The sequence below is a fragment of the Dendrobates tinctorius genome, unplaced genomic scaffold (genome assembly GCF_039654945.1).
Source record: "Dendrobates tinctorius isolate UK_male_01 unplaced genomic scaffold, ASM3965494v1 ptg000226l, whole genome shotgun sequence".
NCBI classification, from domain to species: domain Eukaryota; kingdom Metazoa; phylum Chordata; class Amphibia; order Anura; family Dendrobatidae; genus Dendrobates; species Dendrobates tinctorius.
Window position 1 is genome coordinate 8,314,731 of NW_027361893.1, and position 144,179 is coordinate 8,458,909.

At 45.4% G+C, this 144,179-nt stretch overlaps 1 protein-coding gene across 1 annotated transcript; it reads left to right on the plus strand.

Annotated features, from left to right (window-relative positions):
* The first annotated feature begins 31,322 nt into the window (after positions 1-31,322).
* On the plus strand, positions 31,323-105,077 carry LOC141059324 (uncharacterized). The gene is made up of 7 exons (XM_073555653.1): positions 31,323-31,437; positions 64,459-64,608; positions 64,738-64,917; positions 64,991-65,114; positions 65,194-65,291; positions 65,488-65,578; positions 100,589-105,077. Exons 1-7 carry the CDS (start codon positions 31,411-31,413, stop codon positions 102,034-102,036), a joined length of 2,118 nt encoding a protein of 705 aa, XP_073411754.1. The 5' UTR covers positions 31,323-31,410; the 3' UTR covers positions 102,037-105,077.
* Positions 105,078-144,179: the final 39,102 nt, after the last annotated feature.

Here is a 144,179-nt window from a genome sequence, read left to right on the forward strand (position 1 = left end):
ATGCTCTGACATTATAATGCAATCAGTTGTGAGGTTTACAGATGGAAACAGTTGATTTTAACATGTCACAAAAGTGCAACACTCTGTACACTACTTTTGTGACATGTGGATTGATGACGGACAGGAATTCATGACCCACAAGGACAAACTGGCGAAACATCCAAACACAAAACTCTGGGGGGCAAAACAGGGTAAAAACATCCGGGGGCGAACTGCTTGTGGCAAAACACCTGGGGGTGAACTGCTGGGGTGAAACATCCGGAGCGAACTGCTGGGGTTGAAACATCTGATGGCGAACTGCTGGGGGCAAAACTGCTGAAGGTGAAACATCTGGGGGTAAACTGCTGGGGGCGAAACATCTGGGGGCGAAATTTCATAAATTGTATTATTTATTATAACATTTTATTGTCATGTTTAGCATAAATTTTATTGGTCTACACATTTTGGATCTTAATTATTTTAATACTAGCTGAAGAGCCCGGTGCTGCCCGGGCATAGTAACTAACTGTGGTTAGTTATAACAAATTATAATTATCCTCCATCCCATAGTCCCGTGCCCATATACCCATCATACATATCCATGATCCCATAGGCCCGTGCCCATATACCCATCATACCTATCCTCCATCACATAGTCCCATGCCCATATTCCCATCACACATCCTCCATCCCATAGTCCCATGCCCATATACCCATCATACATATCCACGATCCCATAGTCCCGTGCCCATATACTCATCATATATATTCTCCATCCCATAGTCCCATGCCCATATACCCATCATACATATTCGCCATCCCATAGTCGCATGCCCATATACCCATCATACATATTCTCCATCCCATAGTCCCATGCCCATATACCCATCATACATATCCTCCATCACATAGTCCCATGCCCATATACCCATCATACATATCCTCCATCCCATAGTCCCATGCCCATATACCCATCATATATATTCTCCATCCCATAGTCCCATGCACATATACCCATCATACATATTCGCCATCTCATAGTCCCGTGCCCATATACCCATCACACATCCTTCATCTCATAGTCCCATGCCCATATACCCATCATACATATCCTCCATCCCATAGTCCCGTGCCCATATACCCGTCATACATATCCTCCATCCCATAGTCCCGTGCCCATATACCCGTCATACATATCCTCCATCCCATAGTCCCGTGGCCATATACCCATCATACATATCCGCCATCCCATAGTCCCGTGCCCATATACCCATCATACATATCCTCCATCCCATAGTCCAGTGCCCATATACCCATCACACATCCTCCATCCCATAGTCCCGTGCCCGTATACCTATCACAAATCCTCCATCCCATAGTCCCGTGCCCATATACCCATCATACATATCCACCATCCCATAGTCCAGTGCCCATATACCCATCACACATCCTCCATCCCATAGTCAACCATTATGACATCATAATGAGCGGCAGCAACCTATGAGCGGCTTGCAACCTATGATGACATCAGCGTCGCCATGGCAGCCATTGTGACATCATAATGAGGGGCGGGGCTTGATACGCACACACTGCTTCCCCATTATGCAAATGGGGCATTATGACATCATGAGGGGCGGGGCTTGACACACACACACTTTTTCCCTAGTATGTAGACAGGGGCAAAATTGTTCGGTGAACTGGATCGTGCGGGGTTAAAATTTCACCTCACTACATAGCTTAGGCTGGTTTCACATTTGCGTTTTTTAGCGCTGGAAAAAAACGCATACCTGCGCATGCGTTTTTTCCCCTATATTTAACATGGGTGCGCATACCTGCGCGCTGGTAAGCGCATGTATGCGATTTTCATGCGCTGCTTTTTTTGGGGTGTGCGTTGGTATTTTCCAGACGCAGCATGTTGCATTTTTTGGCCCTGCAAAAAAGCGCATGCGCACATATGCGCACGTTTTGCGCTAAAAATGGCCATTATAGCCTATGGATGCGCATATGTGCGCACTGGCATGCTCATGTATGCGTTTTTTTGCATATGCGTTTTTTTTTTTAACCATGGAATTTAGGGGTTTGGGTTAGAGTTAGGGTTAGTTAAGGGGGTTTAGGGTTAGGGTTAGGGTCAGGGTCAGGGTTAGGGTTGGGGTTTGGGTCAGGGTTAGGGTTAAGTATGGTTTGGTTAAGGGTTAGGGTCAGGATTAGGGTTAAGTATGGTTTTGTTAAGGGTTAGGGTCAGGGTTAGGGTTAGGGTTAGGGTTAGGGTCAGGGTTAGGGTTAGGGTTGGGGTCAGGGATAGGGTTAGGGTCAGGGTTAGGGTTAAGTATGGTTTTGTTAAGGGTTAGGGTCAGGGTTAGGGTCAGGATTAGGGTTAAGTATGGTTTTGTTAAGGGTTAGGGTCAGGGTTAGGGTTAGGATTAGGGTTAGGGTCAGGGTTAGGGTTAGGGTTAGGGTCAGGGTTAGGGTTAGGGTCAGGGTTAGGGTTAAGTATGGTTTTGTTAAGGATTAGGGTCAGGGTTAGGGTCAGGATTAGGGTTAAGTATGGTTTTGTTAAGGGTTAGGGTCAGGGTTAGGGTTAGGGTTAGGGTCAGGGTTAGGGTTAGGGTTAGGGTCAGGGTTAGGGTTAGGGTTAGGGTTAGGGTCAGGGTTAGGGTTAAGTATGGTTTTGTTAAGGGTTAGGGTCAGGGTTAGGGTTAGGGTTAGGGTCAGGGTTAGGGTTAGGGTTAGGGTCAGGGTTAGGGTTAGGGTTAGGGTTAGTTAGGGTTTAGGGTTTGGGTTAGGGTTAAGTATGATTTGGTTAAGGGTTAGGGTCAGGGTTAGGGTTAGGGTTAGGGTCAGGGTTAGGGTTAGGGTTAGGGTCAGGGTTAGGGTTAGTAAAGTCATGGTTTGGGTAGTGTGAGGGGCCACCTAAAAATGTTGGAAAAAAACGCAAACGCGGTAAAAACGCACTAAAAACGCATACAAACGCATAAAAACGCTGCGTTTTTTTCATGCATGCTCATAAAAATGCTTGAAAAAAACGCAGCAGTTGTATGCTTATGTATGCGTTTTTTCAATGCGTTTTTTTGCGGGAAAAACGCGCTGCAAAAAAAAGCAAGTGTGAAACTAGCCTTAGGACGCTCTCGGGGTCCAGACGTGTGACTGTGCCAAATTTTGTGGCTGTAGCTGTGACAGTGCGGATGCCTATCCCGGACATACACACACACATATATACACACATACACACATACATACACACTTTGAGCTTTATATATTAGATTTTTAACATACTTCTAATACCTTCATAAATTTAATTGTCATATTTATCACTCTTATTTATAATACAGTTTTAATATATTTCTATTATAACAAATAGTTTGTTTATATCAAATCGGGTAATTACCGTATATACTCGAGTATAAGCCGACCCGAGTATAAGCCGACCCCCCTAATTTTGCCACAAAAAACTGGGAAAACTTATTGACTCGAGTATAAGCCTAGGGTGGGAAATGCTCCATCGATTATTCCCCCATATAGTGTCCCCAGAAGAATCTCCATAGATTATTCCCCCATATGCTGCCCCATAAGAAGCTCCATAGATTGTTCCCCCATATGCTGACCCCAGAAGAATCTCCAGATTATCCCCCCATATACTGCCCCCATAAGAAGCTCCATAGATTGTTCCCCCATATGCTGCCCCCATGCTGCTGCTGCATGTAAAAATAAAAAAAATGACATACTCACCTCTCCATCTCCATAGATTGTTCCCTCATCTGCTGACCCCATAAGAAGCTCCAGATTATTCCCCCATAGGCTGCCCCCATAAGAAGCTCCATAGATTGTTCCCCCATATGCTGACCCCAGAAGAAGCTCCAGATTATTCCCCCATACGCTGACCCCAGAAGAAGCTCCAGATTATTCCCCCATATACTGCCCCCATAAGAAGCTCCATAGATTGTTCCCCCATATGCTTACCCCAGAAGAAGCTCCAGATTATTCCCCCATACGCTGACCCCAGAAGAAGCTCCAGATTATTCCCCCATATACTGCCCCCATAAGAAGCTCCATAGATTGTTCCTCCATACGCTGACCCCAGAAGAATCTCCAGATTATTCCCCCATATACTGCCCCCATAAGAAGCTCCATAGATTGTTCCCCCATATGCTGCCCCCATGCTGCTGCTGCATGTAAAAATAAAAAAATGACATACTCACCTCTCCGTCGCTGGGTGTCAGGTGCCGGTGTCACTGCTGGCACCTGAGATACTCACGTGTCCTGTGTCCATGGCTGCTCACCGCTATCTGCCGCGTCATCAGTCAGTGACGTTCAGACTGCAGGGGGCGTGGCGCGCACTAACCACGTCACCGCGCCCTCTGCTGTCTGAAGTCACTGACCAATGACAGACAGCAGCAAGCAGCCATGGACGCAGGACAGGTGAGTATCGCTATACTTACCCGTCCTGACGCTGTGTCTTGAGCCCCCAGCTTCTCCCCGTGCTCTCTCTTCCTGCCTTTAGTGGTCATGTGGTACCGCTCATTAAAACTCATGAATATGCGCATATTCATGAGTTTTAATGAGCGGCACCACGTTACCGCTGAAGGCAGGAAGGGAGAGCACGGGGAGAAGCTGGGGGCTCAAGACACAGCGTCAGGACGGGTAAGTATGACCTGACACCCCTGCCCCCCCTCTGACCCCCTTTGTATATGACTCAAATATAAGACGAGAGGGGGACTTTCAGCTCAATTTTTTGGGCTGAAAATCTCGGCTTATATTCGAGTATATACGGTATTCTTTTCATATCCCGATATATACTGTATTATATATTACACACCTGTCACCAATTCCTGTGTGTAAAGAAAAAGGGGGAGACAGGGCGCTTCCAATGCGTAGGTCTGTATGGAAAGTAGATGAGTGCACAGCAAATGGGATCCTCATGGCTGGATGATGCTGGAATTTGGCCAATGGTTTGAAGAATTAATCTCTCCCAAGATAATAATCTGTGTTGGAAGTAATCCATGATGGACAAACGCCTGGAGCTGCACCTGTAAGTGGATCACCAACTGCTGTACCCCCGCCAAGGGGTCAGAGTGAGCTGTGGAAAGAAAAAGGGGGAGACAGGGCGCTTCCAATGCGTAGGTCTGTATGGAAAGTAGATGAGTGCACAGCAAGTGTTAGGCTCACCTGATAGGGTTGTGAGAGTCACAACACCTATAATCGCATAACACAGCTGCAGCAGTCTGCACGAGGTCCAAGGACTTGGTACAAAGAGAAGGCTGGTAGTGCAATAAGAGACTGCGCTACCAGCTATTAGATTTAGATTGTGTTAATGATCGTTTTTGCCTTTTTTTCTCAATTCCCTTTCCTCTGCATCCTCTAAAGGATTTTTTGTTTTTGTTGGACCTTTTGAAAAAAATGGGTTATGTTGTTCTTTTTGAGTGTTTTCTGTGCAGTATTCAGTGCTGCAGGTAAAAAAGAGACAGCAACTGAAGAGCCAGCAGTGGAGTTGTCTATTACAATTTTTTCAGGAATGGTAAAAGGTAAGGTCTCATCAGTGGGATGGATAGAGAGATGCAAGAGGTCTGGAGTGTCAGGAAAACCTTCAGGTTCCTGGCAATCAAGGACTGTTAGAGCAGATGTGGTAGGGGTAGGAGAGGGACAGGAAGAATTAAAAAAGGGGAGTGGGAAGGAAGCAGATTTCCTTCTATCATTGATAAGGTTCACCACTTCAGTAGTGCTGGTTAGATCCATAGTTGGGAAAAAAACATTATTAGAGGCAGTTTCTTGAAAGGAACTAATATTTGCACTCATTAATTCAGATAGAGTGGGTTTGGATTTGGGAGCAGGTTTGGCATTTTGATTTAGTAGTGCAGGGGGTTCTCTGGATCTGTTCCTATACTGAGGAACATTCCTCCCTCTGTTACTATTAGTGAATACCCTCCCAGAGCCTCTATCAGAGGGTCCCCTGTATGAGGTGGGGTAGGAGTTTGGTTTTCTAAGGCCTCTTTCACACTTCAGTTTTTTGCCATCAGTCAAAATCCGCCAAAATTTGAAAATGGCGGATCCGCAAAAAAATGAAAAAAAAACGGATGCAAACTGATGGAACGGATCCGTTTTTTTAAGGATCCGCCATACCGATTTTACTGCGGATCCTCAACAAAACGGATCCGTTCCATCCGTTGGATCCGTTTTCTTGCGGATCCGTTTTTCCACACCTCCAAAATGGGATGCTCCCAAATATGATTCGCTCTTGGAAAATGCTCTCAAATGTGATTGGATGCTGGAAACTAGGGAGAAATATATCTAGGGTGTTGTGATACAATTTCTTTGAAAGGTTTTAGAGCTAGTGGCAGCGATGGAAGGAGTTAGTGCGAGTCTGGAAGGAGTTATTGCGAGTATTGACAGCTTCAGTGTGGAATTGGATCTTCACTTGAATCGGTTGGCAATTATTGCTATCGAGAGGAAGAAAAGAAGACTGCGAATCCTGCGTATGAGGAGACGGCGCCAGTGGATTCATCCCATTAATGCGCAGAGGTTCACCCGTGGTGTTTTTTCCACATTGTACCTGGAATTGAGGGATAATCCGGACAAGTTCTTTAACTACGTGCGCATGTGGCTGGAATTCTTTGAGATATTGGTGGATCGTGTTGGAGAACAAATCCGGAGAAGGGACACACAAATGCGGTTTTCTATATCACCAGCGGAGCATTTGATGGTGACCCTTCGGTAAGTTATCTACCTTTTAAACAGTTTCAGATTCTGCAGGCTTTTATTGTTATGTTATGGCTTGTAGTTTGTATTAATTTTACTTTTTTTTCCATTTTTTTAACAGATTCCTGGCAACTGGAGAATCCTTCACATCCCTCCATTTCCAGTTCCGGATTGGGATTTCCACTATTGCTGGAATTGTACAGCAGACTTGCCGGGCATTGTGGGATTCTCTACAGGAGGAATACATCCCAGAGCCAACCCAGGAGAGGTGGCTGGAGATTGCAGAGAAGTTTCAAGAAATCTGCCAGTTTCCAAACTGCATTGGTGCCGTGGATGGCAAGCATATCAGGATTGTGAAACCTATGGGATCTGGTTCACAGTTTTACAACTATAAGAAATACTTTTCTATTGTGCTGATGGCCATTTCGGATGCAAACTGCAAATTCATTGCCGTGGACATTGGTGCATACGGTCGTTCTAATGACTCTCAGGTGTTCAAGATTTCCACCATGGGCCGTCGCTTGTATGGAGACAATTTTAACTTCCCACCTCCAAGACCACTCCCTGGAACAACAGGCCCACCAATGCCTTTTGTGTGCGTTGGCGACGATGCTTTTCAGCTATCTAAACACCTACTCAAACCATACGGTAGTCGTGGACTAACACACCGGAAAAGAATCTATAACTATCGGTTAACTAGAGCGCGCAGAGTTGTGGAGTGCGCGTTTGGAATTTTAACTGCCAAATGGAGAGTCCTGTTAACAGCCATGAAAATGAAAACAGAGACTGTGGATGAGGTGGTGAAGGCCTGTGTAATCCTGCACAATTTTGTCCTTTCAAAGGAACCAGTTTCCATCGATGATAATCTGTCTGGAACCACCTTGTGGGATTATGAGCAACAAACTTTTCGGAGTACTGGATCAGTGGCAAGAATCAGGGACACCTTTGCAGACTATTTTGTGACACCAGAGGGACAAGTGGACTGGCAAGATGACATGATATAATTTTCTATACCAATTGTGAGTAACAATTTTGTCCTTTCAAAGGAACCAGTTTCCATCGATGATAATCTGTCTGGAACCACCTTGTGGGATTATGAGCAACAAACTTTTCGGAGTACTGGATCAGTGGCAAGAATCAGGGACACCTTTGCAGACTATTTTGTGACACCAGAGGGACAAGTGGACTGGCAAGATGACATGATATAATTTTCTATACCAATTGTGAGTAACTTTTTTTTTTTTTTTTTTTTAACTGAAATGTTACCAAGTGTTTGGCTTTCCCAAGCATTGTTACCATGTGATTTGGTTTACTTTTTTTTTTTTTCTTCAAGTTTTACACTTTACCAGTGTTACCAAGTTTTACCAGTGTTAAAAATTGTTGGGTACCAAGCATAAAGTTTTACCAGTGTTACCAATTGTTGGGTACCAAGCATAAAGTTTTACCAGTGTTACCAATTGTTGGGTACCAATTGTTGGATACCAAGCATAAAGTTTTACCAAGTGTTGTTTTGCACTTACAAATGTTACCAAGTGTTGGGTACCAAGTGTAAAATGTGACACTTTGAAATTTTACCAAGTGTTGTGTACCAAGCGTTTCACACTTTGAAATGGTACCAAATGTTGTGCTACCAAGTGTTTTTTTGTACCTTGTACACCACCGGTGTACTGTGAAATATTGTTGTGTGTTGTGTTACCAAGTGTTGTGTTTACCTTTTACACCACTGGTGTATTTTGAATATTTCAAAAGAAAGAAGCAAAAAAGAAACAACGCAAAGTTTTTTGAAAAAAAACCCAGTTTATTTCTGAATTTGTAATATTGTAATTTTTTTTTTTTTTTTTGGTATATATTACCTTTTTTGTAATTTTTTTTTTGGTATATATTACATTTTGTAACTTTTTTTTCTTGGTATATATTACCTTTTTTGTAATTATTATTATTATTATTATTTTTTTTTTGTTAAGAAAACATCACAGAGTGTGATAATGTTGGGTGGAGATAGTATTGGAGGGGTTAACAGGGTTGACCACATCGAGGGGGGGTAGAGGACTGGGGAGGGAGTTGGTGAGGACCAGAAGTGGAAGGGGGTTTTAACACATGTGGTTGGGACGGGAGTGGATGGACAGACGAGGTTTGTGGCTACATTGAAGGTGTATGTGGGGGTGGGTATGGTGAGGGCATTGGGGTATAATGCAATGGGGAAGGTAGGTACTGAGAAGAATGGAATGGGGAACTAGAGAAAGGAGAGGGAGTGGTAGGAGGAGGGACGGCTGTGTGATGGATGGTGGTGGAAGGATGGACGGGGGAAGGATGGACTGTGGAAGGATAGACAGGGGGAGGATGGACAGGGGGAGGATGAGATGCTTCAGCAAGCACTTCCACTAGAGCATTCTGACAGGCTTGCATCACACGCATCTGCTAGTGAGTACTTAAACCTTCCATTTGCCGGACAACAGATTGAAAAAAGGTATGTCTCGGTGTCTGGTTTGATTCTAAATTCATCTGTTCCATGTATCTTCTGAGTTCCATGATACTTTGATTGATCATGGTCAACCCAGAAGATAACCGTTGTCCATAAGTGTGGAAACCGTGTTGAACAGATGAGTTTAGATTCAAACAGTCAGACAAGGTCATCCTTTCCTGACTCCTCAGACACTGCCGGCCAGAACCAAAAGTTGGTCGAGATGTTGCGGCAGTGTCTGAGGGGTGGGGAACAGGGAACAAGTCGTCACCAGCAGCTTCATGTGATGAAGTCTGCCCTGCTGCTCCAGTGCTGGTGGAGGGGATAGAGGGATGAGACAAGAGGGTAGGTACAGAGGGGTCGGATACCTCGATGTGGTCACCGGGGGCGGTCTCACTAGGGATCACTCCAGAGGGACGCAACTCTGATGCAGACTCCCGAGTGCTGCAGATGGTGCTAAAAAAAAGAAGAAAAAAATGTATATTAAAAATATTGATATTTAATTTAAGTCTGCTGAAAAAAAATTTGGTTAAACATTTCTACTACAGAAATTGTTTGGGTAATATTTACCTTCTGCACACCATTGTAGATCGCAGGAACGCCAGGGCTTTGTAGTTTTTGTACTGGGGTCCCCGGCGTCCTCCCGACGATCCACTCAGGGTCTGAATCTCTGTTGTAGTCCCTCTTGAAGCGATCCCGGAGCGACCGCCACCGTGTGATAACCCTGTCACCTGTGAAGCAAAAAAAAAAAAGGGTTAAGTATTCAACACTTCACATGCTGGAAATATAAGTTACTGAAGTTGTAATACTTACGCACAAAATCCCTGGCCCTCGCATTGAGTTCCTCCCAGTTGTCAATAACCTCGGAACACACCTCATCCCAGAGCCGTCGGGTGGTTGGTTGGTCGGCGTGTAGACGGTTTGCCATGTTCCACAGCAGCTCCCGGTTTTCCACCTCACGGATTAGGTCATCAGTATCGATGACCACACCCTCCTCCAGATGTCTGCGGGGAGCACGCTGTGAAACCTGTGAAGATAAAAAACAAAAGAAAAAACAAAAAATTACATTCTATTCAAACACATGATGTTCATTTAAACAATTATCCAAATAGGGTTACTTACCGTTTGCCGACCACCAGATGCATCACCTTGACGACCCTGGGATGTCCTGGGAGTCACTCTAGTACGGGCACCGGATTCTGAAGACTGTGGGAAAAAAAAAAAAAAAATTTTGTTTCGATGGATGTGTAGTTATGGTGTGTGCACTGTGATGAATGTTTGTGTTGGGTGTAGCATTATGTATGTGCTAAACTTACACTCTGCGCACCCCCTCCTTGCGTCTCTCCACCCTGCACGTCTCCTCCTGGAAACTCCTCTGAATCAGCTTCCTGTTAAAACATAATAGGATAGTGTTTTTAACCCAAAAAAAAAATAGTTTAAATTAAAAAAATTTTTTTTTTTACCTCAGCTCGCTGATGATGTGAGGGGGAGCTTTCAGGAGAAGACATTATGGTTTGTGGCTGCTGGGTTGGCAGCTGCGTTGGCAGCTGCGGTGCTTCCTGAAGTGATCTGCAAGTATAAAGACACTTGTTAAGCTACTATACAAAGGATCATAATAAGCTTTCAGGCCTTTATACTTACAGGGAAAATAAAGGTTGGCTGGCCGTCTCTGCTGCGGTCTGTTCGACCATCTCCGCTGCCTGTCCGACTTTCTCCGCTGCGGCCTGTCCGACCGTGTTCGCTGCTGCATTCCTCACAGTCTCCGCTGCGGTCTGGTTGGTGGTGCTTGCTGAAGTTATCAGGAAGTATAAAGATAATTGTTAAGCTACTATACAAACGATCATAATAAGCTTTCAGGTCTTTATACTTACAGGGAAACTTGCGTGTACTCTGCCGCGGCCTGGGTGTTCGTGTCTGCTGCGCACTCGCCGTTCCTCTCTGCTGCGCTGTCGCCATTCCTCTCTGCTGCGCTCTCGCCATTCATCGCTGCTGGGTCTCTTTGAAGAGGAAACCAGGGGAAGAGTCTTGAGGAGATCATTTGCATATTCCCAGTGCCTTCTGGGATAAGTGAAGAGTCTCCGCGAGCTCAACGATCACTGGGTTTTGGCCGTTGCAGCTGAAAAGAGGAAATCGGAAAACCAGGGGAAGAGTCTTGAGGAGATCATTTGCATATTCCCAGTGCCTTCTGGGATAAGTGAAGAGTCTCCGCGAGCTCAACGATCACTGGGTTTTGGCCGTTGCAGCTGAAAAGAGGAAATCGGAAAACCAGGGGAAGTCTTGAGGAGATCATTTGCATATTCCCAGTGCCTTCTGGGATAAGTGAAGAGTCTCCGCGAGCTCAACGATCACTGGGTTTTGGCCGTTGCAGCTGAAAAGAGGAAATTGGAAAAACCGCGCGCCGATTTGGCTCATCTTTCATCGTTTTTAAGAAATCTCAAGATGGAAGAGGCCAGGAGCCATTTGGTGAGCTGCATTTCTTGCTACATGTTCACAGATTTACCAGTGGAAAAGCCAAACTTCACATGCCACAAATGCAAGCTTGTGTCCCTGTTGGAGGAAAAGTTGCAAAATCTCGAAGAGAGGTTAGCTACGTTGAAGATCATTAAGGAAGGTGAAGAGTTCTTGGACAGAGCAGAATTATCTCTTCATGTTACAGAAAGAGAAGAAATTCGAAGTGCACCTGAAGAAACAGAGGAATGGAGACATGTGACCCAGAGAAGCAGGAGGATCAGGAGGCAGTCAGCACCCATACTGCTCAGGAACCAGTACCAGGCTCTCACGCAGGAAAACAATGAAGAAATACATCAGGATAAGACTTTGCCAACAAACAGCAACCTTGTACGCCCTCAGAGTCCTCCTGGATGGAGAAAGAAAAATGTTGTGAAGAAGAAACGGAGAGTGGTGGTCATGGGGGATTCCCTGCTGAGAGGAACAGAGGCCGCTATCTGCAGACCGGATATAACTACAAGAGAAATGTGCTGTCTTCCAGGTGCAAAAATTAAAGATGTGTCTGACAGGATATCAGGACTCTTCAGACCTACAGATGACTACCCATTCCTGCTACTACATGTGGGGACAAATGACACCGCAAGAAACGACCTGGAAATCATCTGCAGAGACTTTGAAGACTTAGGCAAGAAAGTGAAAGAACTGGGAGCGCAGGTGGTCTTCTCTTCCATCCTCCCAGTGGATGGCCATGGAACAAAGAGGTGGAATAAGATTCTGCAGGTGAACAACAGGCTACGTCGATGGTGTCGTCAGCAACGATTTGGATTTCTGGACCACGGAGTGAACTACTTATACGATGGACTACTTGCTAGAGATGGGGTGCACCTTACGAAGACTGGAAAGCATGTATTTGGAAGTCGCCTTGCTACACTTGTAAGGAGAGCTTTAAACTAGAACAACATGGGAAGGGAAGCAAAAGACCAGAAAAAGCCATACACCTGACAAATGCTATTGAGAACTCTGCTATTAGAAGTGGAAAGGAAGAACAAAGACGAAAGAATCTAATTAATAAAAATATTGGAGAAAGAGAAACCAATCACAAACTAAAATGTTTCTATACTAATGCACAAAGCATGGGCAACAAACAAGGAGAATTGGAACTACTAACACAGGAACAGAAATATGATGTAATTGGAATCACTGAAACTTGGTGGGACAATACACATGATTGGAATACAAGACTAGAAGGATACAACTTATTTGCAAGAAACAGACTTGATAAACGAGGAGGGGGTGTCGCATTGTATGTTCGAAACGCGTATATCTGCACAGAGATTGAAGCTTCAGAGACTGGGAGTTCTGTGGAAACTGTTTGGGTAAGAATACAAGGACAGAACAATGGAAAGGACACCATTGTAGGCATTTACTACAGGCCGCCTGTGCAAGCCGAAGATATAGATGAACTCTTTATGCATCAGATGGCCAAGTTCTCCAAAAAATATGACATAGTTGTCATGGGAGATTTCAACTATCCAGACATTTGTTGGGAATCTCTCTCAGGCAAAACTAACAGGTCAAGGAAATTCTTATCCTCTCTTGCTGACAACTTTATCTTCCAAAAGGTAAGGGAGAAAACAAGGGGAACTGCTACCTTGGATCTAATCCTTATAAACAGGGAGGAAATGGTTGAGGAGGTAAAAGTGGCTGGGACCCTAGGAGGTAGCGACCATGCTATTTTAGAATTTTGGATTACTAGAGGTGGAAGACCTGTGAAGACTCAGACGTCAAGGTTAGATTTCAGAAAGGCAGATTTTAAGGGATTCAGAAAGAGAATTGGAGGGATCCAATGGCTGGATATCCTTAAAGACAAAAATGTCCAGGAAGGATGGGAAATCTTGAAAAATGAAATTCTCAAAGCACAGTTGTTAACAATTCCGAAAAGAGGGAAGAATAGGAAGCATTTAAGGAAACCAGGATGGATGAACACAGAACTTAAGCACATGCTAAAAAGGAAGAAAAAATGTTTATAAAATGGAAAGAGGGAGGCATATCTAAAGAAGAATATAATGCTGTCTGCAGAACCTGCAGGGCACAAATCAGATTATCTAAAGCTGAAAATGAACTGAGGCTTGCAAGAGATGTCAAAAGCAATAATAAAGGATTTTGGGGATATGTCAAAAGTAAAAGAAAAGTCAAAGATGCTATAGGATTTTTACAGGATGAAAATGATGAAATGGTAAGACAGGATGTTGAGAAGGCTGAACTTTTAAATTCCTATTTTGCATCTGTTTTCTCTCAGAAAGGTAATGCAACATCAACTGTTATTCACTGTCCTATTAAGGGAATAGAAGAATCCAGGATATCTATAAACAGAAAGATAGTGAGGAAACACTTAGCTAACCTAAATGAATTCAAGTCTCCAGGTCCAGATGAATTACACCCCAGAGTACTGAAGGAGATAGCAGAAGAAATTTTTGAACCCCTCTCCATAATCTTTGAAAATTCTTGGAGAACAGGAGAAGTGCCAGAAGACTGGAGAAGAGCAAATGTTGTTCCTATCTTCAAAAAGGGGAAGAAGGTGGACCCAGGCAACTATAGGCCGGTGAGTCTGACTTCTATACCAGGAAAGATCTTTGAACAAATTATTAAACAACATGTATGTCAATACCTGGATAAGAATGAAGTGATTAAACAGAGTCAGCATGGGTTTCTAACTAATAAGTCATGTCAGATTAACTTAATTTCCTTCTATGACGGTATCACTGATTGGGTGGATCAAGGAAATGCTGTAGATATAGTATATCTTGACTTCAGCAAAGCATTTGACAAAGTCTCTCATACAATCCTTATTGAAAAAATGACTAAGTATGGAATGGACAAGGCAACTGTTAGGTGGATTCATAACTGGCTTAGTGATCGGACCCAAAGAGTGGTCGTAAATGGCTGCACATCCAGTTGGAAGAATGTCTCAAGTGGGGTACCACAGGGCTCTGTCCTGGGCCCTGTATTGTTCAACATCTTTATCAACGATTTAGATGAAGGAATTGAGGGTAAACTGATTAAATTTGCTGATGACACAAAGCTAGGAGGGATAGCTAATACTAGAGAAGAGAGAGAGAGGATTCAAAAAGATTTAAATAAACTGGAGAAGTGGGCAGCAACTAACAGAATGGTTTTTAACAGGGAGAAATGCAAAGTACTACATCTGGGCAATAAAAATGAAAAAAGCATATATAGAATGGGAGGAATAGGGCTAAGTGACAGCACATGTGAAAAAGACTTGGGTATACTAATAGATCACAGACTGAATATGAGTAGTCAACAGTGTGATGCAGCAGCAAAAAAGGCAAATGCAATTCTAGGATGTATTAACAGAAGCATACAGTCTAGATCACGTGAAGTCATTATTTCCCTCTACTCCTCTTTAGTCAGACCTCATCTGGAATATTGTGTCCAGTTTTGGGCACCACATTTTAAAAAAGACATCAACAAACTGGAGCAAGTTCAGAAAAGAGCGACCAGAATGGTGACCGGTCTGCAAACCCTGTCTTATGAGGAAAGGTTGCAGGATTTGGGAATGTTTAGTTTGCAAAAGAGAAGACTGAGAGGAGACTTAATAGCTGTCTACAAATATCTAAAGGGCTGTCACATTGTAGAAGGATCAACTTTATTCTCATTTGCACAAGGAAAGACTAGAAGCAATGGGATGAAACTGAATGGGAAGAGACACAGATTAGATATTAGAAAAAACTTTTTGACAGTTAGAGTGATCAATGAGTGGAACAGGCTGCCACGAGAAGTGGTGAGTTCTCCTTCAATGGAAGTCTTCAAACAGAGGCTGGACAGACATCTGACTGGGATGATTTAGCGAATCCTGCTTTGAGCAGGGGGTTGGACCAGATGGCCCAGGAGGTCCCTTCCAACTCTACGATTCTATGATTCTATGAAGATCCCTTCTGCGGTCTGGCTGACCATCTCTGCTGCTTTTTTGGTTCTTCATTATGAAGTGATCTGTAAGTATTAAGAAAATGATTTTAAGTGTTTTCATGTTTACATTTCCTTATCTCTCACCGAGTGTAACTAGTGATTGAAGGTGTGTAATATTTTGTGTAAACCCACTTTTTTTTGCATGTGAATTCCCTGAAAAAGTGTAACCAAGTGTAACCAGTGATTGAAGGTGTGTAAACCAGTGTAGAGTGTAACCAGTGATTGAAGGTGTTACCAAGTGTAACCAGTGATTAAGGTGTGTAAACTAGTGTTTGCATTCCCTCAAACTCTCACCGAGAGTAACCAGTGATTGAAGGTGTTACCAAGTGTAACCAGTGATTAAGGTGTGTAAACGAGTTTTTGCATTCCCTCAAACTCTCACCGAGAGTGTAACCAGTGATTGAAGGTGTTTATTTTGTGTATACCCACAATGTGTTTGGATGTTTTTGAATTCCCTTAAAAACTCAGCTGTGTATACCCAGATTATTTTCATGTTGCAATCTCACTTTTAACCACACTTATGTACCTTTATGGTAACTTAATTTTACCTTTTTTTTAAATGATACAAAAGGAGATTTTTTAAAAACAGTTTATTTATTTTTTTATAATTTTTTTTTTTCCAACAAATAGGAGCTCCTCTGCTCTTTATTTTAAATACCACAATAAATGAAAAATAAAAAAACACCAATTTACAACAGATACATTAATAACACCACAATTGCAAATCTGAAAATAAAATTAAAAAAACCCACACACAGCCAGGCCCCACACACACACACACACACACACACACACACACACACACACACACACACACACACTTGCAGGTGGAAGATTTGCAGCTGAGTTTGATGTCTGGTTCGGTGTCTTCAGTGTGGCTGTTGCCAGATGTCTGGGCCCAATTACACCACATACAATACCAGTTAGGTCGGTTTCACATTTGCACTAATCCCCGTCCCATTCGGTCATCGCCGCCTACTAGCACACATGGACGCTTGGAATCTGCGCACCCTATGTTTAGTATGGGGTGCGCAGATGGTGCGCTGGCAGGATTTTACTGTGTGCTGCACACTTTTGAAGGTGTGCCCTTGTGCGCCAAATGCAGCATGTTGCATTTTGTCGCTCATGGCACACCTTCAAAAGTGCGCAGCACACAGTAAAATCCTGCCAGCGCACCATCTGCGCACCCCATACTAAATATAGGGTGCGCAGATCCCAAGCGTCCATGTGTGCTAGTAGGCGGCGATGACCGGATGGGACGGGGATTAGCGGCGGCCGTGTGCGGGTCATCGCTGCGCTATAAAGTGCAAATATGAAACCGGCCTTACACCACACAATCACAGCATAAAAAATACAATATAATTACAGTTGTATGAAAATAAAATGCAGTACACATGCAACAGAAAAAAAAAAATGGAAAATTAAAAAAAAAATGCATTACAGACACACAGGCCATACATACATACATACATACATACATACACACACACACACGCTCCAAGGGTCTTGCAGGTGGTAGACTTGCAGCTGGGCAGACAGGTTTTATAGCTCTAGTTGAATCTTCTGTCAGGCAGGCTGGAGTCGGATATCTTGCTTGGAGTATTCAGTGTTGCTGGTGCCGGATTGTCTGGGCCCAATTACACCACATTCCATACACCACTCAATCACAGCATAAAAAATACAATATAATTACAGTTGTATGAAAATAAAATGCGGTACACAAGCAACAGAAAAAAAAAGTATGAAAAAAAAAAAAAACAGACATGCAACACTCGCAGACCACACACTAGCAGGCCATACACACACGCACAGAAATGTCATAAATAGGTATACTCACACTTGTAGGTGAGCTGGTACTGGCAGGCTTGGTGGGTGTCCTGTGGCAGAGCCTTGGTGGGTGTCCTGTGGCAGAGCCTTGGTGGGTGTCCTGTGGCAGAGCCTTGGTGGGTGTCCTGTGGCAGAGCCTTGGTGGGTGTCGTCTGGCAGGCTGGTGGGTGTCCTCTGGCAGGCTTGCTGGCTGACACTGCATGTCTGGGCCCAATTAGCCCACCTTATATAGTTTTGGGACTGTCTGGAAAAGTATCTTTTTTTTCTGGGCATGCCCAGTACGATTTTGCGGATCCTGCCGGCGGATTCCGCAAAATCGCGGATCCCGGCGGATCCGCCGCCCATAGGCGCCCATTCTACCGCATGGCGGATGACGGCGGATCCGCCGTCATCCGCCAATTTGACGGCAAAAAAAAACGTTACAAGCTCCGTCCCCCTCAGACAGAATCCGCAAAGAATTTTGCGGATCCGCCGAATAACGGACGCAACGGACGACCATCCGTCAAAATCCGCCACTAATGTATCCCAATGGGGAAAATGGCGGATCTGCAACAAGAAAAAGCGGATCCGCCAATTTCAAATTTTGGCGGATTTTGACTGATGGCAAAAAACTGAAGTGTGAAAGAGGCCTAAGCTGTCTTGGAGCTTGGGGGATGGTAGGGGAATCCCTATCATCCTCAGGATCTTCAGCTGGAGAGCAGGGATCCTCCCTGTCCCTATTGAGTTTTTTAGATTTCTTCAAAATAAGTTCATGTTCTAGTTTTAGAGCAGATGTAGAGATGCTAGAGTTGATCTTCCTAAATTCTGGAGTTGAGAATCTATTTCCAGAACATTCTGAGCAGCAGCCTAAGCTAAGAGCGCTCTTTTTTTTGCATAAGCAAGCTAAGAGTCTCTGCATACAGTCTTTTTGTATGTTGTTCCAGGTTACTGAAAATTCAAGATCTTTTGGGAAAGGGGTCTGCAGAGAAATCCTTAAACCCTGAGGGCATAATTGTTCCTCTAGGTATATATTGAGAAACCTAGCATGTAAGCTATGTACAATTTCGTCCTTGATATGGTTCTCAAGGGTATGGAACAGACCTTTCATGGTCTCCATTTCTTCCTCTGTATAAGAACAGAAAATGGGATCCTCATGGCTGGATGATGCTGGAATTTGGCCAATGGTTTGAAGAATTAATCTCTCCCGAGATAATAATCTGTGTCGGAAGTAATCCATGATGGACAAACGCCTGGAGCTGCACCTGTAAGTGCATCACCAACTGCTGTACCCCCGCCAAGGGGTCAGAGTGAGCTGTGGAAAGAAAAAGGGGGAGACAGGGCGCTTCCAATGTGTAGGTCTGTATGGAAAGTAGATGAGTGCACAGCAAATGTTAGGCTCACCTGATAGGGTTGTGAGAGTCACAACACCTATAATTGCATAAAACAGCTGCAGCAGTCTGCACGAGGTCCAAGGACTTGGTACAAAGAGAAGGCTGGTAGTGCAATAAGAGACTGCGCTGCTGTGGTAGAACTCAAGGTATCTTTATTGCCAACGCATTTCCTGAGCCAGTCCCAGCTCACTTCATCAGGGCATGTTACAGAAGATCATTGCAGGGGTATATATACAAAAAAAGGAAAAAGGGGAGGCACCAAGAATAGTAGGGTGACACGTCAGCATGGATACATATACATGAATCATACAAAACAATAAAACTTTATTACAACCATATTAAAAGCGATGTTTAAGAAAGATGATGCTGAACTCTTTAGAACAAATTTTATTACAACATTCAGTTCACAACAGAACAGGATAAGAGATGTTCTAAATAATTTATGGCCCATCATTAAGAAGGACCCGATTCTTAATGGTGTCCTTCCAGACAAACCTGCTATCACCTTCCGAAAGGTCAGGTCATTAAAGAATATTCTGGCTCCAAGTAGACTTCTACCTCAGAAGCCTACTACCCAAACCATTTCATCACCAGGGATTTATAAGTGTCACCATCCTAATTGTGTTTGCTGTCATACCATTTCACACTGCACGTTTATGTTTGTCCACCCCATTTCCCCTCAAATTCCACCTCACTTGTCATTTCTCTCATGTTATATATGTCATTTCCTGTCCATGTCCCAGATTGTATGTAGGTCGCACTACACAAGCACTACATTGTCGCATGAATTCACACCGTCACAATATCAAAGTTGGCTTCCAAAAACATGGACTTTGACGACACTTCGACACCACACACTCCAGAGATTTCAGTAAAGCCACCATTTATCCCATCGATCACATACCAGACCACATCCCTAATAGGTTTCAATCACTATGCAGAAAGGAAGTTTTTTGGATCTACAAACTCAAATCTATTGAGCCCAATGGTCTTAATATCATCAATGATGTTTTTTATTTATTGATTTTATTTTGACCCTGTGTTTTAATATCTTATCTTTTCATTTCCTTTATATCATCATCTTAGGCTGGTTTCACATTTGCGTTTTTTAGCGCTGGAAAAAAACGCTAACCTGCGCATGCGTTTTTTCCCCTATCTTTAACATGGGTGCGCATACTTGCGCGCTTGTAAGCGCATGTATGCGATTTTCATGCGCTGCGTTTTTTTGGGGTGTGCGATTGGATTTTCCAGACGCATCATGTTGCATTTTTTGGCCCTGCAAAAAAGCGCATGCGCACATATGCGCACGTTTTGCGCTAAAAAGTGCCATTATAGCCTATGGATGCGCATATGTGCGCACTGGCATGCTCATGTAAGCGTTTTTTTGCATATGCGTTTTTTTTTTTTAACCATGGAATTTAGGGGTTTGAGTTAGAGTTAGGGTTAGTTAAGGGGGTTTAGGGTTAGGGTTAGGGTCAGGGTCAGGGTTAGGGTTGGGTTTTGGGTCAGGGTTAGGGTTTAGTATGGTTTGGTTAAGGGTTAGGGTCAGGGTTAGGGTCAGGATTAGGGTTAAGTATGGTTTTGTTAAGGGTTAGGGTCAGGGTTAGGGTTAGGGTTAGGGTTAGGGTCAGGGTTAGGGTTAGGGTTAGGGTCAGGGTTAGGGTTAGGGTCAGGGTTAGGGTTAAGTATGGTTTTGTTAAGGATTAGGGTCAGGGTTAGGGTTAGGGTTAGGGTTAGGGTCAGGGTTAGGGTTAGGGTTAGGGTCAGGGTTAGGGTTAGGGTCAGGGTTAGGGTTAAGTATGGTTTTGTTAAGGATTAGGGTCAGGGTTAGGGTCAGGATTAGGGTTAAGTATGGTTTTATTAAGGGTTAGGGTCAGGGTTAGGGTTAGGGTTAGGGTTAGGGTCAGGGTTAGGGTTAGGGTTAGGGTTAGGGTTAGGGTCAGGGTTAGGGTTAAGTATGGTTTTTTTAAGGGTTAGGGTCAGGGTTAGGGTTAGGGTTAGGGTCAGGGTTAGGGTCAGGGTTAGGGTTAAGTATGGTTTTGTTAAGGATTAGGGTCAGGGTTAGGGTCAGGATTAGGGTTAAGTATGGTTTTATTAAGGGTTAGGGTCAGGGTTAGGGTTAGGGTTAGGGTTAGGGTTAGGGTCAGGGTTAGGGTTAGGGTTAGGGTTAGGGTTAGGGTTAGGGTTAGGGTTAAGTATGGTTTTGTTAAGGGTTAGGGTCAGGGTTAGGGTTAGGGTTAGGGTCAGGGTTAGGGTTAGGGTTAGGGTTAGGGTTAGGGTCAGGGTTAGGGTTAGGGTCAGGGTTAGGGTTAGGGTTAGGGTTAGTTAGGGTTTAGGGTTTGGGTTAGGGTTAAGTATGATTTGGTTAAGGGTTAGGGTCAGGGTTAGGGTTAGGGTTAGGGTCAGGGTTAGGGTTAGGGTTAGGGTCAGGGTTAGGGTTAGTAAAGTCATGGTTTGGGTAGTGTGAGGGGCCACCTAAAAATGTTGGAAAAAAACGCAAACGCGGTAAAAACGCGCTAAAAACGCATACAAACGCATAAAAACGCTGCGTTTTTTTCATGCATGCTCATAAAAATGCTTGAAAAAAACGCAGCAGTTGTATGCTTATGTATGCGTTTTTTCAATGCGTTTTTTTGCGGGAAAAACGCGCTGCAAAAAAAAGCAAGTGTGAAACTAGCCTTAGTTTTTAAAGAAATTTTTTTTTTTTTATATTTTTACCTATGACCGTATTTAATTCAGATTTCTACTATTTAGCTTTCTTCCTGGACCTTCACTGTCCACTACCACAGTGGTTCCATTCAGGTCACATCTTCTACTCTTGTTTTCTTCACATTTTTAGTGATTTTATGCTTTTTTATCAGTGGCACCACCGTGTGGTCAATTAGCGGTAATGTTATTCTTCATTCTTCACTTGTTTTTCCTATTCAACGCCTCCACAAAAATAATCTAAAATTTTTTTTTTATTTTTTATTAAGTCTCAACACTCAGTTTTTAACCATTTTTATACCTATTCCAGAGAGTTTCTTCTTGTTGTTCTTCTCTTTTCTCCACCTAGAAAAAAGATAATTGAGACTAGTTTTAGCTATTTATACATGATTTTAACCATTTTCTTCTTACTTTTCAGTTTTTAATGTAGCATAGTGGACTAATACCATGAGTTATATCCTCTGAGGCAAGTTCTAATCCACCCCAGGACTCGAGAGCCATTTTTTAATCTTTTACCTCGTGATCCCCCCCCCGTGTCTTTTTTTAATCACGTTTTTTTATACTAACACTCTTTTTATGGCATTTTAACCATCGTTTTTAATATGGTTGTAATAAAGTTTTATTGTTTTGTATGATTCATGTATATGTATCCATGCTGACGTGTCACCCCACTATTCTTGGTGCCTCCCCTTTTTTCCTTTTTTTTTTGTATATATACCTCTGCAATGATCTTCTGTAACATGCCCTGATGAAGTGAGCTGGGACTGGCTCAGGAAACGCGTTGGCAATAAAGATATCTTGAATTCTACCACAGCAGCGCAGTCTCTTATTGCACTACCAGCCTTCTCTTTGTACCAATTCCTGTGTGTGTACTGTTTTTGTCATTGTCTCCGGCATCCAGAGCGCTCCTCCAATGGATCCTCCGTTCTGTAGCCTGAGTGATCAGCCGATGCTCCTTGTATCTCATTATTCACCTCACCAACCACACCTCCCTCATTTTCCCTCACTCCCATTCACTACACGTTCTATCAGCTTCCACCATAGTAGCTTGACCCCCGATATGTGGTCACTAGGTTTATGTCTCCTGCTACCAGAACAGCCACGATAAGGAACCCACACGCGCTCCTTGAATAGACAGCCGTCACATATAAGATTCAATCACTTTCTTTTTTTGTCAGCACTTCCATTTCTCACTATGTAACACCCCAGGCTGACATTCATTCTTATTGCTTACTAGATAGAGACCTGATGCTATTGGGAGGGTGGTAATGTCACGATGGGGGCAGGCTTTGCAGCGTTGAGAATCCCTTGACCCCATGTGCTCACCCACCTATATACTCTGTCTTCCCCATGTGCTGACTTCTTTCGCCTGTGCTCTCTCCTTTGACCTGTCTACCCCATGTGCTATCCCCTTTGTCTGCTGTCTCTCTGCTTCCTGTGCTGTATTCTCCCCTCATGTGCTGTCCCATTTGAGCTGTCTCCCTCCCGTGCTCTGTCTCTCACCCCTGTGTCTGACCATGTACAGAACATACCACAGCTCCTGGGCAGGGGAGGAAGCAAAACACAATACTGACATTACAGCAGGAGATCGCAGAGGATACATTTTGTGAGGTAAAATATTGTTTGTAAACAGTGAAATATTTGACCTCATAAAATGAATCCTCTGTGATCCCCGGCGGTAATGTCAGTATTGTCTTTTGCTTCCTCCCCTGCCCAGGAGCTGTGGTATGCTCCGTACATGGTCAGACACAGACAATTTTTAAAATGAACTTTCATTCTTGGGAAAACCCCTTTAATGTGACCGGCTTCCTCTGCCTGTAGACACATCGTGCATCTGCTGTCGGCATCAGCCGAATGATTCACTGCACAGAGCGACGGTGTTCCGCTGGTGGTACCGCGCAAGAGGCTGCATGAGTGTGAGAGTGTGAGTGAGTGTGAGAGTGAGTGTGTGTGTGAGTGTGAATGTGTGTTTGTGAGTCTAAAAGTGTGAGTGTGAATGTTAGTGTGTGAGTTTGTGTGTGTGGGTTGTGTCGGTGTTCCGCTGTTGGTGCCGTGCAAGAGTCTGCGTGTGTGTGTTAGGCTATGTGCCCACGCTAGCGTTTTTAAACGCTCAGGAAAAGGATCCCCTTCCCAGAAAACGCGCGTCTTTTTCCGCGCGTTTTTGACGCGTTTTTTGACACGCGATTTCTGGGATCATTGGGGATGGCTAAAAACGCTGAGCAATGCGGGAATTAATGAGCATGCTGCGTTTTTAGCCGCTAAGCGATTCCTGAGCGGTTAAAAACGCATGCATTGGCACAAAAAGTCAAAAATGCATGCTAATTAATTTGATGCATCTTTTAAGCGTTTCTGCAGCATCTGATCCGGCTCAAACGCTGTGGAAACACTTACAAAAATGCATCGTGGGCACACAGCCTTACTGTGAGTGTTCTGCCTTCTTTCACGTATGTCGCTGTGTGGATTCCAGCATATGGCTTAACCTTTCATCCACTCCCAGAAAGAAGACTGTATGGGTGCTTAAGTCTATATTTATTGGGATGATATGGACAACAATGGGACATGATAACGGATGGTATAGTAGAACACAGTAGTAGATGAGATCAGGGGTTGTAGAACACAGTTATGGATGATGCAGCAGATTGTTGTACAAAATGTGGATGATTCAGGTAAAAACTACAAGAGAGATAATACAGCATGTCAGTGCTGGTAGACAGTACACAATACACGAATACTGGCAAGTAATAGCAATGCAGGGTATTATCACAACAGTAGCATTGATACAGGATGCTGTTATCATGCATTATATAAGAGCTGAGCGATATAACATACACAGCAACAAAGGAGAAAGAAATATCTAACACAACTAATGGCTGCAGCTTGCACTCACTGAACGGATGATGCACAATTATCATGCAGTGTACTAGAATTACAGGAGCTGAACATGCATTGCAAACATCATGAGGAATGCATTAGGGCCAGCTAACAGAGATGCATATCTAATAATTGCATTATCCGTGCCGGAATCCGCTTGTTATAGCAATGGTTTTGCAAAGAGCTGAGCTTAGCAGGTGTGAGCTACTCAGGAGACAGCTGGAGAATGGTTACATGTTGTTGACCAGGGCAGAAAGAAGGGGCAGTTGTGAACAATGAACCATTTGTGAGAACAGAAGATTGCAAACACATGAATAAAAAGAGAAGGGAAGGGCAACTTATGACACCTCCTGGCAATAGCTGGTGCAACACTTAAAAATATCTAGCTGCACAGAATGGGCAGAACAGTGAGAGTGTGTGTGTGACTGTGAGAGTGTAAATGTGAGTGTGTGTGACTTTGAGAGTGTGAATGTGTGTGAGTGTATGTGTGGTGCCTACGGCATATAGAGAGTGTGTGTGTGTGGTGCGACGGTGTTCCGCTGGTGGTACCGCGCAATAGGATGGTACCAGCAGCGGTTTCCTTATTGAGACACCCATCACTTGGGTGTCCCAATATGGCGGTCGGTGAACTTCCTCTGCTTGGAATTCTGGGATATGGTGACATCTGGACAGAACAGGAAATGAAAACATTACCAGGCAATTATATAAATAGATTAGCCATTGGGTTAAGTATTTGTCTTCTGGTTCAATGGATTCTTTTCCAGTAATCCTATTTTTTCAGTCCGATGCTGATCCATCCATTTCTCTAGTGGTGCACAGCTTTACACCACTATACCTGAGACCTCAGAAACTTACTGATCACCAGTTCACATCTCATATAGGAAACTACTGACATAACTAAATTAAACCATTTATATATTATTTAATGGCAAGAACTTTTTTGTTCATTTCATACATTTTTATTCATTCTTTTAGGTGACCTCACTTAATCCATAGGTACTTTTTAATATAATTAATGTATGTAAGTGTTTGACGGACTTTCTCATGAACTTTGACATATCGCGCTTTGTTTGGCGTTTTTTTCCCCCCAAAATGACTACATATGAAACGTTCCAAGCTCGACATGTTTATCCGCCATCAGGTTTTGTCCTGAGGAAGACGTCCTGCGTGACTTTGAAAACCTATTTAAATAAACGTTTTAAGGAAAATCTCCATATCCGGTAGTCGTCATCAGCAGCGCAGGTACAGACACATTATACCTGGATCAACTATTCTGCTCGGTCTTTGACCCCGTGTCCTGCAGCAGCTGATTTATGTGTTGAACATGTTGCAAAGGTGCCACTCCATCAGGTGAGCGCAATACTCCCCTATTTTCATTATATCTTGTTATCGGTTAAGACCCTAATTGTCGCTTGTTTGTTCCCCAGTATCTCAACTACAAGAAATCTCTATAATGCTTTCAGGTTACTTGGTTAAAACCAATCAAGGACTGCTTGGTCCTTAACGGGGTCCATCTGAAACCCCAATGCAGAACCCAAATGTCCTGAGAACTAGACCCGCTGTACCACAAATTGACATTTCACCAGTTTATCAAACAGTCACATAGAACCTGTCTGACATGCTCACGATGCTCCTCCATAGTACATGAGTAACTCAATAAGTCATCCAGGTAAACTACCACAAATCTACCCAATCAGTGAGAAAAACATGCAATTAATGAAATGTTGAAAGACTGCCGGAGCATTGGTTAATCTGAATGGAATCACCAAATATTCAATATGACCCTCAGGTGTATTGAATGCGTCTTCCTTTCATCACCATGGTGTATACATATAAGGTTATATGCCCTCTCATGTTAAGTCTGTAAAATCATTTGTCTCCAGATAATTGGTTATACAGGTCAGGTATAAGGGGTGAAGGACAGGGGTTGTGCACCGTGATTTTATTACTCTCTCTAAGGCTGGTTTCACACTTGCGTTTTTTATTCCTATTCTTTTCATGGGTGCGCATACACATGCGTTTGTACACGTTTGTATGCGCATGCTTTTTTTGTAGTGTGCGCTCGGGCACACAAAATGTTTGTTTTTTTTTTCACCCAAACACCCATTACAGTCTATGTGTGCGCTGACGTGCGCATGGTAATGCACACGTCAGCGCAAAAAACGCAAGTGTGAAAGTAGCCTAAGATCCAAGCACGGACGCACGGTGACTGGAGAGGTGGACGCCGGATATGAGCCTCAGCCGGACTCTGGAAGGGGTTAAATAAAGGAGATTTCTGCATTTTCGCTCCTGGTATGGAGTCGATAGCACAATCATATGCCGCCATATAGTAGCTGTCCGGTAACTGGTGATAATTCCCTCATGTGTGGGGTCTATTTGTCTCCAGAGAAATCACACGTTACATTCCACACACAACACTGTGTAGAAAAGGCGGCGCGGGGTAATTGTGCCAGTAGTGAGGGGGAATAATGGCGGGAATGTCACTGACTGAGGAGAAGTCTCCATGTCTGCACTCCGGAGATCATGTGACCCCTGACTCCTCCCCCCCTGTGACCTCATCACAGGTCCTGTGCGCACAGAGCAGCCATATATGTGGAGTGCGGCTCTGCGGGTGGAGGTAAGTGCTGGAGGCTCCATTATTCTCTATGTGGAGTGTGGGTGGAGGTCGGTGCCGGAGGCTCCATTATTCTCTATGTGGAGTGCGGCTCTGCGGGTGGAGGTCGGTGCTGGAGGCTCCATTATTCTCTATGTGGAGTGTGGCTCTGCGGGTGGAGGTCGGTGCTGGAGGCTCCATTATTCTCTATGTGGAGTGTGGCTCTGCGGGTGGAGGTCGGTGCTGGAGGCTCCATTATTCTCTATGTGGAGTGTGGCTCTGCGGGTGGAGGTCGGTGCTGGAGGCTCCATTATTCTCTATGTGGAGTGCGGCTCTGCGGGTGGAGGTCGGTGCTGGAGGCTCCATTATTCTCTATGTGGAGTGTGGCTCTGCGGGTGGAGGTCGGTGCTGGAGGCTCCATTATTCTCTATGTGGAGTGTGGCTCTGCGGGTGGAGGTCAGTGCTGGAGGCTCCATTATTCTCTATGTGGAGTGTGGGTGGAGGTCGGTGCCGGAGGCTCCATTATTCTCTATGTGGAGTGCGGCTCTGCGGGTGGAGGTCGGTGCTGGAGGCTCCATTATTCTCTATGTGGAGTGTGGCTCTGCGGGTGGAGGTCGGTGCTGGAGGCTCCATTATTCTCTATGTGGAGTGTGGCTCTGCGGGTGGAGGTCGGTGCTGGAGGCTCCATTATTCTCTATGTGGAGTGTGGCTCTGCGGGTGGAGGTCGGTGCTGGAGGCTCCATTATTCTCTATGTGGAGTGCGGCTCTGCGGGTGGAGGTCGGTGCTGGAGGCTCCATTATTCTCTATGTGGAGTGTGGCTCTGCGGGTGGAGGTCGGTGCTGGAGGCTCCATTATTCTCTATGTGGAGTGTGGCTCTGCGGGTGGAGGTCAGTGCTGGAGGCTCCATTATTCTCTATGTGGAGTGTGGCTCTGCGGGTGGAGGTCGGTGCTGGAGGCTCCATTATTCTCTATGTGGAGTGTGGCTCTGCGGGTGGAGGTCGGTGCTGGAGGCTCCATTATTCTCTATGTGGAGTGTGGCTCTGCGGGTGGAGGTCAGTGCTGGAGGCTCCATTATTCTCTATGTGTAGTGTGGCTCTGCGGGTGGAGGTCAGTGCTGGAGGCTCCATTATTCTCTATGTGGAGTGCGGCTCTGCGGGTGGAGGTCGGTGCTGGAGGCTCCATTATTCTCTATGTGGAGTGCGGCTCTGAGGGTGGAGGTCAGTGCTGGAGGCTCCATTATTCTCTATGTGGAGTGCGGCTCTGCAGGTGGAGGTCGGTGCCGGAGGCTCCATTATTCTCTATGTGGAGTGTGGGTGGAGGTCGGTGCCGGAGGCTCCATTATTCTCTATGTGGAGTGCGGCTCTGCGGGTGGAGGTTGGTGCTGGAGGCTCCATTATTCTCTATGTGGAGTGCGGCTCTGCGGGTGGAGGTCAGTGCTGGAGGCTCCATTATTCTCTATGTGGGGTATGGCTCTGCAGGTGGAGGTAGGTACTGGAGGCTCCATTATTCTCTATGTGGTGTGCGGCTCTGCGGGTGGAGGTCGGTGCTGGAGGCTCCATTATTCTCTATGTGGAGTGTGTCTCTGCGGGTGGAGGTAGGTACTGGAGGCTCCATTATTCTCTATGTGGTGTGCGGCTCTGCGGGTGGAGGTAGGTACTGGAGGCTCCATTATTCTCTATGTGGAGTGTGGCTCTGCCGGTGGAGGTAGGTACTGGAGGCTCCATTATTCTCTATGTGGAGTGCGGCTCTGCCGGTGGAGGTCGGTGCCGGAGGCTCCATTAGTCTCTATGTGGAGTGTGGCTCTGCAGGTGGAGGTCGGTGCTGGAGGCTCCATTATTCTCTATGTGGAGTGCGGCTCTGCGGGTGGAGGTTGGTGCTGGAGGCTTCATTATTCTCTATGTGGAGTGCGGGTGGAGGTCGGTGCCGGAGGCTCCATTATTCTCTATGTGGAGTGTGGCTCTGCAGGTGGAGGTCGGTGCCGAAGGCTCCATTATTCTCTATGTGGAGTGCGGCTCTGCGGGTGGAGGTCAGTGCTGGAGGCTCCATTATTCTCTATGTGGGGTATGGCTCTGCAGGTGGAGGTAGGTACTGGAGGCTCCATTATTCTCTATGTGGTGTGCGGCTCTGCGGGTGGAGGTCGGTGCTGGAGGCTCCATTATTCTCTATGTGGAGTGTGTCTCTGCGGGTGGAGGTAGGTACTGGAGGCTCCATTATTCTCTATGTGGTGTGCGGCTCTGCGGGTGGAGGTAGGTACTGGAGGCTCCATTATTCTCTATGTGGAGTGTGGCTCTGCCGGTGGAGGTAGGTACTGGAGGCTCCATTATTCTCTATGTGGAGTGCGGCTCTGCCGGTGGAGGTCGGTGCCGGAGGCTCCATTAGTCTCTATGTGGAGTGTGGCTCTGCAGGTGGAGGTCGGTGCTGGAGGCTCCATTATTCTCTATGTGGAGTGCGGCTCTGCGGGTGGAGGTTGGTGCTGGAGGCTTCATTATTCTCTATGTGGAGTGCGGGTGGAGGTCGGTGCCGGAGGCTCCATTATTCTCTATGTGGAGTGTGGCTCTGCAGGTGGAGGTCGGTGCCGAAGGCTCCATTATTCTCTATGTGGAGTGCGGCTCTGCGGGTGGAGGTCAGTGCTGGAGGCTCCATTATTCTCTATGTGGGGTATGGCTCTGCAGGTGGAGGTAGGTACTGGAGGCTCCATTATTCTCTATGTGGAGTGTGGCTCTGCAGGTGGAGGTCGGTGCTGGAGGCTCCATTATTCTCTATGTGGAGTGCGGCTCTGCGGGTGGAGGTTGGTGCTGGAGGCTTCATTATTCTCTATGTGGAGTGCGGGTGGAGGTCGGTGCCGGAGGCTCCATTATTCTCTATGTGGAGTGTGGCTCTGCAGGTGGAGGTCGGTGCCGAAGGCTCCATTATTCTCTATGTGGAGTGAGGCTCTGCGGGTGGAGGTCAGTGCTGGAGGCTCCATTATTCTCTGTGGAGTGTGGCTCTGCAGGTGGAGGTCGGTGCTGGAGGCTCCATTATTCTCTATGTGGAGTGCGACTCTGCGGGTGGAGGTCAGTGCTGGAGGCTCCATTATTCTCTATGTGGGGTATGGCTCTGCAGGTGGAGGTCGGTGCCGGAGGCTCCATTATTCTCTGTGTAGTGTGGCTCTGCGGGTGGAGGTCAGTGCTGGAGGCTCCATTATTCTCTATGTGGAGTGCGGCTCTGCGGGTGGAGGTCGGTGCTGGAGGCTCAATTATTCTCTATGTGGAGTGCGGCTCTGCGGGTGGAGGTCGGGGCTGGAGGCTCCATTATTCTCTATGTGGAGTGCGGTTCTGAGGGTGGAGGTCAGTGCTGGAGGCTCCATTATTCTCTATGTGGAGTGCGGCTCTGCGGGTGGAGGTCAGTGCTGGAGGCTCCATTATTCTCTATGTGGAGTGCGGCTCTGCGGGTGGAGGTCGGTGCTGGAGGCTCCATTATTCTCTATGTGGAGTGCGGCTCTGCGGGTGGAGGTTGGTGCTGGAGGCTCCATTATTCTCTATGTGGAGTGCGGGTGGAGGTCGGTGCCGGAGGCTCCATTATTCTCTATGTGGAGTGTGGCTCTGCGGGTGGAGGTCGGTGCTGGAGGCTCCATTATTCTCTATGTGGAGTGCGGCTCTGCGGGTGGAGGTTGGTGCTGGAGGCTTCATTATTCTCTATGTGGAGTGCGGCTCTGCGGGTGGAGGTAGGTGCCGGAGGCTCCATTATTCTCTATGTGGAGTGCGGCTCTGCGGGTGGAGGTCGGTGCTGGAGGCTCCATTATTCTCTATGTGGAGTGCGGCTCTGCGGGTGGAGGTTGGTGCTGGAGGCTTCATTATTCTCTATGTGGAGTGCGGGTGGAGGTCGGTGCCGGAGGCTCCATTATTCTCTATGTGGAGTGCGGCTCTGCGGGTGGAGGTCGGTGCTGGAGGCTCCATTATTCTCTATGTGGAGTGCGGCTCTGCGGGTGGAGGTAGGTGCCGGAGGCTCCATTATTCTCTATGTGGAGTGCGGCTCTGCGGGTGGAGGTTGGTGCTGGAGGCTTCATTATTCTCTATGTGGAGTGCGGGTGGAGGTCGGTGCCGGAGGCTCCATTATTCTCTATGTGGAGTGCGGCTCTGCCGGTGGAGGTAGGTACTGGAGGCTCCATTATTCTCTATGTGGAGTGCGGCTCTGCCGGTGGAGGTCGGTGCCGGAGGCTCCATTAGTCTCTATGTGGAGTGTGGCTCTGCAGGTGGAGGTCGGTGCTGGAGGCTCCATTATTCTCTATGTGGAGTGCGGCTCTGCGGGTGGAGGTCGGTGCTGGAGGCTCCATTATTCTCTATGTGGAGTGCGGCTCTGCGGGTGGAGGTTGGTGCTGGAGGCTTCATTATTCTCTATGTGGAGTGCGGGTGGAGGTCAGTGCTGGAGGCTCCATTATTCTCTATGTGGAGTGTGGCTCTGCAGGTGGAGGTCGGTGCTGGAGGCTCCATTATTCTCTATGTGGAGTGCGACTCTGCGGGTGGAGGTCAGTGCTGGAGGCTCCATTATTCTCTATGTGGGGTATGGCTCTGCAGGTGGAGGTCGGTGCCGGAGGCTCCATTATTCTCTATGTGTAGTGTGGCTCTGCGGGTGGAGGTCAGTGCTGGAGGCTCCATTATTCTCTATGTGGAGTGCGGCTCTGCGGGTGGAGGTCGGTGCTGGAGGCTCCATTATTCTCTATGTGGAGTGCGGCTCTGCGGGTGGAGGTCAGTGCTGGAGGCTCCATTATTCTCTATGTGGAGTGCGGTTCTGAGGGTGGAGGTCAGTGCTGGAGGCTCCATTATTCTCTATGTGGAGTGCGGCTCTGCGGGTGGAGGTCAGTGCTGGAGGCTCCATTATTCTCTATGTGGAGTGCGGCTCTGCGGGTGGAGGTCGGTGCTGGAGGCTCCATTATTCTCTATGTGGAGTGCGGCTCTGCGGGTGGAGGTTGGTGCTGGAGGCTCCATTATTCTCTATGTGGAGTGCGGGTGGAGGTCGGTGCCGGAGGCTCCATTATTCTCTATGTGGAGTGTGGCTCTGCGGGTGGAGGTCGGTGCTGGAGGCTCCATTATTCTCTATGTGGAGTGCGGCTCTGCGGGTGGAGGTTGGTGCTGGAGGCTCCATTATTCTCTATGTGGAGTGCGGCTCTGCGGGTGGAGGTAGGTGCCGGAGGCTCCATTATTCTCTGTGGAGTGCGGCTCTGCGGGTGGAGGTCGGTGCTGGAGGCTCCATTATTCTCTATGTGGAGTGCGGCTCTGCGGGTGGAGGTTGGTGCTGGAGGCTTCATTATTCTCTATGTGGAGTGCGGGTGGAGGTCGGTGCCGGAGGCTCCATTATTCTCTATGTGGAGTGCGGCTCTGCGGGTGGAGGTCGGTGCTGGAGGCTCCATTATTCTCTATGTGGAGTGTGGCTCTGCGGGTGGATGTAGGTGCCGGAGGCTCCATTATTCTCTATGTGGAGTGCGGCTCTGCGGGTGGAGGTTGGTGCTGGAGGCTTCATTATTCTCTATGTGGAGTGCGGGTGGAGGTCGGTGCCGGAGGCTCCATTATTCTCTATGTGGAGTGCGGCTCTGCGGGTGGAGGTAGGTGCCGGAGGCTCCATTATTCTCTATGTGGAGTGTGGCTCTGCCGGTGGAGGTCGGTGCCGGAGGCTCCTTTATTCTCTATGTGGAGTGTGGCTCTGCAGGTGGAGGTCGGTGCCGAAGGCTCCATTATTCTCTATGTGGAGTGCGGCTCTGCGGGTGGAGGTAGGTGCCGGAGGCTCCATTATTCTCTATGTGGAGTGCGGCTCTGCGGGTGGAGGTTGGTGCTGGAGGCTTCATTATTCTCTATGTGGAGTGCGGGTGGAGGTCGGTGCCGGAGGCTCCATTATTCTCTATGTGGAGTGCGGCTCTGTGGGTGGAGGTCGGTGCCGGAGGCTCCTTTATTCTCTATGTGGAGTGTGGCTCTGCAGGTGGAGGTCGGTGCCGAAGGCTCCATTATTCTCTATGTGGAGTGCGGCTCTGCGGGTGGAGGTCAGTGCTGGAGGCTCCATTATTCTCTATGTGGGGTATGGCTCTGCAGGTGGAGGTCGGTGCCGGAGGCTCCATTATTCTCTATGTGGTGTGCGGCTCTGCGGGTGGAGGTCGGTGCTGGAGGCTCCATTATTCTCTATGTGGAGTGTGTCTCTGCGGGTGGAGGTAGGTACTGGAGGCTCCATTATTCTCTATGTGGAGTGCGGCTCTGCGGGTGGAGGTCGGTGCCGGAGGCTCCATTATTCTCTATGTGGAGTGCGGCTCTGCGGGTGGAGGTCTGTGCCGGAGGCTCCATTATTCTCTATGTGGAGTGCGGCTCTGCGGGTGGAGGTCGGTGCTGGAGGCTCCATTATTGTCTATGTGGAGTGTGGCTCTGCGGGTGGAGGTCGGTGCTGGAGGCTCCATTATTCTCTATGTGGAGTGCGGCTCTGCGGGTGGAGGTCGGTGCCGGAGGCTCCATTATTCTCTATGTGGAGTGGGGCTCTGCGGGTGGAGGTCGGTGCCGGAGGCTCCATTATTCTCTATGTGGAGTGCGGATCTGCGGGTGGAGGTCGGTGCCGGAGGCTCCATTATTCTTTATTTGGAGTGCGGCTCTGCGGGTGGAGGTCGGTGCCGGAGGCTCCATTATTCTCTATGTGGCGTGTGGCTCTGCGGGTGTTGGTCGGTGCAGGAGGCTCCATTATTCTCTATGTGGAGTGCGGCTCTGCGGGTGGAGGTCGGTGATGGAGGCTCCATTATTCTCTATGTGGAGTGCGGCTCTGCGGGTGGAGGTCGGTGCTGGAGGCTCCATTATTCTGTATGTGGAGTGCGGCTCTGTGGGTGGAGGTCGGTGCTGGAGGCTCCATTATTCTCTAAGAGGTCAGTGCTGGAGATTCCCCATTACTGAGTGGGGGGAACATTAACCCCTTCAGCACGGAGACTCTTTTGGGGTTTTTGTTGCCACTTTATAAGAACCATTACTTTTTTTTTCTCTTTCCTGAAATAGATACAAACAACCCAACAATGGAAGACAGGAAGGGAGGAAACGGCTTGTAGACATAGTACAGGGCCCCTTTCTTGGCCCCACACAGAGTAATGCCCCCATTATGTCCCTTATGCAGTATATATGATGCCCCCACACAGTGTAATGCCCCCATTATGCCCCTTATGCAGTATATGTGATGCCCCCACACTGTGTAATGCCCCCATTATGCCCCTTATGCAGTATATATGATGGCCCCACACTGTAATGCCCCCATTATGCCCCTTATGCAGTATATATGATGCCCCCACACAGTGTAATGCCCCCATTATGCCCCTTATGCAGTATATATGATGCCCCCACACTGTGTAATGCCCCCATTATGCCCCTTATGCAGTATATATGATGCCCCCACACAGTGTAATGCCCCCATTATGCCCCTTATGCAGTATATATGATACCCCCACACTGTAATGCCCCCATTATGCACCTTATGCAGTATATATGATGCCCCCACACAGTGTAATGCCCCCATTATGCCCCTTATGCAGTATATATGATGCCCCCACACAGTGTAATGTCCCCATTATGCCCCTTATGCAGTATATATGATGCCCCCCTCCCAGTGTAATGCCCCCATTATGCCCCTTATGCAGTATATATGATGCCCCCACACAGTGTAATGCCACCATTATGCCCCTTATGCAGTATATATGATGCCTCCCACACAGTGTAATGCCCCCATTATGCCCCTTATGCAGTATATATGATGCCCCCCTCCCAGTGTAATGCCCCCATTATGCCCCTTATGCAGTATATATGATGCCTCCACACAGTGTAATGCCCCCATTATGCCCCTTATACAGTATATATGATGCCCCCACACAGTGTAATGCCCCCATTATGCCCCTTATGCAGTATATATGATGCCCCTACACAGTGTAATGCCCCCATTATGCCCCTTATGCAGTATATATGATGCCCCTACACAGTGTAATGCCCCCATTATGCCCCTTATGCAGTATATATGATGCCCCCACACAGTGTAATGCCCCCATTATGCCCCTTATGCAGTATATATGATGCCCCCACACAGTGTAATGCCCCCATTATGCCCCTTATGCAGCATATGATGCTTCCCACACAGTGTAATGCCCCCATTATGCCCCTTATGCAGTATATATGATGCCCCCACACAGTGTAATGCCCCCATTATGCCCCTTATACAGTATATATGATGCCCCCCACAGTGTAATGCCCCCATTATGCCCCTTATGCAGTATATGATGCCCCCCACACAGTGTAATGTCCCCATTATGCCCCTTATGCAGTATATATGATGCCCGCACACAGTGTAATGCCCCCATTATGCCCCTTATGCAGTGTATATGATGCCCGCACACAGTGTAATGCCCCCCTTATGCAGCATATATGATGCCCCCCCACAGTGTAATGCCCCCATTATGCCCCTTATGCAGTATATATGATGCTTCCCACACAGTGTAATGCCCCCATTATGCCCCTTATGCAGTATATAAGATGCCCCCACACAGTGTAATGCCCCCATTATGCCCCTTATGCAGTATATATGATGCCCCCCCACAGTGTAATGCCCCCATTATGCCCCTTATACAGTATATAAGATGCCCCCACACAGTGTAATGCCCCCATTATGCCCCTTATGCAGTATATATGATGCCCCCCACACAGTGTAATGCCCCCATTATGCCCCTTATGCAGTATATATGATGCCCCCACACAGTGTAATGCTCCCATTATGCCCCTTATGCAGTATATATGATGCCCCCACACAGTGTAATGCCCCCATTATGCCCCTTATGCAGTATATATGATGCCCCCACACAGTGTAATGCCCCCATTATGCCCCTTATGCAGTATATATGATGCCCCCACACAGTGTAATGCCCCCATTATGCCCCTTATGCAGTATATATGATGCCCCCACACAGTGTAATGCCCCTGTAAGCAGGTTCTGCAGCCACAACCAGCTGCCTCAGGCACGTTACCATGGCTGGTACCTCAGATTCTTCCCCAGCACCCCGTTCCTTTGCTTGGTGCCGGATCTGTTCTGCCTTTGGGGCTACGGCCTTTATAATATCAGGAAACTGCTTCATCAAGGCAACATGACCTGGTGTACCATCTAGACTCTTACTTCCTCAAACTCTCCCTCTTCCCATTGATTCCACAGTGTCCCGTTTGGATGGCAGTCTTTCTGTACACATGCCGCACTGACGATTCATTCTTCTTATGACACCTTTTAACACCCCTTATGCAGTATATATGTTGTCCCTCACACAGTAAAATGTTTCCATAGTACTGGCATCTCTCGTATCCCCGCACACAGTACAATGTTCCCACAGTACCGCCATCCCACCACACACAGTATTTTGCTCTCACAATCCTGCCCCCTACATTCACAATATGGCACCATACATCTCAACATCTACCTCTGACCACCAAAAGTGAATTAAAAAATACTCAGCCTCATTCTCATCTCCTCCTGTATATACCTGTATGTCATCTCCTCCTGTATATACCTGTATGTCATCTCCTCCTGTATATACCTGTATGTCATCTCCTCCTGTATATACCTGTATGTCATCTCCTCCTGTATATACCTGTATGTCATCTCCTCCTGTATATACCTGTGTGTCATCTCCTCCTGTATATAGTATATACCTGTGTCATCTCCTCCTGTATATACCTGTGTGTCATCTCCTCCTGTATATACCTGTGTCATCTCCTCCTGTATATACCTGTGTGTCATCTCCTCCTGTATATACCTGTGTGTCATCTCCTCCTGTATATAGTATATACCTGTGTCATCTCCTCCTGTATATACCTGTGTGTCATCTCCTCCTGTATATACCTGTGTGTCATCTCCTCCTGTATATACCTGTGTGTCATCTCCTCCTGTATATAGTATATACCTGTGTCATCTCCTCCTGTATATACCTGTGTGTCATCTCCTCCTGTATATACCTGTGTGTCATCTCCTCCTGTATATACCTGTGTGTCATCTCCTCCTGTATATACGTGTGTCATCTCCTCCTGTATATACCTGTGTCATCTCCTCCTGTATATACCTGTGTCATCTCCTCCTGTATATACCTGTGTGTCATCTCCTCCTGTATATACCTGTGTGTCATCTCCTCCTGTATATACCTGTGTGTCATCTCCTCCTGTATATACCTGTGTGTCATCTCCTCCTGTATATACCTGTGTGTCATCTCCTCCTGTATATACCTGTGTGTCATCTCCTCCTGTATATAGTATATATCTGTGTCATCTCCTCCTGTATATACCTGTGTGTCATCTCCTCCTGTATATAGTATATATCTGTGTCATCTCCTCCTGTATATACCTGTGTCATCTCCTCCTGTATATAGTATATACCTGTGTGTCATCTCCTCCTGTATATACCTGTGTCATCTCCTCCTGTATATACCTGTGTGTCATCTCCTCCTGTATATACCTGTGTGTCATCTCCTCCTGTATATACCTGTGTGTCATCTCCTCCTGTATATACCTGTGTCATCTCCTCCTGTATATACCTGTGTGTCATCTCCTCCTGTATATACCTGTGTGTCATCTCCTCCTGTATATACCTGTGTGTCATCTCCTCCTGTATATACCTGTGTGTCATCTCCTCCTGTATATACCTGTGTGTCATCTCCTCCTGTATATACCTGTGTGTCATCTCCTCCTGTATATACCTGTGTGTCATCTCCTCCTGTATATACCTGTGTGTCATCTCCTCCTGTATATACCTGTGTGTCATCTCCTCCTGTATATACCTGTGTGTCATCTCCTCCTGTATATACCTGTGTGTCATCTCCTCCTGTATATAGTATATATCTGTGTATCATCTCCTCCTGTATATAGTATATACCTGTGTCATCTCCTCCTGTATATAGTATATATCTGTGTCATCTCCTCCTGTATATACTGTACCTGTGTCATCTCCTCCTGTATATAGTATATATCTGTGTATTATCTCCTCCTGTATATAGTATATACCTGTGTCATCTCCTCCTGTATATACCTGTGTCATCTCCTCCTGTATATAGTATATATCTGTGTGTCATCTCCTCCTGTATATAGTATATACCTGTGTGTCATCTCCTCCTGTATATAGTATATACCTGTGTGTCATCTCCTCCTGTATATAGTATATACCTGTGTCATCTCCTCCTGTATATAGTATATATCTGTGTCATCTCCTCCTGTATATACCTGTGTATCATCTCCTCCTGTATATAGTATATACCTGTGTGTCATCTCCTCCTGTATATAGTATATTCCTGTGTGTCATCTCCTCCTGTATATAGTATATACCTGTGTGTCATCTCCTCCTGTATATAGTATATACCTGTGTGTCATCTCCTCCTGTATATAGTATATTCCTGTGTGTCATCTCCTCCTGTATATAGTATATACCTGTGTCATCTCCTCCTGTATATAGTATATACCTGTGTGTCATCTCCTCCTGTATATAGTATATACGTGTGTCATCTCCTCCTGTATATAGTATATACCTGTGTCATCTCCTCCTGTATATACCTGTGTGTCATCTCCTCCTGTATATAGTATATACCTGTGTCATCTCCTCCTGTATATAGTATATACCTGTGTCATCTCCTCCTGTATATAGTATATACCTGTGTGTCATCTCCTCCTGTATATAGTATATACCTGTGTGTCATCTCCTCCTGTATATAGTATATACCTGTGTGTCATCTCCTCCTGTATATAGTATATACCTGTGTGTCATCTCCTCCTGTATATAGTATATACCTGTGTGTCATCTCCTCCTGTATATAGTATATACCTGTGTGTCATCTCCTCCTGTATATAGTATATACCTGTGTGTCATCTCCTCCTGTATATACCTGTGTCATCTCCTCCTGTATATAGTATATACCTGTGTCATCTCCTCCTGTATATAGTATATACCTGTGTGTCATCTCCTCCTGTATATACCTGTGTGTCATCTCCTCCTGTATATAGTATGTACCTGTGTGTATAAGAGATGGAGTAATAAATGATCAGCTATTTTCAGTGATTGCCTTTTGTCGTCTCTCCTATTATTGGGATATAACTCTCTGCCCTGTGACGGGTGGGGATAGCAGTTTCCCCGGACTCCTGTGTGTCATCTCCTCCTGTATATAGTATATACCTGTGTCATCTCCTCCTGTATATAGTATATACCTGTGTGTCATCTCCTCCTGTGTATAGTATATACCTGTGTGTCATCTCCTCCTGTATATAGTATATACCTGTGTGTCATCTCCTCCTGTATATAGTATATACCTGTGTCATCTCCTCCTGTATATAGTATATTCCTGTGTGTATAAGAGATGGAGTAATAAATGATCAGCTATTTTCAGTGATTGCCTTTTGTCGTCTCTCCTATTATTGGGATATAACTCTCTGCTCTGTGACGGGTGGGGATAGCAGTTTCCCCGGACTCCTGTGTGTTTCCATCCTGACATGTGCTGGGCTCCCGGTAATGCTTTGTCAGTGCGTGCAGATGCTATGTATGGGGTAGGATGCCCCTTAGATATCTGTATACGTCTGGCCGCTTTATCCTTTTTATCTGTGGGGCGCTTCAGCCTTGTCACCTGTAGCCACCTCTGTGTCTTTAGTGACGCCCTCCCTCCAGGCATAGACGTCTTGCACGGGGCTGTTCTGAGGCATCTGAGACCATAACAGCTTTTTCAGCAGCACGCCTGCCCACTTTATTCCTGACAACTGCCGCGTCCATAGCGACGCCTCACTGATGGGCCTTTACGTCACGCATGGGGGTTGTAGTCCCTTTTCCCAGCCCCTGGGCATATGTGCCTGTAACTACGGCGCGCCTGCGAAGTTTATCTCTGACAAACATTGTGTCCATAGCGACGCCTCACAGATGGGTGCCGACGTCACCTATGGGGGCTGTACACAATCCTCTCAGCACCTGGACATCTGAGACCTCAGGACGCCGCCTCGTTCTCCCATAGCTGTGGGTGTTCTCCGTGTGATAGGTGGGTCTATGTAAAAGCAGCAATATACACACGCTGTTACACTTGCCCCTGAGTGTCATCTCCTCCTGTATATAGTATATACCTGTGTGTCATCGCCTCCTGTATATAGTATATACCTGTGTATCATCTCCTCCTGTATATAGTATATACCTGTGTGTCATCTCCTCCTGTATATAGTATATACCTGTATGTCATCTCCTCCTGTATATAGTATATACCTGTGTGTCATCTCCTCCTGTATATAGTATATACCTCTGTGTCATCTCCTCCTGTATATAGTATATACCTGTGTGTCATCGCCTCCTGTATATAGTATATACCTGTGTGTCATCTCCTCCTGTATATAGTATATACCTGTGTATCATCTCCTCCTGTATATAGTATATACCTGTGTGTCATCTCCTCCTGTATATAGTATATACCTGTGTGTCATCTCCTCCTGTATATAGTATAGACCTGTGTGTCATCTCCTCCTGTATATAGTATATACCTGTGTGTCATCTCCTCCTGTATATAGTATATACCTGTGTGTCATCTCCTCCTGTATATAGTATATACCTGTGTGTCATCTCCTCCTGTATATAGTATAGACGTGTGTCATCTCCTCCTGTATATAGTATATACCTGTGTCATCTCCTCCTGTATATAGTATATACCTGTGTGTCATCTCCTCCTGTATATAGTAGATACCTGTGTCATCTCCTCCTGTATATAGTATATACCTGTGTGTCATCTCCTCCTGTATATAGTATATACCTGTGTGTCATCTCCTCCTGTATATAGTAGATACCTGTGTCATCTCCTCCTGTATATAACTGTCATCTCCTCCTGTGTATAGTATATACCTGTATGTCATCTCTTCCTGTATATAGTATATATGTCATCTCCTCCTGTATATAGTATATACCTGTATGTCATCTCCTCCTGTATATAGTATATACCTGTGTGTCATCTCCTCCTGTATATAGTATATACGTGTGTCATCTCCTCCTGTATATAGTATATACCTGTGTATCATCTCCTCCTGTATATAGTATATACCTGTGTCATCTCCTCCTGTATATACCTGTGTGTCATCTCCTCCTGTATATACCTGTGTGTCATCTCCTCCTGTATATAGTATATACCTGTGTGTCATCTCCTCCTGTATATAGTATATACCTGTGTGTCATCTCCTCCTGTATATAGTACAGTTGTGGCCAAAATATTGACACCCTTTCAATTCTGTCAGATAATACTCAGTTTCTTCCTGAAAATGATTGCAAACACAAATTCTTTGTTATTATCTTCATTTAATTTGTCTTAAATGGAAAAACACAAGGAATTGTCCTAAAGCCAAATTGGATATAATTCCACACCAAACATAAAAGAGAGGGTGGACAAAAGTATTGGCACTGTTCGAAAAATCATTTGATGATTCTCTAATTTGTGTAATTAACAGCACCTGTAACTTACCTGTGGCACCTAACAGGTGTTGGCAATAACTAAATCACACTTGCAGCCAGTTGACATGGATTAAAGTTGACTCAACCTCTGTCCTGTGTCCTTGTGTGTACCACATTGAGCATGGAGAAAAGAAAGAAGACCAAAGAACTGTCTGAGGACTTGAGAAACCAAATTGTGAGGAAGCATGAGCAATCTCAAGGCTACAAGTCCATCTCCAAAGACCTGAATGTTCCTGTGTCTACCATGCGCAGTGTCATCAAGAAGTTTAAAGCCCATGGCACTGTGGCTAACCTCCCTAGATGTTGACGGAAAAGAAAACTTGACATGAGATTTCAACGCAAGATTGTGCGGATGTTGGTTAAAGAACCTCGACTAACATCCAAACAAGTTCAAGCTGCCCTGCAGTCCGAGGGTACAACAGTGTCAACCCGTACTAACCGTCGGCGTCTGAATGAAAAGGGACTGTATGGTAGGAGACCCAGGAAGACCCCACTTCTTACCCCGAGACATAAAAAAGCCATGCTGGAGTTTCCCAAAACTTACCTGAAAAAGCCTAAAAGTTTTGGAAGAATGTTCTCTGGTCAGATGAGACAAAAGTAGAGCTTTTTGGGCAAAGGCATCAACATAGAGTTTACAGGAGAGGAAAAAGAGGCATTCAAAGAAAAAGAACATGGTCCCTACAGTCAAACATGGCGGAGGTTCCCTGATGTTTTGGGGTTGCTTTGCTGTCTCTGGCGCTGGACTGCTTGACCGTTTGCATGGCATTATGAAGTCTGAAGGCTACCAACAAATTTTGCAGCATAATGTAGGGCCCAGTGTAAGAAAGCTGGGTCTCCCTCAGAGGACATGGGTCTTCCAGCAGGACAATGACCCAAAACACACTTCAAAAAGCACTAGAAAATGGTTTGAGAGAAAGCACTGGAGACTTCTAAGGTGGCCAGCAATGAGTCCAGACCTGAATCCCATAGAACACCTGTGGAGAGATCTAAAAATGGCAGTTTGGAGCAGGCACCCTTCAAATATCAGGGACCTGGAGCAGTTTGCCAAAGAAGAATGGTCTAAAATTCCAGCAGAGCATTGTAAGAAACTCATTGATGGTTACCGGAAGCGGTTGGTCGCAGTTATTTTGGCTAAAGGTTATGCAACCAAGTATTAGGCTGAGGGTGCCAATACTTTTGTCTGGCCCATTTTTGGAGTTTTGTGTGAAATGATCAATTTTTTGCTTCATTCTCTGTTGTGTTTTTTCATTTAAGACAAATTAAATGGAGATAATACCAAAGAATTTGTGATTGCAATCATTTTCAGGAAGAAACTGAGCATTATCTGACAGAATTGCAGGGGTGTCAATACTTTTGGCCACAACTGTATATACCTGTGTCGTCATCTCCTGTATATTGTATATACCTGTGTCGTCATCTCCTGCTGTATATTGTATATACCTGTGTCGTCATCTCCTGCTGTATATTGTATATACCTGTGTGTCATCTCTTCCTGTGTATATACGTGTCATCTCCTCCTGTATATACTATATACCTGTGTATCATCTCCTCCTGTATATAGTATATACCTGTGTCATCTCCTCCTGTATATATTATATACCCGTGTCATATCCTCCTGTATATAGTATATACCTGTGTATCATCTCCTCCTGTATATAGTATATACCTGTCATCTCCTCATGTATATAGTATATACGTGTCACCTCCTCCTGTATATAGTATATACCTGTGTCATCGCCTCCTGTATATAGTATATACCTGTGTCATCGCCTCCTGTATATAGTATATACCTGTGTCATCTCCTCCTGTATATAGTATATACCTGTGTCATCTCCTCCTGTATGTAGTATATACCTGTGTGTCATCTCCTCCTGTATATAGTATATACCTGTGTCATCTCCTCCTGTATATAGTGTATATACCTGTCATGTCCTCCTGTATATAGTATATACCTGTGTCATCTCCTCCTGTATATAGTATATACCTGTGTCATCTCCTCCTGTATATAGTATATACCTGTGTCATCTCCTCCTGTATATAGTATATACCTGTGTCATCTCCTCCTGTATATAGTATATACCTGTGTGTCATCTCCTCCTGTATATAGTCTATACCTGTGTCATCTCCTCCTGTATATAGTCTATACCTGTGTCATCTCCTCCTGTATATAGTATATACCTGAGTGTCATCTCCTCCTGTATATAGTATATACCTGAGTGTCATCTCCTCCTGTATATAGTATATACCTGAGTGTCATCTCCTCCTGTATATAGTATATACCTGAGTGTCATCTCCTCCTGTATATAGTATATATCTGTGTCATCTCCTGTATATAGTATATACCTGTCATCTCCTCCTGTATATAGTATATACCTGTGTGTCATCTCCTCCTGTATATAGTATATACGTGTGTCATCTCCTCCTGTATATAGTATATACCTGTGTGTCATCTCCTCCTGTATATAGTATATACCTGTGTCATCTCCTCCTGTATATAGTATATACCTGTGTCATCTCCTCCTGTATATAGTATATACCTGTGTCATCTCCTCCTGTATATAGTATATACCTGTGTCATCTCCTCCTGTATATAGTATATACCTGTGTGTCATCTCCTCCTGTATATAGTATATACCTGTGTGTCATCTCCTCCTGTATATAGTATATACCTGTGTCATCTCCTCCTGTATATAGTGTATATACCTGTCATCTCCTCCTGTATATAGTATATACCTGTGTCATCTCCTCCTGTATATAGTATATACCTGTGTCATCTCCTCCTGTATATAGTATATACGTGTGTCATCTCCTCCTGTATATAGTATATACCTGTGTGTCATCTCCTCCTGTATATAGTATATACCTGTGTCATCTCCTCCTGTATATAGTATATACCTGTGTGTCATCTCCTCCTGTATATAGTCTATACCTGTGTCATCTCCTCCTGTATATAGTATATACCTGTGTGTCATCTCCTCCTGTATATAGTCTATACCTGTGTCATCTCCTCCTGTATATAGTCTATACCTGTGTCATCTCCTCCTTTATATAGTATATACCTGAGTGTCATCTCCTCCTGTATATAGTATATACCTGAGTGTCATCTCCTCCTGTATATAGTATATACCTGAGTGTCATCTCCTCCTGTATATAGTATATACCTGAGTGTCATCTCCTCCTGTATATAGTATATATCTGTGTCATCTCCTGTATATAGTATATACCTGTGTGTCATCTCCTCCTGTATATAGTATATACCTGAGTGTCATCTCCTCCTGTATATAGTATATATCTGTGTCATCTCCTGTATATAGTATATACCTGTGTGTCATCTCCTCCTGTATATAGTATATACCTGTGTCATCTCCTGTATATAGTATATACCTGTGTATCATCTCCTCCTGTGTATAGTATATACCTGTGTGTCATCTCCTCCTGTATATAGTATATACCTGTGTCATCTCCTGTATATAGTATATACCTGTGTATCATCTCCTCCTGTGTATAGTATATACCTGTGTGTCATCTCCTCCTGTATATAGTATATACCTGTGTCATCTCCTACTGTATATAGTATATTCCTGTGTGTCATCTCCTCCTGTATATAGTATATACCTGTGTCATCTCCTCCTGTGTATAGTATATACCTGTGTGTCATCTCCTCCTGTATATAGTATATACCTGTGTATCATCTCCTCCTGTATATAGTGTATACCTGTGTGTCATCTCCTTCTGTATATAGTATATACCTGTGTGTCGTCTCCTCCTGTATATAGTATATACCTGTGTCATCTCCTGTGTATAGTATATACCTGTGTGTCATCTCCTCCTGTATATAGTATATACCTGTGTGTCATCTCCTCCTGTATATAGTATATACCTGTGTGTCATCTCCTCCTGTATATAGTATATACCTGTGTCATCTCCTCCTGTATATAGTATATACCTGTGTCATCTCCTCCTGTATATAGTATATACCTGTGTCATCTCCTGTGTATAGTATATACCTGTTTGTCATCTCCTCCTGCATATAGTATATACCTGTGTCATCTCCTCCTGTATATAGTATATACCTGTGTGTCATCTCCTCCTGTATATAGTATATACCTGTGTCATCTCCTCCTGTATATAGTATATACCTGTGTGTCATCTCCTCCTGTATATAGTATATACCTGTGTGTCATCTCCTCCTGTGTATAGTATATACCTGTGTCATCTCCTCCTGTATATAGTATGTACCTGTGTCATCTCCTCCTGTATATAGTATATACCTGTGTGTCATCTCCTCCTGTGTATAGTATATACCTGTGTGTCATCTCCTCCTGTATATAGTATATACCTGTGTCATCTCCTCCTGTATATAGTATATACCTGTGTGTCATCTCCTCCTGTATATAGTATATACCTGTGTGTCATCTCCTCCTGTATATAGTATATACCTGTGTGTCATCTCCTCCTGTATATAGTATATACCTGTGTGTCATCTCCTCCTGTGTATAGTATATACCTGTGTGTCATCTCCTCCTGTATATAGTATATACCTGTGTGTCATCTCCTCCTGTATATAGTATAGACCTGTGTGTCATCTCCTCCTGTGTATAGTATATACCTGTGTGTCATCTCCTCCTGTATATAGTATAGACCTGTGTGTCATCTCCTCCTGTATATAGTATATACCTGTGTGTCATCTCCCCCTGTATATAGTATATACCTGTGTGTCATCTCCTCCTGTATATAGTATATATCTGTGTGTCATCTCCTCCTGTATATAGTATATACCTGTGTGTCATCTCCTCCTGTATATAGTATATACCTGTGTCATCTCCTACTGTATATAGTATATACCTGTGTCATCTCCTACTGTATATAGTATATACCTGTGTGTCATCTCCCCCTGTATATAGTATATACCTGTGTGTCATCTCCTCCTGTATATAGTATATACCTGTGTCATCTCCTACTGTATATAGTATATACCTGTGTCATCTCCTACTGTATATAGTATATACCTGTGTGTCATCTCCCCCTGTATATAGTATAGACCTGTGTGTCATCTCCTCCTGTATATAGTATATACCTGTGTGTCATCTCCCCCTGTATATAGTATATACCTGTGTGTCATCTCCTCCTGTATATAGTATATACCTGTGTGTCATCTCCTCCTGTATATAGTATATACCTGTGTGTCATCTCCTCCTGTATATAGTATATACCTGTGTCATCTCCTACTGTATATAGTATATTCCTGTGTGTCATCTCCTCCTGTATATAGTATATACCTGTGTCATCTCCTCCTGTGTATAGTATATACCTGTGTGTCATCTCCTCCTGTATATAGTATATACCTGTGTGTCATCTCCTCCTGTATATAGTATATACCTGTGTGTCATCTCCTCCTGTATATAGTATATACCTGTGTCATCTCCTCCTGTATATAGTATATACCTGTGTCATCTCCTCCTGTATATAGTATATACCTGTGTCATCTCCTGCTGTATATAGTATATATCTGTGTGTCATCTCCTCCTGTATATAGTATATACCTGTGTGTCATCTCCTCCTGTATATAGTATATACCTGTGTCATCTCCTCCTGTATATAGTATAGACCTGTGTATCATCTCCTCCTGTATATATTATATACCTGTGTGTCATCTCCTCCTGTATATAGTATATACCTGTGTGTCATCTTCTCCTGTATATAGTATATACCTGTGTGTCATCTCCTCCTGTATATAGTATATACCTGTGTGTCATCTCCTCCTGTATATAGTATATACCTGTGTCATCTCCTCCTGTATATAGTATATTCCTGTGTGTATAAGAGATGGAGTAATAAATGATCAGCTATTTTCAGTGATTGCCTTTTGTCGTCTCTCCTATTATTGGGATATAACTCTCTGCCCTGTGACGGGTGGGGATAGCAGTTTCCCCGGACTCCTGTGTGTTTCCATCCTGACATGTGCTGGGCTCCCGGTAATGCTTTGTCAGTGCGTGCAGATGCTATGTATGGGGTAGGATGCCCCTTAGATATCTGTATACGTCTGGCCGCTTTATCCTTTTTATCTGTGGGGCGCTTCAGCCTTGTCACCTGTAGCCACCTCTGTGTCTTTAGTGACGCCCTCCCTCCAGGCATAGACGTCTTGCACGGGGCTGTTCTGAGGCATCTGAGACCATAACAGCTTTTTCAGCAGCACGCCTGCCCACTTTATTCCTGACAACTGCCGCGTCCATAGCGACGCCTCACTGATGGGCCTTTACGTCACGCATGGGGGTTGTAGTCCCTTTTCCCAGCCCCTGGGCATATGTGCCTGTAACTACGGCGCGCCTGCGAAGTTTATCTCTGACAAACATTGTGTCCATAGCGACGCCTCACAGATGGGTGCCGACGTCACCTATGGGGGCTGTACACACTCCTCTCAGCACCTGGACATCTGAGACCTCAGGACGCCGCCTCGTTCTCCCACAGCTGTGGGTGTTCTCCGTGTGATAGGTGGGTCTATGTAAAAGCAGCAATATACACACGCTGTTACACTTGCCCCTGACGAGGCCACCTTGTGTGTGGCGACACGCGTTGGCTAATATGCCCCCGGACCGCCTTGGCACCTCCATATAGTCCTTGGTGTCTCCTTTGGTCATGCTCAGTAGAGGTCATTGCATCTTTTCACACTTGGATCATCCTTTTAGTGTGGTAGCTATTTTGCTCTGCAGCTTAACCCTTTGCTTTGTCTTATTGCTCCTAAATCTTGTCCGTATTTGCTACTTTGTCACACATTACTGTATGGCTAATTTTTAGCCTTTTCTGGAAATGGGCATATAATATTATTTCTTTACCCCAATGGTGATACTAGAATTCTTGCAAATGGTCAATATCGGTCTTCCCATTATTATATGGACTTTTCATATGGCGTATAGGTTTTTGTAGGTGCTTTCATCATACTGCCTTAACACATGGAGTTTAGTTTTTTTGCAGGTGCCAAAAAATTGACAATAGTATATACACATTGTGATTGGTATTTATTGTAATACTTGAATTTAGGTTTGCGGGGCAAAAACCCATGTTTTCTTTTGGGCATTGGTTTTAAATGATTTTAATGGTGTGTGTTCTTTCTGCATATATTGCTAATAAATATTTTATACCTTTTTGAAATATGTGGTGGTTTTTTTTGTTTTTTTTTTAGTTAACGCCCGCTTAGCATGCATTTTTTTTTCTTTTGCTAATGAATACATGAGTGTCATCTACTCCTGTATATAGTGTATATACCTGTGTCCTCTACTCCTGTATATAGTATATACCTGTGTCATCTCCTCCTGTATATACCTGTGTCATCTCCTCCTGTATATACCTGTGTCATCTCCTCCTGTATATACCTGTGTCATCTCCTCCTGTGTATAGTGTATACCTGTGTGTCATCTTCTCCTGTGTATAGTATATACCTGTGTGTCATCTCCTCCTGTATATAGTATATACCTGTGTGTCATCTCCTCCTGTATATACCTGTGTCATCTCCTCCTGTATATACCTGTCATCTCCTCCTGTATATACCTGTGTCATCTCCTCCTGTATATACCTGTGTCATCTCCTCCTGTGTATAGTGTATACCTGTGTGTCATCTTCTCCTGTGTATAGTACTAGCTGAAGAGCCCGGTGCTGCCCAGGCATAGTAACTAACTGTGGATAGTTATAGCAAATTATAATTATCCTCCATCCCATAGTCCCGTGCCCATTTACCCACCATACATATCCTCCGTCCCGTGCCCTTATACCCATCACACATCCTCCTTTCCATAGTCAAACATTATGACATCATAATGAGTGGCGGGGCTTGACACGCACACACTTTTTCCCCAGTATGTAGACAGGGGCAAAATTGTTTGGTGAATTGGAACGCGCGGGGTTAAAATTTCGCCTCACAACATAGCCTAGGATGCTCTCAGGGTCCAGACGTGTGACTGTGCCAAATTTTGTGTCATGGCCAAAAGTTTTGAGAATGACACAAATATAATAATAATAAATTTTATTTTTATAGCGCCGACATATTCCGCAGCACTTTACATTTCAGAGGGGATTTGTACAGACAATAGACATTCCAGCATAACAATAATCACATACAGTAGATTATAACAAATACCAAGAGGAGTGAGGGCCCTGCTCGCAAGCTTACAGTCTATGGGGAAAGAGGGAGACACGAAAGGCGGGTGGTAACAGTTGCTCTGATTGTATGGACCAGCCATAATGTTAAGTGTGTAACAGTACAGACACAGAGGGCTAATGGATGCATAAAGCATGTGGGAACATGATGCTGGGAACCTGGTTATGGTAAAACTTTTGGCTCTGCCACACAGGGATAGGTTAGGTTAATGTGTTGAGGCGATAGGCCAGTCTGAATAAATGCGTTTTCAGGACACGCTTAAAATTGTGGGGATTGGGGACTAATCGTATTGACCTGGGAAGTGCATTCTAAAGAATTGGTGCGGCACGTGTAAAGTCTTGGAGACGGGAGTGGGAGGTTCTGACTATTGAGGATACTAACCTCAGGTCATCAGCAGAACGGAGGGCGCGGGTAGGGTGGTATACTGAAACAAGGGAGGAGATGTAGGGTGGTGCTGAGCCATGGAGGGCTTTGTGGGTGAGGGTAATAAGTTTATACTGAATTCTGGAGTGGATGGGTAGCCAGTGTAATGACTGGCACAAGGTAGAGGCATCGGTGTAACGATTGGTGAGGAATATGATCCTGGCTGCAGCATTCAAGACAGATTGGAGAGGGGAGAGTTTGGTAAGAGGGAGACCGATTAGAAGAGAGTTACAATAGTCGAGACGAGAATGAATAAGAGAAACAGTAAGAGTTTTTGCAGAGTCAAAAGTAAGAAAAGGTCGAATTCTAGAAATGTTTTTGAGGTGCAGATGACAAGAGCGAGCCAGTGATCAAATGTGGGGGGCAAAGGAAAGCTCGGAATCAAGTATGACCCCAAGACAGCGGGCATGTTGCTGGGGAGTAATAGTGGAACCACACACAGAAATAGCAATGTCGGGTATAGGTACATTAGTAGCAGGAGGAAACACCAGGAGTTCAGTCTTTGACAGGTTCAGTTTCAGATATAGTGAGGACATATTAGACACAGCGTTTAGACAATCGCCAGTGTTTTCTAGAAAGGCTGGCGTGATGTCAGGAGAAGAAGCGTATAATTGGGTGTCATCAGCATAGAGATGGTACTGGAAACCAAATCTACTGATTGTTTGACCAATAGGGGCAGTGTACAAGGAGAAGAGGAGGGGGCCTAGAACCGATCCTTGAGGAACCCCAACAGTAGGGGGAAGGTGAGAGGAGGAGGAACCGGCAAAAGAAACAGTAAAGGAGCGGTCGGAGAGATAGGAGGAGAACCAGGAGAGAACGGTGTCCTTGAGGCCAATGGAATGGAGCATAGTGAGGAGGAGCTGATGATCCACAGTGTTGAATGCTGCAGAGAGATCCAAGAGAATTAGCATGGAGTAATGACCATTTGATTTAGCTGTTAGCAGATCATTAGAGACTTTAGTGAGGGCAGTTTCAGTGGAGTGTAAAGAGCGGAAACCGGATTGGAGAGGGTCGAGAACAGAGTTTTCTGAGAGATAGCGGATAAGACGGGAGTGGACCAGGCGTTCCAGGAGTTTAGAGATGAAGGGAAGATTAGAGACAGGTCTATAGTTAGCGGCACAGTTTTGGTCGAGGGATGGTTTTTTAAGTAGTGGATGTATGATGGCATGCTTAAATGAGGAGGGAAAAATACCAGAATAGAGAGAGAGAGGTTAAATATTTTAGTTGGGTAAATATTAATTTTTTACAAAGTCTACTGCTTCATTTTTTCTAATGGCAATTTGCATATACTCCAGAACATTATAAAGAGTGATCAGCTTAACAGCAATTACTTGCAAAGTCAATATTTGCCTAGAAAATTAACTTTATCCCCCAAAACACATTTCAACATCATTGCAGCCCTGCCTTAAAAGGACCAGCTAACATCGTTTCAGTGATTGCTCCATTAACACAGTTGTGGGTGTTGATGAGGACAGGGCTGGAGAGCAATCTGTCATGATTAAGTAAGAATGACACCACTGGACACTTTAAAAGGAGGCTGGTGCTTGGCATCATTGTTTCTCTTCTGTTAACCATGGTTATCTCTAAACAAACACGTGCAGTCATCATTGCCCTGCACAAAAATGGCCTAACAGGGAAGAGTATCGCAGCTAGAAAGATTGCACCTCAGTCAACAATCTATCGCATCATCAAGAACTTCAAGGAGAGAGGTTCCCTTGTTGCCAAAAAGGCTCCAGGGCGCCCAAGAAAGACCAGCAAGCGCCAGGACCGTCTCTTAAAAGTGTTTCAGCTGCGGGATCGGGCTACCAGCAGTGCAGAGCTTGCTCAGGAATGGCAGCAGGCAGGTGTGAGTGCATCTGCACGCACTGTGAGGCGGAGACTCTTGGAGCAAGGCCTGGTCTCAAGGAGGGCAGCAAAGAAGCCACTTCTCTCCAGGAAAAACATCATGGACAGACTGATATTCTGCAAGAGGTACAGGGAGTGGACTGCTGAGGACTGGGGTAAAGTCATTTTCTCTGATGAATCCCCTTTTCGATTGTTTGGGACATCTGGAATACTGCTTATTCGGAGAAGACCAGGTGAGCGCTACCACCAGTCTTGTCTCATGCCAACTGTCAAGCATCTTGAAACCATTTATGTGTGGGGTTGCTTCTCAGCCAAGGGAATGGGCTCTCTGTCTTGCCTAAAAACACAGCCATGAATAAAGAATGGTACCAGAATGTCCTCCAAGAGCAACTTCTCCCAACCGTCCAAGAGCAATTTGGCGATCAACAATGCCTTTTTCAACATGATGGAGCACCTTGCCATAAAGCAAAGGTGATAACTAAATGGCTCAGGGAACAAAACATAGAGATTTTGGGACCATGGCCTGGAAACTCCCCAGATCTTAATCCCATTGAGAACTTGTGGTCAATAATCAAGAGACGGGTGGACAAACAAAAACCTTCAAATTCAGACAAAATAAAAGCATTGATTTTGCAAGAATGGACTGCTATCAGTCAGGATTTGATCCAGAAGTTGATTGAGAGCATGCCAGGGAGAATTGCTGAGGTCCTGAAGAAGGAGGGTCAACACTGCAAATATTGACTTGCTGCATTAACTCATTCTAACTGTCAATATAACCTTCTGTTACTCATAATATGATTGCAATTATATTTCTGTATGTGATAAAAACATTTGACAAACGCACATAAAAACCAGAGGCCAGCAGATCATGTGAAAATATAATATTTGTGTCATTCTCAAAACTTTTGGCCATGACTGTAGCTGCGACGGTGCGGATGCCTAGCCCGTACTCCCGTGTACGTGTACACACACACACACACACACACACACACACACACACTTGAGCTTTATAGATTAGATATACCTGTGTGTCATCTCCTCCTGTATTTAGTCTATACCTGTGTCATCTCCTCCTGTGTATATACCTGTGTATAGTATATACCTGTGTGTCATCTCCCCCCTGTGTATACCTGTATGTCATCTCCAGGTTCCCTCCCATCTGTATACGATGGTGGCACAGTGTCCCCTCTGCAAAGAGCTTTTCAGTGCGGCGGCGCCCCCTGAGTGTAATACCAATGAGTTAGAAATTGTAAAGAAGGACTAATTTAGGGTGGTATTAGTTGAAGCTTTATAAAAACATTTAAAGCTAACCAGGCATTGTCAGGTTGGCCCTGTTACACCGATTAAAATGATACCTGGGTTGGAGAAATCCAGCTTGTCTTTTTTCAATCTGTGTTTGAATTTTTAAGATAATGAGGATGCTTCATCCCAGAGAAAGAGGCTCCTGATTCTGAGCTCCCCCTGCAGTCTGTGTCAGAGGGTGGTCTGTGTCTGCACGGTAATAAATTGTAACTTAGTTAGCAAGTCCGAAAAAAGACATTTGTCCATCCAGTTCAGCCTATATTCTGTCAAAATAAATCCCCAGATCTACGTCCTTCTAAAGACCCTAATAGCTGTAAGATACAATATTGTTACGCTCCAGGCCTCTCTTTAACCCCTCGACTGAGTTTGCCATCACCACCTCCTCAGGCAGGTTATTCCAGATTCTCACTGCCCTAACGGTAAAGAATCCTCTTCTATGTTGGTGGAAAAACCTTCTCTCCTCCAGACGTGGAGAAAGCCCCTTGTGACCATCACCTTTCTTGGTATAAACAGATCCTCGTAGATATATTTGCATTGTCCCCTTATATACTTATATATGGTTATTAGTTCGCCCCTAAATCGTTTTTTTTCTAGACTAAATAATCTTAATTTTGCTAATCTCTCTGCGTATTGTAGTTCCCCCTTCCCCTTTATTAATTTTGTTGCCCTCCTTTTGTACTCGCTCTAGATAATAATATTATGCATTTATATAGCGCCATTTATTCCATGGCGCTTTACATGTGAAAAGGGGAAATATAGACAAGTATAATAAACATGTGTAAGACAAGGGACACACAAGTACATAAGGAGAGGGGACCCTGCCCGTGAGAGCTCACAGTCTACAGGGATGGGTGAAGATACAGTAGGAGAGGGTACAGCAGGTCGTGCTGTGGTTCGGTAGACCGAGGATCATTGCAGGCTGTAGGCTTGTCTGAACAGGTGGGTCTTCAGGTTCTTCTTGAAGGTTTCCGTTGATGGTGAGAGTCTGATGTGTTGCGGCAGGGAGTTTCAGAGTATGGGGGAAGCACGGGAGAAGTCTTGTATGCGGTTGTGGGAAGAAGAGATAAGGGGGAGTAGAGAAGGAGATCTTGAGATGATTGAAGGTTGCGTGCGGCTAGGTACCTAGAGACCATGTCATAGATGTATGGAAGAGACAGGTTGTGGATGGCTTTGTATGTCATGGTTGGGGTTCTGAATTGGAGCCTCTGGGCAATAGGAAGCCAGTTAAGGGCCTGGTATAGGGGGGAGGCTGGGGAATAGCAGGGGAGACAGGTGGATTAGTCGGGCAGCAGAGTGTAGGATGGACTGGAGTGGTGCTAGAGGGGAGGCCAGAGAGCAGGAGGTTGCAGTAGTCGAGGCGGGAGAGAAGAGCATGCACTAGTTCCATTATATCCTTCCTGAGCACCGGAGCCCCAAACTGTACACCAGTACTCCATGTGCCATCTAACCAGAGATTTGTACAGAGGCAGTATAATGCTCTCATCATGTGTATCCAGACCTCTTTAAATGCACCCCATGATCGTGATTGCCTTGGCATCGGCTGCCTGGCACTGTCTGCTTCAGGTAAGTTTATCATTAACTAGGATCCCCAAATCCTCCATGTCAGATTTACCCAGTGGTTTACCGTTCAGTGTGTAATGGTGATATTGATTCCTTCTTCCCATATGTATAACCTTACATTTATCATTGTTAAACCGTATCTGCCACCTTTTGGCCCAGGTTTCCATATTATCCAGATCCATCTGTAGCAGAATACTATCTTCTCTTGTGTTGACTGCTTTACATAGTTTTGTATCATATGCAAATATCGATATTTTACTGTGTAAACCTTCTACCAGATCGTTAATAAATATGTTGAAGTTAATAGGCCCCAACACCGACCCCTGCGGCACCCCACTGGTTACAGTGACCCAGTTAGAGACTATACCATTTATAACCACCCTCTGCTTTCTATCACTAAGCCATTTTCCCCCAGACCCAGCATTCTCATTTTGTGTACCAACCTCTTGTGTGGCACGGTATAAAACGCTTTGGAAAAATCAAGATATACCACATCCAGTGACTCACCTTGGACCAGTCTATAGCTTACCTCTTCTTCATGAAAGCTGATTAGATTGGTTTGACACGACCGATTCCTCATAAACCCATGCTGATATGGCGTTAAACAGTTATTCTCACTGAGATAATCCAGAATAACATCCCTCAGAAACCCTTCAAATATTTTACCAACAGTAGAGGATAGACTTACTGGCCTATAATTTCCAGGTTCACGTTTAGAGCCCTTTTTGAATATTGGTACCACATTTGCTATGCGCCAGTCCTGTGGAACAGACCCCGTCGCTATAGTGTCTCTAAATATAAGAAATAATGGTTTGTCTATTACATTACTTAGTTCTCTTAGTACTCGAGGGTGAATGCCATCCGGACCCGGAGATTTATCTATTTTAATCTTATTTAGCCGGTTTCGCACCTCTTCTTGGGTTAGATTGGTGACCCTTAATATAGGGTTTTCTTTGTCTCTCTGCATTTCACCTAGTATTTCATTTTCCACCGTGAATACCATGGAGAAGAAGGTGTTTAATATATTAGCTTTTTCCTCATCATCTACAACCATACTTTCCTCACAATATTTTAAGGGGCCTACACTTTCACTTTTGATTCTTTTACTATTGATATAGTTGAAGAACAGTTTGGGATTAGTTTTACTCTCCTTAGCAATGTGCTTCTCTGTTTCCTTTTTTGCAGCTTTAATTAGATTTTTAGATAAAGTATTTTTCTCCTTATTGTATTTTAGAGCTTCAGCGGTGCCATCCTGCTTTAGTAGTTTAAATGCTTTCTTTTTACTGTTAATTTGCCCCTCTTCTTTGTTTAGCCACATTGGGTTTTTCCGACTTCTTGTCCTTTTATTCCCACATTGTATAAACAGCTTACAGTGTCTATTTAGGATGTTCTTAAGCATTTCCCATTTATTTTCTGTATTCTTATTTCTGAGGACATTGTCCCAGGCAACCATATTAAGGGCATCTCTAAGCTGGTCAAACGTTGCCTTCCTAAAGTTCAGTGTTTTTGTGACTCCCTGACAAGTCCCCCTAGCGAAAGACAAGTGAAACTGTACAATATTGTGGTCGCCATTTCCTAGATGCCCGACAACCTGCAGATTTGTTATTCTGTCAGGTGTGTTAGATAGTATTAGGTGTAAAAGTGCTGCTCCTCTGGTTGGAGTCTGCACCAATTGTGAAGGATAATATTTCTTGGTTATTAGCAGAAACCTGCTGCCTTTATGGGTTTTGTAGGTCTCTGTTTCCCAGTTAATATCCGGGTAGTTACAGTCCCCCATAAGGCTGGGGTCACAATGCGGTATAACGCGATGTAATGCAGTCCGTTAAGGCCGCCATAGACCCCCATTATGTGGCGCATCGTGACGTATGCCATAAAGCGGAATACGTTCACGACGTGCCGTTATTCGCTGACGGAGCCTCGGACGCGGCCTGCCGTATCTGAGGCTCCGTCACTGCCAGCGCTGAAGAAGCATCAGCGTTATGCTATAGCGATAACGTAGCCCGTCAACCATACGCGTTGAATGGGCTGTGTTAACGCTATGTGAACCCAGAAACAAACCTTTTCGGGCCAATATACCATGACGGCACCCAAAAATCATGAAGAGATCCAGTGTGAGAATAAAATATCAAATTTAATTGAAAAAACATTAAAAATACAAAAATGCCCAGCAGGAGGCGCTCAAAACATTCACGTCATTATTTATAGTCACACAGACAAATGTGAATCCTTGCACATAAGTAAATATAAATCATTTCCAACAAGAGTATAATATCTCTATAAATGTAGAAATTATTCACAGCACAGTAGTTAAAAAATATTGAATATAAATCTGGCCCGATATATGTAGCTTAAAGGAAAGGTGCCGCAATTTTATATAATTTGCAAAAAAAGAGTAAGTAACAAAACATGTTGTTAAAGCAAATGTTGTACTAACCAGGATTTATGGTTTGTTTGTAATAATGTTTTAATGTAGCCACTGGGCGCTGCCATCTTGATTTGCAGATCTGTGGAGGACTCATACAGTCTGCAAATATGGCCGTCCCTGGACATAGGAGACTGCGGTCGGCTCCCGACCCCACCATGCAGCCTCATTAGCAGTGAACTGGGCACGCCCCTGTGGGCTGCACCATTCACTGCTGTAGGTGTGGCTGGGCGCCATTTTACTGTAGCCCAGTGCCATCTGCTGAGCTCCACTGGCTCTCCTCACTCACAGCCCCAGTGATCCGGTAATCTGACACCTTCAGCTTTTATGGCTGTCTGAGGAGGACAGTGACATATACAGCCCATAGTCTAGTGTATAATTGTGGGGGAGGGGGCTGGAAGTTTCACCAGTGTGGGCATATCTGTAATACTGTCTGGTGTGATACTGCCTGCTGAGCCGTGTATCTAATCCTCTCCTGTGTGATACTGACTGCTGAGCCGTGTATCTAATCCTATCCTGTGTGATACTGTCTGCTGAGCCGTGTATCTAATCCTATCCTGTGTGATACTGTCTGCTGAGCCATGTATCCTATCCTGTGTGATACTGACTGCTGAGCTGTGTATCTAATCCTATCCTGTGTGATACTGTCTGCTGAGCCGTGTATCTAATCCTCTCCTGTGTGATACTGTCTGCTGAGCCGTGTATCTAATCCTATCCTGTGATACTGTCTGCTGAGCCGTGTATCTAATCCTATCCTGTGTGATACTGCCTGCTGAGCCGTGTATCTAATCCTCTCCTGTGTGATACTGCCTGCTGAGCCGTGTATCTAATCCTATCCTGTGTGATACTGTCTGCTGAGCCGTGTATCTAATCCTATCCTGTGTGATACTGTCTGCTGAGCCATGTATCCTATCCTGTGTGATACTGACTGCTGAGCTGTCTATCTAATCCTATCCTGTGTGATACTGTCTGCTGAGCCGTGTATCTAATCCTATCCTGTGATACTGTCTGCTGAGCCGTGTATCTAATCCTATCCTGTGTGATACTGCCTGCTGAGCCGTGTATCTAATCCTCTCCTGTGTGATACTGCCTGCAGAGCCGTGTATCTAATCCTATCCTGTGTGATACTGTCTGCTGAGCCGTGTATCTAATCCTATCCTGTGTGATACTGTCTGCTGAGCCATGTATCCTATCCTGTGTGATACTGACTGCTGAGCTGTGTATCTAATCCTATCCTGTGTGATACTGTCTGCTGAGCCGTGTATCTAATCCTCTCCTGTGTGATACTGTCTGCTGAGCCGTGTATCTAATCCTATCCTGTGATACTGTCTGCTGAGCCGTGTATCTAATCCTATCCTGTGTGATACTGCCTGCTGAGCCGTGTATCTAATCCTCTCCTGTGTGATACTGCCTGCTGAGCCGTGTATCTAATCCTATCCTGTGTGATACTGACTGCTGAGCCGTGTATCTAATCCTATCCTGTGTGATACTGTCTGCTGAGCCGTGTATCTAATCCTATCCTGTGTGATACTGACTGCTGACCTGTGTATCTAATCCTCTCCTGTGTGATGCTGCCTGCTGAGCCATGTGTCTAATCCTCTCCTGTTTGATACTGACTCCTGAGCCGTGTATCTAATCCTATCCCGTGTGATACTGCTCTCCTGAAATACTCTGTGCTGCTGTCACCTTGCTGGTTTTATGTGTCCTCTACATGGTGGTATTGTGTATGATCTATATGGTGGAATTATGTGTGATCTATATGGAAATATTATGTGTGAACTTTATGGCGGTATTTTGTGTGAAGTATATGGCGGTATTATGTGTGAACTATATGGCGGTATTATCTGCAGAAAGGGGATCCACTGTAGGGTGGTTCTGGCTTAGCACCTGCACACGGGTCAGGGGTAATAGGTGCAGTCAGGGGAGGGCTGGTGAGGCAGCTGAAGAGAGGGGTCTCATTTTTATCGTTACTATATGGCTACATTTCCCCCATTCTGCTTCCCAACATCTCCCCGGACTATGTCTGTCACCTCGCCTTCACACATCGCCAGGACAGGATCTGAGGAGGGGAATGGGATCTTTGCATGCAAAGTCTGGATCAGAACAGGCCATCAATCAGCAGAAATGTTTCCTGGATTTCTGTGGAGCAGTGTATAAAAGACGGCGCTCTATGTACAATCCCTGCGTGCTCTGCTCACTGAACAGGGTGCCCCCCCATAGACCAGCACCCTGCTCCTTCCACCATATATCTCCCACTGTGTCCCCCCCATAGACCAGCACACTGCTCTCCTGAAATACTCCGTGCTGCTGTCACCCTGCTCCCAAAATCCTTGCTACCTGTCTACTTATCAGTAACTTTGCAGTCACCCTCAAAATGGCTGCTCACTGTGTTCCTAAATGTCATCCTCTCTTCTCCCTTAGCAAACACCCAGAAGGGGAGGAGAGGAGTGACATCACACCCATGTCAGCAGACTCCGCCCATAATTACTGCAGGGCAGTAATGTAGCTAGTTGTACACTAGGTTTCTGTGTCAAATTTCAGTAGCTGCTCCCCCTAGTGTTAACAAGTGGAAATGCCAAACTTGTTTAAAATTATTTTTCGTATTTTACTAAATTGAAAACAAATTGTAATATTTTTTAAGAAAATGCAAACATTAATTCTTTACATTTTTTCAATTGTTGATAAAAAAATTTTTTTTTGATGGCACCTTCCCTTTAATTAAATAACCTCAGTGTCAAAAATAACTGAATATAAGGATAGAAGAAAAAACTACCTGTGCATCCAGTTCCTTTACGTTCTTCCCCAACTCTTCAAAGTCCTTGCAGATTGTCGGTAGGTCCTTCCTTGCCGTGTCATTGGTGCCAAAATGTATCAGAAGAAACGGGTGGACGTCCTTGGAACTGATGAGGTTTGGTATCCTATCGGTCACATCCTTGATCTTCGCACCTGGGAGGCAGCATACTTCTCTTGCAGTTATTTTCGGTCTGCAGATGGCTGCTTCTATGCCTCTCAGTAGTGAGTCTCCCACCACTATAACTCTAATTCGCTTCTTGGCTGTACTTTTTGTTGTCACTTCTGGGTGTTGCTATTTGCCCTTTTCTTTGCTTGCTGGTAGTGCCTCATCCTTAGGTGTGCCATCTTCATCGTGCCTCATCCTTAGGTGTGCCATCTTCATCGTGCCTCATCCTTAGGTGTGCCGTCTTCATCCCCCATATGTCCTTGGTATCAGTTTCTCAGTTTTGTGGTTGGTGATGTCTCCATGGTCTTCTTGCTTCTTTTGGTCACATGCTTCCTCTCGTCTGCTTTTGGAGGTTCTCTGACACTTTCTTCACCTTCTGTGACCAGTAGAGATGCTTCTGTTCTGTCTGGAAGGCTTCATTTTCTTTGAGTTTCAAAGTTGCAATTCTTTCTTCCAGACCCCGCACCTTTTCTTCTAAAAGGGCCGGTAGTCTACACTTCTGGCAGGTGGTTTTGTGTTATTTCCAGCTTTACAGAAGGATGAGAACACTGTGGAATTGATAAGAGTAATAAGCCTCTGTTACCACAACTGTCTACAAGGAAAACTGTTGCTCATAGCAACCAATCACAGTTCAGCTTTCATCTTTTAAACAGCTCTGTTGAAGGTAAAGATGCACAGTGATTGGCTTCTATGGGCAACACAGACAGTGTAACCTGTTGTGGTCAAGAAGATGTACCTATGAAATATATATATATATATATATATATATATATATATATATATATATATATATATATATATATATATATATATTATACTGCTAAAATAAAGGGAACATTATTCCATACACAAAAGGCTGTTTGTGTTCCCTTTATTTCTTTGAGCAATATATATATATTCCAGCTCTGGCAAAAATTGAGAGGCCACTGCAAAATTTTCAGTAAAAATAACAGTATTACTGACCACTATATCAGTTGTACGACCTGGCAATAATTTTGTACAATTGTTTTTAGGAAAAACAATTGTCATTTGGATTGTGAATGCAGAATTAAAAACCTGAGAATGTCAAAGAAGCATCACATTAAATCAGCTGTATTTGAACATTTCACCATCACTCAAGATAGAAAACATTATGTCTGTCAGTGTATGACAAATGATCCAGACGAAAACAAATGCTGTGAAGCCAAGATGAGTGCATATTCAGGCAAAGATAAAAATGCTCCTACCAGAGATTCTAATCTAAAGAGACATTTACAGCGCTTTCATCCAGAAGTACTGAAAGCAGTGGATGAGAGACTGCATCCAAACCAATGAACCAGTGCCCAGCTCTTCCAGCCAAACAAAGGAGCAGAGAACTTTGCAGCCATCAGTTGCAAGATATTTTGTCAGTGACAAAGTTACTGTGACAATGACAGTAGATGCATTTAAAAAACAGATCATAGAGCTTGTTGTAAAGGATAGTGTGCCTATTTCATTATTTTCACGACCAGCTTTTATGTGTCTGAATGGGGAAATGGCCCGCAAGCTTGGTGTTTCTCTGGAGAGAGAGAGAGTATTAGAAAATTAGTAATCGAAGAAGCTTTTAAACAAAAGGAAGAACTTAAAAAAACTCTCAAGGGACGCTTTCTGTTTCTTAAAATGGATGCCTGCACACGTCACAGAGTGAACTATTTTGCCATCAATATCCGATTTGTTTGTGACAAAAATGAAATAGTTACCAAGACATTGGCAGTAAAAGACACCAAAGCTCATCACACCAGTGAGTTTCTCCAGGTCTTGGTGGAAAAGGTTCTGCAAGACTATGAACTTAAAAAAGAGCAAGTTCTTTCTGTCGTAACTGACAATGCTTCAAATATGATAAGTACTATTAAGCTAATGAATGAGAGTAATGATGGTGACCAGCAGCTAGAAGAACATTCTGGGTCCACAGACACAGAAATGTTTGAAATAGAGGAACACAGTATTGTAACTGAGGAGCAAACTGAAGTTGCTTCAGATGAACCGCAACATGATAGTTTAGATCTTGTTGAAACTGTCAATATGTTCTTTCATTCATCACATGCGCTGTGTTGTGCATACGCTACAGCTGGCTATAAGAGACAGTCTGCAAGAAGGACATGCTGCTGCACTGATTGGCAAGGTGAGAAAATTGGCTACTGTTGCCAGAACCCCTAAAGTTGACTCAATTTTGAAGAGACGTGCTGGAAAAGGGGCAATTATTGATGAAGCCACACGATGGGGCAGTACTTACTTAATGATTCAGCGCTTGGTTGAACTGAAAACCTTTCTTGTAGACATGGCTAACCCTCAACTGACGCTAAATGAAAGTCAGTGGAATCAGGTGACTGAGCTGGAAAAATTGCTAGAGCACCCATTTACAGTGACTAAAAAACAGAGGACTTAACTCCAGGTATTTTCTTAAAGGAGTGGAAGAACCTGATGTTTCGCCTGTCCCAAAGAGGAGGGTTAATTGCAAGTGGCATTGCTACATCAATGAAACGGAGAGAGGAGCTACTATTACAAAATAACATTCTTTTGGCAGCTGTTTATGTAGACCCAATGCATCGGATTCTTCTAGATGATCAACAGCTAAGTAAAGGAAAAGAAGCTCTGTTTGAAATAGCAGTAAGGATGAAAGGGTTGCAGAACAGTCAGGAGGAACAAGAAGAATTTGTTCGTCCTGCCACATCTTCACCCTCATCATCAACTGATGAAGAATTTAATTTCGAAAAATATTTGGATCACAAGGACCGTGCAAAGCGTTCCCGCATAGAAGAAGAGTCATCCCCATCAAGAAACACAGCCAGTACATTTCAGCAGAATTTTTCATGTGCACTAAAAGAAATTGAGAAATTTGACCGTTCATCAAAAATAACAGTGCAACAAGCGATTCCTCTGTATCCTGACATTGTCAGAGATGTTGCCCGAGTGGTTACTGCTTTGCCACCAACACAAGTTAGTGTAGAGAGGTTGTTCTCTGCTCTCAAAATAATTAGATCAGATTTGAGGGCATCCATGATGGAGGATCTGACAGAGGCAATACTTTTTCTGAGGACAAATTTATAGATTTCTTCTTATTAACTGCACAAAAGTGTTTATTGCATATTTACTTACAGTTTAGAAAAGTTTATAAAAGTTATTTGCTATATTCTAATTGTGTTCTAATAAATGTAGTTTTTGCTCTAAGTGGTCTGATTACTTATATGATGGTGAGAAACTGAATAAGCACGATGTTTAATATTTTACAACAGTAAATTTGTTATGAATTGGCCATTTATGAAGGAGTCGGAGCCTGATAAAATCCAGGAGTCGGAGTCGCAACTGTGGCTTACCGACTCCACAGCCCTGCTCATATCTTCAAAAGTTGAGCGCTAAGTTTCTTTATCACAGACCCCATTATTAGGCATGTAAGTATCGTAGTAACTAGGTCGCCCCATACTATCGAATACTTGGGGGCGGAGGGCATTCAGCCGGACTCTCACACCTTCTTAGATGCCATGTTTGCTTTTGGCAGCAGCAAGTGGTTAAACTGCCAGGGTTTTTGTTGCAGCCACACCTGTGCTGTCCCTGCGGAGTACATCTATGTTCTGGGGCCAAAATAAGTTGTTGTGTGTTTTTTTTTTTTTTTTTTTTTTTTTTTTTTTTTTTTAACAATTGTTTGTTGTGTGAAAAAAATGAAATACAGTATGTCTTTTGCTTTTTCCACTTTTTTCTTTCTTTTTGTGAAAATTGTTGGAACCAATTTTCTTTAGAAACATTTTAATGTTTTTTTTTTTTTTTTTTTTTTTTTTCTGGTGTTTTTCTAGTAATATAGGAAAGTCTTAGGCCAGAAATAAACCCCATAAATAACTGTCCATGGAGACTTTGGGATCAGATAATTTCCATGGTGTTTGTGCAAATAAAAAACCTTTTCTAAAAGTCTCAAACTTCTGTGTGTGACTCAGAGCTGAGATCTAACGTGATGGAAGATTACAGTGCGGGGAAGACGGGAAACCTTCATATAGACGGCCGGTGGGGATGGAGTCAGTGACCGACTCTGGACAAATATGTTTCTAGAGCCGTAGTAGAAGATGAAGATGTCGTCCTCATCATGAAGTAGTTATTTCTCCTGTCACGTGTAATGAATATCTCCTGCAGTATTGCTAATGCCGATTCCAGTGTCGGTAAATGAGATGAGAATTAGTGTTATGGAAGATGAGTCTATGAGAAACGTATTCAGCTGCCGACTCCGAGGAGGAAACTGCTTGTTGTCTGTGGCCTAAATATATAGGTTTTATTAGTAGATGTAAAGAAGAAAACTAAATACTGTAAAATAATCTCATATGTTTCCCTTATCTCCAGTAATTGTATTATTACACAGGATTTTTATGATGTTACATCGGCTCATCTTCTCTTTCAGGTTTCTACAATATCGGATCCTCTCAGTGAAGATCTTCTACAAAAGAGAATTTTCCTGAGTTACCCATCAAGGATGGATATGGACAGAGACAAGATGGTGGAGAGGATATTACACCTCACCCTAGAGATCCTCTTCCGGCTTACTGGAGAGGTGAGAGATTCTGATGACGTCACATTACATCATTCTTATCTATGGGAAAAACAGATGGACAGAACTGGAGAGGTGAGGACTCTGGAAATGTCTGTAGTGAGATTTATTAATGTGTCTCTCCATAACCAGGATTACACAGTAGTGAAGAAGACCTCTAGTGAGCGCTGTCAGGACCCTGTGTCTGAGGGATGGGAAAGACCCCTGAGACCAATTATGGGGCCTCCACCTCATCCCCTGTTATACGAGGACATCAATGACCAGAGGATCCTAGAACTCATCTACACAATGATTGAGCTGCTGACTGGAGAGGTGACACTGCTGGGACATTACACAGTAACACTATGAAGGGATCGGGGGATGATGGTATCATTGTATGTGTCAGGTTCCTATAAGGTGTCAGGATGTCGCTGTCTATTTCTCCATGGAGGAGTGGGAGTATTTAGAAGGACACAAAGATCTGTACAAGGACGTCATGATGGAGGTTCCCCAGCCCCTCACATCACCAGGTAATAGACAGGACTAAATACACACGGCCTATAATTATCTGTATGTAAGGAATGAATTCAGTCTCTGTGTTTCCTCCAGATCTATCCAGTAAGATGACAACACCAGAGAGATGTTACCGTCCTCTTCTTCCACAGGACTGTAAACCAGAAGATCCCAGTGCTCCTCAGGATCATCAGGTAGATGGAGAGACGGTGTCATGAGATCTTCCCTGTGATGTGTAGACGGCTGTGAAGGTCTTGTGCTCAGTCTTGTTTTATCCACCAGTATTATATGTTTTATACTTGTGTAATGAGAACGGTGGAGATGGCAGGATTAGAGCCGATCATAGATGTGACTTCTCCATCTGTCTGACTTCTACAATATTTGTTTCAGGGTGAAGAACTGACCTATATTAATACTACAGGGACATATGCGAAGGATGATGAGCGGTGTAAAGAGGAGATTCCTACATATGACTACCCAGGTGAGTAGTAACCACTAAATGCAGAGAAGACACAGATTCTTCTCAGTCACCGGCTGTGGCTACTTTATCGGTGGTGTAGTCCGGCCGTATTACCATGATCACCATTTTGCCTCTAGAACAGAACATTCTCCTCCACCCAAAACTGTTCAAATGACTTTGGCCATTGAAAGCCCTTTTATATAGAACTTACCACCTGGAGGATCCATCTACCCCCTGGGATTAGGAGATGCTGACCTTTACCTGCCCAGTTCTGTAAACTACAAAGCCAAATGACAGCGTACGTAGAATGTACTGACAAGTAAGAAAACCACTTGAAGAAAAATATTATGATGGGTCTTTAAGAGAAAGTGGAGGGTAACGATGCTGTGGCCTTCCTAGAACCCTGATATCTTATTGGATGAATCTACCTTCTCTCCCTTCTGTGCTGCTGAATGTCTCATATGGTCCCTACAAGACCAGGTCCAGTCTTTCTGGCCAAACTTTACTTTTATGATCAACTACATTAAATGTGCAGTGAGGCCAAGGGTGAATTTCCCTTTATCCTGACTTTTTAATTTGTATTAAAACTAATTTCAAGGAGAATTGTGATAAACTACATAAAACCATTACACCTGAGCCATGATATATCTCTAAGCTGTGTGTGGCTGATGGCTGTAATATACATTTATTCACCCCTGCAGGAGATGTGTTGGCATGGCTCGAGCCCTGGTTTCATGGATTCACTCCACGTCATTAATTACATTGTTTTCGATCCTAAGAAATTCAGATTACTGCACAATCTCTCCTGAAATAATATTTTCTCTAATCTTCTGGTCAGGATTCATAGTCGCTCCAATGGTCCACCATAAATGAATGAAACTCCGGTTTACTGTTGGTCTCCCCTCGTACATACGTTGTTGGGGATGTAACATGGAACTAAAAAATGTCTTTTTTCACCTGTTCATTCTGTATGATAGTTTGATTGTGGTGGGATTGTCCTGCCTCACTTATGTGAGTCTGTAACTCCCTGATAGTCCTGGTGATGAAATACATCTTGTGGTTGTTTAATCTGTATTTGTAGTTTTCAGTTAATGAGATTCTTGTGCTCTGGGGCGGGGCTATGGGCAGCCTGTGGGCGGGGGTTTATGTGGTGCTCTGCTTACATATTCATCTGTATTGGCTTATGACAGGTAAATGATCCCTCAGTGACCTGCCCCCATTATTACATAATGCATATAATAGTGTTGATATTATTGTTGATAATGCCTATAATATTGTGGCTATTGTGAGGCTTAGAAAAACAATATTTACATGGAGCAAAATGACCCCGGCAGCCCCTGTCCAGTATTATCTATCTCTTAATTATTGTTGGTTCCCCTCGTTTAATGACAGAAAACCCCACAATCGTCACAGAAATAACTTGAATCTGACAAAAGTAATGATAAATAAAAAATCTATGAAAATGGAAAAATGAACGTCAGACATTGCTTTTCAACCATGCTGACACAGAATTTAAAAAAAAATAAAACTCATGAAATAGGCCTGGACAGAAATGATGGTACCCCTGAAAATGTGACAAAAGGGACATGTTAAATCGCGGTGTGTCTACAATCTTGGAATCAGTGAGTGGCCTGTATAGAGGCTACAGATACTCATTGTGCTGCTTAGTGACATGGTGTGTAACACACTCAACATGGACCAGAGGAAGCGAAGGAAAGAGTTGTCTCAGGAGATTAGAAAGAAAATTATAGACCAACATGTTAAAGGTAAAAGTTATAAGGCCATCTCCAAGCAGCTTGATGTTCCTGTGTCTACAGTTGCACATATTATTCAGAAATTTAATATCCATGTGACTGTAGCCATCCTCCCTGGACGTGGCCGCAGGAGGAAAATTGGTGACAAATCAAAGAGACAGAAAATACGAATGGTAAAAAACAAGCCCAGAAACTTCTATACAGATTAAAGGTGACCTCAGTGTCAGATCGCACCATCTGTCATTGTATGAGCCAAAGTGGACTTCATGGGAGACGACCAAGGAGGACACCAATGTTGGAAAAAAAAATTATAAAAATCCAGACTGGAATTTGCCAAACTACATGTTGACAAGTCTCAAAAAGGTTGGGAGAATGTCCTATGGACAGATGAGACAAAAATGGAACTTTTTGGCAAGGCACCTCAGCTCTATGTTCACAGAGGGAAAAATGAAGCATATCAAGAAGAGAACACTGTCCCTACTGTGAAACATGGAGGAGGCTCTGTTATGTTCTGGGGCTGCTTTGCTGCATCTGGCACAGGATGTCTAGAATCTGTGCAGGGTATAATGAAATTTCAAAACCATCAAGGGATTCTAGAGAGAAATGTGCTGCCCAGTGTCAGAAAACTTGGTCACAGTTGCAGGTCATGGGCCTTTTAACATGCAGTCTGGAGAAGGCAACCTTCAAACACGAGACAACTGGAGCAGTTTTCTCTTGGGGAGTGGGCCAAAATACCTGTCAAGAGGAGCAGAAGTCTCATTGACAGTTACGGGAATCATTTGATTGCAGTGATTGCCTCAAAAGGTTGTGCAACAAAATATTAGATTAAGGGAACCATCATTTCTGTCCAGGCTTATTTCATAAGTTTTATTTATTTATTTTTTTAATTCCGAGGAAGCATAGTTGTAAAGCAATGTCTGATTTTCATTTGTTCATTTTCATAGATTTTTTTTACTATTATTATTATTATTATTTTTTTTTTTACCATAAGCTTTTTATTAATTTTAAAGACTTATTTAACAACCATTTCGCCTCCAATCATTGTACATTGTTACAGAAATTGCCTCAAAACATTAATCGGCTAAATATAATAATTAGAGTTGAGCGACTTTTGGTTTTTTAGGGTCGCGTTTCGTTTCGTGAAACCCGACTTTTCCAAAAGTCGGGTCGAGCAAGATCGTCCGATTATAGGGAAAAGTCGGGGTCGTCCCGAAACACGAAACCCAATGTAAGTCAATGGGGAATAAAAGTCGGCAGTGAGAGGAGGACAGGAAACACACCTACAGTGCCCATTTGAATGCCAAAAGCATCAATTCTTCTTACTTAAGCTTGTCAACCTTAATTAACTTCATAATATAAGTTACGCACTGAAAAATGGGGGTTATTTGGCTAAAGTTGTGGGGGGGGGAGGGCTGGCTGCAGGTTTTCATGTGCCCTGGGCGAAAGAGCGCCCCTTTAACACATACCACAACTCATCATGGTCCGATACGGCAGATAAATAGCGGTATAGTACAATGAAAAATACCTCACTTTTTACATCTCATGACGAGGCCCATCTATTTCTCCATACAGAATCATTGGTCCCATATAATGTTTGAAACAGTATATGATGAGCTCCACATAATGCTACAGTATATGTTGGTCCCCATGGATGAAGCTCCACTGTCTTATGGGCCCAAATAATGCTCCAAACATAATGGGCCCCATTTCTAATGCTCTAGTGTATAATGGGCCCTGTAAATGCTGCTCCAGTGTCTGATGTCCACCTTTGGAATGTTCCAGTGTATGGTGGGCCCCATCTATCATTCTCCAGAGTATAGTGCTCCCCAAAAATTGCTGTCCCAACATTGAAAACAATCAAATAAGTCTCCTCGCTAGGGAATCCCTGTACTTGTCTGGACAGGTGCTGTAGCTTGCTTAACAGCTCGCCAGCCGTTCTCACGCCCAGTATGGATTGCACGTGATTGCACAAAGGTTAGAAAGGGTACCGTATCCCTGGATAACATGTATGGATAGCGTACACATTCAAAATATATGTCTCAGGAGGCACGCTCAGACGGTGTCAGGCCCAGTATGGATTGCACGTGATTGCACAAAGGTTAGAAAGGGTACCGTATCCCCGGATAACATGTATGGATAGCGTACACATTCAAAATATATGTCTCAGGAGGCAGGCTCAGACGGTGTTAGGCCCAGTATGGATTGCACGTGATTGCACAAAGGTTAGAAAGGGTACCGTATCCCCGGATAACATGTATGGATAGCGTACACATTCAAAATACAGTGGGGGAAAAAAAGTATTTAGTCAGTCAGCAATAGTGCAAGTTCCACCACTTAAAAAGATGAGAGGCGTCTGTAATTTACATCATAGGTAGACCTCAACTATGGGAGACAAACTGAGAAAAAAAAATCCAGAAAATCACATTGTCTGTTTTTTTTTTTTTTTTTTCATTTTATTTGCATATTATGGTGGAAAATAAGTATTTGGTCAGAAACAAAATTTCATCTCAATACTTTGTGATATATCCTCTGTTGGCAATGACAGAGGTCAAACGTTTTCTGTAAGTCTTCACAAGGTTGCCACACACTGTTGTTGGTATGTTGGCCCATTCCTCCATGTAGATCTCCTCTAGAGCAGTGATGTTTTTGGCTTTTCGCTTGGCAACACGGACTTTCAACTCCCTCCAAAGGTTTTCTATAGGGTTGAGATCTGGAGACTGGCTAGGCCACTCCAGGACCTTGAAATGCTTCTTACGAAGCCACTCTTTCGTTGCCCTGGCAGTGTGCTTTGGATCATTGTCATGTTGAAAGACCCAGCCACGTTTCATCTTCAATGCCCTTGCTGATGGAAGGAGGTTTGCACTCAAAATCTCACGATACATGGCCCCATTCATTCTTTCATGTACCCGGATCAGTCGTCCTGGCCCCTTTGCAGAGAAACAGCCCCAAAGCATGATGTTTCCACCACCATGCTTTACAGTAGGTATGGTGTTTGATGGATGCAACTCAGTATTCTTTTTCCTCCAAACACGACAAGTTGTGTTTCTACCAAACAGTTCCAGTTTGGTTTCATCAGACCATAGGACATTCTCCCAAAACTCCTCTGGATCATCCAAATGCTCTCTAGCAAACTTCAGACGGGCCTGGACATGTACAGGCTTAAGCAGTGGGACACGTCTGGCACTGCAGGATCTGAGTCCATGGTGGCGTAGTGTGTTACTTATGGTAGGCTTTGTTACATTGGTCCCAGCTCTCTGCAGTTCATTCACTAGGTCCCCCCGCGTGGTTCTGGGATTTTTGCTCACCGTTCTTGTGATCATTCTGACCCCACGGGGTGGGATTTTGCGTGGAGCACCAGATCGAGGGAGATTATCAGTGGTCTTGTATGTCTTCCATTTTCTAATTATTGCTCCCACAGTTGATTTCTTCACTCCAAGCTGGTTGGCTATTGCAGATTCAGTCTTCCCAGCCTGGTGCAGGGCTACAATTTTGTTTATGGTGTCCTTTGACAGCTCTTTGGTCTTCACCATAGTGGAGTTTGGAGTCAGACTGTTTGAGGGTGTGCACAGGTGTCTTTTTATACTGATAACAAGTTTAAACAGGTGCCATTACTACAGGTAATGAGTGGAGGAAAGAGGAGACTCTTAAAGAAGAAGTTACAGGTCTGTGAGAGCCAGAAATCTTGATTGCTTGTTTCTGACCAAATACTTATTTTCCACCATAATATGCAAATAAAATGAAAAAAAAACAGACAATGTGATTTTCTGGATTTTTTTTTCCTCAGTTTGTCTCCCATAGTTGAGGTCTACCTATGATGTAAATTACAGACGCCTCTCATCTTTTTAAGTGGTGGAACTTGCACTATTGCTGACTGACTAAATACTTTTTTTCCCCACTGTATATGTCTCAGGAGGCAGGCTCAGACGGTGTTAGGCCCAGTATGGATTGCACGTGATTGCACAAAGGTTAGAAAGGGTACCGTATCCCCGGATAACATGTATGGATAGCGTACACATTCAAAATATATGTCTCAGGAGGCAGGCTCAGACGGTGTCAGGCACAGTATGGATTTGACGGCCCAGATTACACAGCGGAGGAGCAGGGAGAGGTAAAGATTGCAAATGCTGGGGCCCTGCCCAAGCAAGGGGGGCCCACTCGTGGGCATCGGTACTGGCACTGGGCCCCTCATAGTACAGCGGTGTGTCTGACGGCGGGTGTGCACCACCACCATCAGAGACACTTGATTGCACTATGAGGGACCCTGTGCTAGTGCCCGCGCCCAAGAGTCGGCCTACCCACCTGTCCAGGGCAACGGCACTCGCACGGTGTCGTGCGCTAGGTGGTGACCCCGGCCATGGGGTGGGAGGCAGCACAGTTAGGGAGTTTTAGAAAGTGGCATATGTTGATGTTGGACATTCAGCTGATGCAAAAGGCGAAATAGGTGAAGTACCAGGAAGAGGTGGACCAAAGCAAGCCATTTTTCTGTCACCCTATGTGTCATCAGGGGAAGGTGGGACAAAATCCTTGGAAACCCATGCGTGGTTCATTTTAATGAAGGTTAGATCATCCACATTTTGGGTTGACAGACGGGTCCTTTTTTCTGTCAGGATTGATCCAGCTGCACTGAAGACTCTTTCCGATAGCACACTTGCAGCTGGGCAAGCGAGCTCCTGTAAGGCATATTGGGCCAATTCAGGCCAGGTGTCCAGTTTAGCGGCCCAATAGTCAAAGGGGAATGACCTGTGTGGGAGAACATCGATATGGGAGGAAAAGTAGTTTGTAACCATAGTTGACAACTGCTGTCTCCTGTCACTTTCCATCGATGCAGTATTACCAGTTGTGTGAGCGGTATTTGAAAAATCAGTCCACAACATTGTCATGAAACCCCTGTCTCCAACGCCACTTCTGCTGTGTGCACCACGAACACCTCTGCCAAGCTGCCCCCGGCCCGTACGGCTCGTGTGAGAACCATCACCGCTGCTGTGTGCTGGGAATGCCTCAAGCAACTGATTTACCAGAGTTGCTTGTTTATTAGCCAATATTAGGTCAAGGTTCTCCTGTGGCATGATGTTTTGTAATTTGCCTTTATAGCGTGGATCCAGGATGCTGGCCAACCAGTAGTCGTCATCGTTCATCATTTTGGCAATGCGGGGGTCCCTTTTTAGGATCCGCAAGGCATAATCTGACATGTGGGCCAATGTTCCCGGTGTCAATGATGCACTGCGAGTGCTGGGTGGAGGAGCACTTTCTGGCAAATCCACATCCCTCCAGTCACGCACAAACCCTGTACCAGACCTTGCCACGCCAACATTTTCACTTGCCCCACGAGATGCATCCTCCTCCCCTAAGTAATCATCCCCATCATCCTCCTCCTCCTCCTCCTCTTCTTCCTCCACCTCGTCCAGGAGAGGTCCATGAGCAGACAATGGCTGAATGTCATCAAGGATTCCCTCCTCCTCTTCCTCCTCATCAACATTGGCTGCAGACGCCTGCTCCTTAAGGTGCGTCAAAGTTTGCATGAGCAGACGCATAAGTGGGATGCTCATGCTTAGGATGGCGTCGTCTGCGCTTACCAGCCGTGTGCATTCCTCAAAACACTGAAGGACTTTACAAAGGTCTTTCAGCTTCGACCACTGCACACCTGTCAACTCCATGTCTGCTCTCAAAGTGCCTGGCCGTGTATCCTCCCACAAATGCATTATGGCCTGCCTCTGCTCGCACAGCCGCTCCACCATGTGCAGGGTGGAGTTCCACCTTGTTGCAATGTCGATAATGAGGCGGTGGTTGGGAAGGTGGAGCAATCGCTGCAGCTTCTGCATACGAACGGAGTGTACAGGCGACCGGCGGATGTGCGCGCACAGTCTTCGCACCTTCTGGAGCAGGGCTGTTAACTCCGGATAATTTTTGAGGAAGCACTGCACCACCAGGTTCAAGGTGTGAGCCAAGCAAGGTATGTGGCTGAGTTTTGAAAGGGCTATGGCTGCCACAAAATTACGCCCGTTATCACTAACTACCTTGCCTGCCTCAAGATGTACACTGCCCAGCCATGACTCAGTTTGTCGCTTCAAGTACTCGGCCAGCACCTCGGCGGTGTGTCTGTCGCCCAAACACATCATCTGCAACACAGCCTGCTGACGCTTTCCACTAGCTGCTCGATAGGGGGACACATCGTGTGCAACAGTGGCAGCCGCAGATGGAGTGCTCGTACGACTGCGCTCTGTGGACGAGCTTTCGCTTCTGGAGGAGGAGGAGGAGGGTCGAACGCCTACAGCCAACTGTTTCCTATACCGTGGGCTAGGCAGCACTGTCCCACCACCGCTGTCCCCTGTGGACCCTGCATCCACCACATTAACCCAGTGCGCAGTGATGGACACGTAACGGCCCTGGCCATGCCGACTGGACCATGCATCAGTTGTGAGGTGCACCTTTCCGCTCACTGACTGCTTGAGTGCATGGACAATGCGGTCTTTCACATGATGGTGGAGGGCTGGGATGGCTTTGCGAGAGAAGAAGTGGCGACTGGGTAGGTCATAGCGTGGTACTGCATAGGCCATGAGTTCGCGGAAAGCTGTGCTTTCCACCAACCGAAAGGGCATCATCTCAAACGAGATTAGTTTGGCAATGTGGGCGTTCAAACCCAGTGTACGCGGATGAGAGACTGAGTACTTTCTTGACCTACTCATAGTGTCTGGGAGGGTGAGCTGGACTTGAGAGCTGCATATGGTGGAAGTAGCGGTGGACAGGGCGGACTGAGAGAGGGTTGATGATGGTGATGGAGTTGGTGTTTTTTCTGATGGCCTAGAATCAGTCTTTCGTTGATATAACAGTGGGATTCCCTGACTGCTGTGGCCTTGCAACGACACCTCAACATTTGCTGCTGTGCTAACCGGTGGGCTTACAGTGGGGGAAACAATGTAGCGTTGCTGACTACCTTCGTTGTGATCAGTTGCACATGTGGCACTTGAGGTTTGGTGTTGTGTCCACGCTTGCAAGTGCATGCTGGTTAAATGTCTAAGCATGCAACTGGTATTCAAATTTTTCAGATTTTTCCCTCGGCTAAAGGTCTTTGCGCACTTCTTACAGATAACCTTGGCCTGATCATGAGGATTTTGTTCAAAAAAGTGCCACACTGCACTCTTCCTACTTTGGCAGACATTTTGCGGCCTAGCACGCTGTGATCTTTTGACCCTCTGGACAAGCTGTCCAGCAACTCTTTTGATGTTTGGAACCTGTCTTTGGAGTGCTCCGGGCCTGCCAGATAACAGCTGTTGCGATGTCGATGTCTGCTGTGGATGCTCCTCATCTGAGCTATTGGAAGCAGCACCCTCTTCCCCCAATGGATGCCAATCTGGGTCAACAACTGGGTCATCCATCACCTCCTCTTCTATGTCATGTGCACCTTTCTCTGTGTCACCGTGTATGGTGGTATAGTGTGCGGGAAGGGGCACCTGAGTCTCATCAGGGTCAAAATCTGGCTCTGTACACTGCGAGGACAATGTAGTGCTCTGAGTGAATGTACCAGCAGAATCATCCATCAGCGGCTGTGCATCAGTGCACTCCATGTCAGATTCATCTTGGCCTGGGTAATTCACCATTTGACTTGATAATCCAGGCATGGTATGTGAAAACAGCTCCATGGAGTAATCAGTAGTATGGCCTGCGTCATCCTTCAATCTTGGTTGGGGTGAAGGACACAAGGAAAGGTGTGGTTCATGAACATGAGCCTCCAATGACGACTCAGTGCTTTTACTTTTTACAACTGAAGAAGAGGAGGCGATAGAGCTGGAGGCTGAGTCAGCAATGTAAGACAAAACTTTTTCCTGATGCTCTGCCTTTAAAAGCGGTTTGCCAACTCCTAGAAAACTAAGCGTTCGAGGCCTTATGTAGCCAGACGATGACGCAGGGTCAGCACCTCCTGCATTCGGTCCTATTTTGCTCTTGCCACTACCATCAGATCCACCACCAACACCATCATTACCAGCTGCCAACCCCCGCCCAATTCCACGGCCTCTTCCACCAGCCTTCCTCATTTTTGGTAGAAATGTAGACAAAATCCAACAAACTATATAGTAATGTAAAACAAGGTGTCTATAGGACAGGGGAGATTTAGAATTTCTGCACACACTTGTGGACAGTGGACACTTTTGGATTGTGTGAGGCCCACTGATATCTGAGCGCTATGTGACACGCTCGATGGCACAGCTGCCTGTGACCAAAGTGACGAGAGGATAATGGAGATTTTGAATCTCTGCGCACACTTTTGGACACTGGACACTTGTGGATTGTGTGAGGCCCACTGATATCTGAGCGCTATGTGACACGCTCGATGGCACAGCTGCCTGTGACCAAAGTGACGAGAGGATAATGGAGATTTTGAATCTCTGCGCACACTTTTGGACACTGGGCACTTGTGGATTGTGTGAGGCCCACTGATATCTGAGCGCTATGTGACAGGCTCGATGGCAAAGCTGTGACAAAAGTGACTAGAGGATAAGGGAGATTGGATTGCTTTTAAAAAAGCAGTTTGCGGAGCAGTGGGTAAACAGCAATGCCAGCGTGTCAGGAAGCCTTAAAAGGCAGCCCAACAACCAACACCACTGATACACCACTATATAGCCTCCCCTTGCACTGCACACACAGTGACTTGTGTGTTGTGCAGGCCAAATCGCTAGCAGCAGAAGCAGTTTTTTTGTCTTCTTCCCTGCCTAACGTTCTCCCTACAGAATCAGCAGCAACCTCTCCCTATACTAAGATCGGCAGAAGTAAGATGGCGGTCGGCGTGCACGCCCTTTTATACCCCCTGTGACGCCCACCAAAGCAAGCCAATCACTTGCATGCCCTTCTGAAAGATGGTGGTGACCCGTGCCTAGGTCATCACGTTGCCCACAGTGTCCGTGGATCCTGATTGGCTGAAAAAGAGTGCAAAACAAACTTTTGAAACGCGACTTTGGCGCGTAAGTCGCCGACCTCGTGGCCGACCTCATCCTAGGGTCGGGTTTCGTTTCATGAAACCCGACTTTGCCAAAAGTCGGCGACTTTTGAATTTTTTCGACCCGTTTCGCTCAACTCTAATAATAATAATTTAACATGGCTAATTATTATAGGAAAAAGAAGGGGAAAGGGAAGGGGTGGTGACAGCAGACTTTTATACCAGTGTGTTACTATTCTATTACCTCTCTATAACCACAGTATTTAGTCTGAAGGATCGCCAGCTGTCCCATCTCCTGAGATATGATGTTGTATTATCGGTGGATGAAGCAATTATCTTCTCTGATAATTGTCATTCACCAATGCTACGATCTCAGTCAATGACGGACATTTGGAGTTTTTCCAATACCCTGCAATTTTAATTCTACTAGCTATGAGGATGTGTGTAATCACTGTCCTGACCTCGTGTGGAATTAAATCCAGGTCAATGGCCAGAAGTGCCTGCTCTTTCCTAATATTTATTGGGATGTCGCTAATTTGAGACACTAAATGGGAGATTGCATCCCAGAGCTGCTCTACTTTACCAGACATGTAACATATCTGCGTTGGTGTCTCCGCTCCTCCAGCACACATCTGGGGAGTTGCGGTAGATCTTAGACAATCTGTATGGTGTGAAGTACCACCTGTACAGCAGCGTTCTGACATTCTCCAGGTGATTGGTGCACTTAGAGTGTGTCCCTATCATTGAGAAGGACGTCCACCATTGACCCGGGGTGATCCTGCACTGCAGATCAGTCTCCCATTTGTGGAGATACCAGTCCAAACAGGGGAAGGTCTCCTCCAGCATACGTTTATAGCTTACAGACATCGCTCTTACTTGTCACACTGGGGCGAGGAGCATTGCATATAATTTGGAGGGTTGTGAGAATATTAGATGTTTTTTTTTTTTTTTTTTTTCCTGTAGAAAATGTCTTATTTGTAGATATTTATAATGATCTCTATGTGGTAGTTGGTATTTCACTCTGATCGTAGAGAAGGATAACAATATTCCTTCCTCATACATGTCTCCAATCAGTAGGACTCCCAGGGATTTCCAGGTTTGAATCTGGAGGTCCGGAACACACCACTCCAAAGTCTCTATGGGGGCTTTAGAGAGCGCCAAATTGATAGTATGCAGTTTATTGATTAGAAGGCTCCACACTCCCAGCGCCGCTTCCTCCACTGGTGGCAGACACAATTTTTTATTATCACCGGGGTTAGGCCCAATAATGATATGAGTTAAAAACCAATGCAGCATTTGGGGATTTTATGAGATGTTTGTCGATTTCTATCCAATGTCTGTTATCCTTATTCCACATCAACCTCAGTTGTTAAGATATGGCTGCCCTATAATACATCACCACTGAGGGGCAGCCCAGACCCCCCTCTTTTATTGGGATATCTATAATATAACGGGCTAAGCGGCACTCTGTCCAAAGCCTTTATAGACTGCGAAAGTGCGATGCGCCTGCGCAGTCTGGCTCCAGACAGAATGAGGCATCTAGCGGTGAGTAGTGTGTATGGCGCCCGGAGATGGCGGTATGCGAACATACCGCGATCTCGGGCGCCTTTCTTGCCTGACCGGGAGGAGCATTGCCGCGGTGCTTCTCTTCGGTCGGAGACCGGGGCAGGAGTGCGGTCGGAATTGCGCATGCGCATAGCGCGATCCGGCGCCATTTTATTGAAGACACATTTGCAGTGTGTCTTCAGCAATATGGCGCCGGACAGTGCTATGGGCATGCGCGTACTTCGGCGCCAGACTCCTCCCCCGGCCTCCAGCTGAACGTGACAGCGTTGGAGCACAGGAAAGAAAGGCGAGTATAAATGTGGTTGTTTTTTTTTTTTTTGTTTTTTTTTTTTTTTTCTATGTGTGTAGTTTAATATGGGTGAGGGGACCATTCATACCAAGAAAGGGGGGTGAGGTGACCATGCATACCAGTATTGGAGAGTGAGGGGACCATGCATACCACGAAAGGGGAGTGAAGGGACCATGCATACCACGAAAGGGGAGTGAAGGGACCATGCATACCACGAAAGGGGAGTGAAGGGACCATGCATACCACGAAAGGGGAGTGAAGGGACCATGCATACCACGAAACGGGAGTGAAGGGATCATGCATATCACGAAAGGGGGGTGAGGGGACCATGCATACCAGGAAAAGGGGGGTGAGAGGACCATGCATACCAGGATAGGGGGGTGAGGGGGACCATGCATACCACAAAAAGGGGGGTGAGGGGACCATGTATACCAGGATTGGGGGGTGAGAGGACCATGCATACCAGGATTGGGGGGTGAGAGGACCATGCATACCAGGATAGGGGGGTGAGGTGACCATGTATACCAGGATTGGGGGGTGAGAGGACAATGCATACCAGGATTTAGAGGTGAGGGGTAGAATGCATACCAGGATTGGGGGGTGAGAGGACCATGCATACCAGGATTGGGGGGGTGAGGGTACCATGCACACCAGGATAGGAGGGCAGCAGCACATAACAGGATGGAAGACCATATAACAATAAAAATGCTCGCCACCCAGGCGTAGAACGGAGTTCATAGCGTATGTATGTATATTTTAATTGGCCTTCGGCTCGTATAGTATATCTGCTTTAACTGTGCTGTTTTTCCTGCCATATTTATTTTATTATGATTGTTTGTAACTCTTTGAGTATTTTCATGGGGACAGTGATAGGGAGGTTGCGGAATACATACAATATCTGGGGGACAATGAACATTTTTACTGACGTTATTCTTCCTAACCAGGACGTGTCGTGTTGCTTCATGCCCAGCATGTCGCCTTTTGATCTTTTGTCTGAGAGTCACATAATTTAATGAGAGCATTCAATCTACTGAGGGGGCCAAGCAGATTCCAAGATATGTTATATTTTCATTATCCCACTTAAAAGGGTACTTGGTTTTAAGGTAAGGTTTACAGGGTGTGGTGCGAGGGTGTTACATTTAGAATTTGGCATTTGGGGAGATTTAATTTAGAGTATGATACTTGGGTAAAAGAGTCTGTCCTTTCCATTACTCCATTGAGCGACTCTTCGGGATTAGTAAGGGATAAGATAATGTCATCCGCGAATAGCCCGATTTTGTGCTCTACATTACCAATTTTAATACCGGTTATTCCAGGGTGTGATCTAATTTTTTACGCTAAGGGTTCGATTGTTAGCGCAAATATTAGAGGAGAGAGTGGTCATCCCTGCCTCGTTCCATTAGTGATATCAAATGTATCTGACATCATGCCAGAAATGAGGACTGACGCCGACGGGTTAGAGTATAAAGGGGTGATAGACTTAAAAGATGCCTACTATCACATCCCAATTCATCGGGAGTATCAAAAATATTTGAGAGTAGCGCTCTATGTCCAGGGGCAGGTGAAACACTATCAATACGCAGCCCTTCCATTTGGCCTGTCTACAGCCCCCAGAGTATTCACCAAAGTGATGGCAGAAGTAATGTCTTTTCTTCGTTCCAGGGACATAGTGATCATCCCATACCTAGACGACTTTCTTGTAATTTGGGAGGTCGGAGTCCCACAGCGCACATCAAGTGATGGAAGTGATAGCAATTCTAGTAGGACTAGGATGGATAGTAAACATCCCCAAGTCAAGGATAACCCCAGTAAAAGAGCAATCCTTCCTAGGGTTGATATTGGACTCCGAGCAACAACGCTGCCTCCTACCAGAGAGCAAAGTGACCAAGATAAGAGGCCTAGCTCGCACAGCAATACAAAGACCAAATATGACACTGAGTAACGCAATGTCCCTTTTAGGCTCGTTGACATCATGCATACCCGCAGTAGCTTGGGCGCAGTACCACTTAAGGCAACTACAGTGGGAAGCTCTGTCAGCACAGAAACAATTAAAAGGACATTTAGAAGGCAAACTATATGTCTCAGTGGCTGTAAGAGATTCCCTACTCTGGTGGACTGTAGAAAAGAATCTAACAGCCGGTGTCCCGTGGCAAAAACCAGTCGAGGACATCATAACAGACGCGAGTGCCAAAGGATGGGGAGTACACCTGAGATCCCACTCAATACAGGGGACTTGGTCCTCGCTAGAAAAGGATCCCGATTCAAATGTAAAAGAACTATGGGCAGTGGAAAGAGCCGTGAAACATTTCCTTCCTTTACTTCGGGGCCGCCACACTCGAGTCATGACAGACAATCAGGCAGTAGTAGCCTACATCAATCACCAGGGGGGAACGAGATCTCGGGGCCTCATGCAAATATCGGATCTACTCTTCCAGCTAGCAGAACAACACCTGTTATCCATCACAGCACTGCACATAAAGGGGTAGAAAATAGATGCCTGCGACTCAGGAAGTCTGCCTGTATAAGACAAGGGGAATGGTCCCTAAACCCCCAAGTCTTCCAACAAATAGTTCAGGCCTGCGGCAAACCAGAAATAGACCTGTTCGCTACCGCACACAACCGGAAGGTCAGGAAGTTCTGCTCACTAAATCCAAGGGAAAACCCCTTCACAGTAGATGCCCTACAAATACCCTGGAAGTTCATCCTGGCCTATGCATTTCCCCTGATAACAATGATCCCAGTAGTGGTCAGGAAAATCAGGGAGGATCGAGCGAGAATAATTCTTATAGCTCCGTTTTGGCCGAGGAGGCCTTGGTTCTCCCTTATGAGACTCATGTCGGTGACAGATCCATGGATATTACTGGAGATTCCAGACCTGCTTTCCCAGGTCCACTCTCAGGTGAAAGGCTTCCATCTAGCAGCCTGGAATTTGAGAGGGCGCTACTGAGTCGCCAGGGATTCTCTCCAGGGTTAGTCTCCACCCTGTTGAAAAATAGGAAACCTATAACATCCCAAATCTACAGTAGAACGTGGAAAAAGTTCCTAGACTTCCTGGGGGAACCCTTTGGGGATGTAGCGCCAGTGGGACCTATCCTAGAATTCTTAGTCGGGGCTGCAACTAGGGTTAGCCACTAACGCACTCAAAGTCCAAGTCTCCGCTTTGGGGGCCCTATATAACTGCAACTTAGCAACCAATAGGTGGGTGTCCCGATTCATAAAGTCCTGTGGCAGGTCAAGGCTGGTCATTATCCCAAAGATACCACCCTGTGACTTCAACCTAGTCTCAGAGGCCTTAACCAAAGATCCCTTTGAACCACTACTATAGCTGTCACCAAAGCTACTTACACTTACAGCTGTCTTACTTGTAGCCTTAACATCAGCCCGAAGAGTGAGCGACCTACAAGCTCTATCTATGTGTCCTCCATATACACAGATCTTGGATGACCGAGTGGTTCTAAGACCAGACCCGGCCTATCTCCCCAAGGTAGTCCAAAAGTTTCATAGGACTCAGGAGATCTCCTTGCCATCTTTCTGTAACAATCCTAGAAACCCTGGGGAGCAAAAGTTCCATACATTAGATGTAAGAAGAGCCATAGTACAATATGTCAGTGGAGGAAAGATCAGTCCCTTTTTGTAGCCTTTCAGGGTAGTAGAAAAGGGCACGGGGTAGCTAAGAGTACCATTGCCAGATGGATCAGGGAGGCCATTATGTTATCCTACTCCGCAAGTGGCGCTCCGGTTCCAGAAGGCATCAAGGCTCACTCCACCAGAGCCGTGGCTACCTCCTGGGCAGAGAAGGCTGAGGTATCGATTGAGCAGATTTGTAAAGCCGCTACTTGGTCCTCACCTTCAACCTTTTTTAAGTACTACCGACTTGATCTATCTTCCTCTACTGACCTAACCTTTGGTAGAAGGGTGCTTCAAGCGGTGGTCCCTCCCTAAGGTGTCTTATTCTACAAAAGTCTCTCGTGTGCCATCATGGGAGACTGGAAAACACCATGGTTACTTACCGGTAGCCGGCTTTTCCAGGACGTCCACCTGACAGCACCATGGAGGACATCCTCCTCCTCCTCCTCCTTACAGGGACAGGAAAGCACACGAGAGGTTAAAAGGCCCGTCCCACCCCTTTCCCTCAGTGTCTTTCCTGTCCCTGCACGGAGGGACATACGAGAGGGCCCAGGGCCGACACTTCCCGGTGGGGAGTCCCTCTGCCCCAAAGCCAGGAGCAGGACGTCGCTCCTGGAGGGAGCCGCTCCTCCCAGTGGGAGGCTCTCGGCTCCAGGCCGCACGGCAGTCTCATCTAGAAGCCGGGTCCCCGCAGGCAGCAAGCGATAGAGAACCCGGGGCAGCTAGAAGCCGGGTCCCCGCAGAAAGCCGGATGGGCGACGCCATTGCAGGATGCTCGGTGGGCGGGGCTTCAGAGCTGGGCAGGAAGCGGAAGTGGCCGGCGCGCGACGATGACGTCACGTGCCAATTTGAAATCAGCGCGCCAGCAGCCTGGGCACGCCAGCAGCCCGCCGCACGCCAGCAGTTCGCCGCATGCTAGCAGCTCACCGCACGCAACAGCTCCTTCAGTTGTATGGACCCAGAGGCGCCAGCCGACAGAGGGGTAAGTGCGCCTGGTGCAATCCAACCCCCACACGGCCTTCCCCGCAGCCCATGACAACTGACCCGATTATCCCTGTTCTGTATCGTACAGGAGAAGGGTACCCCAGCCCCCCCGACAGAGGTTAAGGATTCGGGAAAGGCCACATCTAAGTCTGTCAGATGCCTGGTTTGCAGGGTAAAGCTGCCAGACAACTATACCAAGACTCTCTGCGGACCCTGCACTTCAAGGGTCGTAAGAGACGAGTAGCCGTCCCTCCTTGCCGAGATGCGATCCTTGATTCGGGAGGAAGTACAGGCCTCCAGATCCAGTCTCTCACGGCAGCACTCCCCTAGTCTGGGGCCAAGCCGGAAGCCGCCGAGGTGGGAGAGGGAGCTAGCCTCGGAGACAAGCTCGCCTGAGGGGTCAGACCCCCGGGACTCGGATCCCAAGGAGGGGGAGATCCCGACTGACAGGAGGGACCAAGGCAGGAAATACCTGTTTAAGTTAGAGGACACCGAGGACTTGGTGCAGGCGGTAAGGAACACCATGCAGATAGAGGATGTTCCAAAACCGCAGTCCCGACAGGACCTGATGTTTGGGGGACTGGTCGCTCGGAAACAAACTGTGTTCCCCGTAAGCGAACACATTAAGACAATGGTCCTAGAAGAATGGAAAGAGGCAGAACGGCGACTTGTACTGTCTCGGGACTTTAAGAGCCGACTGCCCTTTGACCCAGAGGAAACACGATTGGGAGGAAATTCCTAAAATCGATGTTCCTGTAGCTAGGGTGACCAAAAAAAAGTCATCCCCTTCGAGGAGTCGTCAAGTCTCAGAGACCCAATGGACCGGAAGGCGGATATTCTATTAAAGAGAACATGGGAAACGGCAGCTGCCCTTACTAAGGTTAACATAGCAGCCACCTCAGTGGCCAGGTCCATGTTCCTATGGGTGGGGCAGTTGGAAGAGCATTTATCCAACAAGACCCCTAGATCTGAGATCCTAGCTTCCCTTCCTCTAATGAAATCAGCCACTGCGTTCCTTTCAGATACGTTGGCCGAGTCGGTAAGATTCACAGCCAGAAACAGCTCCCTTTCCAACGCAGCTAGGCGAGCGGTTAGGCTGAAGTCTTGGTCTGGGGATAACGCTTCAAAAGCAAAGCTTTGCTCCATCCCCTTTTCAGGCTCAAGGGTGTTCGGGCCAGCTCTAGATAGCATCCTAGAGCAGGTGTCTGACAAAGACAAGGGGTTTCCAGAAGAAAAACTCAAGCGTCCCCAGTCCTTTCGTAGAGGGTCCTTTTTCAGGAGACAGACTGACTTTAGGAGCCAGGGTAGATCCAACAGGGGCTCCTTTAGAAACACTCAGAGCCAGGGGGGAGAAGCAAAGCCCCTCTTTTCGCGTCATCCTCCAGGTCTAGAAGGCAATGACGCCATAGGTGTCGGGGGAAGACTGCGACGATTCGCAGCAAGGTGGCGCCAGGTAACCCAGAACCAGTGGGTCCTCAGAACCATCGCAGAAGGGTACAGCATAGAATGTTATTCCCCTCCCCCCGACAGATACATCGCCCCCACCGTAGTCCCGGAAGACTCTACCATGTGGGCAGATCTACAGGACCTGCTCAGGTCAGAGGTCACAGTGCCAGTTCCGCAGCAGGAGAGGGGAAAAGGTCATTACTCTTCCCTATTCTCCATTACAAAACCATCTGGCGAGGCCAGAACAATCAAAAACTTAAAACCCCTAAATGCCTGGGTGGTATACAAAAGGTTTCGAATGGAATCAATACGTTCAGCAATTCAACTTAGACAGGGATGCCGTCATGTGTACTCTGGACCTGAAGAGTGCATACTATCAGGTCCCCATCCATCCCTCATCTCAGAGCTTATTAATATTCGCAATCAGTCTACTGTCCCGGACCTGCCACTTCCAGTTCCAGTGCCTTCCGTTCGGGCTGGCTTCGGCCCCCCGAATATTTACAAAGCTGGTAGCGGAGGTGGTAGCCTACATGAGAAAGCAGGGAGTCATTATAATACCGTATATAGATGACTTTCTCCTAGTCGCAGGATCAGATGAAAGGCTCATTCAGGACAGGAGCCGAACGATCAGAACACTGGAGTATCTCGGCTGGCTGTTCAACGACCAGAAGTCAGACCTAAAGCCAGAAAGCAGGAAGATCTTCCTGGGAGTCCTTCTGGATTCAGGAGACAGAATATCCCGGCTACTGAGAAAAAAGCAGCAGATAATTCAGGACAGAGTCAAGGGACTACTGAGACATCGCTCCTCCATAAGAGGTGCAATGGAAGTTCTGGGTCTGATGACGGCTTGCATTCCATGCGTCAGATGGGCCCAGTCCCATTCGAGGCCCCTGCAAAAGGAAATCCTCGCAGGATGGAACAGGCATCAGGATTCTCTCGACGGGCCCATATCCTTACCAGTCACGGAAAGAAGATCCCTGCGGTGGTGAATACAGCCCCAGAACTTACAGGTGGGCGTGCTATGGACAACCTCGCCGTACGTGGTAATCACCACAGACGCCAGTACGTGGGGATGGGGAGCCCACGTAGAAGGGAGAATTTTTTTAGGGAAGATGGCCGGTCAGCATCAGAAGCAGATCCTCCAACTTCAGGGAGCTCTATGCGGTCTGGGAAGCCCTACGTCAGAACCGGTCGGTAGTGAGAAATCGACATGTCCGGATATTGTCCCACAACACAACGGCAGTCTCATTCATGAAGCACCAGGGAGGTCCGAGACATCGACCACTCCAGGCACTTGCAGGATGAATATTCGCCTGGGCAGAGATGGTCCTCTCCATAACGGCAATCCACCTAGAGAGTTCTCAGAACGTAGTAGCGGACTATCTAAGCAGACAGATGGTCAGCCCGACAGATGGTCAGCCCGACAGAGGGTCAGCCCGACAGAGGGTCAGCCCGACAGAGGGTCAGCCCGACAGAGGGTCAGCCCGACAGAGTGGGAACTAAACAAAGAAATCTTCCATCAGCTTTGTCAGCGTTGGGGGACCCCCAGTATAGACCTGTTTGCAAACCGGAAGAACTCAAAGGTCGCCAGATTCTACTCCTTGAACCCAGCAGACCACCCGGACGGAGTAGATTCCCTGAGCCAGGCCTGGACGGAACCCCTCTTGTATGCATTCCCACCACTGGCGCTGATACCGGCAGTACTCAGGAAGATCTGCGAGGACCGTGCGTCGGTGATATTAATAGTGCCATACTGGCCAAAGAGAAGCTGGTTTCCGCTGCTAGGAGCCATGGCAGTAGGAAACCCAGTCGAGCTACCCCTGAAGGGAGATGTTATCCATCAGGGGCTGATTCGCCATCCAGACCCAGCAAGGCTACACCTCTCGGCATGGATCCTGAAAGGGACATCCTGAGAGCAAAGGGCTTATCCGAGCAGGTCATATCCACTCTACTGGCCAGCAGGAAACCGGTAACATCCGCAATCTACAGAAAAATATGGAAGAAATTCTGCCTGGAAGGTGGCAGGTCTGACCTCTCGGCAGGTACCCCTGACCTCCCTAGTGTCCTAGACTTTCTGCAGTCGGTATATAAAAAAGGGCTTAAACCCAGCACGTTAAAGGTCCAGATTTCGGCTTTGAGCGCCTTCTTCGACTACCCTTTAGCCTCCTATCCTTGGGTGGTAAGATTCATAAAGGCCACGCAGCGTCTTCGCCCCACAATTAGGCAGCTCACCCCGCTCTGGGACTTAAGGGCCCACTCTACTAGGGCAGTTTCAGTCTCCTGGGCCGAGCGCGCAGGCGCCTCAGTCGAGCATATTTGTAGAGCGGCAACTTGGGCCAGCCTCAATACATTTTGCAAGCACTACAAACTTGACGTGCTATCAGGCCAACATACCGCATTTGGGAGAAAAGTTCTCCAGGCGGTGATCCCACCCTGAGGAGGTGCTTTGGTACTCTCCATAGTGCTGTCAGGTGGACGTCCTGGAAAATAGGTATTAGACCTACCGGTAATGATGTTTCCAGGAGTCCATCCTGACAGCACGGGTAGTTCCCTCCCTGATAGGTTATGTTAAGTTATGTAATATGATCATACCATTAAAAGAGTTATAGCGTTATCCACGCTGTGGTACTTGTTAAGTCACTGAGGGAAAGGGGTGGGACGGTGCCTTTTAACCTCTCGTGTGCTTTCCTGTCCCTGTAAGAAGGAGGAGGAGGACGTCCTCCATGGTGCTGTCAGGATGGACTCCTGGAAACATCATTACCGGTAGGTCTAATACCTATTTTCCGGAGCCCATGACGGCACCTGTATATTCGCCACCTTATCACTCCTTTGGTGTGCACTATAGTGTGGGTGTTTTTTTTTTCTTTTTTTATTAGATATAATGTGATAGTTTTACCATGTGTACTAACCTGGGGGGGCCTCTCATGCTCTGTAAACCAACTGAAGTGAGGGAGAGGTACCACCCCTTTTATCTTCAGTAGGGTTCCTGTCCTGACTGGGCGGATTCCCTCTCTCGTGTGCCGTCATGGGCTCCGGAAAAACCGACTACCGTTAAGTAACCTTGGTGTTTTCGATCGTTGGTCTCCCACTGGCCAGCGCGCATCGCTGCATGTGGCAGCTGGAGATCAACGATCAGTGATGCAGGGAGCTGGTATCTAATGTAAATATCGGATAGCTAAGCGCACGCGGCGCTTTAGTTACCCGATGTGTACCTTGGATACCAGCGCTGTTCCCCGCAGCTGGTGCTGACCGCGGCTGACATTCTTCTCTCCTGCCCTGCCGGCAGGAGAGCATAATGAATAAAAACCCGACGTGGGGTTCCCCCTCCTTTTCATAACTATCCAGACGAAACTTAAAGCTGGGGGCTGCGACCAGGCTTGGTCTGGCCTGGCGGGGTACCGGGTAAATGCCCGGTGGGCCCCGAGGGTCACTGGGGGGCCTTTTAAAGATGCTGCCCCTTTAAGTGCGTGGGCCCTTTAAAAGCGGGTCCCATGATTTGAAGGGACGTACGAGTGCACATACCGTAGCGCGGGCCCAGTGTACCCCCATCTAAGGCGCTGACGCGGCGTCTGGCGACCCCCCCCCCCCTGCTGGCTCCAGCTCCACTGACTCTGATGATTCACCCAGCCCCAGGACCTTGCTGTGTGACGTCGCTGTTCTTGATGTGCGGTGACACGTCCTGCCCTCTGCTTTCTGGCTCTGTAGCTGGCTGCTGGCTGACTAATAGCGTAGCAGCCAGCATGTGAGACAAGAGGATGCCGCCGAGCTCTGCTCTCCCTGCTGCTGCTCCCGCTCCTACTCTGCTTCGGTCCGGTGAGTAGAGTCTAGAGTGAGTGAGTGGGTGACTGGTGGTCTGTGTCCCTGGAGAGGAGGGGGAACAAAGATTCTCCATGGAGGTGGCCAGAGGGGACTGGAGGTGTAAGAGGCCAGAGGGGTCTGGAGGATGAGGAGGCCTTTGCTGTATACCATGTGGGGCTGTGCTGTATACCATGTGGTGCTGTGCTGTACACCATGGTGAGGTGCTGTATACCATGTGATGCTGTGATATATACCATGTGGGCCTGTGCTTTATACCATGTGGGGCTGTGCTATATACCATGTGGGCTTGTGCTGTATACCAATGGGGGGCTGTGTTATATACTATATGGCTGTTATATACCATAGGGGGTACATTTTACATTATATTCTATGGGGGAGGCTGTGTTATATAATATGGGGGGGCTGTATTATCTTATATTCTATGGGGGGCGATCACATCATACTCTATGAAGAGGCTACATTGTATTCTACGGGGGGCTGCATTATATTTTATGGAGGGCTAGATTATATTGTAGGGGGCTTTATTATACTTTGAGGGGCTATATTATATTCTATTAGGGCTGCATTATACTATAGGAGGAGGGCTACATTGTATTCTATGGAGGGGCTACATGGCTACATTACACTATATAAGGGGCTGCCATATATTCTGTGGAGGGGCTGCATTATACTATGAGGGGGGCTGCATTATATTCTATGGGGGGTTACATTGTATTCTGTGGGGTGGCTACATTATGCTCTAAGGGGTGGCTGCATTATATTCTATGGGGGTTACATTATATTGTATGGCAGGGCTGCATTATACTCTGTGGGGTGGCTGCATTATGCTCTATGGGGTGGCTGCATTATACTATATGTGGGCTGCATTATACTGTATCAAGGACTATGGGGAATACATTATACTATATGAAGAACTAAGGGGTGCATTATACTATGGGAAGTGAATTGTACTACATGGATGGCTGGCGGTGTATTATACTATATGGCGCATTATGAGGAGTGTATTAAACTATATGGAGGACTGAGCAGTGTATTTTACTATATGAAAGACTGAGGAGTGTATTATGCTATATGGAGGACTATGGGGCAGATTATATTATATGGAGGACTATGGGGTGTAAACTGTAGATATGCTGCAGATAACATGATACTGTATGGGGACAGATTGATCCATTAGTGATTGTTCTGTCCCCATCATTCTTTATCAGATGGTGGAAAGAAGCTGGGAAACAAGTGTTGAACGACTTCAATATTGACGATCACACTCATTTAGCGTCCTGAACTCAGCGCAAGTAACTACAACCGAAATGCTTCCGTGTGATGTGCAATATGTTAGCATTTGGGGCCCCATTTTAAAATTGGCCTAGGGCCCCACTTTGCCTAAAACCGGCCCTGCTCATACACGACATGATGCAGCATCACAGATCATGATCTCTGCCAGTGCCTTCTATATATGATACACACACACCACACTCTCTTATATGGCCTAATATGTCATATGAGGCCTGTATACTGACTGTACAGACCGCACTATCATCCTCCTGTATGTCGTACATAGGCAGAGAGTGCGGTCTGTACAGTATCTAAGAGGGCGACAGTCTGTCTTATAGGGGGCCTAATAGGAGGCCGACACTCTGTATGTCTTATAGGGGGCGTAAAAGGAGGCCAATAAGCTGCATGTCATATACGAGGCCAATATGCCATACATACCGCAATATCGGCATCCTATATACTGTGCATACCACATTCTCGGCCTCTTATAGAAAGTATCTGTTATAGAAGACCGAGAGTGCGGTCTGTATGTGATATAGGATGCCAAGAGTGCAGTCTGTACGATATATAGGAGGCTGAGAGCGTTCTTTTGCACACTGTACAGCTTGCTAAATGGCACATGTCTTAGTGGGAGAGCCCAAAAAAAGAACACGTAATAAGACCGTTTATGGTAGCCATAGGGTGGGCCCCTAGAGTCAATTCCCCTGGTGGGCCCTAGGCACCCCAGTCTGACCCTGGCTGCGACCCTCAGCTGTCAGCTTCAGCCAGGTTGGTTGTGAAGAATAGAGGGGTCCCCACGCTGTTGTTTTTAGTTATTTAAATAATTAAAAAAACCAGCGTGGGGTCCCCCCTATTTTTGACAACCAACCTGACTGGCTGGTAAGGGGCCATTGATCTTGGCCCCCCAGCTGCCCAGAAAAGGCGAATCTATTAGATGCGCCTAACCTGGAGCTTTGCCCTGTTATTCCTACTGCCCTGTAGCAGTGGCAAGTGGGGTAATAAGGGGTTAATGGCACCTTTCTATTATAAGGTGCCATTAAGCCCGGATTAGTAATGGAGAGGTGTCAATATGACACCAATCCATTACTAATCCTACAGTAAAGAAAGGGTTAAATAAACACACTAAGAAGAAATTATTTTAATGAAATAATACAACACACACATTTTTAGAATCTTTATTAGACTAGTAATTCCTTTAGCGAAGCCCTCGTTCTTCTGGAAAAAAAAAGGGAAAATAATAAAACAAATCTATAATTACCTGTCCGGCGCTCAGTCACGTCCCACGGTGTAAATCCATCTCGGGGGTTAATACATTTACAGCCGGAGCACTGCTAACACAGCCGCTCCCGACTGTAAATGACTGGGGAATGAATGGAGCAGAGCGCTGACTCTGTATATAGCGGTGACGTCACCGCTCATCACTGAGCATGCGCCAGCTGCTCCCATTTATACCCCAGTCATTTACAGTTGGGAGCGGCTGTGCTAGAAGCGCTCCGGCAGTAAATGTATTAATCCCCGAGATGGATTTACGCCGTGGGACGTGACTGATCGCCGGACAGGTAATTATAAATTTATTATTTCTCTCACCCAAGACAGCACCACGGAGAGAGGGGGTCCTACAGGGGGAACCTACAGATAAAAAGGACGGTACCTCGCCTCCGTCTTCAGTTGGGTTCCAGTCCCTGACGGGTGACCCACAGGATGGCGTACCTGCGTGTTCCAATGGAGTCCTCATCCGGGGCCGACCTGACCGGTAAACGGCAGCGGGGAGGCCCCTGTCGTGGCGGGTGCGGTGCTCGAAGCCGCCACCGCTGGGGCCGTTTCGGGCTGCCAGGTGAGGGCGGGGGGGGGGGGGGGAACGTCGGAGCCGCCGCTCCGGAGAGATCGGGGATTGCGGGGGACCCGGTAAACGTGCGGGCAGCGCCATGGTACAGAGGTGTACCAAGATGGCCACTGTCCCGGAAATAGAAACCGGCTTCCGGGTCCCTGGAACCGGCGCATGCACAGGAGCGCTCTCCCTGGCAGACGCGGTGCAGGATGGGAGCGGTGACGTCACATGGCCGGGAAATTTAAAATGGTGGGGCCAGAAACACTCCTGGCTGGAAGCGATCCTGAGCAATGGGGGATAGCGACCAGCAACAGGAGCAGCATGCCAGGCAGCAGCTTAAGCAGCAGCACCACCAACACCATCATCACCAAAAGGAACGAGACAGGGATGGCCGTTCCAGCAGTCACACTACGCGGCGCAGCACATCAGCTGCAATTAGCAAATCGCAACCAGGAGATCAGCCTGTATAGGACCTGACTCAATCTCCCGAATCGGTACCTGCAGCCACGTACATTTGGGTGAGTGATCTTCGTGAATGTTCACCATTGTAATAGAATTCCTTTCCCTTATTAGGGAAAGAAGAAGGGGATAAAAGAACAGGGAATGCCCCACTTGCACTAGACCCCTACCTACAGTCATATGTTAAAGTTTGGGCACCCCTATTAATGTTAATCTTTTTTCTTTATAACAATTTTGGTTTTTGCAACAGCTATTTCAGTTTCATATATCTAATAACTGATGGACTCAGTTATATTTCTGGATTCAAATGAGGTTTATTGTACTAACAGAAAATGTGCAATTGCAGTCCAGGACATAATGTTCGGGGGACCAGGCCAGAAAAAGCGGAGAGTGTTCCCGCTAAGCGAAATTGTTCAGGGCCTAATCAAAAAAGAATGGGACAAGCCAGACAGGAAAAACACTACGGTCTCTTCCCTTAAAAGAAAATATCCCTTTGATGAAGATGCATCTACATCTTAGGATAAAGCCCCTCAGGGATCCCCTAGATAAAAAGGCAGATACCTTTCTTTAAAGGGGCATGGGAGTCAGCAGGCGGTAACCTCAGGCCAGCCATAGAAGCTACATGTACTTCAAGAGCCCTAATGGTATGAGTGGGCCAACTTGAAAAGCAACTAAGGGAAGGGACGCCAAGGGATAAGATCCTAGACTCTATCCCAGTAATAAGGGGAGTGGCTGCCTTCTTAGCAGACTCATTGGCCGATTCAGTCCGGTTTATCATCCAAAACTGCGGCACTCTCAAATGCAGCCCGAAGAACACTATGGCTCAAAAGTTGGCCAGAGGACCTACAGACCAAAATGAAATTGTGTTCAATCCCCTGCGAAGGGAAATTCCTTTTTGGGAGACGTTAGATGACATCCTCCAGAAAGCAGGGGACAAGAAGAAAGGGTTCCCAAATTTGGGGCCAGCAGCATTTAAGAGGCCCTTTCGGAATAGGAAGTTTTTTCAGAGGAGACCACCGAGGAAACAAAAATGGGATGACAGAAGAAGAGAGGGTTCTTCTTTGGTAACTCGTCCCAAGACAAAAAGCCCTCTAAGTGACAGTTCGCCCAGGGTGGGGGGAAGGTTAACCTTTTTCCTTCCAGCCTGGAGGAGAATCTCAAACAACCCATGGATAGTAAACCTAATCCAGGAGGGCCTAAGAATAGACTTCCTCTCTCCCACCTCAAAAGTACATAATGACGCCACTGAGATCCAGTACGCAAGAGCAGGAAGCTCTAGAAAGCGAGGTCCTAAGCCTGGTAAAGAAAGTAGTCCTCCAGGAGGTTCCCCTGCAGGAAATGGGCAGAGGGTTCTACTCCCCTCTTTTTCTGGTGACCAAACCAGACCGCACCTTTCGGACGATCATAAATTTAAAAAAATTAAACCAATAAGTCAGGAATCAAAGCTTCAAAATGGAGTCGATCAGGTCCACCACCAAAATCCTGTTCCCGAACTGCTTCATGACGGTGTTAAGGTACCGTTACATTTAGCGATGCACCAGCGATCCCGACCATGATATGACCTGGTCAGGATCGCTGGTGCATCGCTAAATGGTCACTAGTGAGCTGCCAAACAGGCAGATCTCACCAGCGATGCAGCAGCGGTCGTTACTTACCTGTCAGACGCAGCGATGATGACATTCGGCGCCAGCAGGAAGCGGCCGACGAGACAGGGCCCAGGACGTTCTCGCGCGATCAGCGATAACCAGCGGGGGAGCCGGTCAGAGGTAAGTATCACATGTAGCGATATCGCTGCAGCATCACAAAATCGGTGACGCTTTAGCAATATCGCTATGTGTAAAGCCCCCTTTAGATCTCAGCGACGCCTATTATCGCGTCCCCCATTCACAGACTCCAGAAAATATCTCAGGTTAGCCGTCTCAATAAAGGGAAGGGTAAAAGAATCCCAGTACAGAGCCCTGCCGTTCGGAATATCGGTAGCCCCGCGGGTATTTACCAAAATAGTAGCGGAAATGATGGCCCATATAAGGGAAATCAAAAAAAAATGTTCACAGGACCAGGGAAAAAATATCATCAAAAGTGCAATCTGATAATCCCTTTAAAAACATGAAACTTTAATAAATTGAGGTAAAAAAACACCCCCCCCTAGTACAACAACACAATTAACAAACTCTATACAATAATAACCTACGATAGCCCTACACTAGCCTGCTATTCCTTCCTGACAGTGGAGGTTGGCACCCTAAAAGATACGATTTGGCGCCCCCACACCGTGGCGGCTTTCCCAGACTCGCCCTAAATGACCCTTATAAACTACAGGTGGGAAAACAATAAGCAAATAAGAGATGAAAGATAGTGCTTAATATAATACACAGGCTATTAACCCCTTTACTCCCAAGGGTGGTTTGCATGTTAATTCCCGGGCCAATTTTTACAATTCTGACCACTGTCCCTTTGAGGTAATAACTCTGGAACGCTTCCATGGATGCCGGTGATTCTGACATTTTCTCATGACATATTGTACTTCATGGTAGTGGTAAAATTTCATTCATATAACTTGCGTTTATTTGTGAAAAAAGTGGAAATTTGGCTAAAATTTTCAAAGTTTCGCAATTTTCCAACTTTGAATTTTTATGCTCTTAAATCACAGAGCTATAGCACACAAAAAAACCTAATAATTAACATTTCACATATGTTTACTTTACATCAGCACAATTTGGGAACCAAAATTTTTTTTTTATTAGGAAGTTATAAGGGTTAAAAGGTGACCAACAATTTCTCATTTTTACAACATTTTTATTATGCAATTTGTCCTGAGTACGCCGATACCTGATATGTGGGGGGGGACCACTGTTTGGGCACATGGCAGAGCTCGGAAGGGAAGGAGCGCCGTTTGACTTTTTCACTGCAAAATTGGCTGGAATTCAGATCGGATGCCATGTCAAGTTTGGAGAGCTCCTGATGTGCCTAAACAGGGGAAACCCCCCAAAAGTGACCCCATTTTGGAAACTAGACCCCCCCAAGGAACTTATCTAGATATGTGGTGAGCACTTTGAACCCCCAAGGGCTTCACAGAAGTTTATAATGTACAGCCATACAATTAAAAAATCATATTTTTTCCAAAAAGATTATCTTTTCACCCCCCATTTTTATTTTCCCAAGAGTAACAGGACCCCAAAAGATATTGTGCAATTTGTCCTGAGTTCGCTGATACCCCATATATAGGGGTAAACCACTAATTGGGCACATGGCAGAGCTCGGAAGGGAAGCAGCGCCATTTAACTTTTTTGGCTGGAATTGAGATCGGACGCCATGTCGCGTTTGGAAAGCCCCTGATGTGCCTAAACAGGGGAAACCCCCCAATTCTAACTCCAACCCTAACCCTAGCCCTAATGGGAAAATGGAAATGAATAAAAAAATTTTTTATTATTTTTCCCTTACTAAGGGGGTGATAGCGGGGGGTTTGATTTACTATTTATAGCGGGTTTTTATGTTTGACAGCTGTCATACGCTAAAAGACGCGTTTTATTGTAAAAATAGTTTATGCATCACCACATTTTGAGAGCTATAGTTTTTCCATATTTTGACCCACCGAGTCATGTGAGGTCTTATTTTTTGCGGGACGAGTTGACGTTTTTATTGGTACTATTTTTCGGGCATGTGGTATTTTTTGATCGCTTTTTATTCCGATTTTTGGGACGCAGAATGAACAAAAACCAGCGTTTCATGAATTTCTTTTGGGGGGTGCGTTTACACCGTTCCACGTGCGGTAAAATTGATAAAGCTGTTTTTTTCTTCGGGTCAGTACGGTTACAGTGATACCTCATTTGTCCTTTTTTTTTTTTTTTTATGTTTTAGCGCTTTTATGCACTGAAAACAATTATATAAAATATTATTTTTGCATCGCTTTATTCTGCAGGCTATAACTTTATTTTTTTGCTGATGACGCTGTGTGGTGGCTCATTTTTGCGGGACAAGATGACTTTTTCAGCGGTACCATGATTATTTATATCTGTCTTTTTGATCGTGCGTTATTGCACTTTTTGTTCGGTGTATGATAAAGCATTATTTTTTGCTTCGTTTTTTTTTTTTTTTTAAGGGGTTCGCTAAAGGGGTTAACTAATGGGACAGTTTTATAGGGTGGGTCATTACGGACGCGACGATACCAAATGTGTACTTTTATTGTGTGTTGTTTTTTTTTTTTTAAATTGTCCCAGGGGGACATCACTGTCATGTGACAGATTGCTGATCTGTCACATCACAGATCGCTGTGACAAATCAGTGCTGCGCTTTGCGGGCAGTGAAGAAGCCAGCTCCCTGCAGGCCCCTGATGGTCCCCGTCGCCATATTTGATCTGGGGACCTGCAGGGAAGGAGCGCAGCTGATCGCACTAGACGTACTATTCCGTCCTTGGGACTTGGGTAATGTATGAAAGACAAGCTATTACATGTAAACATAGAGAAACCTCCTGTATAACCAATAGATAGTAGCAAGTCTTGTCTTTTTTAGGTATTAATAGACCACAGAAAATATAGATAGTGGCAATCTTGTCTTTTTGGGTTATTAATAGACTACAGAAAACATAGATTCCATATGCATTATCAAATAAAGCCAAAAAAAATCCCCTCTCTGCAGTAAAATCATACCAGCACAGTCTAGGTAAAAATTAGCGTGGTTCAATAAAGGAACAGCAGAATTATATCCGTAGAAGGCCATGGATGATATCTATTGCCAGAAAAAAAAAAATAAAAAAAAACAGCTGGGGGTTAACCCAAACTTAGCTTCCAGCCTCGACGCGTTTCCCCGTCCACACGGTTCATCAGGAGGCACAATAAGGAACCAGCCAATTCATGGATGTGAGGTGTCCAGATAGAGAGGCAAACCTTATAAGGGAGCAAGACATAATGATAATCCCGTATCTAGACGATTTTTTAATAGCAGGCAGCTCGGCTCAAAAATGCTGAGAACAGAGGGACAGGGTGCTGGACACTTTTCAGGGCCTGGGCTGGCTCCTAAATCTGAAAAAATTAAGATTGGCGCCCAGCAGAGTAGAGGAATTCTTGGGTCTAACACTGGACTCAAACATACAAGAGTGCCGCCTCCCAGACCGCAAAAAGGAGAAAATCGCTCAAATCATAACAAGAGCAATCCAAAATCCCTCCATGACGTTAAGGAGAGCTATGTCACTGCTGGATTCTCTATCCGCCTGCCTACCAGCAGTCCAATGGGCTCAGTTACACATGCGAGATCTCCAGTGGGATGTATTAGCCAACCAGTCAGCAGTAGGGGGACACCTAGAGGGTCTTATTACCCTAAATTCAAAAACTATTCTTTCCTTAGCTTGGTGGGGAAACCAAGACAATCTGTCCAAAGGGATCCCCTGGGTAACAAAAATAAGTGTCCACGGATGCCAGTCCCTCGGGATGGGGAGCACACATGAACGAGGTGGCTCAGGGTGCGTGGGGAGGTCAAGAATTAGAAGCCTCCTCCAACCAGAAAGAGCTCTTAGCGGTGGGCTACGTGCAAGCACACTTCCTACCCCTGCTCCAGAATCATCACGTCCGCATATTTTCGGACAATCGCGTCACAGTGGCCTATATAAATCATCAGGGGGGAACCAGGTCCTGAGCCCTAATGGACACATCTTCCAGAGTCCTCAAGCTAGCAGACGCAAACCTTCTATCTCTCAGCATTACACATGCGGGGCACGGAGAATCAAAGGGCAGACTTTCTGAGCAGCACCCAATTACGGCAAGGGGAATGGGTCCTAAAGTGGTCCGTTTTTCGGCAGATTGTAAAAATGTGGGGGACCCCGGCCATAGATCTGTTTGCCGACTTCAGAAACAAAAAAGTGGAAACTTTCTGTCCCCAGGAGCCCAGGGGGAATCCTCTAGCTCTGGACGCATTTATGCTCCCATGGACACAGAGTCTAACATATGCCTTTCACCCAATCCTGCTTATTCTGGCAGTCCTAAGAAAAGTCAGGGAGGACAAGGCAAGAATGATATTAATAGCCCCCTTCTGGCCCAAAAGAACCTGTTTCTCCTGGCTAAGAATGCTCTCGTAACCGACCCATGGATCCTACCGGATCTCCCGGACCTGCTGTTGCAGGGCCCAGTGTTACACCCTCAGGCAGTGAACCTCTATTTAACAGCATGGAATCTGAGAGGGCGCTGATGAGGGACAGAGGGTTTTCAGAGAACCTGCTAACTATATTACAAAAAAGTAGGAAACCGGTTACGACGAGAGCTTATGGCAGAACATGGAAAAACTTCTTATCCACTTCTGGGGCAAAGGTTCAGGATGGGGTTCAGATTGATAAGATTGTAAAAATTCTACAAAGGGGCCTAGAACAGAGTCTGGCGGTCAACACATTAAAGGTACAAGTAGCGGCGTTAGGTGCCCTTTATATCCATGATGTGGCAGGTAACCCTTGGGTGGCACGATTTATTAAGGCCGCAACCAGATCTAGGCCAATAGCTAGTCAAAGGTTACCGTCATGGGACCTAAATCTTGTACTGTCCACACTGACAGGCCCTCCGTTCGAACCTATTCACTCGGCATCCCTTAAAATCCTGTCATTTAAAACGGTGCTTCTGGTGGCACTAACATCAGCTCGCAGAGTGAGCGATATTCAAGCTTTATCAGTAGGGCCACCTTTTACAAAAATTCTAGAGGATAATCATTCTAAAATCTGACCTGGCCTATCTACCTAAAGTGTCATCACGTTTTCATAGGTCCCAAGAGGTAGTTCTTCCTTCCTTCCTTCTGCCCAAATCCAAAAAATAAGGGAGAAGAAAAATTCCACACCTTAGATGTGAAGAGGTGCCTAGTACAATACCTAGAGGCCACCAAAAAATATAGGAAGGAAGGCTCTCTTTGTGTGTTTCCAGGGTCCTCGGAAGGGGCTCAAAGCATCTAAGAATACCCTGGCAAGGTGGATAAGGGATGCGATTGCCCTGGCATATTCATCCAGTGGAAATACCATCCTGGAAGGGTTGAGAGCCCATTCCACAAGAGCGATGGCGACCTCATGGGCTGAAAGATCTGAGGTATCGATAGAACAAATCTGTAAGGCGGCCACCTGGTCATCACCTGCCACCTTTTTCAGACACTATCGATTAGATCTGGCCTCTACGTCTGACCTGACCTTTGGGAGAAGGGTCCTTCAGGCAGTGGTCCCACCCTAAGCTACCAATCTCTGTAATTCTCTCCGTGGTGCTGTCATGGGTGAGAGAGAATAGCTTCGTTACGCACCGATAATGGTGTTTCTCGGAACCCATGACAGCACCCTCTTATCCCCCCCTTCATGAGTGTGGTGAGCACGTTTTTCCTGTTCGTAGAGTGTTTCCGTTTAGACACGGTGCTTCTGATAAATAAGCAATAGTATAATGTTGTGCATATGTTTCTGTTGTTTAATCTGGAGACCTTCTGATACTCTGTAACCAACTGAAGGCGGAGGAGAGGTACCGCCCTCTTTATCTGTAGGTTCCTGTCCCTGAAGGGCGGACCCCCTCTCTCCGTGGTGCTGTCATGGGTTCCGAGAAACACCGTTATCAGTGAGTAAGCTATTTCCCTTTTTTTTCAGAAGATCGATGGCTTTGCTAAGGAATTACCTGTATAATAAAGATAATAAAAATGTGTGTTGTAGTATTTCATTAAAATTTATTCTTATTGTGTGTGTATATTTAACCCTTTCTTTACTGTAGGATTAGTAATGGATCGGTGTCTTATTGACACCTCTCCATTACTAATCCGGGCTTAATGGCACCTTATAATAGGTGCCATTGACCCCTTATTACCCCACTTGCCACTGCTACAGGGCAGTGGGAAGAACCGGGCAAAGCTCCAGATTAGGTGCATCTAATAGATGCGCCTTTTCTGGGAAGCTGGGGGCTGCTGTTTTTAGGCTGTGGGGGGCCCAAGATCAATGGCCCCTTACCAGCCTGAGAATAGCAGCCCTCAGCTGTCGGCTCTATTCAGGTTCGTTGTCAAAAATAGGGGGACCCCACGCCGATTTATTAAAATATTTAAATAAAGTGTGGGGACCCCTCTATTCTTCACAACCAACCTGGCTGAAGCTGACAGCTGAAGGTCGCAGTCCTCAACTGTAAGTTTCGTCTGGTTATGAAAAGGAGTGGGAACCCGCGTCTCAAGTTTTTATTCATTATTCTCTCCTACCGGCGAAGCAGGAGAGAAGAATGTCAGCGGCGGGGAACAGCGCTGGTATCTAAGGTACACATCGGGTAACTAAGCGACGCATGCGCTTTGCTACCTGATATTTACATTGGATACCAGCGTCCTCGCTGGTTCTGATCGCTGGTGAGTCTGCCTGTTTGACAGCTCCCCAGCGATCATGTAGTGATGCACCAGCAGTCCTGACAAGGTCGTATCGTTGTTGTGATCACTGGTGCATCGTTTAATGTGACGGCACCCTAAGGATATATATATTAAACTGATTAAAACCGTATCACTAATTGGCATTGATTAATTGGAGTGGTGTTGAAACCATTAAACATAACTCTTACTATACAATTACTCAACACCTAGTTCCCAGAATGTGCTTCAGGAGATACACAGTAAATTAAGTGGGTTCTTCCCACTATAGTAATGCAAAATGCATGGATGGTAAATGTGGTTTGGGCACACTACAAGGCTCTGAAGCAAGGAGATTTGACTTTGGGAGAGCGGATATTACTGGATTGGTTTATGGAAGCCATGTTGCTTTTCGATAGCCTTTGAGTCACTACTAACATGGAAACCTCTGTTTTTCCATTGAAAGGTGATGAACCTGGGTCGAAATTTTTATTGGCATAATTTTCACCTACACAACATTGATGGCTTTTTATTCCATATTTGGGAGGCAGAATGACAAACAGTTGATCACCATGCTCTTCATTCTTCGAGGTTTTCTATTAGACTGTGAACTGTCATTGTTTCAGTGAATAATTCAATATTATCACATAACTTGCCATTTCTTTTACAGACAGTTTAAGTAGAAATTATAAATGTCAAGGATATTTTATTAAAAAGTAATAATTATTTTTTTGCTTTGCAGATGACTGTACCTGGAGATCAGAGGGACAGCTGACATCTTCAATTTTTAAATTGGATGATTTTGAGATCCCACAGGATACAATTGAAGTGAATGCCATTACTCCAGATATATCATCTTCCCTTCACAGCAAAGATCTGTTATCTGATCCTTTGAAACAGATTAAGTCTTCTGATTCATTAGTCACTACTAAGGAAAATCAAAGTAACAAACTAAGAGTTAAAAAACTAACTGCTCTTAAAAGAACGACGACATTTTCTCATTCAGAATATGGAAATAGTTTTCCCATTGAAAATTCTTTTCTTAAACCTCAAAAAATTAACACAGCAGAGAACAGATTTTCTTGTGCCAAGTGTGGAAAATGGTTTAACAAGAAATCAGGTCTTGTTAGACACCAGATAACTCACACAGGTGAGAAGCCATTTTCATGTTCAGAATGTGGAAAATGTTTTAACCAGAAATCAAATCTTGTTAGTCACCAGAGAATTCACAAAGGGGTGAACCTTCAGCCTTTTTCATGTTCAGAATGTGGAAAATGTTTTAACCAGAAATCAATTCTTGTTAGTCACCAGAGAACTCACAAAGGGGTGAAGCCTTTTTCGTGTTCAGAATGTGGAAAATGTTTTTACACGAAACAGCATCTTGATAGACACCGGAGAACCCACACAGGGGAGAAGCCTTTTTCATGTTCAGAATGTGAGAAATGTTTTAACCAGAAATCAGATTTTGTTAAACATTGGAGAATTCACACAGGGGAGAAGCCTTTTTCCTGTTCAGAATGTGGAAAATGTTTTAACCAGAAATCAATTCTTGTTAGTCACCAGAGAACTCACACAGGGGAGAAGCCTTTTTCATGTTCAGATTGTGAGAAATGTTTTAACCAGAAATCAGGATTTGTTCTACATCGGAGAATTCACACAGGGGAGAAGCCTTTTTCCTGTTCAGAATGTGGGAAATGTTTTAACCGGAAACAGCATCTTGAGACACACCAGAGAACCCACACAGGGGAGAAGCCTTTTTCATGTTCAGATTGTGAGAAATGTTTTAACCAGAAATCAGAGTTTGTTCAACATCAGAGAATTCACACAGGGGAGAAGCCTTTTTCCTGTTCAGAATGTGGGAAATATTTTACACACAAATCCAGTTTTGTTAAGCACCGAAGAACCCACACAGGAGAGAAGCCTTTTTCCTGTTCAGAATGTGGAAAATGTTTTTACACGAAACAGCATCTTGATAGACACTGGAGAACCCACACAGGGGAGAAGCCTTTTTCATGTTCAGAATGTGAGAAATGTTTTAACCAGAAATCAGATTTTGTTAAACATTGGAGAATTCACACAGGGGAGAAGCCTTTTTCCTGTTCAGAATGTGGAAAATGTTTTGTGAAGAAATCATCTCTTCTTAGTCACCAAAGAATTCACATAGGAGACAAGCCTTTTTCATTTTCTTAATGTAGTAAATGTTTCACACAAAAATAGACACTTAAACATCAGAGAATTCACACAGGGGAGAAACTTTTTTCCTGTTCAGAATGTTGAATATGTTTTAACTGAAAATTGCGTTTTCTTAAAGTGGTTGTCCATTAGGAGGACAACTCCTTGTCATTCTTTACGTTTGGCCTTGTTAAAACAAAAACACTCAAACTCACTTTCCTTGCTAGCTCCGTTCCCGCAGGGTCAGTACTTGCGTTTCTGAGGCTCACTTGAGGTTGCTACATTACACGAAACCCTGCGCCCAATCAGCGCCAGCTTCACTCTCCTCTTCTGTAGAAGTATTGAACATCAACAGGAAGCCAAGGCTACGGCGGCGTTCTGACTTGTTCCTGATGTTCGATTTGTCCAAATGTAGGGACCGTGATGCCAGCGCTGATTGGGCACAGGGCATATGTGACGTAACAAGCTCATATGAGCTCTGGGAACACAAGTGCTGACATCGCTGGAATGGCACCAGCATGGGAGTTTTAAGTGTTTTTATTTTAACAGAACCAATAGTGATGAGCGAACTTGCTCACCACTACTCGTTACTTGCCTGAGTATCACTGTGCTCGTTGTACTTGGCGAGCACCGAGTATTTTCAGGGATTGTTCAGCGGGTCTCCGCCCTGCAATTCTGGCGCTCTTTTTAGAGCGCCAGTGACAAAGCAGGGATTGTGTGCAATGCACTGTAATGCCGCAGCCATCTTTGTTGTGGTATTACAGTGATTGGTTGGCTGCACAGCGTCATCAGGTCTATAAGAGACCTTGCGCCGCCCTGCTCGCCGCATTTTGCTCCAGACTTAGTGTAGGTACAGCTACTGCAGAGATAGGGTCAGAATCGTCCTTTTAATAGTTAGTATGGGTCTGCTAGTGTTCGGTCCACAAATCCTGAGAAACCAACAGTCCTTTTTAGGGCTAATTTGAGGGTACTGAGATTGCAGCACTTGGTAGGCAGGGGAGGTTATGTGTGATATCCACATCAGTGCAAGGCCTGCAGGCACTGTATGTGAGTGCATAGATCTCACTGTGTAACTCAAAAAGCTCCATTACTGTCTGCTGCTGCTTATTTAATATATACCTAGCTGCAGTTATGTGGCTTTTTTTTATTTGCAGCTTATACCTGATCATTTTATTCTAAAGCAATCCTTAGCCCCCTTTTTTCTACATTTATTTGCTTGGCCACGCTGCAGACTACAGCCAGGTCATTGTAATAAAATAGCGTGCAAATCTAAGAATTAAAAAAAAAATTGTCCCAGGCATTAGATGTGAGTGCGCTAAAAAAAAATCTGTCCTTTTTTGGTACTATATTTTGTAGTTTCTTACAACATTTTTGGACACCATTTTGCTACCCCAAAAATCTGTAGCTGGCCCAAAAATATTTAGCTACAGTTCTTATATTTATCACTGAGTTGTATGCCACACGCATCGCATATCATTGCGCAAAATATCTTACAATTTTAGTGCTCCATTTTATTTTGTGTCATAGCCAACTTGTTGACACAATGTTGGTTGTTATGAGTGAGTCATCGGAGGAGGAGAAAACAAAAATACAAGCTAAGTCCAGAAAACCGGAGAGGTTGGTAGCTATCGGATTGCAGACCCCTGATCCTATACACCACAACTAACAGTAGCCGTGGGGGGTTCCTACGGTGCCCTAGACCCCTCGTCACAGCTGGAGAACTAAATAAGCCTAAAGAAAGAAAGGGGAAATCTAAACTGCCCCAGAGCAGACCCCAAAGCAATAGACAGCCCCCAACATGTATTGTCGGTGAAAAACATGATAACACAGACAGAAAGACAGGCTGAGCAAACGATGGGGCCCAACTTACTAGATAGGACAGAAAAGATGCTGTCTGCAATCCGCAAAAACCCTACCAAAAATGTCCCAACCGTCTGATAGGAAAAAAGGCCCTGAAGTCGCTAGACTTCAAAATCATTATATCAGCACTCAGGTATATTCTGAAAACAGAGCAAAGAGATCAACTGATCAGAGACAAAAATGGAATTCAGCCAGTCCCAACCAGGGCTGGCTGAACACAAACACTTAGGCTGTGTGCACACGCTGCGGATTTTGCTGTGGTTCCGCAGCGGTTTTGGCCGCTGCGAACCCGCAGCAGTTTCTGCTGCGGTGTACAGTACAATGATTCCCTATGGGAATCAAAAACCGCAGTGCAGACGGTGCGGAATTTTCCGCGCGGATTATCTGCGGTTTTCAATCCGCAGAAAGAATTGACATGTCAATTCTTTCTGTGGATTCTCCTGCGGTTTGCCATCTCCTCCATTGAGGAGATGAAAAACCGCAGGGCAAAACCGCAGAGCAATCCGCAGGTAAAACCGCAGGTATTTTGACCTGCGGATTTTACAAAATCCGCGCGGATGAATCCGCACCTAATCCGCAGCGTGTGCACACAGCCTAAGGAAACCAGACAAAATCTCATGGAATAATAGCAGGGCAAAAACTTAGCTTTAAGTAGACAGGAACTAAAACTGGATGCAAGAGCTCAGAGCAGAAAGGATCACCAGCAACCCTGCAGGACGTCAGCTGCCTTATATCCACTCAGAGATTCCGGATGTCCAATCACACTCCGCCTGTTCAGATGACAGGTTCTTCCCATCCAAATCAATTTCACTACCTCCCTTCACCAGCAGAGGGAGTTCATCAGACATCAAAGGTGAAGGGGAAAATGAACTCACAACAGTTGGTGTGCCCAAAAAATCAAGGCCACATTTAGATCAGTCTGTTATCTCCGTCAGAAGCCTGTAGTATCTGTGGTGGAAAAATCTTTTCTTCGCATGCATAGGTTGCATAGTTCTGTTTGCTAGCCTTGTTCTACTCATTTTTTAGTGTTTTCAAAAATTAACAAAAACATACCAAAAAAAATTTATAGTGTATCTATGGTGGAAAAATCTTAATTTTGCAGGCATATGTTGCATAGTTCTGTCTGGTAGAATTGTTCTACTCATTTTTTATTGTTTACAAAAATTAACAAAAAACATTAAAAAAACATTTATACGGTCTGTTATCTCAGGCTGAGGCCTGGTGTATCTGTGGTGGAAAAAATCTTTGCAGGAATACTGATCGCATATAATTTTTCTCCAAAATAAATCCATTTGTATTGAGCTTTTCAAATATTTCAGTAGTCCATTTCAAATGGGCAAGGGATGGGGAAGTGGACGTGATGGTGCATGCAGAGGCCGAGGCTGTGGCCAAACTGAAAGTGGGCTATACAGTAACAAAGACCCCCATCTTTGCGCTCGACCTTCCTGTCCCAGTTTCTAGGCGACCGCAGCACACTACTATTGAAGCCAAAGAAGTGTGAAGTGGTTGTTGGTTATAGCTGAAAATGCTTCCAGTCACTTAGCCACCACCATGTCTTCCACACGGTCAAGTCTGAGTAGCCGTGAGTGTGGATCGGATATTACTCACCCTGATCCTCCTTTCTTCCCACCATGCTGAGTGCCTTGAGACAACTGATCCCACACTTGGATATTCCGAAGAGCTGTTCAGTTTCCACTTTATAGATTCTGGACTCTCTGCCGGTCAATGTGAAGTGGGGCCAGATGAGATTGCATGTAGCGATGCCCAAACATTTGAACAGCCACGGTCACACAAAGGAGATGGTGGGAAAGTGTCACAAGAGGTGAACGATGATGAGACACAATTGCTAGAAAGTCAGGAGGAGGAGCAGGGTGCGGATGTGGAAGACGAGGTGGTGGATGACAAAGTGACTTGCCCAACCTGGCAGGAGGACATGCAGAGCGAGGACAGCAGCACACATGGGGAAGGAGGCATATCAACCCAACAGGCTGGAAGAAGAACTTTGGTGGCCGCAGACAGAAGGCATGCATCCGTTCCCCGTAACACCAACATGACACAAGTTGCCATTCCAACTGTTAAATCTTCCCGAGTCTGGTTATTTTTTAAATTATTATAGTATAATGAAAACCTGGCACTCAACTTAAATGGAACAGTTTACTTGTAGTACCAAACAAAATGCTTCGGTCAGTGCAGACCTTCATCAGTTACTACAAAGTGAAGAAAAAAAATAGAACAAAATAAAACAAATGAACAAACGAACAAAGTTTAACCATAAAGTATATACAAAAATACATTAATAAATAGATTCTGGTCATAGTAATATAAATGGAACATCCAACTCAGGGACCAAAAATATATTCAGTGGTCAGATTAGAAGGAATAGCTGAAGATTAGAACATACTGTGCTCAAAGATTGTCTGTACTTAGATTGGAGGGCGCTTTTTGTATGTCCCTGTAAAGCCTTAAGGAAGATGAGTGATAGTGTTAAATGAATCTATATTCAGTAGTAAATAAGGTAACACTGCAGCCTGATACATACCAAATGTCAGTGTGCTGCTGGAGCGCAGTTAAATCTGTAGGGCAAATATAATATAGACTGCCGTTAGCTGGCGATAAAGTGTTAAGTGCTGCCAGTAGTAAAAAAAAGTCATAGTGTGGTAGTAAATGACGTTTTACCTTATCTGTCTGGCAGGGAAAGCGCAAGCCTGGTCCTCCTGGACGCTGTGTTCCACAGCTTGTCAGAGAGGACAGCGTTGTGCTGAGATGAGAAGAGGCGGGACAAAGCCCTTGACAGGCACGGAGGTTGGGCCAATGGGCGAGAGCTAGGTGGTGACATCAGAGGAAGAGAATGGCCATGTGCTTCACCTCTCTGAAGAAGGCATATCACTGCAGTGTGAGGGCAATAAAATGAGACGGGATATGTGTGTGGTATTTCTTAGCGGTCTGGTAAGAGTTTAACCCTATGGTGCATGGATTGTATGCATAGGAGTAAAATAAGAAAGTAAGCCAAATAATTAGATGATAAGAAAATAGGAAAATAAGAAAAAAAGGAAAATACATCTGATAAGGATACACGAGATGGACATGAATCACAGATTGTAGTAGTGGGATTTTCCAGGAAGACACACAAGTAAGATGGGTGCAGTCCGACAAGAGCCATAGGTGCGGATCATGTCAATATAAGTGACTCTAGGGAAAAAGAAACAATAATTGGTCATCATACATAAAAATTCAATCCTCATTATCCTGTAAAGAAGGGGGCTGCAGACTTATTCTTATACAAAGGATAAAAGGTCATAATCACGATTTAAACCTTTTGGTTCAAGTGTCTCCAGGGTATGAATCCAAAACGCCTCACGGCGCTTGAGAATAGTGATTCTGTTACCACCTCGTCTAGGTTGCGGGACATGTTCGATGACCTGAAATTGTTTTCAAATGATCTTTATTGGTATTTTAAATTTTTAAAAGGTATGGGTAAAGGGTAGGGAAAAGAGCTAGGAAAGTAAGGTGATAAGGAGGAAAGGGCAATGGAACAAGGGATGGGGAAAGTAGTAAAAAAAAAAAAAAACCCCTATAAAGATAGCGGAAAGACAGGCATACATATATACACTGTCATGGGTTATATACAGTTGAACACGTAAAGCTTAATAAAGTATCCAGTAAAGGATTGTGTGCATATCATACAGTAAATCTGCACAAGGTTTAAGTTGCTTATTACAAACACCAACACCTGTAAATAAAAAAGCAATACAATAATATACCTCAATGAATCCTAAGTTACTCCTAGCAAAACACATACAGTTTAATACAGAAGCTGAGAAAGTTGCTTATTATAAACGCCAACACTTGTTAAAAAACAAAAAGACAGTACACAAAGTATATAGTTTTACAATACTTGAGACTACAGATCACTGCAAGTAATCGCTTAATAAATATATATATAGACCTGTCGTGTCCGGGTACACATACAGTCATGGCCAAAAGTATTGACACCCCTGCAATTCTGTCAGATAATACTCAGTTTCTTCCTGAAAATGATTGCAAACAGAAATTCTTTGCTATTATTATCTTCATTTACTTTGTCTTAAATGAAAAAACACAAAAAGAATTGTCCTAAAGCCAAATTGGATATAATTCCACACCAAACATAACAAAGAGGGTGGACAAAAGTATTGGCACTGTTCAAAAAATCATGTGATGCTTCTCTAATTTTTGGAATTAACAGCACCTGTAACTTACCTGTGGCACCTAACAGGTGTTGGCAATAACTAAATCACACTTGCAGCCAGTTGACATGGATTAAAGTTGACTCAACCTCTGTCTTGTGTCCTTGTGTGTACCACATTGAGCATGGAGAAAAGAAAGAAGACCAAAGAACTGTCTGAGGACTTGAGAAACCAAATTGTGAGGAAGCATGAGCAATATCAAGGCTACAAGTCCATCTCCAAAGACCTGAATGTTCCTGTGTCTACCGTGCGCAGTGTCATCAAGAAGTTTAAAGCCCATGGCACTGTGGCTAACCTCCCTAGATGTGGCCGGAAAAGAAAAATTGACAAGAGATTTCAATGCAAGATTGTGCGGATGTTGGATAAAGAACCTCCACTAACATCCAAACAAGTTCAAGCTGCCCTGCAGTCCAATGGTACAACGGTGTCAACCCGTACTATCCGTCGGCATCTGAATGAAAAGGGACTGTATGGTAGGAGACCCAGGAAGACTCCACTTCTTACCCCGAGACATAAAAAAGCCAGGCTGTAGTTTGCCAAAACTTACCTGAAAAAGCCTAAAACATTTTGGAAGAATGTTCTCTGGTCAGATGAGACAAAAGTAGAGCTTTTAGGGCAAAAGCATCAACATAGAGTTTACAGGAGAAAAAGGAGGCATTCAAAGAAAAGTACACGGTCCCTACAGTCAAACATGGCGGAGGTTCCCTGATGTTTTGGGGTTGCTTTGCTGCCTCTGGCACTGGACTGCTTGACCGTGTGCTTGGCATTATGAAGTCATAAGACTACCAACAAATTTTTCAGCATAATATAGGGCCCAGTGTGAGAAAGCTGGGTCTACCTCAGAGATCATGGGTCTTCCAGCAGGACAATAACCCAAAACACACTTCAAAAAGCACTAGAAAATGGTTTGAGAGAAAGCACTGGAGGCTTCTAAGGTGGCCAGCAATGAGTCCAGACCTGAATCCCATAGAACACCTGTGGAGAGATCTAAAAATGGCAGTTTGGAGAAGGCACCCTTCAAATATCAGGGACCTGGAGTAGTTTGCCAAAGAAGAATGGTCTAAAATTCCAGCAGAGCATTGTAAGAAACTCATTGATGGTTACCGGAAGCGGTTGGTCGCAGTTATTTTGGCTAAAGGTTGTGCAACCAAGTAATAGGCTGAGGGTGCCAATACTTTTGTCCGGCCCATTTTTGAAGTTTTGTGTGAAATGATCAATGTTTTGCTTTTTGCTTCATTCTCTGTTGTGTTTTTTCATTTAAGACAAATTAAATGAAGATAATAATACCAAAGAATTTGTGTTTGCAATCATTTTCAGGAAGAAACTGAATATTATCTGACACAATTGCAGGGGTGTCAATACTTTTGGCCATGACTGTATAAGTGACCCTAAGACCTTGGGGAGGTAAAGTCCGGTTCATTCAAAAGCCATAAAGTGGAAAATACTTCTTTGCCAATCAAAATACTTATAAACCTCAAGACACTCAGTTTGGACACGGATCTGAATTGGGCGGCGAGGATGATCCAATTGAGGCCCCAGAAGAGATTATTCCAGCAGATATTAAAAAGTCGATTCCCTCTTCTGGTGAGGAAACAGGAATTATTTTGGATGCAAACTTCACTTGCAAAGTAGAAAATTGAGTCCAGTTATAAGAGATTCCGCAACACAGGAGCTTACGGGTGGTAAATTGAAACAGCTTGCGTTTTTGTAGGGTTGATCTAGACAGGTCCTTAAAGAACATCAGGTGTTTATATGGAGACTGTAGTAGTAGCGGGTCTTTTGATATCCCTAAAAGTGTATTCCTTACCCAATTGGGGTAAAATGAGACAATAACGTCTCTGCTTACACTTGAGGGCAGTGAAGGCGGTCTACGTATTCTGAAAGCTTTTTCAATCAAATTGGTTTCTTTAAGATTCGGGATCAAATGGGAGGTCATCATGGAAATGTATTCTTTCAGTTGTGAGGACTGCACTGATTCAGGGATTCCTCTAATCTTTATGTTATTTCTCCGCTTATAATCCTCAAAACTAGCCAAGGAATCCCTAAAGGAGATAATGTCTTTTCGTAATTTATCCATTGATTCCGTGAATGTAGGGAGGATCTGAGGTAGTTTTGAATCTATAGTGTCATGATTTTTAAGAGAATCCGGTATTTTTTGATTTTTTGTAAATTTATCAAAATCCTTAGTGGAATTTGGATAGGAATCATCAGTTAAACGCAGCAAGGTGTCTTTAAAGAAATTTTTTACAAAAACCTCAGATGCCTTAGATTCTGTATGTTGCTTAAGTGGGTTTCCCTGGACAACGTGATTTCCAACGGAAACATCCAAAGATTCCAAAAAAGCTCTAAACATCCTGGCTACAAAGCCTTCTGTGGGATAGTCATCTGAGGCAGGTATGTCATCTAATAATGAGGTAATTTTCTCGAGCCTGTCCTTTACCTCTAAAGATGAACGTGAGGAAGAAGTCTCATCAGACACCCTGTCCATAGAGGAATCGCTCCCATGATCATTATATGAATCAGCCTCCACCACAAACTCCTCTGAATACAGACTATCAAGATTTTCCAAAGGACTTGAGGAATTTAAAGAATTTCCGCCTTGATCCAAATGGAGATTCATGTCACAATAGTCCCCCAAGGATGACTAAGTAAGATCAGAACTTTTACCATCATGTGTGTTAGCAGCTCCATTCTGCTGCCCTCCCTCAGTAAATTGATACACTTCCCCTTTAAGCATAGGAATACTAACAAATGGGTTAGGGGATATCTCTCCATTATTAACCCCTGGAACAGATCTATATTCCTCTGACCTGTCAGCTTATATTTTGTCATCAGGGGGAGATTTTAGCTCTGTGGGTGTATGAAAGAATCGCTGTGTGTTGCTTCCCATCTCCTGTATTAAATTAGCAGGCTCTCTAATTAAAGTAAAAAGCTCATCTTTATTTGTGGTATACACAGGGGGTTCATTGCCTAAAATCTGTCTCTTCCCAGCCTCACAGTGATCCCCCTCCCCAAAGTGGCAGTCTCGTTTCCCCCTGGTGTGCAGCAGCTGACAGGCACCCTCCTCTGGTTTTACCTGCGGTTCCAATGCCCGACTCTCTTCACTATGAGCTGATCTTGGCACAAACACTGGGGCATCTAAACTGAGGGTCCCTGCTGTGTCTCGCAGTGCTGTTGAAGTCTCTGTAATCAGCTGTGACTGCAGAGCTGAAGTTGCTGAGTCACTGCTCTCTCTACCTGGCCTCATCAGCTGTTCCCCTGCTTCTGAACACACTCCTGGGCACTTCCTCACATTGCTGCCAGCAGGCAGCAGAGCAGATACAGACAGTTCCTCTGAGGGCAACCTGTGGGCTGGTGAGTCTCCTGGGGCATCCAGATGGTGGGTCTCTCCTGGGTCTCCCTGCACTATGGAAGTCTCTACAATCAGCTGTGGCCCCAGGGCTGAAGCTGCTGAGTCACCATTGTCTCTTCCCTGCCACATCAGCTGTTTCCTGATGCCTGAGCGCTTCCTCACATTACCGGCAGCTGGTAGTGGAGCCGTAAATGCGTCGGCTTCTCCGAGGGCGACCCATGGGCCTGTAAGTCTCTTGGGAGTCCCGATTTTACTGCTGGTGAGCTTGAGGCTTTTGCTTGTAGCATCGGTCTGTGTTGTACTCCAGCTGGGAGTGGGCCCCTGCCAGGTTCTCCCCGACCATTCACATGTCTTGTTAGGGGATTTTTCTTTGTAGATCCAAGTCCATGCATCCTGTAGTCAGTTCCAGGCATATTTCTTCAGCTTTTAATCCAAAAAATTCCACTTTTAGTAAGCTTTTAGTAGCTTAAATAGGGGATTTTTCAGGAGCTCCTGAAGCAGGTCTGCTCCCTTCCCCTGCAAACCACGCCTCCCGATGACCTGAAATTGTAACTGGGAAATATTATGGCTAAAGGTGATAAAATGAGCAGGGATAGGAAGCAAGAGATTTTTACAGCGTATGGTGGATTTTTGGATATCCTATCACGAATGGCCTGAGTAGTCTCACCAACATATAGTCGTCCACATGGGCATTTAATGAGATATATGACATACGAAGTGTCACACGTGAAGAATCCACTTATTAGAAAGCTTTTGCCAGTGAGAGGGTGGTGAAATTTGTTGCCTTTTAGTACAGTACTACACTGCATACAGTTGAGACAGGGAAAAGTTCCATACTTAGGTTTTTGTAGAAAGCGTTGGGGCTTGTAGAGGGTAGTACCAATATCTGCTTTGACTAGATTATCCCTAATATTTGGTGCTCTCTGAAAGCATGGTAAAAATGGGTGCTGGAATTCAGGAATATCGGGATGGGCGGTGGAGAGAAGATGCCAATTTTTCCTGAGTGATTTGTGGAGGATATAGTAAAAAGGATGAAAAGAGTGAACAAACGGGATCCTGTTGATGGATCTATTCTGTGGAGAAGTTCTTACAGACCTAGCTTCCTGAAGTATCGTGGGAGGGTAACCCCTTTATACAAATTTTGTGGACATCTCATTGAGACGTTCAGTACGTATGATGTTGTCTGAAACAATTCTAGAAACCCTATGGAACTGCGACCTCGGAATGGCATTTTTTGTATAGGGAGGGTGTAAACTCTGTTAGTGTAACAAACTTGCGGTCTGTAGATTTGGTGTAGAGATCAGAAGACAATATACCGTTAGAATCCTTAATAATCATGGTGTCCAAAAAATTCATCTTATGTGGGTCATGAGATATGGTGAATGTAATACCCGGCCAAGAGGAGTTGAGTATATTGAAAAATGAATGAAGGGACTCCAGCGTGCCCCCCCATATGCAGAAGACATCATCAATATAGCATCTCCACAGAAGGACATGAGATGAATAGGTCATTTTTATAGACGGTACTTTCCTCAAAATCTGCCATATAGCAATCTGCATATGGGGGTGCTACGTTAGAGCCCATAGCGGTGCCACGGATCTGTAGGTAAAAGGTGTCCTGAAATAAAAAGTGATTAGAGGTAAGGACAAGTGTTAGTAATTCAATACAAAGATTAATTTGGTCAGGATCCATGTTGGAATTAGTGAGTATACGATGGACTGAGTTAATGCCTTAAACGTGTGGAATCGATGTGTAAAGGTCTTTCACATCTAGTGATACCAGAATTGCATCTGACGGGAAGGTACCCAAATCCCTTAGAACGTTGAGAAAAGATCCTGTGTCCAATATAAAGGATTTGGATTCACAAATTAATGGGGTCAAAATTTTTTCGAGGAAGATGGCAATGGGGGGGAAAGGATAGAATCACTTGAGGCGACTATCGGTCTACCAGGAGGATGTAAGTTTTTGTGAATTTTTGGTAGAGTATAGAAGACAGGTATCACTGGGATATCGTTGTTTAGAAAGTCACATGTCTTAGTGTCGAGGACCCCTAAGGTAGAAAATTTGCTAAGTATCTCAGAAATCCTAGTTCTTATGGAGCTTGTGGGGTCTTTGGTAAGTGGCTGATAGATGGTGTTATCATTAAGTTGGCGTAATATGTCGGAGAGGTAATCAGACTTATTTATTACTACAATAGCGCCACCTTTATCAGCTGGCTTGATAATTAAATTCTTATTATCCTGTAGGGATTGCAGAGCTTGGTGTTCAGTAGTGGATAAGTTAGGTGGGTAGTATAGTTTGCCTTTATCAATGTTGGTTCTTAGTGACTGAAAAGAGTCCTGTACGAACTCTATGAATGTTTCAACAGCGTGTGACGCTTGAGGCAGCCGAAAGTGGCTTTTGGTGTGTAGGCCTAGGCTCTGAGATGACAATAATTTAGGCTGTTTGTTATTCGGTGGGTTCGACGGTACTGGAGAGGGGATCTTAGAGAAGTGTACTTTTAATCTTAAAGAGCAAAATAAACGTAAATCCATTTCGAGATCAAATGTGCGACATCTAGAAGTAGGACAAAAAGTCCTTTTTGAAGTACATGGTATTCAGAGATACCCAGTGCTCTAGAGGAAATGTTGATCACCAATGGGTAGGTACCTGTGATCTCGTCACTCTCGTTGGGTCTCGATTTTTTTTTGTGGTGCGCCCCTTCCCCTGTCTGGTCTTCTTTGAGGAAAGCGGTGTCTCTGTCTTAAAAAATTTGTTGACCTGGATGGGAAACGTCCTTGGTCCTGATCGGACCCCGAAGTAGAATAATCTGTAGAGGTACGTGTGGTCTGACGACTGGTAGCACGGCGGGAGAAGGAGTCTTGCCATCTATAGACTATTGGATTGATAGTCCTCAGCGTCCCTGGTAAATTTGATGCGTTTTCTGTTCTCCGTTTCCTTACGATGTTGATCCACGTGGGTCTTGATCTGGGCCTTTAGTGTACTCAGTTCATCTGGGGTACCAAGGGTAGATAGTTGTGATTCAATACTCTTGATCTTCTCTGTGCTAGTTTCAATGACCTTCTGTAGGTGTTGTATGGTGAGGGTAATTAAATCAAATGAACATTTTTAAGAATTTGTTCATATCTAGTGCAATATTCCGGGGTGTCATGGAAGAGTGTTGGACGGAGTGAGACTCGAAGGCCCCGTGGAAATCTTTGTACCCAAAGGTACTCCGAGAGAGTGGCACAGTGCAACTCGAGATTGGTGTGGTGAGGAAGTTCTCGCTCAAGGTCTCTGCCCCGTGTTTCGCGGTACCTTTAGGAATTCACTGGAGAATGTTGATTGAGCCAAAATATTTGAGGTCTCATCAATGTTGTAGGAGAAACTAGAGGAGAAGGTCATGACCAGACAGTGTGCAGACACGTAAGGGAGATACGTCTAGGAAAAACCACCGTGTGCACAACTGTGGTTGTGCCGAGGTAGGTTCCCAAACCATATATAGTATAATAAAAACCTGGCACTCAACTTAAATGCTTAAATGGAACAGTTTACTTGTAGTACCAAACAAAACGTTTCGGTCAGTGCAGACCTTCATCAGTTACTACAAGGTGAAGAAAAAAAAATAGAACAAACGAACAAACAAAGTGTAACTATAAATAAAGTATATACAAAAATACATTAATAAACTGATTCTGGTCATAGTAATATAAATGGAACATCCAACTCAGGGACCAAAAATATATTCAGTGGTCAGATTAGAAGGAATAGCTGAAGATTAGAACATACTGTGCTCAAAGATTGTCTGTACTTAGATTGGAGGGCGCTTTTTGTATGTCCCTGTAAAGCCTTAAGGAAGATGAGTGATAGTGTTAAATGAATCTATATTCAGTAGTAAATAAGGTAACACTGCAGCCTGATACATACCAAATGTCAATGTGCTGCTGGAGCGCAGTTAAGTCTGTAGGGCAAATATAATATAGACTGCCGTTAGCTGGCGGTAAAGTGTTAAGTGCTGCCAGTAGTAAAAAAAAGTCATAGTGTGGTAGTAAATGACGATTTACCTTATCTGTCTGGCAGGGAAAGCGCAAGCCTGGTCCTCCTGGACGCTGTGTTCCACAGCTTGTCAGAGAGGACAGCGTTGTGCTGAGATGAGAAGAGGCAGGACAAAGCCCTTGACAGGCACGGAGGTTGGGCCAATGGGCGAGAGCTAGGTGGTGACATCAGAGGAAGAGAATGGCCATGTGCTTAACCTCTCTAAAGAAGGCATATCACTGCAGTGTGAGGGCAATAAAATGAGACGGGATATGTGTGTGGTATTTCTTAGCGGTCTGGTAAGAGTTTAACCCTATGGTGCATGGATTGTATGCATAGGAGTAAAATAAGAAAGTAAGCCAAATAATTAGATGATAAGAAAATAGGAAAATACATCTGATAAGGATACACAAGATGGACGTGAATCACAGATTGTAGTAGTGGGATTTTCCAGGAAGACACACAAGTAAGATGGGTGCAGTCCGAAAAGGGCCATAGGTGTGGATTATATCAATATAAGTGACTCTAGGGAAACCAAACAATAATTAGTCATCATACATAAAAATTCAATCCTCATTATCCTGTAAAGAAGGGGGCTGCAGACTTATTCTTATACAAAGGATAAAAGGTCATAATCACGATTTAAACCTTTTGGTTCATGTGTTTCCAGGCTGTGAAACCAAAACGCCTCACGGCGCTTGAGAATAGTGATTCTGTTACCACCTCGTCTAGGTTGCGGGACATGTTCGATGACCTGAAATTGTAACTGGGAAATATTATGGCCAAAGGTGATAAAATGAGCAGGGATAGGAAGCAAGAGATTTTTACACCGTATGGTGGATTTATGTTTGGATATCCTATCACGAATGGCCTGAGTAGTCTCACCAACATATAGTCATCCACATGGGCACTTAATGAGATATATGACAAATGAAGTGTCACACGTGAAGAATCTACTTACTAGAAAGGTTTTGCCAGTGAGAGGGTGGTGAAATTTGTTGCCTTTTAGTACATTACTACACTGCATACAGGTTTTCATTATATGGTTTGGGAACCTACCTCGGCACCACCACAGTTGTGCACACGGTGTGTTTTCCTGGTTATTTTTTAAAGACTCTGCCGATAACGCCAAAAAGGCCATTTGCAGAACTTGTCATGCCCGCATCAGCAGGGGTAGCAAAACTACCAGCCTGACCACCACCAGCATGATTAGGCACATGGCAGCAAATCACCCGACTTTGTTGGCCGAACCCCAGTCTCCAGGAACACTGTCTGCCGTTGACAACACTGCTTCTTCCACTGTTTTGCATACAAGTCAATCCCCAGTTCACAGTGCCTGTGAAGATGCCTTGGGCCCTGCACCTGTTGCCCACAGTCAACCAGCACCATCATCAAGCCTGTCCATATCCTTGTCCCAGCCCAGCCTTCAGTTGTCTATACCCCAGTCATTGGAACGCAAGCAGAAATACCTAGCCAATGCCCCACAGGCCACAGTACTTAAATTGAACATTTCTCGTCTGCTTTCACTTGAAACGTTGCCTTTGAGGCTCGTGGAGACGGAAGCTTTCCGCAACCTGATTGCAGCGGCCATCCCAAGGTACTCGGTCCCCAGTCGCCACTAATTCTCCTATTGTGCTGTACTGGCATTACACTAGCATGTGTCCCACAACATTACCTGTGCCCTCAACCATGCTGTTACTGGGAAAGTCCACCTAACCACGGACATGTGGACAAGTGCTTGTGGGCAGGGACAGTACATCTCACTGATGGCACATTGGGTTAACATAGTGGATAGCTGGGACCCACTCGGACCTTGGGATGGAACACATCCTCCCCACACTGATGATTGCAGCCCCTATGTCAATCAGGGTTGCCCTCACAGTCTACAGCTCCTCCTCTTCAGCCTCCATCTCTGAAATGAACACATCAGTCAGAAGCTGGAAGCACTGCCTCAGCCAAGCGGCAACAGGCTGTGCTGAAGACAATCTGCATATGTGACAAATCGCACAATGCAGAAGAGTTGTGGGCAGCTCTGAAAGACCAGTCAGATATTTGGAAGACACCGCTGAACCTACAGCCAGGCATGGTCGTGTGACAATGGCCAGAACCTGGTGGTGGCTCTGAGGCAAAGTGAGCTCACACATATCTTGCCTGGCCCATGTGCTTAACCTCGTGGCTCAATGTTTTCTCAAAAGCTACCCGGAGCTGCCGGATCTGCTAGTGAAAGTAAGTCATCTGCCCATTTTAGAACAGCTACAGCTTCAGCCGCCCTTGCCGTGCTTCAACAGCGTTTGCAGCTTCCGGCTCTTTGACTGGTGTGTGATGTCCCCAAGCGTTGGAACTCTACACTGCATATGTTGGAAAGTATTTGTGAGCAGTAGAGGGCAGACGAGAGACCTAGTGTATACCTCTACAATAGAAAAATATTGAAATACTATTATGTTATATTTTAATTTATATCCCTGTCTATCAGCTGTTGCTAGGGACAAACATATCTCGTTGGACACATTCTGGCTTCATATCTATGAACCTGTGTTCCCCCTACATATTGTTATTTTCTTTCATAGGTGGATTCACATTTTTTATTTGTTGTATTTCAGTATGATTTATCATTATGTCTCCTCATTCTCTGCCACTAGATCACCAGGTTTAACGGGTTCTGTACTGCTACAGCCATTCAATTTTTAGCAAAGGGTGTCTATGATCCCCATAACTAATTTTTTAAAAATGTACCCCCAATGGGGAAATGTTTGCTAGCCCATGCACTTGATGTATGGGCATTATGAGTCTAGGAGACCCGCTCCTTTAAATTGAGCCTAGTTTATAATGAGGCCTTCCTAAACATCTCATCATCCGCCGCCACTAGATCACCAGGGTTAACGTGTTCCTTGCTACTACAGCCAGTCCAGTTTTTTGGCAAGGGTGTCTATGATTCCCATAAAATATTTTTTTTAAATGTACCCCCTATGTTTATCAGCCGATACACTTGGTGTATGGGTATTACGAGTCTAGGAGACCTGCTCCTTTGTAATGGGACTTTTTTTAAAAGGCCCTCTAAGTTTCTTCCAAGGCGGGATTGGGGTATGTGCAAATTTGGGTCAAGGCGGCCCTTGCATTCAATGCATAAGGAAACTGTATGGCAGGACCAAATGACTGTGAAATGGGTTTTCATGTGGCCTTCCAGTATCTGGGTTCAAAGTCATTGGGGGTGCATATGACTTAATAGCAGGGCAGGCCTTGCATTCAATGCAACATCTTTTCAGGAGGCCATCCTTTACCTCTCATGAAAGGGGTATTGGGGTGAGTTGTAGTTCTTGGCAGCTCAGCCACTCACTGTATAGGCAATAACAGCATAGGTGACCCACTGTTTAATAATGGCCCTTTAAGAATATTAATGCCGGCTGATCCCCCTCTAAAAAATGGGCTTTGTTACTTTAACAGTCCCTCCTTCAGAAATGAAACAAGATGTGTCTCCTTATGTGTCACATACCACATGGCCAGCTCGGGTTGTTAAATGTTACAACGATATTTCCCAGTGAATGCACTAGTAAGCAATGTTAATGTTGAAAAACGCTGCGTGTAAACATAGCAAAAGTGGTGGATGAACATTTCGGTCTGGGGTTAATTATTAACCCCTTAAAGTATCGGTGGCCGTTAAGGGTTTAAAGAGGTCTAATAACAATAACTCCGGTTTTATAAACAATCATTGCACACCTGTAAATTAGCCATTTTACTGTAATTAGCTATTCTCCTTAAGTACTTTATCTTCCACCTGGTTATAGTCCTGTACAGAAGTTGCAACCATGTGATACAGCGCCTCATACTTTCTCTTTTTTTTATCTCAAGGCGACCTGCCTGTGCATTAGCCAGTGTTAATTTGTGGCAAGCCTGGTCCTTCTGCAATCCATCAAAGAGAAACCACAAACTGGGATGACTGCCGTGGAAAATGGAATTAAGTGCATAGTGAAATCTCTCACAACAGTTTGTGGTTTTTGGTGACTGTTGCAGGGCTGCATCATGATGATTCCATATTCATATAGGAAATTGAGGATCTCTACCAGCTGCACCCTCAATATATGTAGAAAAAAAGTATGTGAGCACCTCAATATAGGATTCTTCATCTGGGAATGTGGCAGCAAGCTTATCAAAAACACATCTCACATCTTCAATTGGCACAAAGGCTAATGCTGCAAGAGACTTTAGTGCAATTTTTAAGTTTATTAGATTCACATTCTGTTTTCAAACCAACATATTTTTTTATTTTTTTAATAAGGCTCTGACAAACATGAAAATAACACCCTTTAACATCAGCAAGTGGAAAGACAATCCTCACTGCAGTCATACAAGCCTTCTCAAAATCCACCAAAACCTTTTGAGGTGCCAGATTTGGAATCAATAGCTTCATTATTTCAAACATTCTCTTATACGTGCTCATGTCCTTTCTTTGTAGTGAAATGTACAAACATGGCGGATATGAGTTAGCCACCTTGGAATGCCAAGTGTACAGTTGGTAAAACATATTGGGGACTTTATCAAAAGGTGCCATCTCCATAGATATGATCTTTGTTCAGTTCAAGCATAAGATCTCCATCTCCTAAAATCAGAATTCTGTTTCGATCATCTTTTCCTGAATCATGAAGTATCAGTTGACTATACTTTTCCGGAATGCAAAAATGTATAGTTTTTGGGTTAGGAAAATTACCATCTGTTCTGAGATAGTCTTCTCTCACTTTGCTTCTGGCAATGTTTGCTTCTGCTTTTTGAGGGCAGGAGTCATGACAATGATGTCTTGGTTCTTGAACTACGTTGCCATCTTTTGTTTTGAGAATTGAATGGCACTTTGAAGAGCGGTGCAGTCGGCATCTCCAAGTCACCACTGCATTGATAGTACGAAATACAACATATTCAAACCCCAAGTAAATCATAACTTTGTTTTTCCTCTGGCTTCTTGAAAACTCAATCATTATTTGCACTACAAGAAATCATAGAATAGATGAACTCAAAATACACATTTATAGAAAAGAAATAAGGAATGACACGATTGCCAATTGGAAACTGGCGGTGGGGAAACGTTGGAAGGCCCATTTGAAATAATGTCAACAAGGAAAGCCAATTGACTTCCATGAGCTCAACTAAAATACAATACAGCACAACACAGGCAGCAAAGAAAATGCAGAATGGATTTCAACAAAGGTATGTGGGCCCAGTTTACTTCTCCAGGTTCTACAGGTTTGGTTCACTCATACCTAGTCTCAGATGACAGATTCTGTTCTTACGAGTTGTCATTCCACTGTGCTGTAAGAGGAAGAACAAGATCGGGAGTACCATTCGCACACCGGTTCCGGAACCACCGGGGCGGTCACCAATGTCGCAGGGAGAAGACATTCGGACAAGGACCGACCCTTGCATGTGACTGCGGCAGGCGGGGCAGCGTTAAAAAGCGCTAGGTGCAGCAGTTGGGGCAGAGTCCAGGAGGGAAAGCAAAGTGGATGGTCAGGTGCCATGTCGGTTGTGAGAGCAGAGTAGCCGTGAACGCAGGGTGACTTGACTCATCTCCTGCATATCGTTCCTCTGTATAAAGACTACTGACTGACAGTTCCCCACTATTCTCCAAGCCGGGAGGTGGCTCAGATTGGATGCCAGAGACTGTAATGTGTGTGGCGCAGTAGTCAACAAGTGACTAGGCCAGAGTCTGTTAATCAAGTAACTATACAGCGCAGAGCGAAGCCTCGCTTCGGTGGTTCTCTGTACTGAACTGAGCACAGTGTTTGACATTCAGGAGTGTGGAAGCTCCCATCATTCATCAAGGGCTCTCCCCCTGCCCCGTGGATTAGAACCGCCTTCCCTATGGAAACCTTTGAGACATCACGTGTCGGTGCCATTATTGGAGAACCAAGACACTGCAATCAAGACTACAGACTGTCTGCATTCTCTCAGTAGTCATCCGTGTCCGTGTATCTGTGATGATTGCCCCAGCGGCACTGAAAACACGCTCTGACATCATGCAGTAGGGCAGGCCAGCACCTCCAAGGCATAGAAGGAGAGTTTGGGCCAACTAAGCAGCTTGGATACCCAGTAGTTAAACAGTACAGAAGCGTCAGGAAGAATGCAGGTAGGGTCACTTTATTTGTTTCATTTCAGTATGATTTATCATTATGACTTAATAGCTGGGCAAGCCTTGCATTCAATGCAACATCTTTTCAGGAGGCCATCCTTTACCTCTCATGAAAGGGGTATTGGGGTGAGTTGTAGTTCTTGGCAGCCCAGCCACTCACTGCATAGGCAATAACAGCATAGGTGACCCACTGTTTAATAATGGCCCTTTAAGAATATTAATGCCGGCTGATGCCCCTCTAAAAAATGGGCTTTGTGACTTTGAGTCCCTCCTTCAGAAATGAAACAAGATGTGTTTCCTTATGTGTCACATACCACATGGCCAGCTTGGGTTGTTAAATATTACAACGACATTTCCCAGTGAATGCACTAGTAAGCAATGTTAATGTTGAAAAACGCATCAAAAACGCTGTGTGTAAACATAGCAAAAGTGGTGGATGAACATTTCGGTCTGGGGTTAATTATTAACCTGGAAAGAATGTACCTTAACATATTTCCCTGCTAAATCCATCTTGGTTTCGTTTTTGTATGTTTTTTGAGGCAAAAAATGGTGTAAAACTGACAACATTGCTTACAGCTGTGACCTAGGAGTCAGGAATGCTTCCAGGGACAATCCCCATGATGTTCCTGTGTCATTTGAGCAGTGTTTCCATCATTTTCTGATGTTTTTAGACCTTAAAAGGACCCCCAGGGTGATTGCGGTAAAAATGCTCGGGACTCTCATAGACGTACATCGGGCTTGTTGTTCTGTCCGAGTAACCAAATATTCCAATTTGCTCGACCTGAGCAACGAGCACCCAAGCATTTTAGTGCTCGCTCATCACTAAGAACCAATCATGAGGAATGATGAAGGGTTGTCCAAGTTGTAGAAAACTTCTTTAAACTTCAAAAATCCCATATAATATCTAGAATGTGAAAAATGAATTACTGGAAAATAGTATTTTGCTGACCAACAAAAATAGCTCAGACAGAGAAGAAACTATTTGTTATTGAGAAATTGTACCAAGTCCTATAACACAGTCGTATAATTAAATAAAAAATTGTGCTATAAGACACCGTTTCAGAAAGAAAAAATCTTGCTAATTAGTGAGTGTGCCTTATAGACTGGAGGCAGCTTCCTGTGACAGAGAAGAATGCTGAGATGATGTCCTTCATGATCACTGAGAGAACAGCGCTCTCTACTCCTGCCCCATACTTATCTAACTGGTGCAGAGCAGGAGAGTAAGGTACATGGACCTGCACAGAGGCTGCACGCTCTAAGTGAGCAACTGAAGCATCTTCCACCCGACCAGATCAAAGACCTTTCCGATCATGTAATCAATCACCTGGAAGCAACTGCAAAATGGGGTAATGTATATACAGTGTATGTGTATGAAAATGTTCATAGGTAATAGAGCTGTGTGTATGTAAGTGTGAATATTTAGCAGAGCTGTGTGTATGTAAATATGCATATGACGCAGAGCTGTGAGTGTATGTGTTTATATATAGCAGAGCTGTGTGTATGTAGCAAAGGTGAGTGTGCATGCACTGTCCAAGAAGCAGTGTGTGTGTGTGTGTATATATATTTATATATATGTGTGTGTCCTTTGTGAAAAAGTGATTACCCCCTAAACATAACAACTGGTTGGGCCACCCTTAGCAGCAACAACTGCAATCAAGCATTTGCATTAACTGGCAATGAGTCTTTACAATGCTCTGGAGGAATTTTGACCCACTCGTCTTTGCAAAATTGTTGTAATTCAGTCACATTAGAGGGTTTCAGAACATGAAGCTAATTTTTAAAGGTAATGCCATAGCATCTCAATTGCATTAAGGTCAGGAATTTGACTGGACCACTCCAAAGACTTAATTTTATTTTTCTTAAGTCATTCAGAGATGGATTTGCTGGTGTGTTTTGGATCATTGTCCTGCTGAATAACCCAAGTGTGCTTTAGCTTGTGGTTATGAACAGATAGCAGAACATTCTTCGTCAGGAATTTTTGGTAGGCAGTAGAATTCATGGTTTAATTTACCACAGCAAGTCTTCCAGGTCCGAAAGCAGCAAAACAGCCCCATACCATCACTACCACCACCGGTTCCCTGAAAATTGCCCACATGGAAAATTGCCAATTTCTGCAACACAAAGTTTCAGATCTATGATATTTGAGGTGAAAGGTGATGATGTTCACATGATATGTGATTAACTCGTGATTTACAGTTGACCTAGTGCAAAACTGCAAAAATGAAGATCTGTAGCTTGTAGCAGTCTGTCATTATAAGCAATAGATAGATATAGTCTGCTCTCATCTCTCACTGATTCTGCCATACTCCTCCCAACAGCCCATAACCAGCAGCACTGTGATCCATAGGAGCCATCACTGCTATCAGTACTCACAAAAGTATCTTTGTATTATCTGTGGAGTTACATGGGACTGCAGGCCACATCTAATACATTATCTCAGTGGGAGCTCACCAAAAGCAGGGTGCTGCTGGCAGAGATAGTTGTTCCTGGAAGCCGAGAAGGCACAGCAGAAAGGTGAGATTCTGTCACTTTTACCACCTTGTCTTCTTGCTGAGAATGTATGTTTTTGCAGAGGTTTAACTGAAGTCTGATGGGCCCCAATGCAAAATTTGGACCTGCCCCCCCACACACATTGGTCAGATGTATTGGCCCCTGTTCTAAATTCTATAAAGGCATGAATTGCCCCCTCCCCCTTCATTTTGTAGCAATGTTTAGCCTGAGACTGTGACTTTGTAAACTATTCTGGGGATTAAAAGGTGGCTTTCCTGCCTTGCTGACAGAAGCCACGAAGAAAAGACAAGAAAGGAACAGGCTTAGAATCTTCACACAAGGACAAGACCACGTTACACAGAGCTTCCAGGGAGGACGTCGCATCATCTTGCAGAGAACTGCAGGGGGCCCCTCAGGAAGGACTTTAGATACCAACTTTACCGTAAGCGTTAACCCTGTGTGTACATATTTAGGGCTTAGGCTAGGCTGCAATAGACAGAGCACAGTAGCTGTGCGGCTAGAGTGGCCGGTCAGGCTAGAGTTAGAGTAGCAGCATACCGTGCTTTATTGTATTGTTTTGCCTCTTGCAAAATACACTGATCTGTAATTGTTGGTGCTCTGTGCCATTTGTACGGCCCAGCTAGAGAATATCACTTTTGTAAATTGTTTTATGTCATTGCATACCCGTTTATACTTTCCTAACACTGCATTCCTTGCCTGTAAATAAATTAACTCTTTGTTACTTGCACCTCATCTTGTATACCATAGTCTCCCTGCATTGTGGTGGTCCCCCGGCCATCGCTTCATGTATGGTCCACGTGGTCTCCATTCTGGTATATAAGCCCCCTTCCTGGTATATTTATCCCCATCCTGGTTTACATGGTCTCCAATCCTAGTTTGTGTCCCCATTCTGCCCCTAATGCATAATTAAAACCAAAAAAATTCTACTCACCTTTCCTCTGCTCCCACCTCGCCCTGTGTCTTTTGTAGCCACCACACAGCCCGGCAGCTGACATCAGAGTGTGCGCCATTGTCAAGCACAGCTCCCTGTGGCTGCACCTCCGACGTCAGCTCACAGCCACTGCAACGGCAGCATGCATCAGTGCAGGGACCTGACGAGTCTCTGCAACATGATGCATGTCATCTGAATCTGTGTCTTCAGTGAGGATGCAGATACAGCAGAAGCAGGCATCTGTACCCCCATGACTTGTGGCCTTGATCCCAGTGGCCACAGTCATTACACCTCTGTATTTTTTTATGCTGGCTAACCAATAGTCTTACCAATGTGTGTTCCCCTCACCCTGTGTTCCTGTGTTGTCTGAGTGGTGTTCTACCCTAGGGTATGGAGTGCGGTCATTCAGTGGGATTAGCCCTGGTTCTTGCAGGCTCTCGAAAGACAGCCAGGCCAGCAGACAAGAGCACCCACTGACCGGTGTGTCTCCATCGTGATGTCACTGACCAACAGAGGAGGTGGAAGTGCCATAGCAGCGCCGCTCTCCCATTGATCTCAGTGGCAGTGAATCGGGTGCCTGCACTTCCTTCCCTGTCCACTTATGATTACCAAGAGTAAGAGTGAACAGATCCTACGTACTTATGCATACTTCAGGTGTAGGCAGGCATAGGATGAAAGAAAATGCAGAATGGATTTGAATAAGGGTCTCTAGGCCCATACACACCACACTGAGAGTGGCATTATTTTTAGCACTGAAGTAATCACAGGAATGTGGGATGTCGTCACAGTAGGGGACAGATCAAGAGTTAACAGACTTATTAACAACAAGTATACTCCATGCAGGGAGTGACGGTAGACGGGGGTGAGATAGGGATTTGGGAAGAAATAGGAGCTCAGTAGGGATAGAACAGGGGTGAAAGATAGTTCAATAAGTAAAAGGCAGAAAACCTTATCAGGCTGACTCTGATAAAATTTAACAAGGACTGGATTTTGCAACAGTATTTAAGCCCTTCAGATGACAGTATCCCAACCTAAAGTCACCAAAAACGTAATTTTTTAAAAAAAATTGGTGATCACGTCCATCACCTTCCCATACAAGCCCCTTTTCTTCTTCTTACACATGTTTTCAAATCCTGCTTCTGACACATGTACCTCATGGTCAATAAGCTAAAAACAATGTTACGTTAATTAATATTTCCCATCGGGGGCACTTGTGAAGAGAGTTAGACCCTTCATCCTTCATCAATCATGGTATCATGCCCCTTAGGCTAATTTTTGGAGTCACTACTGTATGGCTATGCCTGGGCACTGCCACCTCCATGCTAGTAGTCCTAGCTTTGTCATAATTGTTTGGCTCTTCAGACCTGTCTTGCTTCCTTCATCAACTATGATACAGCCTGCATAGTACAAGTTATTTTTAATGGTTTCAATCAGTTTAATATAATATACACTGAAATGAGGTAAGCAAAAGGTCAGTGAAACTTACTTAAGATAAAGGAATGTAAATTATTGGTCATTTGTTTATACATCAACAAAGGACCATTGATATTCAAGGCAACTACCCTAATTAGATTGGGTGTGTTAACTTTCCCAAGGATGTTATCTTGTGCTCCGAAGACCCTCCTCCAGCTTGCTGTATTTCTGCCATGTGGCACACATGAGGCCCCCTCCTCCAGCTTCCTGTATTATATACTGGTTAAAACAGGTATTGAGGGGATGTGTTTATAGCCAATGGACAATAGACTTGTGACATCATTCCCCACATGGTGGGGCTGGACACACCTTTTAGCTGGGCATTTAAAAGAACCAGGACACATGCTCAGCCTCTTTTGGCTCCTGGAGGATGACTGATCGACGTCTATCTGAATAATGTAACATATGAATAATGCTTGTTTCTGATTAATGCATATGTATTTATAGTTTTATACTGTTTGTTATTTGATTTTATCATTTATTAAGTAAATTAATTTAGTAAATTCAATTCTTGTGTGAGCATTTTCTTGTTCATTACAATCCATTGGAACCATTACAATACAAATTGGTAGCAGCAGTGGGATTGTTTAGAATAAAAATGTTTGCAAAATTGAATAAGTTTGTTAAGAATAGGAAAGCAGTTGAGAGTAGTGTCAGATCTTTGCCAGAATGGGTGTTACCAGGAAGTGGACCAAAATTGCACAGGAATGTAACAAATATATGGAGGGACAGCGTTTATCAAATCCCGAGGATGTGGCTACAAAATTTGATCTCTCGGGGTATGATGCAAAAGAGCAGAAAGCTGCAGCAGCCGTTGGATGGATTTTTGTGCAAGTGTCCCAAAGATTACAGGAGATAGATAATTTGCATTTAGAGCTGCATACAGCTATAGAGCAAAGGATTAGCTTGCAATCAGCCTTGAGAGACCAAATGAAACAGCATGACAATATGCAAAGGAATTTTGAAGCTTATGTAATGAAAAATGTGAATAAGAATAGGCGCAGGAGGAGACAGCGGCGAGTGTCAGATATTTGTACTGCACAGATTAGAACCATGATTGCATATGAGAAATGGTCAGATTTGCTAGAATGTGATGGCTGTAACAGTGAGACAGATGAGGAAGAAAAGCAAGCCAGACCAATTGTGACTACTAAAACTAGGAGAGACACAGAGAAAGAGATGTGACAGACCAGAGCGGACACTGAGATGAGACTATCTGAATAATGTAATGTATGAATAATGCCTGTTTCTGATTAATGCCTATGTATTTATAGTTTTATATTTTAATCTTATCATTTATATAGTAAATCAATTTAGTAAATTCAATTGTGTGAGCATTTTCTTATTCATTACAATCCATTGGAACCCTTACAATACACAGCCCCTTGGGCAAACTTTTGGACACACTATGGCTATACCTGGATACTGGGCACTGCCACCTCTATGCTAATAGTCCTAGCTTCATCATAATTGTTTAGCCTTTCAGACCTGCCTTGCTTCCTTCATCAACCATGATACAGCCTCCTAGGGCTAATGTTTTGAAGACACTATGTCTATGCCTACACATTGGGCAATGGCACAACAAGGACCATAGTCCAAGCTTTATTATTGTGAATCCCTTGGGATGAAGATGATGATGGGTGGCTTCTTCCTGCATTAACCATAACATAGCCCCTAGGGCAGATCACTCTCCTTACAACACTTACACACTTAGCTGTCAGAAGATTGCCTCCATCATTACTCACTCTTACGTTCTGATATATCACTGGCACTGCGTAAGTGGCGTACGAGTCCCACTCTGCCAGCAAAAAACCACAGGACTTCAAATAGTGTTTGTACATTCTAGTGAAGCAGTGGTGTAAAACCACTCGTGCAGCCCCTGACCAGGTGCCCCCATGTTATATACATTTGGTTACAGCATACTTTTTAACATTTACACTTTTTAGCGTTTTCCTCAGCCCCCAGTCCGCTTTGTAGGGTACAGCAGACAATTACTCGCATTTTCCATTGACTATCATTGGACTCGCTAATCGTACCGAATACCCGAGTATTACGGTATACGCGGTATGAGTATAGCGAGTCCGAATACTTCATTACCTGCACATCCCTAAAAATCACGTTTTGTTTTTTGCAGTCGCCATTATACGGTTAATAATGGTGATCGCAGAAGCGGGGTCGGTAAAAACTGACCTGAATCATGTTCTCTGGGGTCTTGGCTACCCCCGGCAGCCGAGACCCAGGAGAAAATCCAACTCTGGGGGGGTGCTATTTACTTTTTCCACAGTGCCATAAATTAATGGCACTGTGGTTTAAGTACCCTTAACTACCACCATTAAAAAATGTATCGGCGGCCGTTAAGGGGTTAAAGAGGTCTAATAACAATAACTACAGTTTAGTAAACAATCATTGCACACCTGCAAATTAGCCATTTTACAGCTATTCTCCTTAAGTACTGTAGTTTATCTTTCACCTGGTGATAGTCCTCTACAGAAGTTGCAACCGTGAGATACAGCGCCATATACTTTCTCTTTTTTATCTCAAGGCGACCTGCCTGCGCATTAGCCAGTGTTAATTTGTGGCAAGCCAGGTCCTTTCGCAATCCATCAAAGAGAATCACAAACTGGGATGACGGCCGTGGAAAATGGAATTAAGTGCATAGTGAAATCCCTCACAACAGTTTGTGGTTTTTGGTGACTGTTGCAGGGCTGCATCATGATGATTCCATATTCTTATAGGACATTGAGGATCTCTACCAGCTGCTCCCTCAATATATGTAGTTTTATGTTTATTAGATTCATATTCTGTTTTCAAACCAACATTTTTTTTTATTAAGACTCTGACAAAGATGAAAATAACACCCTTTAACATCAGCAAGTGGAAAGACAATCCTCACTGCAGTCATACAAGCCTTCTCAAAATCCACTAAAACCTTTTGAGGTGCCAGATTTGGAATCAATAGCTTCATTATTTCAAACATTCTCTTATACATGTTCATGTCCTTTCTTTGTAGTAAAATGTACAAACATGGTGGATATGAGTTAGCCACCTTGGAAAGCCAAGTGTACAGTTGGTAAAACATATTGGGCACTTTATCAAAAGGTGCCATCTCCATAGATATGATCTTTGTTCAGTTCAAGCATAAGATCTCCATCTCCTAAAATCAGAATTTTGTTTCGATCATCCTCTCCTGAATCATGAAGTATCAGTTGACTATACTTTTCCGGAATGAAAAAATGTATAGTTTTTGGGTTAGGCAAATTTCCATCTGTTTTAAGATAGACCAGGCTTCTTGCAAGAGATGATTGTCTTGGCATATGGGCCAATACATCATTACTCAAAACAGACAACACCTTTCCCATCACATTGCGAGGAGTAGCACTTACTGCTCTCGTGTCTTCTCTCATTTTGCTTCTGGCAATGTTTGCTTCTGCTTTTTGAGGGCAGGAGTCATGACAATGATGTCTTGGTTCTTGAACTACGTTGCCATCTTTTGTTTTGAGAATTGAATGGCACTTTGAAGAGCGATGCAGTCAGCATCTCCAAGTCACCACTGCATTGATAGTACGAAATGCAAGATATTCAAACCCCAAGTAAGTCATAACTTTGAGTTTTCATGAAGCCAGAGGAAAAACAATCATTATTTGCACTACAAGAACAAATAGAATACTTTAGATAAACTCAAAATACACTTTTATTGAGAAGAAATAAGGAATGACACAATTGCCAATTGGAAACAATGGGGCTGGGGGGGAACGCCGGAAGGCCCATTTGAAATAATGTCAAGAAGGAAAGCCAATTGACTTCCCTGGGCTCAACTGAAATACAATACAGCACAACACAGGCAGCAAAGAAAATGCAGAATGGATTTCAACAAAGGTATGTGGGCCCAGTTTACTTCTCCAGGTTCTACAGGTTTGGTTCACTCATACCTAGTCTCAGATGACAGATTCTGTTCTTACGAGTTGTCATTACACTGTGCTGTAAGACGAAGGACAAGATCGGGAGTACCGTTCTCACACCGGTTCCGGAACCACCTGGGCGGTCACCAATGTCGCAGGGAGAAGACTTTCGGACAAGGACCGACCCTTGCATGTGACTGTGGCAGGAGGGGCAGCGTTAAAAAGCTACGTGCAGCAATTGGGGCAGAGTCCAGGAGGGAAAGCAAAGTGGATGGTCAGGTGCCATGTCGGTTGTGAGAGCAGAGTAGCCGTGAACGCAGGGTGACTTGACTCATCTCTTGCATATTGTTCCTCTGCATAAAGACTACCGACTGACCGTTCCCCACTATTCTCCAAGCCGGGAGGTGGCTCAGATTGGATGCCAGAAACTGTAATGTGTGTGTGGCGCAGTAGTCAGCAAGTGACTAGGCCAGAGTCTGTTAATCAAGTACCCGAATACAGCGCGGAGCGAAGCCTCGCTCCGGTGGTTTGCTGTACTGGACTGAGCACAGTGTTTGACATTAGGGAGTGTGGAAGCTCCCCTCATTCATCGAGGGCTCTCCCCCTGCCCCGTGGATTAGAACCGCCTTCCCTACGGAAACCTTCGAGACATCACGTGTCGTTGCCATTATTGGAGAACCAAGACGCTGCAATCAAGACTACAGACTGATAAGGTTTTATGCCTTTTACTTTTTGAACTATCTTTCACCCCTGTTCTATCCCTACTGAGCTCCTATTTCTTCCCAAATCCCTATCTCACCCCCGTCTACCGTCACTCCCTGCACAGAGTATACTTGCTGTTAATAAATCTGTTAACTCCTGATCTGTCCCCTACTGTGACGACATCCCGTGTTCCTGCAATTACTTCAGTGCTAAAAATAATTCCACTCTCAGTGTGGTGTGTATGGGCCTAGAGACCCTTATTCAAATCCATTCTGCATTTTCTTTCATCCTATGCCTGCCTACACCTGAAGTATACATAAGTACGTAGGATCTGTTCACTCTTACTCTTGGTAATCATAAGTGGACAGGGAAGGAAGTTCAGGCACCCGATTCACTGCCACTGAAATCAATGGGAGAGCGGCGCTGCTATGGCACTTCCACCTCCTCTGTTGGTCAGTGACATCACGATGGAGACACACCGGTCAGTGGGTGCTCTTGTCTGCTGGCCTGGCTGTCTTTCGAGAGCCTGCAAGAACCAGGGCTAATCCCACTGAATGGCCGCACTCCATACCCTTGGGTAGAACACCACTCAGACAACACAGGAACACAGGGTGAGGGGAACACACATTGGTAAGACTATTGGTTAGCCAGCATAAAAAATACAGAGGTGTAATGACTGTGGCCACTGGGATCAAGGCCACAACAAGTCACGGGGGTACAGATGCCTGCTTCTGCTGTATCTGCATCCTCACTGAAGACGCAGATTCAGATGACATGCATCATGTTGCAGAGACCCGTCAGGTCCCTGCACTGATGCATGCTGCCGTTGCAGTGGCTCTGAGCTGACGTCGGAGGTGCAGCCACAGGGAGCTGTGCTTGACAATGGCGCACACTCTGATGTCAGCTGCCGGGCTGTGCGGTGGCTACAAAAGAGGTGGGAGCAGAGGAAAGGTGAGTAGAATTTTTTTGGTTTTAATTATGCATTAGGGGCAGAACGGGGACACAAACTAGGATTGGGGACCATGTAAACCAGGATGGGGATAAATATACCAGGAAGGGGGCTTATATACCAGAATGGAGACCATGTGGACCATACATGAAGCGATGGCCGGGGGACCACCACAATGCAGGGAGACTACGGTACACAAGATGAGGTGGAAGTAACAAAGAGTTCATTTATTTACAGGCAAGGAATGCAGTGTTAGGAAAGTATAAACAGGGGTATGCAATGACATAAAGCAATTTACAAAAGTGATATGCTCTAGCTGGGCTGTACAAATGGCACAGAGCACCAACAATTACAGATCAGTGTATTTTGCAAGAGGCAAAACAATACAATAAAGCACGGTATGCTGCTACTCTAACTCTAGCCTGACTGGCTACTCCAGCTGCACAGCTACTGTGCTCAGTCTATTGCTATTGCAGCCTAGTCTAAGCCCTAAACATGTGCGCACACAGGGTTAACACTCACGGTAAAGTTGGTATCTAAAGTCCTTCCTAGGGGGCCCCCATGCAGTTTTCTGCAAGATGATGCGACGTCCTCCCTGGAAGCTCTGTGTAACGTGGTCTTGTCCTTGTGTGAAGATTCTAAGCCTGTTCCTTTCTTGTCTTTACTTCGTGGCTTCTGTCAGCAAGGCAGGAAAGCCACCTTTTAATCCCCAGAATAGTTTACAAAGTAACAGTCTCAGGCTAAACTTTCTTTTTCTCACAGCTCAGGCAGGCCTGTCTGCTTCCTGCAGTAATCTCTTCTTCACACAGAAAAGCAGCCCCTCCCCTCTGTAGTTAGGCAGAAGAAACCAAAACAGCCTTTACAGCAGAGAAGTGCAGAATGTCCCACTGCTCTAAGGCCTCTTTCACACTTCAGTTTTTTACAATCAGTCACAATCCGCCAGGTTTTGAAAAAAACGTATCCTCAATTTTCTTTTGAGGATCCGTTTTTTTTCCCCATTGACTTCCATTAATGGCGGATTGTGACGGATTCCCGTCCGTTGCATCCGTTTTTTTTTGAGGATCCGCCAAAAGTTGCTGTCGGTCACCATCCTCAAAGATTTCAAAACGGAGATTGCAACGTTTTTTTCTCAGGCGGATCCTCCAGACACTCATTTAACCCGAAATTCTTTCTGGGTGCCGGACAAAAAAAAAATTATCTCTCTCTCTCTCTCGCTCTCCTTTTCCAGGCTGCGATTCCTTTAAAATTCTTCATTTCTCGGATCCGTAAAAAAAACGGACAGGTGGCATCCGTTGTCATCAGTACTAAAACGGATCCGCCATCCGTCCTTTTGGCGGATTTTGACTGATGCAAAAAACTGAAGTGTGAAAGAGGCCTAACCAAGGGGCTGCTATCTCTTAAAGGGGCAGCTTGTCTCTACTGTCCATACCAATGCCACCCCCTTACATACATACCAGGATGGGGACCATATTTACCAGCACTGGGACATATATACCAGGATGAGGACATATTCACCAGGATGATGGGCATATATACCAGGATGGGGGACATTACTGCATAATGAAGGGGGAGGGGGCAATTCATAAGTCTTTATAGAATTTAGAACGCAACAGGGGCCAATACATCTGACCAACGTGTGTGGGGGGGCAGGTCCAAATTTTGCATTGGGGCCCATCAGACTCCAGTTAAACCTCTGCAAAAACATATACATTCTCAGCAAGAACACAAGGTGGTATAAGTGACAGAATCTCACCACCATTCTGCTGTGCCTTCTGGGCTTCCAGGAACAACTATATCTGCCAGCAGCTCCCTGCTTTTGGTGAGCTCCCACTGAGATAATGTATTAGATGTGGCCTGCAGTCCCATGTAACTTCAGATAATATAGAGATACTTTTGTGAGTACTGATAGCAGTGATCGCTCCTATGGATCACACTGCTGCTGGTTATGCATGTGCTGCTGTTTTGGGCTGTTGGGAGGAGTATGGCAGAATCAGTGAGAGATGAGAGCAGACTATATCTATCTATTGCTGATAATGACAGACTGCTACAAGCTACAGATCTTCATCATTTTGCAGTTTTGCAGTAGGTCAACTGTAAATCACAAGTTAATCACATATCATGTGATCATAATCACCTTTCACCTCAAATATCATAGATCTGAAACTTTGTGATGCTGAAATTGGCAATTTTCAGTGTGGGCATTATTCCTGTGAGCATTTTTCAGGGAACCGGTGGTGGTAGTGTGATGGTCTAGGGCTGTTTTGCTGCTTTCAGACCTGGAAGACTTGCTCTGGTAAATTAAACCATGAATTCTACTGCCTACCAAAAAATCCTGACAAAGAATGTTCTGCTATCTGTTCGTAACCACAAGCTGAAGCACACTTGGGTTATTCAGCAGGACAATGATCCAAAACACACCAGCAAATCCATCTCTGAATGGCTTAAGAAAAATAAAATTAAGTCTTTGAAGTGGTCCAGTCAAATTCCTGACCTTAATGCGATTGAGATGCTGTGGCATTACCTTTAAAAATTAGCTTCGGTGGCCTAACTGCAGAGGAGAAAGGTCGTGTGGGCTTGGAGCTCCTCCACATTATCTGCTAAATTTAGAACTTTGAGAGATACTACAGCTGCGGTTTGGCTCCCAGAGCTGAGATAAACCTCTCTGGAACATCTGAGAGTCGTAAATGAGGAGGGAGGCTTGGCCTTGGTCACCCCTGAAGTGCTTCATAAACAAGTAGTGGAGCGTGGCTGGAAGAGACAGGCGCCTGTCATGATATGTATTTTTCCCCAATACTTTGCAATGTCTTGTGTGTACCTGTAACAATATGTTTCCTTCCCCCATTGCCTGTGTCTCTGGGACTATAATGTAATTATGTAAGTAACCTGTCTCCTCTCCACAAGACTTGTGTATCTAGACCATAATTGAATTCAGGCTTGGGTCAACACAGCTAGGGGAATCACCATTGTTCTCCTCAGCAGGGGGAGGACTCATAATACACATCCTTGTAGACACCTCGGAGCCATGCGATGGACCAAACCATTGACTAGGAGGTGGGAACCTCTACTCCCCTACACTTGGGCTGATCCCAGGAGCCCAAGACAATGGACTTATGTGTGACCCAGCAGATGTGAGTTGTCCCTTGAAGGAGAAGGAGTGAGGATCCTTGGCTGAGGCAGGATCCCACATCCATCTGTGACTGCGGAAACGAACGGGGCGAGACTTGTGCTGAGGCCATATCTCGTCGGTTGGGGGATTGCGTTTGATCCAGTGGACTCGTATGGACTAGTGCTTTGTTATCAGGCACAAGGATTATCGGGAGGTGCCCCCGAATCTGTTTCCGTTGGACTTATTGTGGACTCTGCCAATCTACCTGCGTGTGTTGTTCCTGTTTTTTGGTCAATAAATCTGTTGGATCGTTCCCAGGCCTGTTGTCCCTCCTTGCTCTGGAGAATACTCCCGTCACAGCGCCATCTTGTGAGGCTGAGGGGAAGGTGGATTACAAGCTGCAAGGACTGTTGTGAAGGTAACGCTGTTGTGGAGGAGTCACTAGATAAAATCCTGTCAGAGGACCGGTGGCTACTCCGGCACCCCAATAGCCCAGCGTCACTTATCAGGCTTACCGTGTGCGGTCCGGTGGTACCTGTCTGGTGCTGGTCGGCCGGGAGTGTGCGTCCCATCTGGAGCGGCTTTGCATCCTGTCGGGCGGGCATCCTGGTGCCGCGGCAGTCGCCCGCGGAGGTCCTCTCATCTGGGGCACGGAGAGTGTTTCTGGGCTCGGTGCCGTCTGCAGAGGCGATCTCGGGGACATATCTCTGTCCTCCGGAGGGACACGGAGCGGCGCTTTACGGCCCCTCGGTGCTGGGCGGCGTGCCTGGCTTCAGTGCGCCTGTGGAGGGATCCCGGATCCTCAGCAGCCATCTTAGCTGAGCTCCTGTGGAGGCGAGATTGTGCGGACTGCGCTGGGAGGGAAAACTTTGAACTGGCTCTTTTCCCCTCCTGCATTTTGCCTTGCGTTACTACCTGCTGCCCCATACCCATTTGTCAGTAATATTGAAGCAAAGGAGCTTGTGTGGATGACCCTGGGCAGCAACTACTTGCCATAAACAAGATATATATTTGGCGGATAATTGAGACTTTCCACAGATATCACCATTAGTGTTGAGCGATACCGTTCGATACACAAAAATATCGTATCGGATGGTATCGCCCGATACGAAAAAAATATCGGGTATCGCCGATTCCGATACCGGAAGTCCCATTCAAGTCAATGGGACTTCCGGTATCGGAATTAAAAAAAAGCCCTTTATTTCCTTGTTGGCTAATTCTACATAATTGAAAACAAATAAGAATCACGTAGAATGTATTGTGGGAGGTGGAGGAGACATTAAAGGCATAGTGGTTTATTCAAATCACATGGCATAGCATTAATTCCAATTTTTTTTTTCAAGACGTTCGGAGTTAAAAAGATATTGACTATGTTAACTTTTTTATATTTTGTCAGATATGTATGTTTCACAACTTCCATGCTCTTCACCTTCTTTTGTACTTCTCCCACACTTTCTCCTTCATGATCCGCAGCAGTAGCATTTTTTTTATCAACTTTTTCTTCACCTTATTCATCTTCTTCTTCTTCACCTTCTTCCCATTATTTTTTTTCCATTCTTCATATTCTTCTTATTCAGCTATTATTAATTTTCATATACTATTTCTTCATCTTCTTCCTATTCTTCTTTTTCTTCATTTTCATATGGTGACAGGCATTCCTGTAGTACTTATCTATAAAAGTTATAAGATTACACCTTACGTTCTGCCTGTCACAAAAGATTTACAACAGGATTTGTCCGCGTTCAGTTTGGCCTGCAGCAGCAGGCATTTTCCAGGGGCACCACGAGGAGGAACGGACTCACCCCCATTTACTGCTTAGTCTTCTTCTGCTTATAATTTTGATATCTTCTGTGCTGATTTTTAGTCTTATGCTTAATGTTCTTCTGCTTTCTGTTCTGCTTTTGCTTCTTCTGCTTCTTGTTCTGTATCTTGGTGGTTGTCTTCATGTTCTTTGTCCTCTTGGTCATATTATTTAGGGTCATATTTCTGGTCTTTTTTGGTGTGGTCTTCAGAGTCGTCGTCATCAGGGTCGTCGTCATGGAGATCAATAAGGATTACCAAAGACAATTTCAAAAAGCTTGATCTTGGAAATGTAGCAGAAGGTACAAGAAGGCTGAGAAACTGGCGAGAACCAGCTGACAGTACTGGAACCCGTAGTGGTAGCAGAAGGTACCCATTCAAAGCAAAGTAGCCAGGCCGCAAGCCGGCCGCAGTTACCAGAACCCACAGTCCTACAGGGGGTCCATGTCCCATTGGCACTACGGATCCAGCCTTCAGTGCCAGTTCCCGCAGCCCACATAGGAGTCACCTAAACTGCAGGCACCGTAGAGTCGGCTAACCTGGCCGCAAGACGACAGGACAACGGACTGGTGGCATAGTGACCTTGACACTACCCGGAAACAGCAGGCGCGCTGAAAACAGGCTGGGCAACAGGGAGTACCCGTGCCAAAGACACTGCCGAGAACCAGCTGACGGTGCTGGAACCCAGATGGGTAGCAAAAGCTACAAGAGCCAATGGCACTACCGAGGAACAGCTGATGGTGCTGGACCACGGTTACTAGGCAGGAGGTACCTGTGCTAGAAAGCACTACCAAGGACCAGCTGACGGTGCTGGACTTCGGATACCGAGATGGAGGCACCTAGGCCAAAGGCTCTGGTGAGAACCAGCAGACAGTGCTGGAACCCGGGTGGGTAGCAGAAGGTACCCATTCAAAGCAAAGTAGCCAGGCCGCAAGCCGGCCGCAGTTACCAAAACCCACAGTCCTACAGGGGGTCTATGTCCCATTGGCACTACGGGTCCAGCCTTCAGTGCCAGTTCCCGCAGCCCACATAGGAGTCACCTAAACTGCAGGCACCGTAGAGTCGGCTAACCCGGCCGCAAGACGACAGGACAATGGATTGGTGGCATAGTGACCTTGACACTACCCGGAAACAGCAGGCGTGCTGAAAACAGGCTGGGCAACAGGGAGTACCCGTGCCAAAGACACTGCCGAGAACCAGCTGACGGTGCTGGAACCCAGATGGGTAGCAAAAGCTACAAGAGCCAATGGCACTACCGAGGAACAGCTGACGGTGCTGGACCACGGTTACTAAGCAGAAGGTACCTGTGCTAAAAAGCACTACCAAGGACCAGCAGACGGTGCTGGACCTCGGATACCGAGATGGAGGCACCTAGGCCAAAGGCTGTGGCGAGAACCAGCACAGTGCTGGCACCCGGATGGGTAGCAGAAGGAACAAGAGCCAATGGCACTACCGAGGACCAACTGACGGTGCTGGACCACGGTTACTAAGCAGAAGGTACCTGTGCTAAAAAGCACTACCAAGGACCAGCTGATGGTGCTGGACCTCGGATACCGAGATGGAGGCACCTAGGCCAAAGGCTGTGGCGAGAACCAGCAGACAGTGCTGGCACCCGGATGGGTAGCAGAAGGAACAAGAGCCAATGGCACTACCGAGGACCAACTGACGGTGCTGGACCACGGTTACTAAGCAGAAGGTACCTGTGCTAAAAAGCACTACCAAGGACCAGCTGACGGTGCTGGACCTCGGATACCGAGATGGAGGCACCTAGGCCAAAGGCTCTGGCGAGAACCAGCAGACAGTGCTGGAACCCGGGTGGGTAGCAGAAGGTACCCATTCAAAGCAAAGTAGCCAGGCCGCAAGCCGGCCGTAGTTACCGAAACCAACAGTCCTACAGGGGGTCCATGTCCCATTGGCACTACGGATCCAGCCTTCAGTGCCAGTTCCCGCAGCCCACATAGGAGTCACCTAAACTGCAGGCACCGTAGAGTCGGCTAACCCGGCCGCAAGACGACAGGACAACGGATTGGTGGCATAGTGACCTTGACACTACCCGGAAACAGCAGGCGTGCTGGAACCAGGCTGGGCAACAGGGAGTACCCGTGCCAAAGACACTGCCGAGCACCAACTGGCGTTGTTGGAGCCCAGGGACAATCAGGGTGCAGGCCGAGGCCTACTAGGAGCCAGGTGTAAAGCTGAGGTATTTTGACTTTGGAGGGAGCAGGACACTTTGCCCTCCACACAGCAGGGGATCAGCTGACGTTACTGACCCCCACTTTCACATGAACAAGTGTGTTTTTCTGTGTGGACAGCACTTCCGAGCACCAACTAGCGTTGTTGGAAGCCAGGGACAATCAGGGTGCAGGCCGAGGCCTACTAGGAGCCAGGTGTAAATCTGAGGTTGTTTGACTGTGGAGGGAGCAGGACACTTTGCCATACACACAGCAGGGGATCAGCTGACGTTACCGAACCCCACTTACACATGAGCGAGTGTTTTGTCTGTGCGGACAGCACTTCTGAGCACCAACTGGCGGTGTCGGAGCCCAGGGAAAATCAGGTAGGCCGAGGCCTACTTGGTGGCAGTTTGCGATTGACAGTTAGTAGTAGTCTAGAAACAATGTACTCCAATTAGGCCTCTGTCTTCACTCTGTATCAAGTATTTCCTCTGGCTTCCAACCACGCCAGTTGCTGCTCTGAAATGCCGTCTGCACAACCCACACTTGTTCCTGTGTTACTGGGGTTCTGTAACAGCAGTTTCTCCCTAGAGGTGAGTCAGGCAATGTCTCCTGCTCTGTCCACATTTCCACTACAAGTAGTGGGAATGTAGACAAAGCAGGAGACATTGCCGTGCTCACCTCTGGAGATGAGCAGATGTTACAGGACCCAGGTAACACAGGAACAAGTGTGGATTGTGCAGACAGCACTTGAGAGCAGAAACAGGCGGTGTTGTAGGCCGGAGGAAATACTCAAAATAGAGTGGAGACAGGGCAAATCAGAGAACATATTAAATCAGAGGTAGTCAGAAGTTGTAGGCAGCAGGAGAGTTTGCCGTACACACAGCAGGGGATCAGCTGACGTTACCGAACCCCACTTACACATGAGCGAGTGTTTTGTCTGTGCGGACAGCACTTCTGAGCACCAACTGGCGGTGTCAGAGCCCAGGGAAAATCAGGTAGTAGGCCGAGGCCTACTTGGAGCCAGGTGTAAATCTGAGGTTGTTTGACTGTGGAGGGAGCAGGACACTTTGCCGTACACACAGCAGGGGATCAGCTGACGTTACCGAACCCCACTTACACATGAGCGAGTGTTTTGTCTGTGTGGACAGCACTTCTGAGCAACAACGGGCGTTGCTGTAGCCCAGGAAATAAAGTTCAGGTCATAGAAACATGAACACAACAGGAGACCTGGATCCTGTTGCCAGCCAATTATTTATTCTGGAAGAGGACTGGCAAATTCAGGTGAGATCCAGGCCTTGTTCATTTTCAGAAAAGTAAGCCGGTCAACATTATCGGCGGATAGTCGCGTGCGACGGTCTGTTACCACACCACCTGCAGCACTAAAGACACGTTCCGATAATACACTGGCAGCAGGGCAAGCCAGCACCTCCAATGCATACTGGCTAAGCTCTGGCCATGTATCCAGCTTAGAGACCCAATACTTGAACAGGGAAGAGCCGTCAGGGAGAACACTAACAGGGCAAGACAAGTAGTCTGTCACCATCTGACGGAAACGTTGCCTCCTGCTGACTGGAGCCGTCTGTGATGGTGTAGCCGTTTGTGGCGGTCCCACAAAACTTTTCCACATTTGGGCCATACTGGCCTTGCCTTGTCCTGCGGCACTGCCTCTGCTACCTCTTTGTGCAGAGCTTCCTCCACTGCCTCTACCCACATGACTGCTTTGAAAAGCACTACCAGCAACACTTGCGGGGGGAATGGAGAACATGATGGCCTGCACAAGTGTTTCTTGGTACTCCCGCATTTTTCGCTCCCGGTTCAACTGTGGTATGAGGCTTTGTAAGTTGTCCCGGTAGCGAGGATCTAGGAAGGTGTACACCCAATAATCAGCCGTGTGGAGAATGTTGGCGATGCGGCGGTCATTTAACAAGCACTGCAGCATGAAATCAACCATGTGCTGCAGACTGCCAACTGGACCGGAAACGCTGTCCCCAGCTTGAGGCAGCATCTCTGCCTGCTCAGCATCACCCCACCCTCGCTGTACACACTGACTACTAGAGCCTTGTGTACCTCCCTCCTCTGGAGAGATGTGTTCCTCCTCCTCCATTGACTCCTCGTCATCCTCCTCACTAAGTGTCCCCTTCCTGGGCCTTTGTGTGGAAGCACGTTGCACAGACTTGCCAGAAGCAGATGGCATTTCTGACTGCTCATCCTCGACCTCTTCAAAAACCTCCTCACTTAGTGCTTGTAAGGTTTTTTGAAGCAGACAGATGAGGGGGACAGTCATGCTGATTAGTGCATCATCTGCACTGGCCATCCGCGTGGAGTCATCGAAGGCACGCAAAACTTGGCAGATGTCCCTCATAGTGGCCCACTCAGTGGTGGTGAAGTGTGTCCGGCGCACAGTGCGACTTGTTTGCGCCTGATGCAGCTGGTACTCCATTACTGCTGCCTGCTGCTCACACAACCGCTCCAACATATGTAACGTTGAATTCCACCTGGTGGGGAGGTCACATATGATGCGATGTTCTGGCAGGTGGAATCGGCGTTGCAGAGATGCAATGCGTGATCTTGCCATGCTGGAACGCCGCAAGTGAGCACACTCTAGGCGAACCTTGTGCAGCAGTGCATCAAGATCCGGATAGTCCCTCAGAAAGCTCTGCACGACCAAATTGAGCACGTGTGCCAGACATGGTATGTGAGTGAGGTTGCCTAGGCCCAGAGCTGCCACTAGATTTCGGCCATTGTCACTCACTACCAAACCTGGCTGGAGATTCGCTGGCACAAACCACACATCGCTCTCCTGCTTGATGGCATTCCAGAGCTCCTGTGCTGTGTGGCTCCGATTCCCCAAAGAAATTAATTTAAGGACGGCCTGTTGACATTTGGCCACACCTGTGCTCATATCTGGCCTAACAGGCTCACGCAGTGCTGATTCCGAGGAACTAGAGTAGGAGGAGGACTCAATATGTACAGACTGCATTCCTGCAATCCTTGGAGTTGGCAGAATACGTACAGAGCCACTCTCCAGATCTGTACCCGGCTCCACAACATTGACCCAATGGGCAGTGAGGGAAAGGTATCGTCCCTGTCCATGGCTACTGGTCCACGCATCGGTGGTCAGGTGGACCTTGCTACTGATGGCATTTAGTAGCGCATTTTTAATTTTTCCCTCCACATGCTTTTGCAGGGAAGGGACGGCTTGCCTGCTGAAATAAAAGCGGCTGGGCACATTGTATTGTGGAACTGCCAATGACATCAAGTTCCGGAAGGTGTCAGTCTCCACCAGCCTGAATGACAGCATCTCAAGGGCCAGTAGTTTGGCAATGCCGGCATTCAGAGCCAGTGCTCGGGGATGGTTTGCCGAGTATGGCCGCTTTTTCTCCCATGCCTGTGCTACCGATTGCTGGTGAGTGGCCTGGGAGTGTGATGATGACTGCGAACGTGGTTCAGTGGGTGGAATTTCACTGGGTCTCTGGACAACAGTGGCAGTGGTTCTTCCATGGCGTTCCATTGAGGAAGCCGAACCAGCTGTGTGTGAGCTGGAGGAAGAGGCCCCAACACGAGCTGAAGAGGTGGTAGGTGCTGCTGAAGGTTGGCCTACATCTTCAGTGTGTCTGTGTAACTCCACCTTGTGCTTGGTACGCACATGTTTCCACATATTTGTGGTATTGAGGTTGCTCACATTTTTCCCTCGTTTCACTTTCTGATGACACAGCTTGCATTTGACAAAGCAAATGTCATCTGCAACTGTGTCAAAAAAAGACCACGCACTGCAAGTCCTGGGAGCGCCCGTTTTGTGTTTTGGAAGAGGATTGCTCCTCACGGGTGCCAAAGTGGAGGCTACAGGCAACCAAGTCTGCCCCCGCCCTCTCCCTCCTCTTTTGGCCGTTCGGGGAATCTCTTCCTCAGAGCTGCTCACACCACCTTCCTGAAGCTGACGCAATGATGGGTCAAGGACCTCATCATCTCCACTCCCCTCTTCAAGCACCGGCTGGTCCTGGGTTGTCTCGCCAGCAACGTACGCACCAGAAATTGGCAACTGAGTCTCATCATCATCAGATGAGCACTGAGGTGTGCTGACAATAGGCACTGGCCCACCCGCCTCTTCAGATTCAGAGGGACAAAGCAGTTGCGCATCACTGCATACTCCCTCTTCTTCACGCTCTAGAATGCTGCTTGGCTGGCCACCTCTTTCCAAGCCAACAGATTCTGAGAACAGAAGTAAAGATTGAGATGGCTCCTGTCCAGGGCTCTCAGACTGCCTGCGCAATTTGGCAGGTGGTGAAGAGACAGATGGTTGCTCTTCAGTGCTCTGGCCTTGGGAGGATGCGGAAGTCATTGAAGTGGATGCGTTAGCTGCCATCCATCCGACAACGGCTTCAATTTGTTCGTCACGCAGCAGTGGGGTACGGCGAGGTCCTACAAAGCTGGTGGCCGCAGCAGACACCGAATCCCCACGTCCTCTCCCTGCTGAAACTCCACGGCCACGACCACGTGCCTTACTCCCTGCCTTCTTCATCTTGGTAGACTAATAGATAGGCAGAAAAGTAAAAAAGGGGTGGCTTAGTGTTCTTATTCCTGAACACCTGCTAACCAGTATAAGAAACACTAATTTGGCTAAGAGTGTGTGTACTACACTTAAATATGATCTAATGTGGCCTAGACAACTGTAAAGTGGAGTGTTTGGTGAACTTTATTTCCTTTTTTTTTGGGGGGGGGAAAGAAAAGGATGTGACCAAAGTTTGAAAGCTATAGTATCACAAACTTTTTGGAGCGATTACAATGCAGGAAGCTAACCTACAATGCAATTGATGAGGCTCCAAAAAATAGGGTGATACTAGCCTGGCTGGCCCTGAAGGGCACAAGCCAGCAAAAAGGCTCCTCTATCTAATCCTATATAGTGTTTGCAACTAACCAATGACAATGGATGCGGTTGGAAGCACACTAATATAGGAGCAAAAATCTGGCTAAATTAGCTGCAAAAAAGGACTATGTATGAGGCAGTGACGCACGCTGAGCGGACTACAACCAGCGGTGGCTGTAGA

Excerpts from the sequence above, each read along its gene's own strand:
- LOC141059324 (XM_073555653.1), top strand. The coding sequence starts at position 31,411 with ATGTGGAGTGCGACTCTGCGGGTGGAG. Across the intron at positions 64,609-64,737 it reads TCTTCCGGCTTACTGGAGAG|GATTACACAGTAGTGAAGAA; the intron begins GTGAGAGATTCT and ends CTCCATAACCAG. Across the intron at positions 64,918-64,990 it reads TTGAGCTGCTGACTGGAGAG|GTTCCTATAAGGTGTCAGGA; the intron begins GTGACACTGCTG and ends TGTATGTGTCAG.